Here is a 144,179-nt window from a genome sequence, read left to right as displayed (position 1 = left end):
TGGTTGCTTATGCACGCAACTTCCATGTTTTCTAAGAACTCTTCCACATTCTCATCACTTTTTCCATGAAACTCTGGATAAGGGAAAGCCATTGCTACCCAATAAAAAACCCTTTTGACACAGATGCAAAAACAAAACCCTCTACTAACTCAATTCTCAGAAAAAACTTCAAAACACTTCCGGTTTAGAAGAGGATGAACACATGCACATCAAACGAATTTGCATAGTTAATCATTGGAATTACCACAGGCAAAGGAGACTCCAATATTTCCCTCAGTCTTTCTGGCCCAAACATATATGCCATACGCTGTTGAAAGAAAATTTTTCTGTCCACATGAACATTTATCTGAATTCTTTGGGTAAAATGGAAAGGAGTAAATTGAGGTCTGTTGTGATTATCCATTGAGAGTGGCCATCCAACTCCCAAGAGGCACAACTGGCTAATTTCTCGATTCTACCAGAATTTTTAGGCAACACATCAACTGTGAAACGGCACCAATCCCAAGAATTTCAGCCTGTAAACCATATTTCAATTGGCTGTCAAACCAAGCTAATATAGCACAGATTTAGAAGGCATCTGTCACACAACTGTCCTGGCACAGCAGTCATTCACTGAGATTAATCACATGCACATGTTTTCAGTCTTGTAAACTGAAGGTTCTTGGAATGCTCCTCAGTGGGGGCACCAAAAACTGTGAAGGGAGACGGAGAGACACGGAACACCTCTATAGCAATGCCTTTCCACAGTTCGGATCTCACACCAACATCAAGAAAAAAGGGGCACCAGTCAACTAATCAGTAAGCTGACACAACATTTAACATCTCAAGCATGAAACTTTGTCTCTACCCTCATTCAATTTTCTAAGTAACTGGAGGGAGCCTACATACATTTGATCAAGACATGCAAGGGGAGATGGGCACATCAACATCTGCCACCCTTTACTCAATTGATACATATGCATATAGGGGTGCACCCTTATTATGAGATAGGCTCACAGCCATAAGCAAAATGATCACCACAGAGAAATGGTGAGAGAACCACTTGACATAAACAAGGTTACATTCCATCAAGTATGAGCTTTCTGCAAAACTTCAGTTTCCCAAGAAAAGACAACATCAGTAAGGAACTTCAATTCTCCCAACCTGGCAAGCAGTGTGTGACTAGGAGGCACAATCACTTTATGGTCTTCAGTCTGTCTGCTGAAGAAGCGTACCACCATACATACATATTCTCTCAAGTAAAACCAGAGGGCTGTCTTTCTCATACACATGAGCTTCCCACAAAATCAGAGAGCTGGTTATCATATACATGGGTTTTCCAAAGCCACAAATTGGTGATTCCTCATATATATATGAGTTATTTCACAAAAAAGAGAACAAAAAAACTGGCCAGCCGTCACTTACATTGCATGGGCTGTCATCATGACAGAGAGCCGCATTCTTTATGCGTGGCACCTTCTCTTCATTCATACAAGTGGCGTTGCAGCTTCTCCTCCCCTCCCAAACTGGAGTGCCGTGGGCTGTTCTGAGGGTACTTCTCTTCAAAGAAAACGAGCTTATCTCCTTTCTCTCTCAAACACAGAGAGCAGTTTCTTACACACAAGGAAAAAACACACGGCTCTCACACCTTGAAGACTGTGCCTTCTCACATAATGGCTGCGCTTCTCCCCTTCTCTTATACACACTAGCTACGCAGGCTCTCTGAGAGCACTAGAGCTGCGAGCTCTCCCTATCTCACAACCTGAAAACTACAGCTCCCCTCCTACACACCAATATAGAGAGTGCTGCGCAGCTCTCTGAGAGCATCAGAATGGCGAGATTTCCCACACACTCTGAAAACTACACAAGGCTACGATTTCTCCTCTCTACGTACATGGGCTGTGCACCTGTACTGCGCAGCTCTCTGAGAGCATTAGAGATGCAAGCTCTCCCTCTTACACACTGGCTACGCTAAGAGCATTAGAACACAAGCTCTCCCACACACTTTAATACACCTGGCTGCGCTTCTCTCTGAGAGCTACAGAACCACGCAGCTCTCCCTACTATCACATGGGCTACGCTAAGAGCATTAGAGCTGCGAGTTCTCTCTCACACACACAGGCTTCGCTCCCCTCCTCCTCTTATACTCATATGGCTGCGCTGCCCGTTCAACCCAAAAAAAACAAACATTATATTATTTATAATACTCCAAGGATGTCAGGTCGCCAGAGAGCTCACCCCCACCTCCACGCAGTGCTCCTTTGAAAATTGAGGCAAGTTGAAGAATCTTTTGAAGCAATCCAAGGCCACCTTCCATTTTTAGCAAGCCTTGTATTAAATCCCAAGGTGACTCTTTCATTCAAGGATGACTTTGCACCACACATACCTTTGTTTCCCATGAAATGCCAAGGACCGGTACTGTAGCTGACCTCCTCTAACGGGTCCCTGTCCAGCTTTTAAAAAAATAGTGCTTTGCATGCTCACATTATTTGTCAACAACCTTGTCCACATATGATAGTGCTAAAACCTGCCTTGTGAAACTGATTCTCATCTCACACCCCTTCCATTTCCCATTTATCAAGGTAAACCAATAACTAACTGTACACATTGCATATTTTTGTTAGATCCGTTCACATGTGGCCTTATACCCCCTTTAGCCCTTGGAGATGGACACCCTTTATTTGTAAATGCCATGCATGAGTGTGTACATATGCCAAGAAAATATTACCAAAAAATACCTAACATAGTTTGCCCATCCGACGCCTAAAGAGAATGTGGGGGAGAGGGAGAGCTTCAAACCCTAGAGCAAGCAAATACACACACACACACAAGAGAGAGCAAGACACCAGAGAGAGACGGATCGCTAAATTTTTTTCTTTCTTCTTCTTCTCTACTACTCAACCAACATAACATAAAGATAAGAGTACACACTATATGGGTTAGTACTCATCTACTCTATAACATACAAGGGTCAGTCCATAATGTGAACCTCGACTAAATGAGCTGGCGCTATAACTATGCCAGTCTCTAGTAATCCAAAATGGTTGTGACACACCCTGTCATCTCACTGGCCGTATAATACTCATAATCTCACCAACCATGCCAGTGGTATAGATGCGAAAGCTATCACCCATGCAGGTCATCAATGTCCACAGCACTAGTTGAGCTCGATATCTCAACACTCCCCCTTGAGCTCAACTGCACACACTGCACTCCAAGTAAGCTCCTAAACCTGTGGAGTTCTATGTGCCCAATGCCTTTGTAAAGATATCAGCTACCTGATCCTCTGTGCTAACATATTCTAGATCTACATCTCCTGCTTAGAACCTTCTCCCTCACAAAGTGATAATACACCTCAATGTTCTTTGTTTTAGCATGATATATTGGGTTACTGGCCAACTGTATATTGTTCATGTTGTCACAATATATGACAACTGCCCTATCCACGGGCTCTCCCATGTCACCAAGTAGCTTCTTAAACCAAGCTACCTCACAAGCTGCCATAGCAGCATCCCTGTGCTCTGCCTTTGTACTCGATAAGGCAACTGTTAGCTGCTTCTTATACTGCTCCAACTCATAACAGCACTCCCAAATGAGAACATAAAACCACTAGTAGATCTTCTGTCTGCAATATTATGAGCCCAATCAGCATATGTGTACCCATGCAACTGTATCTCTGTAGTACCAGCTTCATAAAAAAGTCCATAATCAAATATGGACTTTATGTACCTGAGGATCCTTCTAGCCGTATCTAAGTGTGGCTTCCTAGGGGCCTGCATAAACTGACTCACAAGTCCAACAGCATAGCTCAAGTCTGGCCTCGTAATAGTCATGTAGATCAAACTACCCACTATGTGCCTGTATGTAGTGGGATCCTCGAAAAGCTCACCTGTACCTATGAAAAGCTTTGTGTTTTGCTCCAATGGCACTGAAATAGGCTTACAGCCTGTCATACCATACTTTGACAACATGTCCAAGCTATACTGCCTCTGCAATAGCAAAATGCCATGAGGTGATCTCACCACCTCTATGCCCAAGAAATACTGCAGCTACTCACCCAAATCCTTCATCTCAAACTTCTACTTCAAAAGTATCCTGACATCATGTATGTCTCTCAACCTCCTGTATTACTTTTACCATGTAAGCATAATGATGGTCTGTATATCCATCATATCTCAACCTGTCAACAAGGTATCTAACCCTCGTAGACCTGCGTATACCTGGATCACTGCTATGTGTCCTCAAAATAGCCCTAGTTCTCCTTACACCAGGAATAACCACAGACGGAATGTCAAGCTCCTCATCAAGGCTCTACTCAGAGCCACTAGAGTCAACATCCACATATGAGTGACCTGCTGACAGATCAGGTACAAAAGGTTGATCTACCTTTTCCTTTCCTTTCCGTGATACATGTGTACCTATATGATTTCTCAAGCTGCATGACCATGGGCTAACATTGGATCCACTGCTCGAGGACTCCCCAAGTCCACTCAACACCACCTGTGATTGCTACTCTGCATGGTGCAACATCAGCACTTCTTATATCTACATCTTCTCTTGCCTTCACTACTGGTGCATACTCGCATCTCACGAGAGGTAGGGTTATAGCATCTATAACCTTTTTGCTCCATAGCATAACCAATGAAGATGCATTTCTTTGTCTTTGGATCCAACTTTGCTTTCACCTCATTCAGGAACATGTACATATGCAATACACCCAAACACTTTCAAGTGAGACACATCCAGTCTTATGCCTGTAAACTTCTGTTCAGGAGTCATACCATGAATAACTGTAGTGGGTGTCCTGTACACAACAGTTGCTATACTGCTTCTGCCCAAAAGTAATGTGGCATATTTTTTTAATCCCATCAATGTGCTTATTTTTCCTTTCTGCAACACCATTCTATTGTGGAGTGTACCTACACGTAAATTGCCTCTTGATTCCCTACTTTCTCAGGAAATCGCTGAAGTCATTGGAAGAAATATTCTCCCCCACCATCTGATCTTAGGCATTTTATTTGCATGCCTTTTTCCTTCTCAACCAAGGCTTTGAATCTCTGAAAGTGAGCAAACAACTCACTTTTCTCCTTCATAAAATAAACCCACACTTTCCTAGTATGGTCATCAATGAATGTAACGTAGTACTTGCAACCTGCAATTGTTGCAGTCTTAGTCAGTCCCCATACATCTGAATGTATGATATCCAATGGCCTTGCACTGACATGCTTTTCATGTGAAAAAGCATGTTTGGCCTGCTTACCAAGTTGGCATGCTTCACATACTTTATGCATACCATCAACCTTAAACTTTGGCAAACCTGCAACAATATTTGGGCTTGCATAAACTTTAGTCGTTGTACATTCACATGACCAATACGCTTGTGCCATATGTCAATATCTGCAATGACACCTATTCTATACGCAAACATGGCTACTTTTATCTCAGGTATATTCATATCCAAAGTAAACATCCTGCCATTTCTGTTACCCTTTACAACCAAGCGACACTTATTTTTGAAGTCTTCCACAAAACATCCTTGAGGATTAAACCTCACTTGCAAACCCTGCTCAACCGTCTCTCTAACAGAAACCAGGTTCTTTGTAAAATTTGAAACATGAAGTACATCAGCCAAGAACTTCATGTTATCATCCTCCTACATAGACAATGGCACTTTACCAACATGTGCAATGGGATGTGCTGTATCATCACTTGTTTTTACATAACCTAGTTTTTCCATTTTCTGCATATCTCTAAACCACTCAGCATGACTAGTCATGTAGTTAGAGATGCCAAAATCCACATACCATATATCTTGAGATTCTAACACATCCCCTATTATGGAACTAAGCATGTGTTGCATCATCACACAAACAGCTGCTCACTTTTGTTATCACCTCCATGTTTGCTAGATGATGCATAGTTGCCTTGCTACAACTTTCCACTTTTAATGTCATTTTGCTTTTTGTCAATCTTTTGCCATGTGTCCTGGTTTGCCATAGTAATAGCACTCTATGCTATTTGCATTTTTATTTCTTTGCCAACCACCTCGGTCTCTTTGGCTCCCTTGCCTCTAGACTGGCCTCTTCCACCTGTGTATGATTGCTATTGTGAATCATTGGATTGTTGTTGTCTAGAATTCTGATTTCTTTGTCGGCCACCACCTTGGCCTCGACCATGGCCTGTATCTCTATCTCTACCTGCATTAGAGTAGAAGGCATGTTTCGATGTGTTCTTGCTTTGTGAAGAAGAATCCTCACCTAAAGCCTTTTCTTCTATGATCATCATAGATATCAAGTCCTGAAAGTTGGGAATATTCTCCCTAACTGCAATGGAGATCTTGAATGGCTTGTACTCTTTGCCAAGCCCATTCAGACAGACACTCACCATTCATCATCCTCCACACTGATACATTGATAGACCCAAGGGATTCAACAATGCCCTTGATGAAATCGGCCTCTGATAAAAACCAGAGTGCGGTAGACTAGCAGTCACCCGTCCACTTGTAGTCTAGATGAGAAAACAAAACAGATTGGAGCTAGAGTGCCCAAATCTGAAAACAAGGCGACACCTGTTGGCCCCAAAGCTTGGCGCCCCTTGCGGTATTTCTTTATTCAATTAAAATAATATGAATGGCTGAGTACAACACAAAAATCAGCCAAGAGTTTACACCTGTATATCCAATCTGACGGCCCACAAATCCTTCTTAGCACAGAGGATCTATGCACACAGATCTGTGTCTCCAAATAACACACTGTGCCCCCCTCTGATCAGCCAAGATCACTAAGCAGGCCAGCCATGGGCATACATCTGGCATAACTCAAGTGCTTGATACATCATCTCAGCTCAAACATACATGCGCTGTCCAAACTCTGTCTCAACCCTTGTCAATCTGCCATACCCCTCCTCTCACAAGGCGCCAGATAACTCATATCTGCAACAGACATCAAGCAGTAGAAAGAGAGATAGATGAACAGAAATGGAGCTTACCAAATTCAGCTTGTGAAACAGCACTGGAGGAAGCAACAGCACCAATCTGTACTTGCAGGCACTTGTATCCATAACCCTGCTTCACACATGTGCTTGTACTTGCCTGTACCCTCCTCCTGATGTTCACTCTTATGCTGTCCTTGAAAATACAAATCTGAAAAACAGCACTGTACCCGTCTGTACCACCTCGAGATACGTGCCAGGAGTTGTACTTGCACAAGTAGCCTGCTGTCCTGATTCTGGTCGCCTGAATCTGTGTAACCAGGCCTGTCCAGCACCTGTCTACACCGCCTGCAGCAACTGTACTTGCTGTACCTGGCTGTCCGTACACTGTACGGCAGTCGTACAGTATGGTACTGGCTGTGTACTTGCTGGTACAGCCTGTACAGGGCCTGTGCGCAGAGAATCCAGTAGAGAAAACAGCGCTTGCAGCAGTTTACAACAGCAATACAGTACTTGCACTGTACGGACTGCACACGTGGGAAGTACAGCTGATTATGCAGAAGAAAACAGCAGCAACACACAGAAAACAGCAGCCGCCTCCTTCCTCTGTTTTTCCACGCATGAATACTCTCACTTTTGCTCCACGACTCCCAAAAGGGAAGAGAGAGAGAGAGAGAGAGAAGAGAGAGAAACACTCCAAAAGTGGCCCTCTTCCCCAAAATAATCCCTAGGGCCCCAAACTTTAATAAGTCCCTAGGGCCACTAGGGCCTAGGGGCAAACTTTAATAAACATTAAAGTTTAATGTTTCTAGTTTCCCCCTTCACACCTAGGGATGTCCACACATCTTAAACTCTGTCCGGGCACCCCCCCATGTGAATCATAAAATATTCTGACTCTGCAACCACCATGCCCACACTTGTGCTGTTCCATTTTCACAGGGCCATGACATACCCCCCTCTTGAAAAATGGCAAGCGTCCTCGATTGCATTCTGGTGATGCATCAAAATATCCAAAGTGAAATATACAATATGGCAAGATCAGCGTCCCAATCTCTCTAAGCCATACACATGTATCAACATTCACTGCAAACCAAAGGCATAGTAATAGTCCAAGTTGTATACCACTGTGAACCATACATATCCACAACAATCTCATGTGACTAGTACACATATATCATAGAAGTCCTATAAACAGATGTACTGTTAGCCTCAGTACCTTCGGGTGAGATAAAATCTGCACCAAGCGACCTCTAGATGTCATCTGAGCCTGTCTGTATCAAGGGAGTGGAGGTGCTACCCCCTTCTTGAGCATCAGGTAATGCTCCAGACCCATGCTCTGCTGAACCTGAATGAGCCATAATAAGAGTCGGCTCTAACTCAAAGGCATCGAGATAAAGCTGCAAAACCTGAGGTGAATCTGTTAAGTCACCTTCCTCCATCCACTTCGCATCCATCGGTGAATAGTTCTTGAACTTCACAAGATAGCGACGGGAAACTTTACCTCGTACCTTCCTTTCTTTATGTGCCAGTATCTGCTCTGAAATCAGAACCTCATCAAGTTCCTCAACTTCCGGCTGAGCCTCATCTGATACATCCTCAGGCACATCCCCACGGAAAGGTCTAAGAAGACTCACGTGAAAAGCATTGTGAATCTTCCAGTGATCTGGTAACTTCAATCGATAGGTTACCTCACCAATCTTTTCCAAAACCTGAAAAGGCCCATAATATCGCATGCTCAACTTAGGGAATAAGCGCTCTTTACCCTTCATCTTCTTGAGTCTAGCCTTTTCAAAGTGCAAAAGAACCCAATCACCCAATGCAAACTGTAAATCACGTCTGTGATGGTCTCCGGCTTTCTTTTGCTTCTGCTGAGTTTTCTGGAGGGCCAACTTAACTCTCCGGTAAGCTTCATCCAAGCTTTCCACATACTGATTTGTTGGTATTAGGAGTGAATTAACAAAACTAAGGAGGATCAAACATGGTTATAGTCATGGTTAGGTCATGATTATAACCATGATTAAGAGTGAATTAAGAAACACTAATGAGACATAGCTTGGGCATTATAATGGAAATACACGAGTTGAATCTTCATTAGCAAAGGCCTCTTATATAGGCAAGTAGTACATGACCACATGACATCACCTATGATGTCTTACAACCATAAGAGGCCATCTCCCCCATGTGGGTATGCCATCTCCCCCATGTGGGTATGCCTTAAATGAGAAATATTCCCTCTAGGCTATATTTGATGTAGGCACCCTTTTGAGGAGGTGTCTTGAGTGAAGTAATCAAGATTACATAGCCCCTTTCAACCTTTGAATGGATTTGGATGATATATCCAACAAACCCTCCTTCAACCAAATCCATGACAATGCTACCTTTATGATGGCAATTCTAGGTTCTAGTTACAACATACAAGAACTAGTTATGATGACCATGCTGGTGCCCGTAGGTCTTATTCCAGTTAGGTTTACAATGCTAGCAATGATGGATGATGCTAGAATACCATAGTAAAGCTTACAATGAGATAGTTATGTTTAGGATGGAGAGGTTTTAAAACATGGTTTGGGCTATCCCTTGATTTTACTCAAAAGGCCCAATCTTCTTCGATAAAATTGGCCTCTTCGGAGGCCTCTTCTTGCAGCTCTTCTTTGTCTTGACTTGCGAGAAATGCCTTTTGTGCCTTTTGTTTGAAGAAACAATTTTCTTCAATATGATTGTCCTTGCCGCAGAATCCACAAGTCTTCTTCTTTCCTTTTGTGTCGATGAAGTTCTTCTTCTTGAAGTGTGACTTGTTGTTGGAGAAGTATGCCCCTTCCATTATCCCTATATTCTCTTGCTTCTTCTTGTACTCCTCAAGGAGTGCAGCTTCAATGGCCTCTAAAGTAGGATCCGGAAGATTCATAAGAGTTGACACTAAGTGCCCATATTCATCATAAGGCATGCTTTTCAATAAAACTGCAATGGCATCTTCCTCATCTATTGGTGCTCCTATTGTTGCAAGTTGTGACATTAGGCTTTTCATATAATTAAGATGAGTAGGTAAAGACTCAGAAGCTTTCTTTTCAAGTTTAAAGAATTGGATTTTCAGCCCTATCTTGGAATGCTTCCCTTTTGCCCCAAATAATTTCTCTAAGATTTCCCATGCTTCAGCTGAGTTGTTAGAGATATGATGTATGTAGTTGTCACTTAGACCTAATGCAATTATGGCAAAAGCTTTCTCATCCCTAGGTAACCATCCTTGTTCACCATCTCTAGTGGTAGGTTTTTTCTCCTTTCCACTAGCAACTCCCCACAGGCCTTTCTTCATGAGAATAAATCTTACTCTAACTTGCCAGGTATGAAAGCCTATCCCATTAAACTTATCAACATGAAATGAGGATGTAGACATGATGATAAAGCAAGGTCTTACCACTTGAGTATCCCTCAAGGGCAGTGTCTAATGCTTTTACAAGATTAGATACCTTCACCAAATAGATGGAGGTTATTTATGAAAAATTCAGACCAATCATGCCCTCCTAAAACATTGTTTGCTCTTGAGTTGTAGACATTGTTTCTTACCCGTCTCCTCGGCTTTCTGCTTTTCTTCTTAGGCCTCAAATGTTGAATATTTGATGATTCAGCATCAGATGGTTCAGTCATTGTGATTCAAAAAATGATGTAAACAATATCATCATCACAATATAGTAATATCATCAAGTATATGGTGACCAATGTGATAATGCTTTCAAAACAACTTCCAAAAAATGGGTCACTTGGAGTACTTGAATGAGATAGAAGCCTAAGTCTGAATACAAAATGCCTTTAGCACCTTCAATAGCAATGACTTGAGGCCAGATTAAGCACTAATTACTAGTGATTAAGTGAGTTAATCATCCATGCTTTAACTGTTACCAAATGAACTTTCTGAGATTATGTCAGACCTGAAGCCACCAAACCACAAATCCATTCAAGAAACTGACTGCACAGGCGTGTTTGCAGCTATTGAAAACCCCCAAAGCCAAGGCGAATTAGAGAATCTTCTACTGGTTCAATCGGTGGATTGATTTCCCCCAAAAAAAACTGGCGCCGGTTTCGCCTGCAATGCTGGCGTCTCTGCGCAAAATCCGCCTGATTCCTCCGAGCTGCAGCTTCTTTATGATGTTGAGAATACACGGTTTGAATCCCGTACGATTTCGTGGAGGCGACTGTGAGCTGTGGATGCTCCAAGGCAGCCCTATATTTCAGGCTATGAAATAGGAAGAGATAAGTTTATGATTAAGCTAATTAATCACTAATGATGAGGCAAATGAGAGGGATTAGGTTGTATTAATGTGGCTCTGATACCAAATGTTGGTATTAGGAGTGAATTAACAAAACTAAGGAGGATCAAACATGGTTATAGTCATGGTTAGGTCATGATTATAACCATGATTAAGAGTGAATTAAGAAACACTAATGAGACATAGCTTGGGCATTATAATGGAAATACACGAGTTGAATCTTCATTAGCAAAGGCCTCTTATATAGGCAAGTAGTACATGACCACATGACATCACCTATGATGTCTTACAACCATAAGAGGCCATCTCCCCCATGTGGGTATGCCATCTCCCCCATGTGGGTATGCCTTAAATGAGAAATATTCCCTCTAGGCTATATTTGATGTAGGCGCCCTTTTGAGGAGGTGTCTTGAGTGAAGTAATCAAGATTACATAGCCCCTTTCAACCTTTGAATGGATTTGGATGATATATCCAACATGATTAGCCTCAAAGATCTTATCCTTTGTATGCAAAATGGGTGGAACCTTCTTCCCTCCTTCTACAATCTCAAAAGGTGCCTTGCCTGTCGAGCTATGTACAGTGTTGTTATATGCAAACTCCACCAAAGGAAGATATTTTTCCCATTGTTGCTTGTGCTCTGACACATAACACTTGAGAAGATCCAACACTGTAGAGTTAGCCTCTTCTGACTGACCATCTGTCTGTGGATGAAATGACGATGAAAACTTGAGAGTTGTACCCATGATGTCAAACAACCCTCTTCAAAACAAACTCGTCATCCGTGGATCACGATCACTAATGTTAGACGTAGGCAAGCCATGATACTTGAAGATGTTCGCTATGAACAACTTCACCATATGATCCACTTTAATTGTCTTCCGCACGGGAATGAAATGAGCCTGCTTACTGAACCTGCATATGATAGTCCAGATGCCATCATTTCCCGTTTGTGTCCGTGGAAGATCAAATACAAAATCCATGGCAATGCTCTCCCAAGGTCTATCCGGAATAGGTAAAGGCTATAATAACCCTGGTGTCTTCTGACAGTCAAACTTTACCTTCTGACATACGATGCATTGCCTCACAAAGGCATCAACATCTCTTCTCAAGGTTGGCCAATAAAAGAAAGTCTCCACTGCTTTGACCGTGGCGTCAATACCTCTATGACCTGCATACGGTGGAGCATGACTTTCAATCATAACCTTGAGTCGCAATGGCCTGGTAACACACAGTCTGCCATGCATCAATAAAAACCCATCTCCGAGAGCGTAATGCTCATGCTGCTGACCCTCAGACATCTGATCATACAACCTTTCAAAGTCCTCATCATGGGCATACTACTCTTTCATTTCATCAAGCTCATGATGATAAGCAAGTGAAACTGCAGAGACCTGTGGCTTGCGTGACAAAGCATCTGCCACTACATTCTTTTTGCCTTCCACATGCACAATCTGGAAGTGAAACATTGACAAAAAGTTTGCCCAACGCATATGCTTCTCTGAAAGCTTAGTCTGCGTGAGGAAATATCGCAAGGTCTGATGATCTATCTGCACAGTGAAATCAGCCCCAAGCAAATAGTGTTTCCATGTAGAAAGAGCGTGAATTACAGCCAACATCTCTTTCTCATACACCTGTAAATGCTTCTCAGCATCTTGCAAAACTCTACTCTCATAGGCTATCACATGTCCCTCTTGCATGAGAACTGCACCAATGCTGCTTCCACATGCATCACACTGGACAATAAAAGCCTTTCAGAGGTCCGGTAACACCAATACAGGGTCCGAAGTAAGCTTTTCTTTGAGCTTTTTGAATGCTGTAATTTCCCGATCAGCCCATCGAAACGGAGTTGCTTTCTTCGTCAAAGCATGAAGAGGCAAACCAATTTCAGCAAAGTGCCGTATGTATTGCTTGTAATAGGAACACAATCCTAGAAAACTTTGTACATCATGCACGGTCCTCAAAGCTGGCCAATTAAGTATTGCTTCCACCTTTGCTGGATCCATACGGACTCCATGCGCAGACACAATATGCCCCAAGAAATGTATCTCCTGCAAAAAGAACTCACTCTTCTTGCCATTAACCACCAACCTATGGTTTCTGAGTTCTGCAAACACAATGGCCAAATGCCTTCTATGCTCTTCCTCAGTTTGTGAATGCACAATCATATCATCAAAGAATGTGCCCACAAACTCTCTATGAGGCCTGAAAATCCTGTCCATCATTCTGTTAAATGTGGCAGGCGCATTTGTCAAACCAAAGAGCATAACCAAGAACTCATACAACCCAAACGTGGTTCGGAATGTTATGCACATCCTCGAGGGTCTAGATGATACCCACTTTTCAAGTCAATACGACTAAAAATTGTGGAGCCCTGTAAGCGGTCCAAGATGTCATCGATCCTCGGTATGGGGAATCGATTCTTGATGGTATTCTTGTTCAGCGCCCTGTAATCAATACACATGCACCAAGAACCATCCTTCTTCTACACTAAGAGCACAGGTGAGCAAAAGGGTGATGAGCTAGGCTGTATCAACCCTTTATTTAGAAGCTCCTGCACCTGACTCATAATCTCTTCCTGTTGGGCTGCACTAACACGGTACAGCGGTCTATTCAGTGGAGTACTACCAGGAATCAAATCTATGGCATGATCTTCTGGCCTCTCAAGAGGTAATTCTCCTGGCAATGACTCGGAAAAACAGTCTTGAAACCCACTTAAGAAATCAGTCCTGTCCTTATCTAACATTGACAAATTAGACTTAGACTCATCATCCTGTGCATCCTTTACATAAATCAAGTACGCGAAAAGATGCTTTTTCATTACTGATGAAATCGCCGAAGCGGATACAATAGGAACAGACTCCCCTTTGAGTTTTACATCCAATACATGCTCTTTCCCTCTATGAGTCAGAGTGATTGTCCTATTGTAAGTATCCACCACCGCATGTACCCTGTGGCACCATGGCATCCCCAACAAAACATCACAGCCATCCAAAGGCATGATGAAGAACTCCTCGCTGTCCACATAACCTTGCAAATGAAGCCGAAGCTTCCCAATAATAGGAGTAATGGGTTCTGCATACCCTGGACAAGCCATATTTGCCTCATGTAATGGCCCCATCTCCTCTGCGCGAATCCCCAATCGGCCAGCCAAATCTGGTGAAATGAAGGTTGCTCTAGCACCTGTGTCAAAGAAGATCAAAGCATTCTGATCTCTCACTTTGCCCCATGCTCTGCACAACTCTGTAGCTTCACCACCTAGCTGCTTCCCCACAAGATCAGGAACTAAGCCTGCAGAAGGCTTTGGTTTCTTTGGCTTGGGCTCTCCTTTATTGTCAGGATCCTTTTGGGACTTTCTTTTGGGACAATTGAATGACATATGCCCCTCTTCAGTACTGTAAAAACACTTTTGAGCATCTCTCAAAGCCTGTCTTTCCTCAGAAGTCCTCTTGGGCATTGGCAACTTCTTATACTTTGTCTCTGAAGACCCTTTAGTATCACGAGAAGCATGCCCAAATTTTTCAGCTTTCTTGCTCAATTTCTTACTGCCTTTAAATCCAGATGAACCACCTGTGAGTAATGCATTAGCTGTCATAGCATTTTCAATCATCTGTGACATGTTCGTTACTCTTGTCTTTATACAATAATCTCGTACCTCTTTGGGCAGCCCACAACAATATTTCTCAACCTGCTCAGATAATGCACGGCACGATAAGAAGTCACTGGGAGTAGAGCTTCCCAAAACTTCTTGTTATAATCCTCCAAACTATCACACTTTAAAGCATCCAGCTTGTGCCATGCGGTCATAACATCCACCTCAAATGTAGATGTGAGCCATACGGAAGAGAAAACCTGTTTAAATTGGACCCATGTGGTGGGTGCTATGCCCTGCAAAAGAAGAGTGGACCACCACTACAAAGCATTGCCCTTGAGAAAAGTGGCAGCTTTCCTCACCTTAGAGGACTCTGTATAATTCCCACCAGAAAAAGCAGCATCAAACTGCTGTAAAAAGGTAAGTGCTTTAAGTTTATCCTTGGCCCCACTGAATGTGTCAAACTTCACTGCTGCAGCTCCCCCTTCCTTGTAATCCTTCGCCTTTCCCATAGGCGTTAGATTATCATATGGAAGTGGTTTCGCAAGATTGTTGCCCCCAACATTCATACCCATCATTGGGTCAACATTTCCCATTCCCACACCAGGCATACCATACATTCCAGCCATGTTTTCATACATTCCATTATGCATACCTGGCTGCATACCACCAAACATATTGCCTTGCATCCCAAGTTGCATGCCTCCAAACATATTTCCAGCCATACCGGACTACATACCACCATACATATTCCCTTGCATGCCAGGCTGAAAATTGGCTCCAAAAGGCCCATACATACCCATGCCTCCCTGAGGATAACCCCCAGTCATGGATTGGAACACCGAGCCACCACCAAAATAACCTGGATGCATATTCTGTTGAGAAATAGGTGGTTGTCCATAGAAGGAACTCTGAGAGTTTGCACCATAAGCATGCTGCATATTCGAAAACTGGCCAAAAGATGGTTCCTGTGGGATGGCACCACTATGACCCTGAGGAAGATTCATTAAACGAACCTTCTTCTTCTTTTTCTCGGGCTCTGTGCGGGGCTCTATGCGAGATCTCATAAATTCAGCAAATCTCTCACTCTGTGTGAGCTGCATAAAAGTATCCATAACACTAGCCAAGCGATCTTTGAACCGAGCATCATCATCCTCTTCACCATGCACATCTTCTGGCTGTGTTACATCCTCATAAGGCTCAACATCTGCAGCCTGTTCTCCTGCAAAAATATCCTCAGATACATCTCTTTCAGGAGAAGTCTCTTGTTGTTCTTCTTCATGATAGAAGTATTCATACTCTGTATCAGACATGTTTGCTGAATTTTCAGCGATGGCTTTCTTCAAAGCAACCACGAGCTCACCCCCTTCAGAAAGTTGTTGATTGGTCCCGGGGACGGAACCTTGAAACCGGCCTCTGATAAAAACCAGAGTGCGGTAGACTAGCAGTCACCCGTCCACTTGTAGTCTAGATGAGAAAACAAAACAAATTGGAGCTAGAGTGCCCAAATCTGAAAACAAGGCGACACCTGTTGGCCCCAAAGCTTGGCGCCCCTTGCGGTATTTCTTTATTCAATTAAAATAATATGAATGGCTGAGTATAACACAAAAATCAGCCAAGAGTTTACACCTGTATATCCAATCTGACGGCCCACAAATCCTTCTTAGCACAGAGGATCTATGCACACAGATCTGTGTCTCCAAATAACACACTGTGCCTCCCTCTGATCAGCCAAGATCACTAAGCAGGCCAGCCATGGGCATACATCTGGCATAACTCAAGTGCTTGATACATCATCTCAGCTCAAACATACATGCGCTGTCCAAACTCTGTCTCAACCCTTGTCAATCTGCCATACCCCTCCTCTCACAAGGGGCTAGATAACTCATATCTGCAAACAGACATCAAGCAGTAGAAAGAGAGATAGATGAACAGAAACGGAGCTTACCAAATTCAGCTTGTGAAACAGCACTGGAGGAAGCAACAGCACCAATCTGTACTTGCAGGCACTTGTATCCACAACCCTGCTTCACACATGTGCTTGTACTTGCCTGTACCCTCCTCCTGATGTTCACTCTTATGCTGTCCTTGAAAATACAGATCTGAAAAATAGCACTGTACCCGTCTGTACCACCTCGGGATACGTGCCAGGAGTTGTACTTGCACAAGCAGCTGCTGTCCTGATTCTGGTCGCCTGAATCTGTGTAACCAGGCCTGTCTAGTACCTGTCTACACCGCCTGTAGCAACTGTACTTGCTGTACCTGGCTGTTCGTACACTGTACGGCAGTCGTACAGTATGGTACTGGCTGTGTACTTGCTGGTACAGCCTGTACAGGGCCTGTGCGCAGAGAATCTAGCAGAGAAAATAGCGCTTGCAGCAGTTTACAGCAGCAATACAGTACTTGCACTGTACAGACTGCACACGTGGGAAGTACAGCTGATTATGCAGAAGAAAATAGTAGCAACACACAGAAAACAGCAGCCGCCTCCTTCCTCTGTTTTTCCACGCATGAATACTCTCACTTTTGCTCCACGACTCCCAAAAGGGAAGAGAGAGAGAGAGAGAAGAGAGAGAAACACTCCAAAAGTGGCCCTCTTCCCCAAAATAATCCCTAGGGCCCCAAACTTTAATAAGTCCCTAGGGCCACTAGGGCCTAGGGGCAAACTTTAATAAGCATTAAAGTTTAATGTTTCTAGTTCCCCCCTTCACACCTAGGGATGTCCACACATCTTAAACTCTGTCCGAGCACCCCCCCATGTGAATCATAAAATATTCTGACTCTGCAACCACCATGCCCACACTTGTGCTGTTCCATTTTCACATGGCCATGACACTTGATCTTTAAGGCATATTCATTGATAGACATGTTTTTCTTTTCCACATTATGCAACTCTTGCTTTAACTGCAACTTCCTTACCTTTTTGTTATAGTCTGGAACATCTGAACCAAATTCTGTCATGCAACTACTGGAGTGTTTGCATCCTGTATGTGTCCTATCATAGTGTCTATGACACTAATTGAAAGCTAGTACATGACTTTTCTTACACCCTGATTCCAATCCTTGAATGCCTTTATATCTGCGCAGCAGTGGCATTCTCCTCAGATAACTCTGGAGCCTCCTCATTATCTCCTTCTACATAATCCCAAAATCCTTTATCCATTAGGAAATTGGTCATTCTGAACTTTTAGGCATGGAATTTATTCTTATCTAGCTTTTCACTAAAAATCTGATTAATTCTGTCAAACATGTTTTCCTACAGCAATCAAATAACCTGCAAACAGACAACTTCTGTATGCAACTTGTAATACAGCAATATCTCCTGCTCTGCAGCACTGGTACTTCAGCACAGCTTGTGTGTCACCAAATGTGACTAGAGTACATGTACATACACCCAGTTAACAACAATACATGTGCAAACCCTATTTGCACTTCCAAAATGCACTGCTACACTATAATAACCAGATTTCGAGCAGAAATAGTTCTCTATCAGAACTTCCAAAAAATTACCAAAAATACCCTGCAGTGACGAAACGGGACCCGTAACGTACCTAAGATGCGAATCTGGCCAAAAAAAACTCTATCCAATAAGATTGTCCAATATGTAAGATTTCTCCTTCCAGCTTTTGAGATGTAAAGGTGTAAGAATCCTCCCTTCTGTTCTTGTAATCATTCCCCTCTCTGAAATAGAATAAAGATCTTATTTTACCCTGTTTTGGCCTAGAGAGACAGAGAGAGAGAGAGAGAGAGAGAGAGAGAGAGAGAGAGAGAAAAAATATCTAGAGAGAGATAATTCAAAATTGAGATATCTTTGGATACAAAAATTCTCCTAGTGTCTAAAATGGATTCCCCGAAATAGAAGTTCAAAATGAACTTTCCAATGTGCATAAGAAATTAATTGAAAATGTGTTTAAGAGACCTTAGCCTAAGGGTCTACATTTTTCAGAAATTTTTGGATTATGGTCCAATTAAGGTTCCAATGGGCCAATTGGATTAATCCAAGTGTTGGGATGAGATAAATCCAAAGAATAAAAGAAAATACCCAAAAATGAGTAAATGCTCACATAAGATGAAGAGTTGACTGAGTACAATTAGTTAAAAATTAAGAGATATTAGTATTAAAAAAATGAGATATTTTAGAGAAATGATGCATTTTTTACACCTTGGGGTAAGGAGAGGGAGACCTTTGAGGTAGGCACCTTTTTCACATGTGTGGTTGGGTTTTTTAATTCAAAAAGTATGATATTTTTATCTCTCCTCTCTCCTGGAACAAACTAGATCAAAAAGGGAGCCAAACTGCTCCAAATCTTGTCCTCCAAATCTTGTCCAAATTGAGTCAAACTGAAGCTCGAAAATTCTAGAACCCAATTGGACTTTGTTAGTGGCCTCTCTCACCTATAAATAGACCCTCATTCCTTTGTATTTTCATATTGGAGCTATACCATGCCAGCATTATCTTAAAATAATCATATTTCTATTATCCCTTAAATTTTCCCCTCTCTTGGGAGCTTGGAGCTTCTCTCTCTCTTCAACAACTCTTGGAGTTTGCTCTTCTCCTCTTGGTGACCAATTGATTGGTTAGGGGCTTCATTGCTAATTACGAATCAAGCTAAACTTGAAGGTAAGATTAATTTTTATGGTTTTTTCAATTATCTCAATGACTTTCTTCTTCTCAACCCCTCTCAAGCTTGAGAAGCTTTCAAAATGATGGTTTTTATTCAAATTAAGCTTTCCTAAAGATTCTTAATGTCTAATTAAAATTAAGTTAATCTTTATGCTTATTTATAATGCTTTCTTTAAGTAAATCTCTCTTAAAAAGAGTAGTCATCTTTATGGCTAAATCTTTTGGAAAAGGATGCTTCCCAATAATAGTATTTTGTTTTAAATCTAATCTCTAAGCTTGATGAGCTAGAGGATGGGAATTAATATTTTCATGATTTTGAGTTAGTAAAAATATGATCAATCCTTTTTAGATTGTTTATGAGTAGAAAAGAATTACTTAACTCATTCTAAATGAGAAAAGGACTATCCTAACAAACTGAGAAAAGAGGAATGTATAATTTAGCTTAATCAAGGAGAATAATCATAATTATATTTATAATTATGGTTAAAATTATGATATGTATACATAGTTTGATTTTAAGCTTAAAAGAAGAGCTTCCATCATATTTTCATTACAAGCTTTTATTCTTTTAGAAAAATTAAAAATTATCAGTAATAGCAGAGCGAAGCTATGGTAAATTTTTTAGAAAAAAATACATATCTTAGTTTTATGCATAAGGCTAAAAGAGGAATTCCTACCATATTCTAGGATTAGATATCCTATGCAAAAAAATGATTTTTATCATATTCATGAAAGAATACTTTTTGTATTTATGCATAAATATTTAATTAAGAGACAAGAGTAATTTTTTATAAATTTATTTTTATTCAAAAAGAGGAATTCCCATGATATTCGAGCTCCAAACAAGTAAATGGTAAAAGAGGAATTTTTGGCATAATTCAAAATATGAGAATTTATCAAAAGAGGAATTCTGAGTATTATCAATTTTATTGAGAAATATGGGTAGAATTGATTTTTGTAAATCCCATGAATCTTCTATTCAAACAAAAAATTATTGAATAAATCTTATTTGAGAAATTTTTGGCATAATTCAAAATATGAGAATTTATCAAAAGAGGAATTCTGAGTATTATTATTTTTATTGAGAAATATGGGTAGAATTGATTTTTGTAAATCCCATGAATCTTCTATTCAAACAGAAAATTATTGAATAAATCTTATTTGAGAAATTTGAGAAAGAATGTCAAAATATCCATCAAGAAAACTTGGATAATTCTTAATTCAGAAAAAGAAAATCTAGAATCTTGGGAGGATCAAGGATCCAATGAGTAAATAGAAGTTTAAAATTACTCTTCATTAATGAAGCTTAAGGAATGAAAACACAATATGTAAATGCCCTTCCTGAGTTTTTACTATAAAATTCTGATAAGGTTTATTTTTCCTTTTTAAACCTTCAACAACACTCAGATACTTAGATTTGATGAGATCAAGAAAAAGTTGCCTTTAACTAAGCCAAGCAATTGGCAAAAACTTAGAAAAGTCCTATCAGCACCGAAAGTAGAGAAACCGTACTAAAAGTGGATGTGAATGGATGTGATGATATGTGAATGGATGTGAAAGATGTGAATGTGATGTGATGTAAATGGATGTGAATGGATGTGATGTGATATAAATGGATGAGACTGAGATGTGATGTGATGTAAATGGAAGTGAATGTGATGTGATGATATGTGAATGGATGTGATGAATGTGAATGTGAAGTGATATAAATGGATGTGAATGGATGTTATGTAATGTAAATAGATGAGAATGAGATGTGATGAGATGTGAATGTGAATGTGATGTAAATAGATGTAAATGTGATGTAAATGGATGTGATGAATGTGAATGTGAGGTGATGTAAATGGATGTGAATGGATGTTATGTAATGTAAATAGATGAGAATGAGATGTGATGAGATGTGAATGTGATGTAATGTAAATGGATGTAAATGTAATGTGATGAGATTTGAATGTGATGTGATGTAAATGGATGTGAATGGATGTAATGTGATGTAAATGGATGAGAATGAGATGTGATGAGATGTGAATGTGATGTGATATAAATAGATGTGAATGGATGCGATGTGATATAAATGGATGATAATGAGATGTGATAAGATGTGAATGTGATGTGGTGTAAATGGATGTGAATGTGATGTGATGATATGTGAATAGATGTGATGAGATATGAATGTGATGTGGTGTAAATGGATGTGAATGTGATGTGATGATATGTGAATAGATGTAATGAGATATGAATGAATGTGATTTGATGTGGTGTGGACCTGGATAGATATGAATGGATGAGATGTGATGTGGATGGATGTGATGTGATGTGATGTGGATCTGAATGAATGTAGATAGATGTGATATGATACGAATGAATGAGATGTGATGTGGATGGATGTGATGAGATGTGATGTGGGTCTGAATAGATGTAAATGAATGTGATGTGATGTGGATCTAAATGGATGTAAATGGATCTAAAGTGATGTGATGTGGATCTGAATGGATGTAAATGAATCTGATATGATGTGGATGGATGTGATGAGATGTGATGTGGATCTGAATGGATGTAAATGGATGTGATGTGATGTGAAGTAGATGGATCTGAATAGATGTGATGTGATTAAATGGATGAGAATTGATGTGAATAGATATGAATGGATGTGAATGGATGAAGGACGATGGGAATAGATATGAATGGATGTGGAATAAAGCGATGTGAGTTAATGTAGAAGAATGTGGAATAATGAGAAATGCTATGGAACGATGTGGAAAGATGGGAGTTTGTTGGAAACTGTAATTGTATATAAAACCTGTTTTCAAAGACTATTTTATGTCAAGAATCTTGGGGAAGCATTTTGACTATGTTATTGATTAAGGTCATAAGGACCTAAGTGAAACGGTTGCACAACTGATGGAGAGACAATGAAGGACGTCTCGCGTGGCAAGTTCGGCCGAGTTCTTGACCAGCCTCGGTTCGATTAAAATGGTGAGCTTCCGCCGGTACGATGGATGAGGGACAAAGAAAGCGGCCTATGAGTGAAGTGCTAGGTCACCTAGCAAAGGAACCTAGAGAGTGCTGACCATACGGTGCTCACCCAGAAGATACCCACGCGTGCATTGAGGAAGAAAATGAAACAAGGAGTTGGAGTTGTTTTCTAAACACGGGCATGGATCTGGTTGATTGGCCTTGCTGGTCTTCAAAATAGATGAGTCCATGCTTCTTTTATATGAATCTTGTTGGTTGATCTTGTTAATCTTTAACAGAGAGTCCATCTGTAACTTTTTTACTTGATTATATTTCCAGGTACTATGAGTTAGGAACTACCAAAAAGACCCCTGATGAGGGAGCAGGTGGTGAGCGTTCTGGTTACCAATGAAGCCATAGGTACACCGATGAAGGGATGATTGGAAATTAGAACTCAAGCTAGATATTTTGGAGGATTATGATCAATGATACTATGGTTTCAGATTGTTTTAAAGATAGCTGAATCTGTGAAAAAGGTAATTTCATATTGGGTGTGTAAGTGGTGTGACTATCTTGAATTTTGCTTGAAGCACCGGCTAGGGGGCTTGGAAACTCGTTTCCCTAGTACCCAAGGCAAAACATAACCAATTTCTAAATGGATTCTATCAATACAGTGGTTGGGCGGTTGGCTAACCTATAGGATTGGGGCTAGATGGATCCTTAAAATAAGACTCAATTCTGTTATGTTACGATAGTTGAAGTAAAATCACGGATAATCCTTGTTCTATAGAAAAGAATCAACGGCTGTGCCTCTTAGTGGGGAAAAAAGCATTGGTCTCGATGATCCAAGTGTAAGTTCCTCCCTTGACTCGGCCATGTGACCTGCGGGTTCGGTCGTAATGTCAATGGTTAAATTAAGGCTCTTGACTACGTTAGAATAAATTTTCCTGGAGGAATCGCCCGTGATTTTTGGGCGAGGGAAGTTTTTTCCGAGTTTGGTTTTAGAAGAACCGAGGGATTAGTTTCTTGTCCGAATATCTGTGGGGTGAGGCCTCGAGTGAGAGACTCTGTCCTACGCAAGAAGTGCTATTTTCGCTGCTAGCACCCCAGAATTTGTTGCGTGGAGGGGGCAAGGATCATTCAGCTTCTGGTATTAGAGAGTGAATTAGCTAAAATTAATCAACCAAGAATCAAGAAATGTCAAAACTTTATGAAGTACCAGTAAGAGATTGTAATTGTGTGATAAAATTCATACAAATTGATATCCACAATGAAGATTCATAAATTGGGAATTAAATCTTCATATGGAAGTACCACAATTGTGTGGAATCCTTGACTTGCTTGAGGCCTAGATATGATGGTATTTACCTTATAGTTCCAAGGACCGTGATTACCCGTATATACCGTGGGTATAAGTGTAACTCTTTGCGTGCAATATATCAAGTAAATCTAAGACCTTAAAGTTATAAGCAAAAGCGCTATCCAAATGATGAATTCGAATGCTGGTTAATATGATTTTAGAATTCTGGTTGAAAATTGATGAATTGATTTGGATTCTGATTGAAAGATGATGATTTCTAAATTCTGGTTGAAAGAAGATAAGTTGAATAAAGCCACAATGAGGATGAATGGGGAGAATCCTAGTGATGATGTTAGTAATTGGAAGATGATTATAACTTTCAACAGATCACTACTATGAGATTAGTGGATTGTGCTAACAGATTGTTTGACCTTTGACCCAGTGGATCTAATTAAGGAATGACAAATTGAGAACCTGCATAACTGAAATTCCCGGTGGGGAATGTTCAGATGGAATGTCTGGTGGACCATTATTGTGTTAAGAAAGTGAACGAATTATTCTCTGATAATGAGTTCTGTATGTTCTACTTGTAGAAGGGATCTTTATCCTAGGATTCTGTGAGGGTTGACCGGACTATAAGGAACCCAGAATCTTAAGTTGACAGAGATTATACTCCAACTACGAGATGAGGACATCTCACGTTTTTTAAGTGAGGTAGGATGTAAGATTCCTCCCTCCACCTTTTGAGATGTAAAGGTGTAAGAATCTCCCCTTATGTTCTTGTAATCATCCCCCTCTCTGAAATAGAAGAAAGATCTTGTTTTACCCTGTTTTGGACTAGAGAGAAAATTTCTAGAGAGAGGTAATTCAAAATTAAGATATCTTTGGATACAGAAATTCTTCTAGTGTCTAAAATGGATTCCCCTGAAATAGAAGTTCAAAATGAACTTTCTAATGTGCATTAGAAATTAATTAAAAATGTGTATAAGAGACCTTAGCCTAAGGGTCTACATTTTCAAAAAAAATTGGATTATGGTCCAATTAAGGCTCCAATGGGCCAATTGGATTAATCCAAGTGTTGGGATGAGATAAATCCAAAGAATAAAAGAAAATACCCAAAAATGAGTAAATTCTCACATAAGATGAAGAGTTGACTGAGTACAAGGTTTTTTAGTTAAAAATTAAGAGATATTAGTTAAAAAAGTGAGATATTTTGGAGAAATGGTGCATTTTTGACACCTTGGTAAGCAGAGGGAGACCTTTGAGGTAGGCACCTTTTTCACATGTGTAATTGGGGTTTTTAATTCAAAAAAAGGGATATTTTTCTCTCCTCTCTCCTGGAATAAACTAGATCAAAAAGGGAGCCAAACTTATCCAAATCTTGTCCAAATTGAGTCAAATTGAAGCTCGAAAATTCTAGAACCCAGTTGGCCTTGGTTAGTGGCCTCCCTCGCCTACTATAAATAGACCCTCATTCCTTTGTATTTTCATATTAGAGCTATACCATGCCAGTATTATCTTAAAATAATCATATTTCTATTATCCCTTAAATTTTCCTCTCTCTTGGGAGCTTGGAGCTTCTCTCTCTCTTCAACAACTCTTGGAGTTTGCTCTTCTCCTCTTAGTGACCAATTGATTGGTTGGGGGCTTCACTGCTGCTAATTAAGAATCAAGCCAAACTTGAAGGTAAGATTAATTTTTATGGTTTTTTTAATTATCTCAATGACTTTCTTCTTCTCAACCTCTCAAGCTTGAGAAGCTTTCAAAATGATGGTTTTTATTCAAATTAAGCTTTTTCTAAAGATTCTTAATGTCTAATTAGAATTAAGTTAATCTTTATGCTTATTTATAATGCTTTCCTTAAGTAAATCTCTCTTAAAAAAGAGTAGTCATCTTTATGGCTAAATCTATTGAAAAAGGATGCTTCCCAATGATAGTCTTTTGTTTTAAATCTAATCTCTAAGCTTGATGAGCTCGAGGATGAAAATTAATATTTTCATGATTTTAAGTTAGTAAAAATATGGTCAATCCTTTTTAGATTATTTATGAGTAGAAAAGAATTACTTAACTCATTCTAAATGAGAAAAGGATTATCCTAACAAATTGGGAAAAGAGGAATGTTTAATTTAGCTTAATCAAGGAGAATAATCATAATTATATTTATAATTATGATTAAAATTATTATATGTATTCATAGTTTGATTTTAAGCTTAAAAGAAGAGCTTCCATCATATTTTCATTACAAGCTTTTATTCTTTTAGAAAAAATAAAAATTATCAGTAATAATAGCAACAGCGAAGCTATGGTAAATTTTTATTTAAAAAAATACATATCTTAGTTTTATGCATAATGCTAAAAGAGGAATTCCTACCATATTCTAGGATTAGATATCCTATGCAAGAAAATGATTTTTATCATATTCATGAAAGAATACTTTTTGTATTTATGCATAAATATTTAATTATAAATTTATTTTTATGCAAAAAGAGGAATTCTCATGATATTTAAGATCCAAACAAGTAAATGGTAAAAGAGGAATTTTTGGCATAATTCAAAATATGAGAATTTATCAAAAGAGGAATTCTGAGTATTATCATTTTTATTGAGAAATATGGGCAGAATTGATTTTTGTAAATCCCATGAATCTTCTTTTCAAACAGAAAATTATTGAATAAATCTTATTTGAGAAATTTGAGAAAGAATGTGAAAAAATCCATCAAGAAAACTTGGATAATTCTTAATTCAGAAAAAGAAAATCTAGAATCCTGGGAGGATCAAGGATCCAATGAGTAAACGGAAGTTTAGAATTAGTCTTCATTAATAAAGCTTAAGAAATGAAAACACAATACGTAAATGCCCTTTCAAGGTTTTTATTATAAAATTCTGATAAGGTTCATTTTTCCTTTTTAAACCTTCAACAACACTCTGATACTTAGATTTAATGGGATCAAGAAAAAGTTACCTTTAACTAAGCCAAGCAATTAGCAGAAACTTAGAAAAGTCCTATCAATATCGAAAGTAGAGAAACCGTACTAAAAGTGGATGTGAATGGATGTGATGATATGTGAATGGATGTGAATGGATGTAATGATATGTGAATGGATGTGATGAGATGTGAATGTGATGTGATGTAAATGGATGTGAATGGATGTGAATGTGATGTGATGTAAATGGATGTGAATGGATGTGATGTGATGTTAATGGATGAGAATGAGATGTGAATGTGATGTGATGTAAATGGATGTGAATGTGATGTGATGATATGTGAATGCATGTGATGAATGTGAATGTGAGGTGATGTGAATGGATGTGAATGGATGTTATGTAATGTAAATAGATGAGAATGAGATGTGATGAAATGTGAATGTGATAAGATGTAAATGGATATGAATGTGATGTGATGAGATTTGAATGTGATGTAATGTAAATAGATGTGAATGAATGTGATGTGATATAAATGGATGAGAATGAGATGTGATGAGATGTGAATGTGATGTGATGTAAATGGATGTGAATGGATGCGATGTGATGTAAATGGATGAGAATGAGATGTGATGAGATGTGAATGTGATGTGGTGTAAATGGATGTGAATGTGATGTGATGATATGTGAATGGATGTGATGAGATGTGAATGGATGTGATATGATATGATGTGGACCTGGATAGATATAAATGGATGAGATGTGATGTGGATGGATATGATGAGATGTGATATGGATCTGAATGAATGTAGATGGATGTGATGTGATATAAATGGATGAGATATGATGTAGATAGATGTGATGAGATGTGATGTGGATCTGAATAGATATAAATGAATGTGATGTGTGATGTGGATGGATGTGATGAGATGTGATGTGGATAGATGTGATGAGATGTGATGTGGATCTGAATGGATGTAAATGGATGTGACGTGATGTAGATGGATGTGAATAGATGTGAATGGATGTGAATAGATGTGATGTGATGTGAATGGATGAGAATTTATGTGAATAGATGTGAATGTGATGTGAATGGACAATGGGAATAGATATGAATGGATGTGAAATAAAGCGATGTGAGTTAATGTAAAAGAATGTGGAATAATGAGAAATGATGTGGAACGATGTGGAAAGATGGGAGTTTGTTGGAAACTGTAATTGTATACAAAATCTATTTTTAAAGACTATTTTATGTCAAGAATGTTGGGGAAGCATTTTGACTATGTCATCGATTAAGGTCATGAGAGGACCTAATGTTGAAATATATAAGTGAATAGGGTGTGTGCGGGAACAAGACCTTGGCTAGAGGCTATAAAAGAGAATCTGTAAATGTAAGAGAACCTGTGAAAAGGTGAGAAGAATCTACTAGGAGAGAATAAAGGGTAGAATGAGGAGATTTAGGAGGTGTGGAGATATTCTGGGAGAGGTGGACAGAATCAAGCAAAAGAGGTGGAGTGAATCAAGGAGAAATCAGTGGGATTGGATGCTTGGATGTAAACTCTATAGATTGAGGCATTGGCCTAATGAGAATTTGCTAGCTTTGATTATCCATGCCTACATTAAGCTATCAATTAATTGCTTACTAATCACATCTTAATTATCTTCTAATCTCTTTGTTAATGATGTTATTCTAGCATTTGATCTACCATAGCTCATCACATTATTGTAATTTTCACATGGTATAAGAGCCTAGCCTAGAATCTATCAAGTTTATGAGCTTATTATCTAACTAATTAGGATTACTAGATGATTAAAAAATAATCACTTTTTTAGTTATTTTCAAGTAGCCCACTGTATCCCTAGCCAGTGGAGGGGCTTGATCTCCCTCCAGGGGCAACATTAGCTTAGGCCCTTATAGCCATACATAGCTATCTCACCTGCGCTCCAGCCAAGCGAATCAGTGCAGCAAATCGCCTACGAAATCTCACGATTTTTGCTAATTTGTAGGCACCATTTTTTCTAAGGAAAAATGATATCTCTTCTTCTCTAGTTGCAATGGGTCTAATTCCTCTTGGCCCTAGGGGTTTTCAAGGGTGCTCTACAAGCTAGTGAAGTTAGAATTTGATTTAATCAAGTCTACAGTGAGATCCAAGCTCTTCATCAAATCTGTAGGTGACTTTGGTAAAACAGAGATTAAGCATTCAATGTTTGGTCAAATCTTGTGTTTCTGGCTTAATCCTCTACTAGACTAATTGCTATTGATGGCCTTGAAAGGATTTGAGCTCATTTGAACTCTAAGGTCTCCGATCTGGGCTCCCTGCATACTCTGTTTTTTGCACACAAAACAAAAGATTAATTTACTAATCAATGATTAATCAGTGCTAATCACTATTTTTTGGTGCAATTGAGGGTTCAAATTAACCATTAGGTATCTGATACGGATCCCTATAACTTTATATTGCAATTCAGAGATGGTTTAATACTCCAACCATTCCGTACAAGTTGGTTACCCTTGATTTAATGTAATTTCTGGTGATTTTATGCTGATAAATCTGTAATCATCTCCTAAACACCAGATTGAGTTGTAAAAGGGTAGACACTGCCCTTGAATCTTGAAATTGGATCAAGAGGTGAAACGAGACCCTTTAATTTTCTTGAAGAGAATAATCAAAAACTCATAAATTATATCAAATATCAAAACAACTACTTGAATTAAATTGAAAATTAAAGCACATAACAAAACATAAGGCAAGAGAAAGAAAAACATCACCATCAACACAAGGCAACACAAGACTGGGTGCAATCTTCCCCCCCCCCCCCCAACGTGAGTGGCTTCTTCTCGCATGGGTATTTGTGATATATTCCAAAAGTAAGCTTTCAGCCAAAAATAAAGTATACATCCATATTTGGACTTTGCCATTTAATTAGCCTTTGTCCTCAATTAACCTTTGTCCTCAAACCTTCTAAGGTTTGCACAATTTTTCTAATACAATAATCTAACTTGTGCACATATGCACATTACAAAATAAATCAACTAGTGCTCGTACGCACACTGTACAATAAATTGACGCGTGCACACACACACACACATCACACTGATGTCAAAATAATATCAAACGCCATAATACAGCCACAAAATATTGTGAATATAATAATGAGATCTGTCCACACGCCACGACTCAGTCCACCATCCGTGCGACACCTAAATCGGTACCCTCGCACTGTGCAACACCTAAATTGGTACCCTTGCACACCTCATCACCTAAACTCATAAACATAAACCACGTCAGTAGTAACAATCAATTGACATCGCATCAATCAATCCTAACGTGTTCATGAGAAATAGGCATCATAAAATATATATATATAAATTAAATATTAAATGACTATGACTATCATTCGTCAAATAACATGGATCATAACAAGAGGTAAGACCCCCTTCACATTATCATGAGTACGGCACAAGAAATAGCCAAATTTAATGGGGAGCAGTTTTACACATGGTAGACAAAAACCATGTATCTGCTCATGAGGAAAAATCTGTGGGGGCTAGTTGAGGGAAGAGATGAATGCCCAGAGGTGAGAGGGAAAAATGAGTGGAAGATCAGGAATGAAAAAGCATTCGGACTTACCGCCCTCAGTTTAAATGATGAAATCATTCATCACATTATAGGGATACAATGGGCAAAAGATGCATGGGATGAACTCAATAAATTATTTGGCACACAAGCTAAAAATTCAAAGATAAATTTGTTAATGAAATCCTACAAATTGGATATGAAGGAAAGTGAACCTTTAATCACACACTTGAACAGATATAAAAGAATTAAGCAACAACTGGCAGTTATTGGCAAAAAGGTAGAAAATGATGAGGCACTAGCAGTGCTTTTGAAGAGTGTGGACAAAGGTGAATATGAAAACATTGTAGCAACACTAAAGAATGTACCTGAATTGAAGCTGCATGAGATAGAAGGAGCTCTACTAGAGCAAGAGACCAAAGGCAAAGAGAAGAAATGGCTCGACTCAACAGCAGAGGAGAAGAAAAAGCATTCTTCACCTGAGGAGGATTCTCTCGAGGACGAGGACCAGGAAGAGGCAGAGTAGGAGGAAGGACCTTCACTTGCCACAACTGTGGAAAGCCAGGACACATGGCAAGAGACTGCTACAGCAAACCCAGTGGAGAAGGAACGACATCGGCAAACTTCATGGAGGCTCCTAAGGTGGAGTCAGATCATCTTTTCTGAGAGAGAGAGAGAGAGAAACCCCACAACCTAATGTAACTTGCCCCCCAACAGAGTAAAACCACCTCTGAGCCAACCGCCGATGATGTAGGCCATGTGGTAGATGTATGTATGAGCACTTTAGTCAAGGTCATAGGCACTTGTAGTAGCCTTGGACACATAGAGAGATAGAGTGTTTAGAACTATGAGTTTAGGGACTTGAGGCACTGGTCGCGGACTATCAAGTAAGAGGGAAACTTGGTATAGGGTCCAGGTGTGCTAGGAGTATTCACTTGAGGGGAGGTGTTGAAATATACAAGTGAATAGGGTGTGTACGAGAGCAAGCCCTTGACTAGAGGCTGTAAAAGAGAATTTGTAAATGTGAGAGAACCTGTGAAAAGGTGAGAAGAATCTACTGGGAGAGAATAAAGGGTAGCATGAGGAGATTTAGAAGGTGTGGAGATATTCTGGGAGAGGTGGAGAGAATCAAGCAAAAGAGGTGGAGTGAATCAAGGAGAAATCAGTGGGATTGGATGCTTGGATGTAAACTCTATAAATTGAGGCATTGGCATAATAAGAATTTGTTGGCTTATGATTATACATACCTACATTAAGCTATTAATTAATTACTCGTGTCTTAATTATCATCTAATCTCTTTGTTAATGATGTTGATTCTTGAAAAGATGCAGGAGGGAAGAGAGCTTGAGCTCTTGCAAGCACGCACACACTCACATAACCCTAATAGAGAACACACAAGGTGAGAGGCTGAAAATCTTCTTCTTCTCTACTCAACACTCAACACACCATATATAAGAATAAGAGTACACACAATATGAAAGGTACTCAACCAAATACATACACGGGTTCTCTATAGTGTGAACCCAACTAAATGAGCTGGCGCTATAACTATGCCAGTCTCTTATCCCCCAGGCGGGTCATCAGTGGGCCACCGCCTCACTAGACGAGCTCGATATCTCAACACTCCCCCTCGAGCTCAACTCCATCTCATGTACACCAAGCGAAGCCCTGAATCTGCGGAGCTTCTCTGTACCCAATGCTTTGGTGAAGATGTCAGCTACCTGATCCTCTGTGCTGACATAAACAAGGTCAAGGTCTCCTGCCAAGACCTTCTCTCTGATGAAGTGGTAGTGGACCTCTATGTGCTTCGTACGAGCATGAAAGACTGGGTTCCTGGCCAACTGTATGCTGCTAATGTTGTCACAGAAAATGACAACTTGTCTATCCACTGATAGACCCAAATCTGCAAGTAGCTTTCTCAACCAAGCTACCTCACATGCTGCCATAGCAGCTCCTCTGTACTCGGCCTCTGTACTCGATAGAGCAACCGTAGGCTGTTTCTTGCTGCTCCAAGTCACAGCAGCACTCCCCAAAGAAAACATGAATCCACTAGTAGATCTTCTATCTGAGATACTACCAGCCCAATCAGCATCTGTGTACCCATGTACACATATCTATGTCCCAGTCTCATAGAATAGTCCATAATGCAAAGTAGACTTCACATACCTCAGTATGCGTCTCACTGCATCCAAATGCGATTTCCGTGGAACCTGCATAAACTGACTCACCAACCCAACAGCATAGCTCAAATCTGGTCTGGTGATCATCATGTAGATCAAACTTCCTACTATGCACCTATACATAGTAGGATCCTCCAAGATCTCTCCTGAATCTGCACTCAACTTGCCATTCTGATCCAATGGCACAAAAATAGGCTTACAGCCTGTCATACCATACTTGGACAACATGTCCAAGCCATACTGTCTCTGTAGTAATCCAATACCATATGGTGACCTAATCACCTCAATGCCCAAGAAATATCTGAGCTCCCCCAGATCCTTCATTTCGAACTTCTGTCTAAGCAAGATCTTTACATCAAAGATCTCTGCATCATGGTCCCCCGTAATGATCAAGTCATCTACATAAATGACAACAAGCACAACTCCTCTATCACCATGTCTCACATACAATGAGAAATCTGCATTGGCTACATGAAAGCCAATAGTGACAAGATATTCAAAAATCTTGTCAGACCATGCTCTTGGTGCTTGCTTTAAGCCATACAAGGCTTTCTTCAACCTGCAAACATGCTCGGGGTGACCCACATCCTCATAACCAGGTGGCTACAACATATACACCTCTTCTTGCAAATCCCCATGCAAGAATGCATTCTTTACATCCATCTGATGTAAAGACCATTGCTTTGACGCAGCCACTGCTATCACAACTCTCACCGTTGCCATCTTGGCAACTGGGCTGAAAGTTTCCTCATAATCAATGCCATATGTCTGCGCATATCCTTTGGCTACCAATCTAGCCTTGTACCTGTTTATGCTTCCATCACTGTTATGTTTAACTTTGTACACCCACTTGCATCCAATGGCTTTCTTGCCTTCAGGCAATTGCACTAAATCCCAAGTCTCATTTCCATATAGTGCATCCATCTCCTCGTCCATAGCTTTCTCCCAACACACATTTCCAACAGCCTCATCAATGCATGTGGGCTCTACAACCTGCACAACCTTTGCCATATATGCATAGTGATGTGCCACATAACCATCATATGTAAATCTCTGCACAGGGTTCTTCACTCTCCCTGATCTTCATAGCTTTTCATTCATGGCTTCCATAGCCTTCTTTACACCAGGTGTTCTCATAGCTGGAATCCCAAGCTCCTCATCAAGGCTCATGTCTGAGCCACTAGACTCTCCATCAACATGAGAATGCCCTGCAGAAATGTCAGGCATACCAAGGGGCTCAACCACTTTCTCTTTTCCTTTACGTGATGTACTAATCACATTTGCAGGACTGGTATTATGACGCAGCCTGCCACTCCATGGTCTATCAACAGACCCACTAGATGAGGACTCTCCTGGTCCACTCAAAGACTGTGATTGCTGACCTGCATTCTGTGCAACCACACTTCCACTCACATCAGCCCCAACAGCTTCTTTTTCAGCAGCATACCAGCTGCTCATCTCATCAAAGACAACATCCCTGCTTACCCTCAACTCACGTGTAGCAGGGTTATAACACCTGTATCCCTTTTGCTCAAGGGAGTATCCAATAAACACACATTTTTCAGCTTTTGGATCCAGCTTAGTTCTCAGCTCATCTGGCACATGCACATATGCAATGCATCCAAAGACTTTCAGATGAGACAAATCTGGTTTTCTGCCAGTAAACCTCTCCTCTGGAGTTACATCATGTATGGCTGCAGTTGGAGTCCTGTTCAAAGACTTTCAGATGAGACAAATCTGGTTTTCTGCCAGTAAACCTCTCCTCTGGAGTTACATCATGTATGGCTGCAGTTGGAGTCCTGTTCATGATGTATACTGCTGTAGAAACAGCCTCAGCCCAATAGCAATGCGGCATATTCTTCTCTTCCATCAATGCTCGCGCAATCTCATCAATGTGCCTGTTTTTCCGCTCAGCAACTCCATTTTGCTGCGGAGTGTATCTGCATGTATACTGTCTCCGAATACCATTCTTCTTCAAATATTCAGAGAACTCATTGGAGAAGTACTCTCCCCTCCATCTGACCTTAGGCACTTTACATATTTCCCTGTTTGCTTTTCAACCAAAACTCTGAAATTCTGAAAGTGAGTGAACACCTCACTCTTCTCCTTCATGAAATATACCCACACTTTCCTTGTGTGGTCATCAATGAAGGTCACATAATACCTGCAGCCTCCCATAGATATGGTCTTCGTAGGACCCCATACATCTGAATGCACAACATCTAGTGCATTTCTGCTCACATATCTGTTACGTGGAAACACATGCTTTGTTTGCTTCCCAAATTGGCATGCTTCACAGATTTTATGCATACCTTCCACTTTAAATTTTGGCAGCCCTGTCACAATTCCTTTTGTCTGCATAGACTTCAATCTCTGCACATTCACATGTCCAATTCTTTTATGCCATATGTCTGTGTCTACAACAATTCCTGAACCATTTGCAAAACATCGCAGCACTCATCTCAGGCATGTCTACATCCAACGTAAACATTCTGCCCACTCTGTTGCCTTTTGCAACCAACCTGCACTTGTCTTTAAAATCTTCAACATAACATCCATCAGGGTTAAACCGAACCTGTAAACCCTGCTCAATCATCTGGCCAACTGAAACCAGATTCTTTGTTATGTTCGGTACATGAAGTACATCTGCAAGGTACTTCACTTTGCCATCCTGCATAGACAATGGCACATCTCCAATGTGGGCAATTGGATGAGCAGTGTCATCCCCTGTTTCCACAAAACCTGGTCTTTTCGGGTTTTTCATCTCCTTGAACCACTCCCCATGACTCGTCATGTGGTTCGAAGCGCCTGAATCCACATACCATACATTATCTTTTTGTGCTGCATCAACATTTTCAGACATGGCATTCACAACATGCTGCATAACAAACAACCTTTCATTATCCTCATTATTTCTGCTTGAGGATGCATAGTTGTTTTGCTGCACTTTCCCATTTTGCATGTCAGCCTGCTTCTTATAACATTCTGACTGCACATGTCCAGGCTTACCACAATAATAGCATTCACGTGTATCATTATATTGCCTTTGCCAATTTCCACGGCCTCTTTGACTCCCCCTGCCTCTGAATTTTCCTCTTCCACCTGCGTGTTGTTGTTGTTGTTGATTCTGGGACTGTTGTTGTTGCTGCTGCTGCTGGCCATAATTCTGATTACCTGTTCGGCCACCTCCTTAACCGCGTCCACGGCCTCCTCTACCTCGTCCTCTTCCTGAACTCGTGTAGAAGGCCTGTTGCTCTGAACTGTTTTTGCTTTGTGAAGACTGTTGGTCTTCACCCAAGTTCTTCTCTTCGATAATCAGCATAGACACCAAATCTGTAAAGTTGGGAATGTTTTCCCGAGTCTGAATAGACGTCTTAAACGCCTTGTATTGTGGCCCGAGACCACGTAGACAGACCTCCACCTTATCATCATCATCTACTGACACACCAATAGATGCAAGGGATTCCACAATATCCTTTATCTTCAGTGCATAGTCATTCACAGACATGCTCTTTTTCTCCACAGTATGAAGTTCATTCTTCAACTGTATCTTACGTGCCTTGGTGTTTGTTTCTTAAAGCTTTACCAAGGTGTCCCATGCCTCCTTGGGGGACTTGGCATCCTGAATGTTCCCAATCATGGTGTCCTGTATACTAATGGAAAGCCAATACATAACCTTCCTGGCTCCTTGGTTCCAGTCTTTAAACTCTTTCACATCTGCAGCAGTCGGATTTATATCCGGTATCTCCGGTGCCTCTTCATGCTCACCTTCTATGTAGTCCCAATAGCCTTTTCCCATCAGGAAATTTGTCAACCTGAACCTCCAAGCATGGAAGTTATTCTTATCCAGCTTCTCAGCCACAATCTGTGTTATGCCATCATTAGACATCTTGCCAAACACACAATTTTACCAGAAACTGCATTCTGGTTTTTCCTGCACAAACTGTATTTTCTGCACAGCGGTACTGTTATACTCTCAAATGTTACAACCAGTGACTTCAATGTGCATACATACACCCAATGGCAACTGTAGACCTCTTTGCAGCACCCACAGTGTCTGCACAGCCAATCTGTCTTCCTGCAGTTCTTAAAACAGAGTTCTGCAGAGAATCGATGACTTATCCGCAGTGCTCGAAATCGCCTGCTTTCTGAAAAACGGAGGTCCAGACGCGCCTGAAACGCGTTTTCGGCTCGAAAATTTTAGTCCAAAGGACTGTATAGTTACCCTATAGCTTTACTCCCGCGAAGAAAGCTCCTCAATCAGAGACTGTTTGCCGGTGCCTCCCGTAGAGCTCCCGAGAAGGGTGTAGTCACCAACACAATAGGGAAGAGTAGTTGAAGCTCTTACCCTCGTACCGCTTCCTGTGGTTCTCTTGCTTGCAGCTCAGCCCTTAGCACGAACCAGGCTCTGATACCATGAAAAGATGCAGGGGGGAAGAGAGCTTGAGCTCTTGCAAGCACACACACACAGTCACATAACCCTAATAGAGAACACACAAGGTGAGAGGCTGAAAATCTTCTTCTTCTCTACTCAACACTCAACACACCATATATAAGAATAAGAGTACACACAATATGAAAGGTACTCAACCAAATACATACACGGGTTCTCTATAGTGTGAACCCGACTAAATGAGCTGGCGCTATAACTATGCCAGTCTCTAGAATGGCTGTCACACAGCCTGTCATCCCACTGGCCGCATATCACCCAAGATCTCACCAACCATGCCAGTGGTGTAAGTGTGGGGCCTATCCCCCAGGCGGGTCATCAGTGGCCACCGCCTCACTAGACGAGCTCGATATCTCAACAATTCTAGCATTTGATCCACCATATCTCATCACATTACTGTAATTTTAACAAGTGAAATGGTTGCACAGCTGATGGAGAGTCAATGAAGGACGTCTCGCGTGGCAAGGTCGGTTCGATTAAAATGGTGAGCTTCTGGTACAGTGGATGAGGAACAAAGGAAGCGGCCTATGAGTGAAGCACGAGGTCACCTAGTGAAGGAACCTAGAGGGTGCTCACCATACGGTGCTCAGGCTCTAGGTCACCCCGAAGATACCCACACGTACATTGAGGAAGAAAATGAAACAAGGAGTTGGAATTGTTTTCTAAACACGGGCATGGATCTGGTTGATTGGCCTTGCTGGTCTTCAAAACAGATGAGTTCATGGCTCTTTTATATGGATCTTGTTGGTTGATCTTGCTGATCTTTAACAGAGGGTCCATCTCGAACTTTTTTACTTGATTATATTTCTAGGTACTATGAGTTAGGAACTATCAAAAAGGCCCCTAAGTGAGCAGGTGGTGAGCATTCTGGTTGCCAATGAAGCCATAGGTACACCGATGAAGGGATGATTGGAAATTGGAACTCAAGCTAGATATTTTGGAGGCAATTTTGTTCTTTTAAAACATTGTTTCTTCACTTGAAAATCTTGTATAATTTCAATGAAATAATACAGTTTTTCCCATTTACTTGTCGGAGTTGTTTTGGTCTTCTGACGTTTTGTTAGCTGTGTATAATTATGTATTTTAATTTAGGCAAAACACACACACCTGACACAGTTTTACAGTACCTTCGGGTATTGGAGAGAGACCTACAGCCCGAGATTTCATCTATAATGATATATGGACTCACTATCATTATGCCTTGGCCGATAGTCTTTAAGTAGTACCCATATATCATTGTAGATAGAGCATTTGTCCACGATAGTTATGCCCTTATGGGACAAACGTTCTAAAAAAACTATTAACACTTCTCTTCTTTTGATTTTTTAGATTCTACCCTTTCTTGGAGGCAAGCCGGTTCCTCCAAGCCATATTCCATCTAATGCCTGTCAGCATGTCATCTCCTACATTAGAGATGACGAATTACAAGATGCCATTATCTCTTCTATCAGCCAAGAGCCTCATGTTATTTCTCTCTTGCAAATCCTATCCTTTAATGATTGGATTAAGGTCTTAGCTTCCATAGATAAGGATAAGGGTGAAGGTCTTAACTATATTAGAGATCTTAATGCTCAAATACCTGTCATAACCAAAAATCTTCAGACTGAGCTTACTAAGTTTGCTGCTAAGGGTTCTCTTCTCTCAAATCATCTCAGGAAACTCTGTAGATTAGAACCCATGTTTGTTACTACTCCTGTTACTCCGGTTATACCAACTGGGGGTAATATTTTTAATAGGGATCCGGGCGGTGGACGCAATCAGGAGCTTTCAAAACGACATGTGTTCTATGACAAATTCAAAGTTGCTAGATTTGGTACTAAGGTGTCAAGGGTTTATCCTTTTTTACCTACCAGGCAAATTGAGGTAGAGGCCACTGACGTTGCTCATAGACTTTGGGCCCTCCCAAATAAAGGTTTTCTTTCTCCTATTCAGGCTGAAACTTGGATTTTCTTGGCTAAATTACCTATCTCCACTTTGGATGAATGCAAGAGCCATGCCATCAAAGGTCTTCAATATCTTGATAAGGGTGAACTTCTCAAATCACCTTTCTCCATGAATTTCTTGGATCCTTCCAAATGCCCTTCACCAGTTGTGGGAGGACTAAAGGTACTATGTTATTTCAGAAAGCTGGTGCAGAGTATTATTCAGAATCTATTTGGAATATCTACAGGCCATACCTGAAATGTGCTTGTAAATTTCTTGACCCTAAGGCGTCTTGTGAATCTAGCATTATCTGGTTCGACCATGCTATTTGGTTTGTCCTCAATCACCTTGAGGACCTTTTTCCAGGCAAGGATGTGGCATTTCACCTCTCTCTTTTATGTTCTCAATCACCTTGAGGACCTTTTTCCAGGCAAGGATGTGGCATTTCACCTCTCTCTTTTATGTTCTTGGCTTGGTGGGCAAGCAAAGAATTTAGTGTTGGCACAGATCTCTTTTATTTATTTTCGTAGTTATATGTTGGATTCTCTTGCTGAGATGCAAAGTGGGGAACCAGGTACTATTTTAGCCACTTATGGACATTACAAGGGTATTAAGCTGATTAACTCTTTGCTAAATCCGGTTTCTCATAATGAATCGGAGGGTAGTATAGAAACCCCTTCTAAATTGGCACGCATAGCGGATAGTACTCCAAGTGCTTTTACCTCTTTTCTTTCTCCTGCTACTAGTCAGAATGCTTCTGTAAGTCATAATGCTTCATATGGGAGAACTAAATCCTTTACTAACCGTGGTAGGGGTAGAAACCTTCCTGTACGTAACTTATTGGATATGTAATGTTTTCAGGTTACTAAAGGTCCTACTGGGAGAATTTGCATTTCTAATACAAAGGAGGATGACCTTTCTGGTGCAATTTATGTACATTGTCTTTTTGCGAACAAAATTTTGGATTTTGTGACTCCATCACAGGTATTTTTTAAAGTTTTTGATGATGTTTTTGGAGATCATAGTATACTTGACAATGTTAGATTTGGATGGAGATATACATCTAATCTGAAGAAATTATTCTCTAGAACCAATTTCTTACGATTAGATAGTATACCTATATGTCTATGTGATAAATATAGAGAATTTACAAGTGACTTTGGTGCTTTGGGTGTGCATGTTTGCACTAGTAATATTAATTTTGTGCAAGACAAAGAAGTTAAGAAATTACTTAGTTGTAACTTGAATCATATCCCTAATGAACCACTTAATCCACATTTAGCATATCCCTAATGAACCACTTGAATCATATCCCTAATGAACCACTTAATCCACATTTAGCACTTGGTGCTATTACTGATTGCTTGGCAGACATTGCCAAAGGTCTTCATCTGGAAGACACTGATGTAGTTGCTATTTCAAGAAAGCTTCCTCAGGTGTATAACCAACTTGTGTCTTTTCTTCCTAAGAAATGGTTTTCTACCGAAATATCCTAGGCTAGTCCTTCGCTTATGCTAAAATTTCATACACTAATGAATAGAGTTCTTATTATAGGGCTAGATAAGGCTCCTAATAATGCTTCATTCATTTGTAAAAATCTAGCCTATATGGCTGCCAGGAATAGACTTGAGAGCGCTGAATTTTATAAATGTTCACTTAAACCTTCGGAGTTTAGCGCTATAATTTTTGAAGAATTAAGTTATAGAAAGATTGTCCCTCGTAATAGAAACTTGCCTGTTTTGTTTCCTACTTTTAAGATTCATAAAAACAAATTCCGATGGATCTCAAATGCTTCAAATTGTGTATTTACTGAGGTTACTTCCATTATTACCTCAGTTTTAAACCTAGTTCTAAAAGGATTTCATGAGATATGTGCAAGGAAACAACATGATATTAAGAAAATTCTTAATTTAGACTGCAACCCTTTTTGGGTTGTTGAAAATGCCACAGAAGTCTATTTGAATTTGCCTGATAAGATTTTCTCAATATATACTGCAGATATTACACAATGCTATGAAAATATACCTCTACAAGGGGAATTTGGTCTTATGAATGTCCTTTTAAAGGTGTGCGATCTGGTATTTAAGTTTAAAAAAGAAAAAGGTTTTGAAAAAATCTCATTATATCGTCATCAGGGAAATTGGGTTGGGAAGTCAAAGTTGGGCTTCCCAAATAAGTGTAGATTCAATAGAAATATATGATTTGATAACATGGCTTTTAAATCACACTTTAATCCATTTAGGAAATCAAGTCTATTCACAACTTCAGGGTATCCCTATGGGATTCTCTTGCTCACCTGTCATGTGCAATATATATTTTGCCTATTTAGAGTACAGGTATATTTCTACTCTTGTAGAAAAGGGAGATGTCAGTACTTTGAAAGATTTGGGTTTGTGTTTTAGATATATGGATGATGTGCTTAATGTTAACTGTCTAGATTTTGATAATATTATTTCTAAAATTTATCCCACAGAGATTATTTCAATTGAACCAACTTTCAAAGAATTCTTGCTTGTAGGCAATCGCAAATTTGTAACAAAAACAGTTTATCTGAACATGGAAATTACTCTTGTTAGTCCATTTATTGGTGAGTACAGCATTGGTTATACTTGGAAAAGGGAATTACTACCCATTATCCCTTTTGAATTTGTTAAGAAAAAAAGTAACTGGCCATTTATACAGGCAAGAAATACGATTTTAAGCTCTTTTCATTTAATTCTGTATTCTTGTACTACTGCATGGCAAGCATTTGAAAACATTAGCAAACTGGTAAATAAGTTTTGTGCTAATGGATTTCACAAACCTGAGATTCTAAACCTTCTTATTGACAGATTAGTTGAATATGACTGGCCCGGATTCGTTTCCAGCCTTTTTGCATTAATTACCATTTTGAGGTTGTAGGCCCATACCTATGGGCCTACGGCCTCAAAATAGGTATGGTGCCTGGGAATGGGTGGGCACACACACACACACACACACACACACACACACACACACACACACGTTTCTCTTGCATTAGAACTATTTGGTTGCTAGGCTGGCACTCTTATTCTGTATTACAAGATTTCTTTGCTTCCTTAAAAAAAAAACGAGTTAATAACCTCATTCTAATTGTGGGGCATATGACTGGATCCTTAACTAATTTATCTTGCTCTACAAAGATCTTTTTAACTAATTTAGATTGGCACATGACTAGACCCTTGGTACTGCATCCTTGGTGTTTTTGGGCTGGATTTAGCCTTGGTGTATTGATAACCATTTAATAGGTTATGCTATATATGGTGGGCATTGGGTTTGGTAGCCGTCCGCCTCTTTACTTCCATGAATACTCAGATATTTGCCTGCAACGACTGGGGCCCTGGATCCTCTGTTGCGAATGACGGGAGCTCTACATAGATGGTGCATGGCTTCCTATATAACTCAAGGTGAGTGGTCTATCCACTCACTTAGTGCTTGTTACAGTAGATATGGCTTTGTCTCTGGCTACATCCGGGGGTGCGCCTCCTTCGGTTAATCAGGTGCATATTTTTAACAAATGCACTTGTTCAGTTTACGTCTGTTGCTGCTAACTGAATGGCCTTGAAGATTTTGCAATTTATTCTCCCTTTGATGGCTTCATACATGTTTGCTAGCTTATACAGGATGGCTGATGCCTTGATTCCATAGGGATAGATGTATAGGTGGAGTCTACCTTTCTGTGGAATAGTGGCATGAGTGCCATGCTATTTCCTCATTGTTTTTGGCAGATCTCATAGTGAGTTGTTTTGTTAGATGTTCAGGGATTGCCTGATGCTCTGTTTTGTCGTATTGCTGACATATTATAGTTGTCTAACCACATTGAGCAGTCCATATTAAATGGATTATTGCAGGAACTGGATGCATATAGGCTATTTATGGGAGGACTTATGGTATATAATCTGTAATGAATGTATCTGGTAGGTAAAAACTGGAACTGCAATTTTTCAGGGATCTGCACCAATCTTGTCTAAGTGCAAAACTAATTTTAGACTGCTTGTGGCCAAATTAAGGCTTTGGTTAATATTAAAATATTACAAATGTTAGAATATTCATGAATAACTGATGGGCTTACAAACTTTATAGAATATCTGACAATGATATTCTGGATAAATTTTATAATGATTCAAATGTTAACTTTAAAAAATCCTATTTGTTGGACATCTATAACACGTGGTTGGGCTTTACGACACCTATAATACGCACAGGGACTAACATTTCTGTTGTTGCTTGTGTATGGATGCAGGTAACAGAGCTCACCTTTTCAAATAGGATGTTTTTGGGTTGATGTTGCTGTTGGACAGTAAAGCCTATGGGCGATTTTGTTCTTTTGAAACATTGTTTCTTCACTTGAAAATCTTGTATAATTTCAATGAAATAATACAGTTTTTCCCATTTACTTGTCGGAGTTGTTTTGGTCTTCTGACGTTTTGTCAGCTGTGTATAATTATGTATTTTAATTTAGGCAAAACACACACACACACACACACACACACACACACACACACACACACATATATATATATAGAGAGAGAGAGAGAGAGAGAGAGAAAGAGAGAGAGAGAGAGAGAGAACCTGAGTCTCATCTGTGCCAAACAATTGGTCTTGCCAAAGGTTAATAGAACTTTTGCTATCTTCTCCTACTCTATTCACCCACTCCTTTGTGGAGTCATTCAACTTATCATAGCCATATTTGGCCTGAAGCTCCAAGAAGGTCCTATCGAAGCTCTCTTTTCTTTCTATCTTCTCTTTTCTCCTCTGATGAGAAGATGTATGATTGTATCGAATTACTTCATACCTTAATAAATCATTGAAATACTCATATGTGAGACCACGGGTCTTACATATGGGGGGGCAGATTAGACCCAATGCTTTTGTCTTGTGTTCATAAATATTTTTCCGTTTAATTCTTCTTCTAAGGTTGATGTATTAACTTGTAGTTATGTTGAATTTCTGTCCACCATCACACAATGTCAGCAGCTCACAACTACTAACACCGACAGCAATCATGAGTACTAACCCGTACTCAAGTCTAATTTTCTCTAAGCCATGGGCATCCCAATGACCCCCCCAAAGGGTGATCAAACACATCAGATCAGTGCCTCTTTCCCGAGGAAACAACTGTCATCCAGTGTGTGGCTGAGAAAACCCTTCTCGGTAATTACTCACACCATATTACCAACCATCATGTCCTAGCCATTCCAGCTTAGAAGCCCAACGCCCGTCAATCTCACCAACCTACACAAGGTTGTCCATTAAAACACATTCACATTAGCCACACATGCTAAAGTTACACGACAACACATAATCATTAAATCCAACACTTAGTTCCAGCCATCCCTAATTTCATATGTCCTACACATGGAATATTCAAAATCACCCAAGTGCCATGCTTCAAACATACGGGTAATTAGGCGTCCCTTTTTTTCCAAGTACAAGATTTCAATAAATTTTACAAATTACTTTAAATAAGTTAACTACAAGTTAATACATCAACCTTAGAAGAAGAATTAAACAGAAAAATATTTATGAACACAAGACAAAAGCATTGGGTCCAATCTGCCCCCCCATAAGTAAGACTCGCGGTCTCACATATGAGTATTTCAATGATTTATTAAGGTATGAAGTAATTTGATACAATCATACATCTTCTCATCAGAGGAGAAAAGACAAGATAGAAAGAAAAGAGAGCTTTATCCAAGGAAGAATTAAACAGAAAAATATTTATGAACACAAGACAAAAGCATTGGGTCCAATCTGCCCCCCCATAAGTAAGACCCGCGGTCTCACATATGAGTATTTCAATGATTTATTAAGGTATGAAGTAATTTGATACAATCATACATCTTCTCATCAGAGGAGAAAAGACAAGATAGAAAGAAAAGAGAGCTTTATTCAAGGAACCTGTAATTCTTACAAACCATGTTTAATCTCTCTCTCTCTCTCTCTCTCTCTCTCTCTCTCTCTCTCTCTCATGAACTAATCAAACCATATAAGGAAAACAATAAGAGAACTAATACTCCCTGTAGACGTTTGCCTGTCTCAGCCTTTCTTGGCTCCTTGTATACAAGTACAGGCTTGCAACTTGCAGCCACTGTATCTCTTTGGTTTTTTGTTAGAATATAGTCAAGTTGGTACTTAAAATAACGGAAATAGGCCTGGTCTACAACTTTGTGTGGGCCGTTTCACTAAATTCAACTGTATGCAAAATCGATCTACTTTTTGGGGATCTTTATCATAAATATGCTTTTTTATTTTCTCATATACTCTCATCTCTAACTATTATTTTTATTGAATAAATATAATTAAATTCTCAAGAAAGTACACTCACATAACAGTCCTCCCGGTTAAGAAAGTACACTCACATAACAGTCCTCCCGGTTAAGAAAGCAACTGTCCTCAGTTGCGTAGCTTGCAAAACCTGGTCTAGAAATTTGACAAAAGAAAAGTCCAACAAATCAACAGGGTTGTGCACATGGTACATTAGATCATACATTACCAATAAAGTGTGTTTGGCAAGTCCTACGAAAACCATCAACAGCCAAGTATGCATGTTGTTAAATATATTTGTTTTATTTTCAAAAAATAATAACAATTGATAAGAAGCATACCCGTCATACCAAAAGACCGATATTGTTGTTAAGATATCAACCATCTCGATCCATTGTCTTATATTGATGCCATATTCACCCTGGCTAATGAGCAACACATGCTCACACTCTCTCCAACTATACTAGTTGTCCACCATCACACAATGTTAACAGCTCACAACTACTAACACCGACAGCAATCATGAGTACTAACCTGTACTCAAGTCCAAATTTCTCTAAGCCATGGATATCCCCAATGACCCCAGATGGTGATCAAACACATCAGATCAGTGCCTCTTTCCTAAGAAAACATCTGTCTCATCGAGTATGTGGCTGAGAAAACCCTTCTCGGTAACTACTCACACCATATCACCACCATCACGTCTGAGCCATTCCGGCTTACGAGCACAAAGCCGGTCAATCTCACCAACCTACACAAGGTTGTCCATTCAAACACATTCACATTCACATTAGCAACACATGCTAAAGTTACACAACATCACATAAGCATTAAATCCAACATCACACAAGGTTGTCCATTCAAACACATTCACATTAGCAACACATGCTAAAGTTACACATCACATACGCATTAAATCCAACACTTAGTTCTAGCCATCCCTAATATCATATGTCCTACGCATGGAATATTCAGAATCACCCGAGTGCCATGCTTCAAACATAGTGGTAATTAGGCATCCCCAATTAACCATAGAAGGATGGATGGATAAACCGTGACATCCCTCCGGCCCGGATAGCAACTGTCTCAATTGCATCTTATGAACTTGCCCGTGTTTGAAAGTAAGATTGGGTGAGGTTGGGATAGGTGGGACAAAACCGTTCAAGTATCCATTTAAGAATTGACAAATAGAGTATAATTGTTCTGGAAGAGAATCCTTATTTTATTATAAAAATAAAAGAAAATTTAAATGATGTGAATGGTTGTAAATAAAAGTTAACACATACCTCCATTGTTGTGGTGTGATTAAAATTATTTATCAAAACAATTTAACACTCCAAGAGATGTGAATCGTTATGCTTTCTTTGGATAGGGAATATAAAGTTCTTAAAGATAATTTGTGAGAAACTTAACATCATAACAAGATAATGCATACTAACCTTGAGTGTTGAAAAGTTATTTGAGAGGATGTGAGATTATAAATAAACAATAGATAGAAATGACTTTTCAATACATTGAAAGTTTAAATACAAATATAAATATGAATGACTAGGAACAATTCTAGATAACAATCTTGATTAATAAAATGAAAACTTGAATTTAACTATTTAATAATAACTCACTCTTATGAATGAAAAATAACAAAGTTCAAGACATAAAAGAAAGATAGATCAAATTAAACCGAACTATGTGGTCATGGCTACACCCACATGAGAGAGGATTTACATATGCCTCTCAACAATATGTGGGTACAAGAGCTCTTTTGAACCGAATGTATATTTGCCAGCATGATTTGTTTCTACCAGAGATATTGTCCATGCAGGTGCAATATAATCATATTTTGTTAGATCATTTTCCTTTGGTATTGGAGATGCATAGCCATTCTGTGGATGATTATAGGCCATTATTGGGAAAGGCTCCTCTTAAGGTTAACTAGACTTTCTTAGAGCATACTGTTTTCCATCAGTTTATGTTGCAGGTGTTACAAAACTTTCAAGGCCATGTAATCTTTGTTGTTGTTACAGGTATATATTTTATCATATTTTTGATAAATTAATGATCTTACAAAAATACGTTTAATTTAATTTGTGCAGGATTCAATTTAATGGAATATGCAAATGGGCACAAGATTAATGTATAGGTGTAAATGTGCACAGTCATTTATGTAACAAGGCCCACTAGCAATTATACATTGGGCAAGGTTTATTTTTTATGAAATGCTTTAAAAGCATTAGACTAAGGTTCAATTTTATAAAAATCCCAATTTTGGAAAAGCTGTGCTATTTATGGCTCCAAGGGCTAAATTTATTAATATGATTTAAATACCACATGTGGGAGTGGAGCCACACACGTCGGGGGGGGGGGGAGATTGCACCCAATCTTGTGTTGATGAGCTTTGGTTGAATTTAATCTTCTTGAAGGTGGTCAAAAACTTGTGGACAAAGAGGTGAAAGAGACAAACACAGAGTTGCGTTGGGCGCCTTCTTTTTCTTCCAGCTAGCCACGATCTTTTTTCCTGCCCGTTGAGAGGCTTGATAATCCAAAGCTTATAAAAGCTTTGATAAGGCTTTACAAACTTAAAACTTAGATTATATATATATATATATGAAAGCCTTTTTCTTTCTTATATATATATTTATTAAATTTTATTTAAAAAAATTGGTGGCAGTCGACAGCAGCTAGCCATAAGAAAACTTTTTTTTAAAGCTTTAGATTAAAAAGCTAAAAAATTCAGCTTTGTAAAAAAGTTTTGATTAAAGCTTTCTTTTATTTTAAAAAAAAATTAAAAAATCAAATTCTAGTTAAACTTTAGTTTTCTAAAATCTCTATTATTTTCATAAAACTTTTTGTTTTCTTCTAAAAGGCCAAAGCTTATACTTTAAAGTTTAATCATTAAAGCTTTTATATATATATATATATATATATATATATATATATATATATATATAAAATCAATTAATTAATTAATTAATTAAAACTTTTAAAAGTGCTTATTTTGTTTTTAACAATCCCCATGAAGATTTTTTTAAAAGATGGCCAATTCTTTGGAGCAATGACAAGAAACGTTGCTTTGTCACCATCGAGACTCGGCTCCCACAAATCATGAGCTAAGTCTTTGTTATACGATTACTCTTTACCAGTTCTAAATTAATTAAATTATTGTATGCATATTTTGTGTTGTCCAATCAACTATTTTGCAGCCAATCGATATGATATCTAAGCTAAGTATTTACTTTACTCTCTCTATTTATATTTTTATTTCAAATATTTAAGCATTTTGAGAGTATACTGTTTACAATTAACCTTAATTTATTGTTCCTCGATCCTTTAAATTTGTTTAAAATGGTCAAAAAATATCCTTTTAAATCCAAATAAATTTCATAAGTCATTGTTGAGATTATCACATTTTTTTAAGGATGATTATTTCATTTGCATGTGTAAAATTAATTATTTCAACGTTTATTTCCTAGTTTTTAATTAAAAATTATTTAAAAAATATAGTTTGCATGCTAGAAAAATCCATAAAAAGGAAAAGAAAGCTTTGTTGTTGAAAACCTCAAAAAGTTTTAGCTTTTGGGAGTAAGACCTTATCTCAAGGCCTGGAAGAGACCCTAAATTCTTTGTTCCAGTCTAATTATCTTTGTGATACAGAGATTTTAATATTTTCAAGATAGCCACAATAATGTGCAAAAGTTCAAGGGTTTTCATATTGTTGTGATATTTGAACACCACTCTTATTGTTTTATTCTCAACTCATTATACCTTGACGTAAACTTTCTTATCCACCGTGAATATTAGTTGCATCAGACATATTAAATACACTTGTTTATCTAACACTTTACCATGTAGATGTGCTTCCCCAACATCATATGAGTACGTATTCAACCCACTCATTAATTGCATTATGTGTTTAAATTGATACTAATTAATTCAAGATATATGAATCCTAGAACTTCTTTTAAATTGTTTGGTACCATATAGCACGAGCAATAATATTTCTTTTTCAAGATGATTTCAACACTCCCAAGTAAGTCCCTCTATTTTCCATAGTTAAAACATATATATACTTGCAATATTTGTGACCTTTTAATGATGTATTTTGTAGCAAGGTTGTTCGACACTTGCAAACGGTGACTCGAACACCTTGCAAGACTCAATATGATTGATGAAGATGAAGAAGAAGAAGAATACCACGACGACTACTCAGACTCTTGAGGTAACATATTTATTGCATTTGATTATTTATTAAACACTTTTTTTGGTAAACTTAAGGAGAGTTTTTATGCATCAAAAGTAGACCTTCTTGAAGGAACTGGCCCTTCCATCTTGAATTATACTTTATGAAATTTTCACTATGTATTAATATTGTGGTATGGGACACAAGATTAATCATGTGTGAAGGATTTCAATGCATACTTATCTCTACATCTATGTGGGATAATTTCTGGTGGTATGGGACACTAGAATTTATTACACATACAAGTCCTTCATATAATATATTTTGTTAGGGAACATACTTGAATTTATATAGTATATGACAATTGATCTCCTTTACTCGCATAAGCAAACAAGCATTTGAGGTGAGTTGCTTATCCAAGCAAGAGGGATGTTATATAATGTCCATTCTTTAGTTGTACGGGGATGCCTGAACACTAGTGTGCCATGCTAGTGAATTGGTATTGTGGGTGACTCCACATACCTAGTGGTATTGGCATAGCTTGAGACCATGCTTAACGGGTGTATGTTGTTTAAGTGTAACAAGTAGTGCCATGCTTGACAATTGTATTGTGGTCAAGTGAAACAAGTGGACTATGCTTTACAACTGCACACGGTCGAAGTGAAACAAGTGGTTTATGCTACTGATGTGCCATGCTCATTGGAGTGTAACGAGTTGCAACTCACACCATGCTAGATGATGTGTACATAGCGATACTCTCATCATAGTGAAACAAGTGGTAAATATATGATGTGTTTGTGGGTGAAGAGCAATGTGTGTGTGTCACACATAAGGGATCTTGTCTATATCATATTATTTTTTAATTATTTGTGATTTGATGATGGTGCAAGCATCACCAATTTTGGTGTCGCACGAGATTTGTTTTTGTTGTTGTAGCATTTTCTTTACGCAATTAAGGACAATTGCTTCCTCAGACAGGAGGACTGTTACAGGTATATATTTTATCATATTTTTTATAAATTAATGATCTTACAAAAATATGTTTAATTTAATTTGTGAAGGATTCAGTTTAATGGAATATGCAAATAGGCACAAGATTAATGTATAGGTGTAAATGTGCACATGGTCATTTATGTACAAGGCCTACTAGCAATTATATATTGGGTAAGGTTTATTTTTTATGAAATGATTTAAAGGCCCACTAGCAATTATATATTGGGCCTTTATTTTTGATGAAATGCTTTAAAAGCATTGGACTAAGGTTCAATTTTGTAAAAAGCCCAATTTTGGAAAAGCTATGCTATTTATGGCTCCAAGGGCTAAATTTATTAATATGATTTAAATACCGTGTGTGGGAGTGGAGCCACACACGTCGCGGCAGGGGGGTGGGGGAGATTGCACCCAATCTTGTGTTGATAGTGATGTTATTCTTTCTCTTGCCTTATGTTATGCTATGTGATTTGATTTTTCAATTTAATTCAAAGTCTTTGTTTTAATTTTTGATATAATTTATGAGTTTTTAATTATTTATTCAAGAAGATTAAAGGATCCCGTGACAATTGGGGTGTCAGCTTGGGATTGTTGTATGTTCAATATTCAGTATGGGATTCATAATACATCATATTTTAGGGAGAAGTTGCGGAACCTAGAATCGTTTTGGTTGATTTGAACCATTAGGTTTAAGAGGACGATACTTGTCCTGACATTGAGATAGGTATTGTTTGGTTGTCCCATTAGGTTGCAGCATTGCACGAGAATCAATATGTAAGATATAGGCTTATGGCTTGAATGGATGCCCTAATGGATTCTAATTGTCAAACACATACGTGCTTTGCTCGTATGCAACAAAACCATGCATGTGAGTATTGTTAGAATGCAAGATAGGCAAGGAGAATTGATTACTGATTCTACTTGTGTTCTAGATGTATGTATGGACTTTTATCGCCATTTGTTGGGTCCGCAGAGCAACAAGTCATGTCTCCTAATGTCATTGCAGTCTTTGTTTCACTTGGTTTGTCACCAGGTATCAGATATTTCTGCAAATGAATTGTAAAGAGATATTTATGCGGAAGAGGTGGAAGATGTGTTGAAGCATTTGCCTAAAGGGAAAAGTCCAGGATGGGATGGGCTCCCCAATGAGCTTTTCATGAAGTATGTTGATGAGTTAAAGGTCCCTCTCGCTTCTATTTTTTAGTAGGTATTGCATACATATATCGTGCCTGGCGAGTTGGAAGGTTGGGTTTGTACGTTTATTGCCTAAAGTTCCATCACCAATTAATCTACGCCAATGGAGACCGATCACATTGACGGGGACTATGTATAAGATATTTGCAAAGGTCTTGGCCAATAGGTTGTAGAGCGATTTCTTCCTACTTTGACTCATCCAAGGCAATACAGATTTATTAAAGGTCGGAATATTTTGCATAGTATACTGAATGTACAAACTGGAATTGATTATGCAAGAGCTTCGAGGCAAGAGGTGGTTATGATTCAACTAGATATTGAAAAGGCTTATGATCACGTTAGTTGGTCTTTTCTTTCACAGCTTATGCTGGCTATGGGATTTGGCCCTCGCATGTCTTCTTTAATTTATACTATTAGCCAACATGCAGTGGCTAGGCTTATGATTAATGGTGGGGTGATTGAGCCGATTCATTTGATGAGATCGGTCAAATAGGGATGCCCACTTAGCCCTCTCTTGCAGTTGTTACACATCCAATCTTATCTTGACTAGATAAGCTAGTGTGGGGGACGGTGAAGTTGTCGGGCTTACTCTTCCTAGCGGAGAGCAGATGGTCAGATAGACATTGGCAGATGATTCTTTCATGTTCCTTAAGGCTCAAAGAGATAATGTTCAGAAGGCTTTGTCTGTTTGGGATACTTTTGGTCTTGCTTCAAGGTTATATATTAATATGTAGAAATTTGCTATGGTAAGCTGTACCGAGAGCGATTTGCTTGGTTGGGATGGAATGGACAGGTCATACAAAGGGGATGCATCACATGCCACTTGGGTTATCCAAGTGTAGTTGATGTTGATTCACAGGCTTTGTTGACATGGATTTCTGCAAGGATAAATGATAAGTTTGTGTATTGGAGATCTCGGGGTTGGCCTATGCATGTTCGGCTCAAAGTGGCACAATCCATTATGATTAGCATGATATCTTTTTTCTTGCCTTTATTGCCTTCACCTTCCCCGTAACTGTATATATCCATGTGGAACCCGAAAATATTGATGAATTTTCCGAAAAGACAATAAGCAGCCTCTATGTGGCAACAAAGCATCTATAATTCTCAATTGTCCCAATCGAGCCATTTTATTGAATTTTGGCCGCTCACTCCAGAAGTCATGAAGTAACCAACATCTCACCTGCCAAATAGAATTCAATTGCAACCCACTGATCTAAAGGCTTCCATTTAGTGTGTGCCAACACCTCCTTCCATGAGATCATCAAATGAGAAAGGAGAGGTGAAGCCACCACTCGAACCTATTGGGAACCATTCATTACATCCCACCATGTACCATCAATGCTGGTATTACCATGCACAAGTCCGACCTCCTCTATAAAGGCCTTAGCCATTACCACTCATGGCTCTTGAGATACACATATATCTTGCAATAAAGGCCATATGTAATCTGACATCTAATAGGGTTGCGCCTCCACTCCTTTTTGGAGTAGTAACATGTTCCCAAGAAATCCACATCTGCCATGGCTTATTTCTTGCTCTTTTCCATAGCATAAATCTAATGGCTATTGTATCTAATGCAAAGCTAACACTTACACTGTTTGGTGATATTCCCCAGTTGGAGGATCAGCAACCTTGGTTAGATTGGACATTTCGAAAGCCTCAGGACATTGTCTAGCGTACAACAAATCAAGTGTACTATATGATGGTGGAAGATAAGCGCTGTATCACTGAGAAGGCTAATAGGGTATGGAACATCAGGAAAAGTAGGGCCTGGTGGAAGGAAATAATCTTATAGGGCTGGTGGTCTAAGATTCCATATCAAGGGAAGGTGTTCCTATGGCGCATGCTAGTTGGAGGCTTACCATTGCTTCTGGTAATTATGTGTTTTGTACTACATGCTTGGAAACATGCTCGCATCTTTTTGTTTCATGTCTGGTGGCAAAGAAGGTGTGGGATTTCCTTTCTCGTGTATGGATTCCATTGACAGATAGGCCCGTAAAGGGTAAAGATTGAATTTTTGGCAAGATTTCGAATGGGCCGAATAACCCATACCATTCAGTTTTCTTTCATTTTTTCAGGTGAATAGGTTTGTGGCATATCTGGTTAACTCCTTCATATTTGATGCAAAAGTTGGTATTATAGCTCACATAGGTCGTATAAAAGGGGTACTATGCAAGTCTTTTCCTTGCGGTCAGCTCATTTCGTGGAGAATGACACGACTATATATTGGATGAGGGTACTCTGAGCTACACCTGTGGTTCGGAGTAATTAGTGAGGGAAAGCTAGTACATCACTTGTGGTTTGGAGTAATTAGGGAGGGAAAGCTAGTACGTCACCTGGCAGCCATGTGGCCATTTATAAAGTAATTTTTGGTAATATGTCTTCTATTACGAAGAGAGAGAGAGAGAGAGAGAGAGAGAGAGAGATTGCGAGAGAGAGAGAGAGAGTCGGTGAGTTGGAGACATAGAGAGAGGGAGAGAGAGTTGGCTAGTTCGAGAGGAGTAAGAGTGATTGCGAGAGAGAGAGAGAGAGGGGGGAGAGGTAGAGAGGAGAGTATTAGAGAGAGAGAGAGAAAAAGAGTTAGAGAGAGTTGGGGCCAATGAGAGAGAGAGAGAGAGAGAGAGAGAGAGTTTTAAAAAAAAGGTATTTTGTTTTGTTTTAAATGGAAAAAGGCAAAAATGTTTTTTGAAAGCGAGGAGAAGGAACAAAGAGAAAACAGAGCGGGAAGAGAGAGAACAGAATTAGTTTTTTTAAAAAATGTTTTTTGTTTTGTTTTAAAGGGAAAAAATAAAAGAGAGAGAAGGCGGCCGGGCCAAAAATGCGTTTTCATGTGCGATCAGCAGGGCGGCAAAAACCGCGGCCGGCAAAGCAGTGTCTCCGGGCGGAGATACCGGTATAGACACGCCGACGGCATGCACACACTGCAACCGTTTTGTTTTTAGCTTGTACACAAACGAGGTGTGCCGTCCCGCCATAGCCAATGTTTCATCGGTTCTTTCACTCTTGACGAGACTTTGGAGAAGGACGATCAACTCTGCAAAAAACGAACGATTCGCAGCACTCTCCGCTAGCGTCACCAGGTGAGCTTCACTGTGAAGCTTCTTCTGCAAGCCGCATAGCTTTCTTCCTTTGCTTCCCATCGCAGGATACAGTGAAAAGTGGTCACCAGAAAAAGTCTGGCTGGATTAGCTTCTTTCTGCACGAAACAGGTCGTCCAGAAGAGCTCGATAATGTCCTAATTAAGTAAATTTATTGTATTTGTAACTTTTTTTTTTCCAGCACAGATGGAGCAAACTGAGTTGGGATGAGGCGTAATTAGGATGGAGCTCACCTCAGTTCTGCACAGAAATATCTGCAAACACTCGAATGGGCATCAACAGAGCTTTACCCTGATCCAACCTGAAACCTTAACCTCCTCTCCCTCCATCACAGGTCCGTTTAAACATTTTCTTTCGTATCATCGTCGTACATTACTGCCATTTTTCGCATGATACTTCATTCTTTTGATTACTGAGTTGCCATTTATTTATTTATTTATGTCACTCTTTCTTTCGTTTCAGTGCAAATAAAAAAAGCACATCTTTCTGCTTGTACGTTTCTTTGCATTTTTGAATCCTAAGTTGCCATTTGTTTGCTTAATATTTGTCGTGTATAACTCTGAACTCTCCACATAAAAAAAAGAAGACAAGAAACGCAATATTCTCCTTGTACTTACTGTTGTAAAGCTCTCCGTGTTTTTAACATATTTGTTTGTAAATTTCTCCATTTGTTTTAATGGATGCTTAATGGGATCCCAAAGGAACATTTTGTAAGAAGTTAGGAACCTAAATGGGCTTTGTCAGCTCGACAAGCAAGCACTATGAAAAACTAGAATGTTCTCCGTAGTATGTACAGCCAAATTTGTCAAAACATCAGTCATTCCTTGAGAGGAGACCTGAAAAAACCTTTGCATTCCAGACATAGCTCCTGGAAAGCAAGACAAAAGTGTTAGAAGTCATCTCCTGTCCAGTTTTATACACCAGGGCCTTTGTTGTGGGTGTGCCCGCCCTTACGAGGTGTTTCATCATTTTTCCCCACTCTCCGCATTTTTCCCCTATTTTTTCCCATTTTTCTGTGGCTTGGGAGGCAGCCCATGTGCTGGCCGACTGCTGAACTGGTCCACGACTGCATCTGGGAGGTGGCCGACTGCTGTTGATCTGGCCGACTGGAGATATGTCTGGTCGTGGAGTTCTCAAGGCGAGTCGGCCTGCTGTAGGCAGCCGACTGCACATGTGGGGGCATATAAATAGGCCCCCAGCCCCCATACCACACTTGTATCATATTCGGGATCTTCTTGTGTATATCAGAGCAGAGTTACACGCCTACATCTCTCTCTCTCTTGCTGTTTTTCTACCTGCGTTTTTTGCTCTTGTGTTCCTAGATCTGGTCATCATCTCCGTTGCGTATTCTGACATGGTATCAGAGCCCTAGGCTCTAGATAGGTCTTGGGATTTGTGTGAGCAAGAGGGGGACTGTTTTGTGGCTGATTGGTGGACTTTTTTGGGCTGATCGGGAAGAGAAGGTGCAAGAGGAAGGCGGGCTGATTTGCTGGACAGCCACTTGCAGGTTTTAGTTCTTCTTTGTTCCCACCCACCCACCCTTTTTAGAGTACATCCCCGCTATGGCAGATCTGTTTGAGATGGCCGAGAGACATGTGAAGATCCCAACACTCCCCACGTTCCCGGTGGACGGTCAGTTGGACGGGAGCAACTACGGCATATGGAAGGTGATGATGGAATCCGTTTTGGAGTCTTACGACCTCGCCGATTTTGTCGTTGTTGGTGTTCCACGGCCGGAAGTAGAGGAAGGGGAGTTACCGTCGACCCGAAAGGACGGGGAGGCCCAGACACAGATGTGGGATCGTGTCAACGCCAGGGTCCGTTCGTTTATTTTCCTCAATTGCACACCGCAGGTAATCAAATGACGGTGGCCAGAGGTATATGGCAGCATTTGGCCTCACTTTACAACAGGGTATCGCCCATGAAGAGGATTTCCTTGGAAGTACAGATGCGGGTTATGAGCCCTGCAAAGTCGTCGACGATGCGGGAGCATATTGACAAGCTGCAGGCTCTTCAGCAGGAAGTTCTTCAGGTTGGGAAGGAGATATCGTCAGAGGACATGGCCATAACGTTGCTGTCACATTTGTCCTCTTCGTACTCAGCATTTTACTCGTCTTTGATTACCAGTGGCAGGCTCAGCACCATCACGTGGGAGGAGCTTGTGCCCATGGTCTTGGACCAGGAGGAACGATTCACGAACCCTCCTCAGGGTGGAGGTTCGGAGGCCTTAACTGGCCAACGGTCGAAAGGCCGTAACTCGGGCAAAGGGAAGGCTTCATCGGAGAAGTCTTCTGAGAAGAAGTCCGACGCTGACCGCGAGAAACTGAAGGCAGAGAGGACCTGTAATGATTGTGGCGAGAAAGGCCACCATTGGAGGCAGTGTCCCAAGCGGAAGACCGAGAAGGGTGAAGATTTATCAGTAGCAATCATGAAGACTCCGGCTTTTGTGCACCTGGAGGTGGTGGACACCGATGTTTCATTTTCTTCAGGCAGGGAGGAGATTGGAGGATTCTCCGCAACGGATACTCGGGAGTGGATTCTCGATGGTGGTGCTTCCAGGCACATGACTCCTTCCCGTTCCGGTTTACAGGATCTCTGTAGGCTTTCTGGTCATATTCTTACTGGGGATACGTCCACTATCCCAGTTCACAGTGAGGGCAGGATGGAGATAGTTCCCGATGGCAGAGGGGGGAAGCATTCCTCCCAGGTGTTGTATGTTCCGGCACTTGGTTTTCATCTGTCGTCAGTGCATCAGGTTTGCAAGACTGGCGTATGGGTGGAGTTTGATGAGCATTTTGTTGCTCTCCGGGACAAAGCAACAGGCCAAGTGGTTTGGGAAGGCGGAGTGGAGAATGGAGTTTACAGGCTTTCAGCACTCTCTCTCCCAGGTCCTCAGGATTGTGTTGAGTGGCAGTCTGGTAATGGCCACTTAAGTGTGGATACGCTGCATGTGCGAGCTTTCCGGGACCAGATGGTGGATAGCTTGCCAGTAGATGGCAGTAGTTGGCAGGAACTTTCCAGTACTGATGTTGGTAGTTCTTGTGTTCGTCAGTCAGAGGAAGCTGAACAGGTCACTTATGCTCTGATGTCTCGTAGTGTTCGGGACAAAGAACCTCCAGTAGTTGAGGATGTTCTTTCCACGGGGACCTTTCGGAAAGGCAGGCAGGTGGGAGGTGCTTACTTGCAGAAGGAGGTGGTTTCTCCAGGCTTAGTGGTTCCGGATTCAGAGGGGGTGGTTGATAGGCTTCATCAGGTTTCCAGGACTTGTTTGTGCACTGTAACAGGTGGTGATCCTTGTGAGCAGTGTGATGTCTCTTTAACTCAGAAGCTGTATGGTTCATGGATTTGGTTGATGGACACCAGATTGGACGGGAGCTTCTTGATGAGGCGGTTGAGCTCATGGTTGCAGATGAGTCTTTGGGAGGCAGGATTGCATTTCCTGTGGTTTCTGCGGCATGCAAAGGATCAGGGACTCTTGTACACAGGAGGGGGATTGTTGGATGGAGTCCGACTCCACGGTTGGAGTGACTCGGTTTGGGGAGGAGATCCGGACACGAGAAGATCTACTTCAGGCCCAGGAGCAGTATTACGGAGCAGTAGGAGACAGTCATCTTTTGCCTTGTCGAGAACAGAGGCAGAGTACCGGGCTGTTTGTGATGCTGTTTGTGAGGTGGTGAGGATGCAGAGGTTGCATAGTAGGTTTGGGCTTCCAGTGGAGGAACCCATGGTCATCCAAAGGCACTTTGTTCGTGAACAGATCGTTGCTGATGACATCTTGCTAGAGTTCTGTTCGACAGAGGACAGTATTGTGGACCTCTTCACGAAGTCGCTCTCTCAGGATTTGCTCAGGCGGCACCCCAGCTCCCAGTGGTTGGTTTCACAGCCAGGAGCTGAGAGGGGGTGTTAGAAGTCATCTCCTGCCCAGTTTTATACACCAGGGCCTTTGTTGTGGGTGTGCCCACCCTTATGAGGTGTTTCATCATTTTTCCCCACTCTCTGCATTTTCCCCCTATTTTTCCCCATTTTTTTGTGGCTTGGGAGGCAGCCCATGTGCTGGCCGACTGCTGAACTGGTCCACGACTGCATCTGGGAGGTGGCCGACTGCTGTTGATCTGGCCGACTGGAGATGTGTCTGGTCGTGGAGTTCTCAGGGCCAGTCGGCCTGCTGTAGGCAGCCGACTGCACATGTGGGGGCATATAAATAGGCCCCCAGCCCCCATACCACACTTGTATCATATTCGGGATCTTCTTGTGTATATCAGAGCAGAGTTACACGCCTACATCTCTCTCTCTCTTGTGCTGTTTTTCTGCTTGCGTTTTTTGCTCTTGTGTTCCCAGATCTGGTCATCATCTCCGCTGCGTATTCTGACAAAAAGAGCATTCTTTTTTATGTAGTAGCTTTTAAGACACATGCAGCTCTGAGTCTTTTGCGTGTATAATGGTTTACATTGTCACATAGAGATTATTATGCATTGTTTGGAAACTGCTGTGTAGTTATGCTCATGCTCATTTCTGAACTTATTGTAACATGTGGTTCCGGAGGCAAGTTTAAATGCATCACCTGCATTTAGTGTAAGATCCAACAGGCACAATGTCTCTCGATTTAAAAGGAGGTCCCCTTTGTACAGAAGCTTCTAAAAGCAGATAAAGAGGGAAGAAATTACCAGGAAGTGCAAGATGTTGTCCTTTGACAAAGTGGAAAAATTTGATGGTCAAGTTTTTGGACACCCTCTGCAGCTATCTAGTTCAAAGACAGTGCTGCCATGTTTATGCAATTTTCTCAAGCACAAGCTTGTTATGTCTGAATCACAAACAGCAGACTTTTTGCCAACATGTGTAGAGAGTATAAATCATATTGAGCGGGTGCATGCACCAAAAGGTGCTTCCGAAAGAAATAACTCTGTATCCAGTTTAGGACAGGGAAAACTCAGGTTTCAGGTATTCCCCAACTATTTTGGCGTGGCAGATGAAGCCTGTTTATGGACATCAAGACTCAAAATTGAAGATGTTCCATTGCCTGCAGAGGAAAGATGCCTGCATACAGTAGATTATGTGAAGGCTTTCAACACCAAAGACATTATCACCAGTGAGAATTTTGTTGCTCCAAATGCCACTTTTAAGGTTGGGGTGATGTCTTCACTTCTAGAATTGAATGCTTTTTTTTTTTCAGGAGAATAATTTCAATCACTCGACCTTATCTAATGTAAGAGGGTATTTAAGAGTTTATTTGAAGGATTACATCAACAGCAGTGTATAAACCAGAAAAATGAGTGGGCATGGGGAGCAACATCACCTGCTGAATGCAACATGTTTTTGTGATGGGTCTGGGTAGGAGGTAACAAACAGAAGTCTTGAAACTGGTCAATTGGAGAAATGTGGATATTTTCATATAAATGCTGGAGATTGTGAAAAGGTTTCTTGTATTCAGAGGCAGAATGAAGCTTCAGATGGTTCAAAAGAATGGTTACAAGAGTGTGATGACAGAATGAAGGTCAAACTTTTGAGTCATGGAAATAATGTAGCATTTCAACTATGATGCATGTTTTATTTGCTTGAAGAAGTAGAAATCTGGACATTTTTGCATTCAAATTCACCCAATAAACTTGTGGCACTTAAGCCAGCTGCCATAACTTAGCTGGTGGGGCTGTGGCTTCAGCTCATTGCCAGGTGAGGTATGGGGACTGGTTAGGTTTGTGTATTTGTGGTGTGTGGGCATTTCAATAAGAGAGTGCAGTATTTAAGTAGCTTTAAAATATTTTCTAATTGGGGGAAAATACTAATTGTAGGTCACAGAACAGATATCTCTTACTCTGCTTGAAGCCCAAGATTGTTCTTTGACCAGGAAAATCAAGAGTTCATCATCAACACAAACACAGGAGGTACAAGAGGAAGGAGGGGCTGTTTGTTTGAGAAGTCTTGGGAAGGTGGTTCTTGCAGCAGCAGGGAGCAACATGGTTGCATTAAATGATGGAATGAAGGTCCCCTTGTCTCAGAGACATGGATCCAGCAAATTTTCTTACGCTGGCAACTGGATCCAACAAGAATTGAAGGCCTCAATTAAGGTCAGATGCTAAGCTAGTTTTGGCTGTTTTGTTCCAGTGTAGAGTCTCTTGTTTGGAGGTTCTTGTTTGCACACTGAGTTTAAGATACGGTTGTCCCAGCTTATCAAGGAACACTATGTTCTATTTCTTAGTGGAGACTTTGGTTGCATCTTCCAGGTTGCAGAGAAAACACTCATTTGTTTACTGGAGGAGAGAGTAAATTTCCATGCAGCACTTCAAGAGGCACTTGGGCATGGCAATGTCGACACACTCAGATTGCAAGAGCTCCTGGACTTGGAGAAGTCAAGACATGACTTTTCCAAGAAGGACATTGAAAAAATCCAAAAGACCTTTGGGTTATTCTGGAATACAGGGTTAGAGGCAATTGCAGTGGAGATTGCAGAAGATAAATTGTGCCAGGAAGAGCTGGAGCTGATGAAGATGACAGGTACTTCTGTTGTGAACGACAATGGATCTTGTTTTGACTTCTCTCAGCTTACAGACAGTGTGAATATGGATGAGATGGACTTGATTGAGATGTTCTACTGTCAAGATAAAAATACCAAGAATCAAACAATAGGTGCCTTGGGTAGCAGTATGCCAGTGCAAACAAGAACAAGGGTGGAGTTTCTTCAACTTTTGGAAGCGCAAGAGTCCCATTTCAGAAATGCAAAGGATGCTGTTGAGAACCTTGAAAGGAAGCTGACCCTCATAGAACACGAGAAACTGAAGCTGGAAGAACTTGTGGAGAGGATCAGATCTGATGCAATTCTGAACATCAATGCAGAGGATGTTTTGAATAAGTTGGAGAGGACTTTGTCTGAGGAAGATCTTGCAAGACAATTCACTTGTATATATGTCTCACCTGTTTTTGAGGATAGGAAAGCATATCGGTCAAAGGCAGGTCATGATAAATCTGGACAACATAAAAAGCCCACTTCTGAGAACTTAGATCACCAGAAAGATTTGGAGATACAGGAACTAAGAGCAGAAATCCAGAACCTTCGAAATGAGGTTCGGATGAGAAGGAAGACAGGCATCCTCTTTGAGAAGGTACCAGTTGGTATTTTGCACATCAGATTTGGTCACATTAGAGTGAATATCTCTCTCGAATTATTTGCTTCTGATTAAATGTCTCTCATAAAGTTGAACGAACTATCTGATTTTTGGAAAATTGGTTACAGGAGATCTCAAGCAGGACACCAAAATCAAATCCTGGAGGACATGCTGAGGGGCATTTGGGGAACACACATAGAACACTTTCTTTAGGAACCACAGCGAATGAGGGGTTGAGTTTTGACCCTCATTTTCCTCAGCTCTCTATGAATGACTGTGCGCCCAATGGATTCATGAAAGTAATGAAGGAGAAACTCGCAGATGCAAAGAGAGAGAATCCCGGGCCTTTTTTTTTTGCTGCAGACCATTGTGAAAAGCTTATTGTGATGGAAAGGTTGGTTTTGTTTGCTCAACATGTCTATTGGTTTCGGCTAAAATAATATTGGCGGTAAAATATAGTGGCTTCCTCAAACACCTGCAATATTTTGCAAATTTTTACTCAATTGTTTTTGCAAGGTGGTTTTAGGTCTAAAATTGTCCAAGAAAGGTTAGAACAAAGAGATCCTGAAACCATTGTGGTGGCAAAAGCGCTAAAAGATGAAATGCAAAAAGCTAGAAGGATGGAAACGGGAAGAGAGCCACTTGAATGTAAGTCCTACTGCCATGATAGAAAACTCAATATTGTAGGCTGTTTGAAGGATGGAATGAATCAGACATTGATTAGCTTCTGTTTTATTGTGGATGTGTTTATATCGCTCCAGATAGGTTGCATTCACTAAAAGAGATGTTTCAAAAACTAGCAGTCATATGCAAGGAACACGAGGAAGAGTTTTTCAACAGTAGAAGACCAAAGAGTGGGGAAGACAATCCTAAGCTTCAAGCATTGGGACATGTATGCTTTGGGCTTTTGTCTGAAATGAAGATCTCACTTGAGGAACTCAATGAGGAGTTGCAAAAGCAAATCTCTATTGTAAGGATGTAATTCTTCATCTTTTTACATTCTCGGTTTTAAAACAAAGGTGCAAGGCACATTAGCTGACTCGTAACAGTAACTCGAGTATCCAAGTATCTTTTGGGAATCCTAGATCCTGATGCTTGCAAGTTGCTACTATATATATTTGTGTGTGTGAGTGAGAGAGAGAGAGAGAGAGAGAGAGAGAGAAAGAAAGAAAGATTTTATTAACGTCTTCCAAAAGACCGAACTCGGCCTATGAGACAAATCAGTGTACTTGTGTGGGGTATCCTCTGTCATCCCAACAAAATGAAAAAGTACTGAACTAAAAAGCTGAATTTGGGTGTGCAATAAGTACAATGAGTGGGGGCGGGGATGGAGCTCTACTACTAGGAGAATGCAAAGCTATATGCATGGAGTATACAATCATGATATGCAACCTAGCTAGCTCCATCCTGTACCATACTGTGAGAGAGAGAGAGAGAGAGAGAGAGAGAGAGCATATTAAATGTCTATGATAGACCAAACGGTCTATGAGATTAAGAATAAGTACATGTGATCCATGAACAACTGGATGTCAAAAACATGAGAAAGGAAACATCTACGGAAGAAAGATGGGCTTAGGCACTACATGGACCCGAGTGAAAGCTCATCAATGGTTCATCCTCATCCGGTGGAGCGCTCAGCTTTGGCCCATGATACTCTACAAGATTTCTTGAATGATACATTGGATGCATCCTCCAATGGCTCGGTAACTCCAGCTTGAAGACTACATCACTAAGCTTCTTGATAATCTTGAATGGGCCTTTCTTCTTCAGAGCTAGTTTGGAAGCAACTTCCTTGAACTGTTTGATCTGATCTTCAAATAAATCCAATCTCCTTCTTTGAAGGTACTATCCCATTGATGTTTGTCAGTCTCGTGGACTTGCTCTGTCTTCTGCATTTCTTTTGGAACTTGTCGCGACTCGCAATCGCTGGTCCAAATCCTAACCACCTGGTCTGTACCATAGTTCCGTGTAGACGTTTCGAGAGCTCGGGTCATCGGGTTAAGTGCGAAGCTCGTGGAAGTGGGTGTGGAAACACTCTCTCTAGGAATGCTAGGGATGTGTACCCTCTCGAAAGATGTGCGTGGGCCGTCAATCAGAATGATTGCGTACCACAACATCATCTCAGGAGAACTTGTGCTTCAATTATGCACTGATGTCACGCATCCAGAAGGACTCGGAACATACTCATATTGGGGAGACGCTTTCCAAACCGACTTGGAAGTAGACCATGGAGGCGGAGCTCGACTCTATCGAGCGGAATCAGACTTGGGAGTTGGTTCCTAGATCGGCAAAGTGGAAGGTGATTGGTGTCAAGTGGGTCTATAAGACCAAGTACAAATCAGATGGGACTTTGGATCATAGTTACTGGGGGATATTCCAAAATGTTCTGGAACGTTCCCCCACAAGGAACGGCTAGGGGGAAACGTTCCGGAATGTTCTGAAACTTTCCTCTGATAACAGGCCCAAAAACCCTTTAAAAAAGGCAAAATATTAAAAAAAGCAATTTTCTCTATTTTTACATAATTTTTCAACGTTTTAGCCTATCCTACTTAAAATTCATAATTTAAAATGACATTTTTAAGAATTCCAAGAGTTTCGTTGCTGACGTGGCATTCCCCTCGTTCCCGTTCTAGGGGCTCAAAACGTTCCCGTTCACAGGCTGGGATGGATTTTGATGATACGTTTGCACCGACTGCCCGGATGGCGACCATACGAACAATTCTTGCTCTTGCTGCACACTGTCATTGACCCATCTTTCAGATGGATGTCAAGTCTGCATTCCTCAACGGGGAGCTAAAGGAGGAAGCTTATGTGGAAGATCCCCCGGGATTTTATGTTCTTGGCTCCAAAGGTATGGTCTATAGGCTGAAAAAGGCCTTATATGGTTTGAAACAAGCCCCCAGGGCTTGGTATGAAAAGATTGATGCTTTCTTTCAATGGAAGGGTTTCAAGCGGTCGGCGGCTGATCCAAATCTCTACATTTATCATGAGAAAAGGTTGTATACTCTTATCATTCTCTATGTGGATGATTTGTTCATCATGGGTAGCCCTGCAACATAAATTGCTCAGTCAAAGGTTGCCCTCAGTAAGGAATTTGAGATGACAGATCTTGGGGTGCTTAACTTCTCTCTTGGATTGGAGAGTTTTCAGCGCTCAGATAGCATATTCATTTCTCGGGAGTGGTATGTTACAGAGCTGGTAGAGGCTTTCAGGCTGACAGATTGGAAGCCCATCACTTCCCCCATGGATCCCGGCATCAAACTCTCCTCTTTTGGATCCGATCCAGGAACAGATACACTTCTGTACATGAAACTTGTTGGTTCCTTGATTTGGTTGCTCAACATTGTGCATTTGTGGTGGGAACTCTCAGTGCTTTCATGCAAACACCTTTGGACACGTATTGCGGTACTTGAAAGGTACCAAGGATTTTGGCATTTTCTATGTAGAGGGGGCCACTTTACGTGGCTGGAGCGACTCCAATTGGGTTGGAGATGGAGATTCCCGACAATCTATTACAGGGTATTGCTTTACTCTTGTTGGATCTGGAGCCATTTCATGGATGAGTAAAAAGTAGCCTATGGTGGCACTTTCATCGACTACGCAGAGTATCGAGCGGCTTGTTCGGTTGCTTGTGAGGTGATTTGGTTACGAGAGCTACTTGAGGAGATTGGTTTTCGATCGCAGAAGCCTACCCTTATCTCATGCGACAACCAGAGTTGCTTGGCTATTGCTAAGAATCCGGTATTTCATGTGCGGACCAAGCATATAGAGATCCAATACCACTTTGTGCGGGAGCGGATCTTCGAGGGAGATATTATCCTTGAATATTGTCCTACCGAGGACAACACTGTAGACTTACTCACCAAAAGATTATCTAAGTCAGCTATCGGCGTTCATGGCAGCTCCTTGGGTCTTGGGCCACCCCTAGGACCTGAGAGGGGGTATGAGCATATATCATCACCTGTTGGTGGCTTTCTGGTGTCTACAGTGGCCATCTCTATGCTCTGGCATTTCCCATATTTTCCCCCTATTTTATGGGCCTTTGAGGTGGGTTGCCTACCCTTTTTTATAGTATTTTACCTATTTTCAGGTCATGTAGGAGCCTAGGAGGCAGTCGGCCAGCTCATATAGGAGTGTATATATATGCTGCCCTCTTCCGCACTTTTCATCATTCTTGATCACTTTGGTGAGCACCTTCAGCCCTTCACCTACGGAGTCCACTCCTCACCTATGGTTTGGTTGTATCCACTCTTTTCTTGAGGATTAGTGCATCAAGGTTTTGCTGTTTTCTCATCTCTCTTGGAGCTTCAGCGTTTCTGTCATTCGTCCACATCTTTCCACTGCTCTTTGACATGTGAGTGCTCTATGTAGGTGAGGCACATGCATGCCACACCTCCTAGGCCACGTACCCCCCTAGAGCTACAAGTGTGGCATGTAAAAGCAAACTCCGATACATATCCTGACACCCTAGGTAGCCCTCTCTTGGGGCTTTGGCGAGTCTCTATGTAATAGACAATGTCCCTGTGTAGGTCTCGGTGAAGCCACCTGGTTCGGGACCATAGGGTTCCATGTGGCCATTTGAAGCATGTCGATGGTCTCATAGACCCCGCCCGGTCATGCGGGGTATCTCTCTGTAACGATGACAGCAATCTGTGTGTACAGTCCATTTCCCAGCCTTCCTTGTTTCCATGAGAGAGAGAGAGAGAGAGAGAGAGAGAGAGAGAGAGAGAGAGAGCTACTTTGGCTGGGATGCTTATTTGGCTAGGAGGCTTTCTTATTAGTGTACAGGTTTGCATGGTCATGATCCTTTAGAGGATCTTTTGTGGGGGTTTTTTTGGGGCCATAGGTTCTGTGTGAGCCATGTGGCTGATGTACATTTTTACATATAATATAAAACACCATTTCATGAAAAAAAAAAGGAAAAAAAAGAGAGCTAATTTGATTGCTTTTTGTAGGAAAATGAAGAAACTGAAAGCACATGGAAGAAGCAAGAAGATGACACTGTTGCAGAATCTGAGAATCTGAAGATGTGTTTGGAATCGTTGAGAAAAGATCTTGAAGAAGAGGTAGAAAAGAATAAGCTGCTTTCAGAGAAGATTACAGGTCAAGAGAAGCATCTTGCTAGCATAATGGAGGAGCATCGGATTGAGCTTGAGAGGAAGGAGAGAACACTTTGTTTTGCACAACAACTTAACTCTCAGCTGACAAATGATATGTCGAAAACTGAAACAACATTAGCTGAATTGCGATCAAGCTATAAAGGTCTGGTGGCATCTTTGGAAACTCAACTGAATGATGCTAACAATGATGTAAGTTACTTATCATTTTCCAATATTTGGTGGATATTAAACTCTTCATCAATTTGCAAATTTTATTAATGCAGTATCACTCATATTTGTTTTTTGACTAGAAAAGTCTGTGTTTTGCTGGTGCACAAAGACGGAGGGATCAATGGCAGACCTAAGGTTTGACAGTGTTTGTAAGGGAGTTGCCAAGAATGATAGAAAGGGCACAGTGAAGAATCGAGTGCAAAATTCACCTGCTAATAATAGGAGCACGCAGCAATGAAAGCCCTTAAGCATTTTGCTCTGGCAAAAGAAGCAAGATGTGGAAACTGCTGGCTGCATGCTGAAGAAGAGCTGCAGCCTGCTACATGTGACACGGCAGATCTTGGTGGGTAGGGAGCCTCTTTTTTGTGAAGTCTGTGCTGGGTGTACCAGCCCAGCTGGTCATCCGAGCCAACCTCTGTTGTCTCGCTGATATGGTATCCAGTGCTGTTCTTGCTTGGCCCTTGTACTAGTGCCCTTTTGCTATGCCTGAGGCAGCCAGTGCACTGCCCGTATGAATGATGTGTGTGTGAATGTGTGCATGTGCATGTAAGCGTTTGTGTGAATATGTGTGTGTGTGTGTGTGTGTGTGTGAGAGAGAGAGAGAGAGAGAGAGAGAGAGAGAGAGAGATGGTGTGACACACCTCCATGTGTGGGACAATTAGGCAGCCTGCTTATGCATCGTGGGGCAACCCTGGACAGCCAAGGAAGGTCACCCAAGTTTGGACAGAGCGGTGGGCAGGCTGGACAGTTATTGACAGCCACGTGTGAAAAAAGGGCACTCAGTTGTGGGTCTCTGGAGCAGGCTGAAAGCATAAGAGGTGGCCGACTTGCACATAGGCAGCTATAAAAGGGTGGGTTCAGCCCTCCATTATTCATCATCATTTAGTTCTGCATCTTCTGCCAATCCAGGACACCCACTGAGGGCTTCAACAGAGCATTGGAGAAGTGGGGATCAGCCAGGAGAAGCTAGCGTTTTGCAATGGATCTGGGATCTTACAGAAAATGGGCTATCTTCTGGAATTTTGATCGCCTTTTGGTTGTCTTTTGTAGACAGACAATATTTTGTGTGTGGAGAGTACTGTTGTACCACATTTTCTTGTACATAAATATACAATAGTTTAGATAAGTTGTGTGTTGTGCATTTGTCTCTCTCTATTCTGCTGTTCTCTATTCTCTGTTATTCACTTGCACATTAGCAACAGATGGAGAGAACGATTTTATTTATGTCTACAAAAGACCCAAAGGGTCTAGAGACCAAAAGTGATCTGCGAGTAACTGTATGCAACGAAACATGAAAGGAAAAACTAGCTACCCATAAAACAAAAAACAGGATCCACATACTAGGTTAGTCCTCCATGTGCAATGGAATTGTGTGGTATCCTCATCAAGAGCCAAATAGGTGGCGTCAACCTCCCCTGGCAGGGCTGGTTTATAGTGCTGGAATATGTCCATGCTCTGGAGATGGTGAGAAGAGGGTCCAGATCTCAAGGCTTTGTGGTGCCTAGCTCTTTGAATAATCTCTCACTCTCTCTCTCTCTCTCTCTCTCTCTTTGGGATTGTTCTTGCTTGAGCTGCGGAGATATAGAGATAGCCTGCTTAGGGGCACAGAGAGCCAGACTCAGAGGCACATTACAGACTTCTTTAGTCCAGCCATCACTGCGCCAGATGGACGACAGCAGCAGCAGGACATGGATACCGCCCACACCAGTGGTACACTGATTGATCGTGCGATTGAGCTTGGGTGGTCCAGACGCCCACGACTACGGAGGACGGCATCCCAGCATAGACGGAGGTTGCAGCGACGGATTCAGATTATTCTTGCGAGACATGCGGGACACCCAGTCAGGGTGCTGACCTCAGAGGATATTGAGGAGATCCGCCAGCGTCCGATGCGGCACATATTATGAGATGGAGGCACCTCCATAGTGCACCCACATGATATTGTATCCCCTCACTGTACTCCACTCACCTCCATAGCGTACCCCCCTCTCACTATGTTCACACCCTATAAGGGTTTCTGTTTACCTTCCAGTTCCAGTTTCATTTTCTAGGTGCCAGTAGTATCATCTTTATTTTTCATTTTCTGGTTTTTTATCCAGACATTGTATCAGATCCACCATGATGTAACATTTGGTCTCATAGGTCATTATGGCCTTTTGAAGACGTTAATATAACATTTCATTTCATTTCTCTCTCTCTCTCTCTCTCTCTCTCTATGACGTGAGCACCTTGCGCCCCTACCCTCTATTCGCGTTGGGTCAATCTATCAATCTATCATTGAGCCATGCAATACTCTCTCTCTTGTAAGCCCAGCAGGGCGTGCAGTGACAAACTCAACCACGTGTCCAAGAGATAAAGATATAAAGAGGGGGGAGAGAGAAGGGAATAGGGATCTTGCACAATACACCACACTGAGCGGGGAACAGGCTTCGCCCCCTTTCAGGAATTTATTCAGGAACAATCCACGGGCACGCTGGCCAAGACAATACATTCAATGTATGACATGCGAGGGATTGATCATAGTAAAAAAACCTTAGGCTTAACTAAACTTCACTTAGAAACACTTAGGAGAAAGAGAATGGTTTCAATGCAAATGCAATGCAGCTATATTAAATGCGATGTTTATAATGAGAGCTATGTGCTTGTCCTGAATGAGTATCCTTCTCGGGAAGAGAGAGATGCTGAATGAAGATGATGACTGAATGTTTCTTCCTCCAATGTTGAGGTCCACCCTTGAGATGCTGGCTTTCCTCTATGTAGGAGGCAGGAGGATGGCTGAATGCTGACTGCTGTCTATGACTGAATGCTGCCTATGAATGATGCCCTTGCGCCTCAGGCGAGAAACGCTGAGAAGAAGAAGATGCTTGCATGAATGTTGCACTTTTGCTTTATATATGAGATGATGTTGCTAGTCGGCTAGAATACTACTGTTGGCCAGCTTGGCTGGGACCTCCATGACCAAAAGGTCTCTTTAAATGCTGTCAGCTGGTTCCATAGGTCCCGACCTGATGTGATAAATGCTTGGAATGTTTTACGACCTGTTGTAACAATTGGATTAATGCTTGAATGCCGTGCTTAATGCCAATAGTACTCAATGCTTATGAATGTCTAGAATGCCATGTCCCCTGTACACCAAACTGGGTGTGCACGTGACATTCCCCTCTGCTAAACTGTTGCTAGGTGGTACACCTGCAACCTTTTGACTTCTTTGCTGATCCTCCTCCACTGAAACCACTGCCCCACTTTGTCTTCTTTTGCCGGGACCGAGGTCGACTGTAGGAGTTGAATCCTTTGAGCCAAAGACTTCGCCACTGCGGGAACTGCATGGCAAATGTTGATAATTCTGCTTGGAAAAACCTGAATCACCACTGACATGTCTGTGGAATCCTTTCACACACCATCTCCGTCGTTCATGGAACTCTAAACCTCCCAAGGCGATGTTGGAGCCACTTCCATCTTCTTATGTGGAAGAGAACCGCGTGCTGATACCAGTTGAAGCCCAAAACTCCGTTTGCTCCTTTGATGATGGATGTCATTCTTCCCTAGAAAACTCGGGTAAATCATGTATGCCTTGCAGATGCAAGATGCTTAGACTGACGATCTTTACTGGATTGCTAGGATAACTACTATGCTGATGCAAGCCATGTGCTACCCTATATGCTATGCGAGAATGCAAATGGATGGGTTGCTGATGCATGCCTAAGGGGAAAACCCTAAGGATGGCCTGTAAGATCTTGAGGACTGGATTTAACTGAGCGAAAGCGATTAACATGTTGACTTATTGAATGACTTGTGGAATATGAACATGAACTAAGGTTGGTTACCTTGTAACGCACTGATACCACCGTGACATACGAGGGATTGATTGTAGGAAAACAACCTAGGCTTAACTAAACTTCACTTAGAAACACTTAAGAGAAAGAGAACGGTTCAATGCAAATGCAATGTAGCTATATCAAGTGCGGTGTTTACAATGAGATCTATGAATAGATCTATGCTTGTCCTAAATGAGTATCCTTCTCGGGAAGAGAGAGACGCTGAATGAAGATGACGACTGAATGTTCCTTTCTCCAATGCTGAGGTCCACCCTTGAGATGCTGGCTTTCCTCTATGTAGGAGGCAAGAGGATGGCTGAATGCTGACTGCTGTCTATGACTAAATGCTGCCTATGAATGATGCCCTTGCTCCTCAGGCCAGAAACGTTGAGAAGAAGAAGATGCCTGAATGAATGATGCACTTTTGCTTTATATGTGAGATGATGCTGCTAGTCGGCCAGAATACTATTGTCAGCCAGCTTGTCTGGGACCTCCACGACCTCCACAGTCAAGACTCCATGGTTGGAGTGACTCAGATTGGGGAGGATATCCAGACATGAGGAGATTTACATCAGGCTATGGTTTTACCCTCGGCTCAAGAGCTGTTTCATGGAGCAACAAGAGGCAACTAACTATTGCCTTGTCGTCTATAGAGACAGAGTACCGAGCTGCTTGTGGTGCTGCTTGCGAGGTGGTGCGATTGCAGAGGTTACTTGGCGAGATTGGGTTTCCACAGGAGGAGCCCACCGTCATCCAGAGTCACTTTGTTCATGAGAAGATTTTTGCTGATGACGTCTTGCTAGAGTTTTGTTCGACGGAGGACAATGTGGCTGACCTCTTCACGAAGTTTCTACTTTAGGCTATGCTCCGGCAGCACTCCAACTCACTGGGGTTGGTTCCACATCTAGGAGTGAGAGGGGGTGTTAGCAGTCATCTCGTGTCTGTACCATAGTTCTCATAGAGGGTCTTTGTTGTGGGTGTGCCCGCCTGTACCTTTTCTCATTTTTCCCCATCTCCCCGTATTTTCCCTATTTTACTGGTCGTGGTGGGGCTGTTAGTTTTGGCCGCCTGGATGTGTCTTGGCCGACTTGGTATGCTGGCTGACTGGAGGACTTTTCCTAGTCGGGAATCCTGGTTTGCTGTTGGCTGGTTTATAGCTGGCTGGCCAGCATAGGCCTGTGGTATAAATACCACCCCTGCCCCCACTCCATTGAGGTATTGGGTATTGTACTGGATCTTGTATATAGAGCAGAGTTCATGCGGCTTCTCTCTCTCTCTTTCTCTCTCTCTTCTGCGTTTGCTCTTCTTTACACAGTCCTGTGTTTTCAGGCTGGTGGTTATCATGCGTTTGCTCATCTTCATCGTGGTGTCTTGCTAAGTACTTCTGACGGTGGCAACTGGCAGCTTAAGTGGCACAGCCAGATAGAGGGGGGGTATTACCTGTAGCAATCAGGTGGCATCAGTACGGATAGGTGTGCCTTGGTAATGATGATGAAGATAATGTTCTTCTCATACTTCACGAATTTGTTTCTTCCATGATCTTGATAATGATGAAGACAATGACCTTCGAACTCCTTCAATGGTCTTGCTCCTCCCCCTAAAAGAGAGGTTCATACTTCTTTTATACTTGAGGGAAGCCCTGCTTTTTGCAAAAAGCTAGCAAGGCTTTTGCTTTTCTTTTCCTTGCTTTTCCCTTTTAGCTTTTGAAAATAAGTTATTACTTTTGTCAAAGTTCTTTAACTTTACTTTTCTAACTTCAGGGCCTTGCTTTTTGGCCCTTTAGCAACTTTCTGGAAAAGTTGCTTTTAGCTTTTTGGTCCAGCTTAGTCTCCTCTTTCAATGGTGCCCTTGGCTCGTAGTCAACCTAGTTTGACTTTTTGCTTTTTCTTGCTTTTTGACCAAGACTGGTGCTTTTTCTTAATCAAACCTTATGGACCCTATCCCCATATCTTCTTCCACTTGTCAGGTGTCCATGCACGTGTTCCATCATGTGGAAAAGAGGTAGGAGGGCCAATAGTTACACTCTACGGTTCAAATTCTGTTTCTTTCTCTCTCTCTCTCTCTCTCTCACACACACACACACACACACACACACACACTTTTTTTGTGGAATCATAAGTATATTAGATTTACAAGATGACTATCCAAAGTAGATAGTCTCAAAGTACATCAACTGAAGATGTCAATATAAGACAAATATACATCATGATCTATTTGGTCAACCTGCATGCAATCGAAGAAAGATTGATGCAGGGAGTACCGAAAGAAAGAAAAAGCAGAAAAAGCCGCATCACCGAAAACTCCATGGTTGCGAACTTTCCATAGTGTCCATAAAGCCCAGTAGCGCACCCATGAGAAGAAAAGAGTGAATTCTGGTCTGGGCAAATGAAGACCAAATAGCCAGAAAAACTTTCCAAATTTCATATTTGGAAATCTAGCCCGCAGAAGCTATATGATAGGAAGAAAAAACTGACGAGAAGAAGGACAGTTCCAGAAAATATGAATGACTGTCTCCCTGGAAGCAGAGCATCTATGGCAAGTGGATGAGGATATATGTCTGTGTGCCAGAAACCGTCCTGAGGGAATAACAGCCAAAAGAACGCGCCACAAAAAAAGCTGTTGTCGAAGAGGAAGCTTCGAATGCCAAAGAGATCGCAATCGTCTTTTCCACCACAAAGACGACCGATGCATATGCTAGAAGAGATTTGCCCGTTCAGAAACCCAAGGCAATGGCAACAAATGTTTATACAGACCAGCAACTGTAATATCAGATAGCCTCAAGGGATGGCATGAAGAATCAAAAGAGGAGATAGTCCAATCCCACACACACACACACACACACACACACACACACACACACACACTGCAAAGAGGCTTGAAGGAAACTCCGAGAACATCGCCCCTCCCGCACCTATCACCTGCTTGGACACATGGCACTCCTATGCACACTCCCTCTATCATATCCCCCATCAGCCTCCTCTTTCCTACCACCAGATCCCTGCCCCTCGACCTCCACCTTCTTCAAAAAGGGCACGGTCCTCAAGACCATCTGTAGACTACGTAATGAGTGGGCCCAGGATCATGAGGGACTCATTGCCGAGTACATCTCACGTGCTAATGATACCCTCGTGCCAAGAGGTACATTGTAGGAGATTTGCAGCACTATTGGGGTGAAACAAAGTTGCCCTCTTATCACCCACTCTTTTTGGCCTCTATATTGAGATCTCAAGCTTCATAGATTAGGTAACGTTGTCCCACACTAGCAGGGATATTGATCCCCCCAGTACTTTATGCAGATGACATTGTCCTCCTTTCAGATTTAGCGGAGGGGCTTCAGAGACATTTGGATGCCACACAGGATTTTTGCACTTGGTGGGACCGCACTGCCAACCTTGGTAAAACCAAGGTAATGGTCTTTAATTCGTGCCCCTTCACATCCAGATTGAGCTTCACATACAGAGAGGATCCTATGGAGATTGTCTCATCCTATGTCTACCTTGGTGTCACTTTCCGTGGCTCACACTACACCATGGTTCCCACAACACATGCCAGAGTAACACGGGGATATGCAGCCTTGAGCTTACTTCAGCAGCATCGCTTCCAAGCACATTTTCGGGAACCCAAGATGAAGGGTTGGCTTTTTGATACCCTCGTCACACCAGCCTTCATGTATGGAGCAGCCTTCTAGGGGCCAGATTTATCTGATGAGGATTGGGAGTGAGTTAAGAGGCCCTAGGTTATGTTGTTGTCTCGTATGTAGCTTTCATCCCAATTTCTGGTGTTTGACCGTAGAGCTTGAATTCTTGATTTTGAAACAAGTAAGGGTTGGCACAAGATTATCCACGCAGAGTTTGTTGCAGCCTCGATGGTAGTGGAGACAGCCACATACCTCTATCACATCAGTCACATCGATTGTAACATGCGGAAGCTTCGGGGGGGAATCGGTAACTTCAATGCTCAGAAATCAGCACACTTTTCGCGACGGAATTAACGCACAAAACTGAATGAAGATGTGCAGAAAATAGAGAGAGAGAGAGAGGGAGAGAGGACACAGTATTGGGTCCCGCATACACTCTGTAGGGCCCCCACCATGAATGGTGTATTTGCTTTATTAGAATGATGCAAATATGAAAAGAAAATACAGAAAACTTGATCTTTCTTGGCTGAGATAACTCTGCCCTTGACCTGCAGTCCTCCACCCCTTTGCGTTAGCAAATCCTTGGCTGTCCTGGTCCTTGGTTAGCCTTAGCTCTTGGTGAATTATGAGATAACACACTGATTTGTGGGCCTTGGTATTTATACTACCAAATAAAGGCAGTTGGCCAGCTTAAGTCTAGATGGCTGTCTCTAATTCTGACCACGACTGGAATAAACAGCAATTAATATCATTAAATGCTGCGCTCCTTTCCCTTGGCTGGCTGGGCATTCGGCGCATGGGCAAAAGAGGGCTGGGCACTGGCTCCTGCTGTATAGGAGGCTGGGCAGCCTGTATGGGCTGCCCTACAGTCCCCTAGGGCTGGATAACCAGTTGGTTACCTTTGCAAGAGCCCTGGGACTGTCCTAAAGCACTCCTATGGCCCTCCCATGGCTGGTGGGTACAGCCAGGGCCTTCCTGGCCCTCATGGGGTTGGTTTTACACTGTCCCCATGCCCACACAAGGACTTGGGGTAGCCCTATGGGCTGGCCCCTTTCCCATAAGCAAACCCTGGGGGCAACACAATGATCTGGCATCCAGTACCATTCCAGATACACAGAATCACCGACATCATTCCAGAGGGAGACTCACAGCGCGGACCGGCATTGTTTCATGTGTAGGACAATGCACACCTGACCTTGGACTCATGTGCAGGACAATGCACACTTGACCTCGGACTACTAGTACTGGGATGGATCCCTGGCTGACTCGTCCCGGAGTGGGCTCACATGGGACCAGTTTACCATCGCAGGTCTTGCACCTTCTGTACAAATATGTCTACGTGGCATCCAAGTGCGGGATGCACGTGACATCCCCTTCTGCTTAACTTGACGGAAGCTGCATAGCCTCCAAATAATCCATCACTAACGCCGGATAGTCCTCGAAAAACTCTTTGTCAAGCCATACTGCTTCGTTGGTCTTGAAACTTCGTGAGGAACTGTCTGTGTCTTCAGCCTGAGCCATGCTTGAAACGGTGCAGCAGGATCTGTTCTGGAACCATAACTTCTGCTTCATCAACAATATCTGGTTCCACCTCGTCTTTAACTTCTGAAAGGATCGGACCTGCATATGGCTTTAACCAATTGACGTGAAACACATTGTGCATAGTCTAACTCGGAGGTAGCTTTAACTGCATTGAAACCTCATTGATCTTTTTCTGGATGGGAAAAGGTCCGAAGCTCCTGAAAGACAACTTTGGGCATCGCTTGCCCACTTAAACCTTTCCTTCATAATCCGATAATAAACCCAATCCCCTTCCGAAAACTTCATATCCTTTCGGTCTTTATTGGCATGTGGAGTGTAGGCCTCTTGCGCTTTAGCCAACCTGTCTTTTATTGACTCTAAGATCTCCTAGTAAGACTTCGTCACTCTGTTCCCTTGAGGTACTGAAGACGTCTTTAACTTCTTGAAGGATCGGATCTGCATATGGCTTTAACCAATTGACGTGAAACACATTGTGCATAGTCCAACTCGGAGGTAGCTTTAATTGCATTGAAACCTCATTGATCTTTTTCTGGATGGGAAAAGGTCCGAAGCTCCTGAAAGGCAACTTTGGGCATCGCTTGCCCACCTGCTTCAACCTTTGCTTCATAATCTGAAGATAAGCCCAATCCTCTTCCGAAAACTTCATATCTCTTTGGTCTTTATTGGCATGTCGAGTGTAGGCCTCTTGCGCTTTAGCCAACCTGTCTTTTATTGACTCTAAAATCTCCTGGTAAGACTCCGTCACTCTGTTTGCTTCAGGTACTGAAGACGAAGTCCTGGTCAACAACGATTGGAAAGGTCTTCCAAACGCTGCCTCATATGGAGTCCTGCCAATAGTCGAAGAAAAAGAATCATTCAAAACAGCTTGAACTAAAGGTAAATAAGATTTCCACTTACCTTGCTGATCGTGGACATAACACTTCAGCACATTAAAGGCCAATTGGTTGTATATCTCTGTCTGGCCGTCCGTCTGTGGGTGGAATGCACTGGAAAAATTAAATTTAGTACCAAAGTTATCAAACAATGCCCTCCAAAAATGACTGGTAAACTTGGCATCTTGGTCTGACACTATGGTCCTAGGAATCCTGCCAATCGGGTACCAATGCCGAATGAACAATTGGGCAACATTCTCGGTGGTCACATTGGCCCTGCAAGGAATAAGCATAACAAATTTGCTAAATCTATCAACTATAGTTAAGCACTGCGTATTACGCTTACTCGGACTGGGAGGTAGATTCGTGACGAAGTTCATTGAAATATCTTGGAAAGGTCCCTCAAGAATTGGCAAGGGCTGTAATAACCCTATCTTCTTTCCACGAGGAGCTTTCACCTTTTGACAAATATCACAGCGTTGTACATATGTGAACACATCTCTTCTCATCTTTGGCCAATAATATTCCTGTTTCAATTTCTCCAGAGTCGAATTCATGTCCCTACGACCACCAGTAATGGCGTCATGGGCATCATGGAGAAGAGCTGCCCTGAACGACTTCATGACACACAGTCGACCTTTGTAGAAAAGCCAACCATCGCGTATCAGAAAGTGGCATGGTCCTGTGGCATCCAATGTTTGTTCCCACTGTGTACCGAATTTCTTGGAATCCGCGTACGTGTGCTTTATGTCATCTAGTCTTGTACCAACAAGGTCGAGTCTAGTGGTCTGAATCGAAGTCACTTGTCCGTTCTTGCTCAAAGCATCGGCCATTGGATTGGCCTTTCCTAGAAGGTACTCAATTATACCACCAAATTACTGGAATATCTGGCTCCAGTGGTGTTGTCGATCACTCCACTGTGCACTTGGCATTGTCTGAAGCCAACGTAATGCCTGATGGTCAGTGCGAACCTCAAAGTCACGGCCATAAAGAAATTGTTTCCAATGTTTCAAGGCGTGCATAACTGCTAGGAGTTCATGATCGTAGACTGAGTAATTTTTCTTCGTGGTGGGCAGTAACTTACGAGACATGTAAGCTACTGGATGACCATTCTATTGTAACACACCGCCAATTGCGATGTTACTCGTATCGGTGATCACTTGAAATGGCTCGTCCCACGAGGCAAGTGCTAAACAAGGCGCTTCTGACAAAGCCACCTTGAGGTTTTGGAATACCTCCAATGCTCGTGGAGTCATTCGGATCCGTTGCCTTGCGGTCTTCACCCCCTTTAGCAGATCGGCGGTAAGATCTGCCGAGCGGTCAGAAAACTTGTCTATGTGGGTCGAGTATGCCTAGCATATACCCACAAAGGATCCGATGTCATAGGCTGTCCGAGGTACTTTCCAATTGACAATCTCAGCGACTTTAGCTGGATCAAGTCGAATGCTTTCTGCACTAATTATGTATCCCAAGTAATGTACCTGGAACAAATAAAATTTCGACTTCTTTTCATTGACGTAGAGCTCGTTGCTTTCCAGCAAACTAAGGGCTTTCTCCACATCAATGTCATGCTGCTCAACCGTAGCTGAAAATACCAGTATGTCGTCTAGAAATATGAACACACTTTCCAATCAAATCCCGGAAAACACACATCATCATGCGGTTGAATGTAGGTGGGGCGTTCCTAAAGCCAAATGGCATGACCACACTTTCCAATACAATCCCGGAAAACACGCATCATCATGCGGTTGAATAGGTGGGGCGTTCGTAAAGCCAAATGGCATGACCACAAATTCATAGTGGCCCGTTCCGTACGGAAGGCTGTCTCGGGGATGTTCCCCTCTACAATCCTCACCTGGTGGTACCCACTCTTTAAATCACAGTGCTTGTCCGCGTTGTGAGTCTCCCTCTGGAATGATGCCAGTGATTCTTTGTATCTGGTATGGTACTGGATTCCAGATCATTGTGTAGACAAGTTAGGGTTTGCTTATGGGAAAGGGGCCAGCCCATAGGGCTACCCCAAGTCCTTGTGTGGGCATGGGGACAGTGTAAAACCACCCCCATGAGGGCCAAGATGGCTATGATCACTCTATCAGTATCTGTCTTTCTAGCTGTGGCAAAGTAAGCTTCAAAGTGATGCAACCATGAATAAGGAGTTGTGGGGTCGAGTTTACCTTTATACTTACTGAAGTTCATTTTCTCGGGAAAATGATTCGAGGGCGTCGTTGGTGTCAATCTGGTGTCCAAAGCTGCAAGGTAACGCGCGTGTTCCACGCGTCGCATGGCTTCGTCTTCACGTTGTTGGATCTCCAATGCACGCATTTGCAACTCAAGCAAAGAGCTCGGCTGCGGTCGTGACCTCGCGAGAGGGCCCCTGTGTTGAGGATCTGGAATCTGGGATACGGAAGGAGAGGGAGGAGGAGATGGAAAACGCGACGCTGGAGAACGAGTACGCTCTTCCAGAGCCAACATCTACACCTTGTGCTCTTCCAACTTGGTTGTCTGGTCTGCGATTGCTCCCATCATCTGCTGGAACATCTCTGTAACACTCAAGCCTGGTGCCCTAGCTGGGCTGCCCGGTGCACTGTGTGTGGGGGACGCCCGGAGGCTGAAAACCAACCGTCCTTGGAGGGACAGGAGTCACTCCGAAAGGGGTAGTCCACCGGCGTTTGAAAACCAACCACACCAGCGAGACAAAATTCTGGTTTCTTTGCTGAATCTTTGCACTTGAAGTAGGCTCTGATACCACCGTAACATGCGGAAGCTTCGGGGGGAGATCGGTAACTTCAATGCTCAGAAATGAGCACACTTTTCGCGACGGAATTAACACACAAAACTGAATGAAGATGTGCAGAAAATAGAGAGAGAGGGAGATAGGAGAGGACACTGTATTGGGTCCCGAATACCCTCTGTAGGGCCCCCACCACCAATGGTGTATTTGTTTTATTAGAATGATGCAAATCTGAAAAGAAAATACAAAAAACTTGACCTTTCTTGGTTGAGATAACTCTGCCCTTGACCTGCAATCCTTCACCCCTTTGGTTAGCAAATCCTTGGCTGTCCAAGCCCTTGATTAGCCTTAGCTCTTGGTGAATTATGAGATAACACACTGATTTGTGGGCCTTGGTATTTATACTACCAAATAACGGGAGTCGGCCACCAGCTTAAGTCCAGGCGGCTGTCTCTAATTCTGCCCACGACTGGAATAAACAGCAATTAATATCATTAAATGCTGCGCTTCTTTCCCTTGGCTGGCTGGGCATTAGGCGCATGGGCAAAAGAGGGCTGGGCACTGGCTCCTGCTGTATAGGAGGCTGGGCAGCCTGTATGGGCTGCCCCCATACTTGCCCTACAGTCCCCTAGGGCTGGATAACCAGTTGGTTACCCTTGCAAGAGCCCTGGGACTGTCCTAAAGCACTCCTATGGCCGTCCCATGGCTGGTGGGTATAGCCAGGGCCTTCTTGGCCCTCATGGGGGTGGTTTTACACTGTCCCCATGTCCACACAAGGACTTGGGGTAGCCCTATGGGCTGGCCCCTTTCCCATAAGCAAACCCTAACTTGTCTACACAATGATCCGGCATCCAGTACCATACCAGATACACAGAATCATCGACATCATTCCAGAGGGAGACTCATAGCGCGGACTGGCACTGTCTCATGTGCAGGACAATGCACACCTGACCTTGGACTCATGTGTAGGACAATGCACACCTGACCTCGGACTACTGGGATGGATCCTTGGCTGATTCCCGGACTTGGCTCACACGGGACCAGTTTACCATCCCAGGTCCTGCAGCTTCTGTACAAATATGTCTACGTGGTATCCATGTGCTGGATGCACGTGACATGGATCCCGCCAAGTACTTGAGGCTTTCTCTAGAGTCCTCGAGATAGCCAGCATTTAGTTACATGCAAGCTGTGGCTATAGGGAAGGACATGTGGTTTGGTACAGCCCTACTGCTTTTTGGAAAAGGGTTTGAGGGATCCATGGTAGAAATGGAGACGACCTTTGGAAAGCAGGGTGGTGTTGTACAGGTGTGGCTTCTCTATGGTATGCTGTGCTGTAATAACGAGAGTATTCTTTTGGAAACAGATTAGAGTCCTTGTGAGACAGGAGCACTAGAAGTATCGGGATGTGTGCTTCTCATAGCGTGAGAGACTATGGGTAGATGTGGCAGCCTTGATCAAAGGGGAAAGCTTCTGTATATGCAGGACTCATGTGAGAGAGTCTTTCGATGTGAACAGTGGCGGGACTTGTTTGTGGATGCCGAGTGGACAAGAAGCCATGATGCAGGGTCTTTGCAGGCTTCAAGGGTTCTACTTTGACGGCTGAGTTTCCAACCTTATTGTAATCAAAGCTCTCTTATAATCAAAAAAAGAAATACCGCAAGGGGCGCCACTGTGTTTTGGGGCCAATTGGTGTCCGTGTACTGTTAGCAGGAGCACTCTAGCTCCCCCTGTTTGTTTTTCTTTTCTAGGTCCTCAAAGGTGTTGAAGTGTTTTGTGTGCGAGTGTTTGTTTCACCGCCCGTCAAGTTTTTGAAGGCTGGTTTCATGGTTCCGTTGCCGGGACATCGTCGACTTTCTCAAGGAGGCGAGCCCGTGGTTATTTCATGAGAGTCACATCAAAAGGTTCTACATGTGGAAAGTGAAAAGGAAGTGGAGGAGACAGTGCAGGATCGTGTGTCTTTGCCTATATGAGGTGAAAAGCTGAAGATGAAGCTTAGGAGAAAAGGCACCAGGGACAAGAAGTAGTTGGCCAAGAACAAAAAGCAGTTTAAGTGTTATGGTGCAACAAGATGGGTTGAAGGCTATGGCTTTCGACACTTTGTCACCAGTGGTATCTTCACGGAGGCTTCATGGGTTTGGAAGGCAGCGTCTTTCTATGTTTAACAGTGGTGATCTACTATGTTTCATTGGGGACTTGTGCTTACCACTTGGGTGGAGTGCAAGCAGGTTTTGGGTGCCTGTGGATGTATGAGATAAGGCTCAGACGGAAGTGGAGGAACTTGATGAGGTTCTTATTCCCGAGCAGATATTGGCACATAAGGAAAGAAAGGTACGAGGTAAAGTTTCCCGTCGCTATCTTGTGAAGTCCAAGAACTATTCACCAATGGATGCGAAGTGGATGGAGGAGGGTAACTTAGCAGATTCACCTAAGGTATTACAGCTTTATCTTGATGCCTTTGAGTTGGAGCCGACTCTTGCTACGGCTCATTCAGGTTCAGCAGAGCATGGGTCTGGAGCATTGCCTGATGCTCAAGAGGGGGGTAGCACCTCCGCTCCCTTGTTATAGACAGGCTCAGTTGTCATCTAGGAGTCGCTTGGTGATATCTTTGTATTCACCCGAAGGTACTGAGGCTGATAGTACATCTGCTTATGGGACTCCTATGATATTGTGTACTAGTCACATGAAATGGTAAAGTTGGGTATGGTTCACAGTCGGCCGCACCTTGAACTATAACTGCAACTATGGAAAACTTTGTCTACACTTATGGATAACAGAGATGGTTTTTGCCTTTGGAACTAAGTATGACTGAGGAAGATTGGGACATTGATCTTTGTCATATGGTTCTGGCTGTTCTTGACTAGGGTGTTGGTCAATTGGATATTGAGATGATGCTCTTTGTGGAGTTGATCTCCTTTGGAATGGCATGGTTTGGTTGAGCTCAAAGTCTGCAACAACCTGAGCTAACACTTCGAGACTCTATGGAGGGCATAAGTCTTGCGAGCAGTCCTAGAGTTGGTTTGGTTCATGGATATATGGATCGAACTCTAAGTGTGTATGTATGCATACACTTTTTGAGGTATTATTGTATTCTGTTGCCATTGGATCTTGGTACCCTTGAGAATACATTGGGTAATACTTTGGATTGTGTCGTGTGATGCATGTATGTTGGTATGATACATCAAGTACTTTATTATGTTCATGGATGCACCAATGGGTGTGACTCCTGCAGGATGGCCATGAGACATATGTGGGAAGTACTTCGTGGATGTATAGTTTGGATGCATTGAGTGCCTTAATATGCTCATGTTTGTACCTCGAGTTGTTGGTCCTGTGGGATGTCCATGGGCGTAAGGTTTGCGAGTAGCCCTGAGACTGTTATTTTAGAGAAGGTAGAGCATCTTGAGGAGCATATTGTTTGTGAATGCATATGTGTCATGCATATGTTTGTCATATGTAGAATGATGCATGGTTTTGTTTTTGGCTAACACAGGTTACATGTTTCCACTTGGTTTTAGACTTTTGCTGCTTGTGCTGAAGGAACAAGCAAGAGTTGTTTGTCACTTTGACGTGATGGTGTGGCCATATTATCCAGGATGATTGTTTCATCACCCAGATGCACTTGGAGGGCCATTGCTTTTGTCATATGGGGAGTCTTTGCTCATAAGATGCCTTACTGTGCCATTGAATGCAATCGAGGATGCTTGCCATTTTTCAAGAGGGGCGTATGTTATGACCCTGTGTTTTTTCTTTGGACAATATGCAGGTGGGCACGGGGATAGAATGGACAGTGTGAATGGCATCAAGAAGGAAACCCATGTGTGGACGGCCCCAAGTGTGAAGGGGACAAAAGGATTTAAGTTTATAAGGTTTTATAACCTTTGATGATTTAAAATAATATTTTTGGGAGGATGCGTTTTTGCTATTAGTCTTTGTTTTTTGGAGAAAAGCGGGCTGAATCGCCTCCTTATCGTTAAAAAGGGGTGAGGTGGTGGAATCAACATGTGGTGTGTGTGGCGCTTCTCCTTGGCTGGCAGTCTGCCCTGCAGAATACACAGGCGAACAGGCGCAAAGTTGCGCAAGGGGAAAGATGGCTGGACTGCGTGGGTCTTTCTCTTTCTCTTGTGAAAAGCTACGCAGGTCTGCAGGACAGAAGGACAGCAAGCCGGCGGCTGTAGGACAGGAGACACACAGGGCTGAGGGTTTTTTTTCTCTCTCTCTCTCTCTCTCTCTCGTTCGGCGGGCTGTACCCACATGTTTGCTCTTTCTCTGGGCGACTAGCGGGCTGCAGGAAGTGCAGGTGGGACTGCCTCTCTCTCTCCCATACAAACAGTTGGGTCAGCACATGTGGGCGTTTTCCTTTCTGGCGACTGGGGGCTATGGGATACAGGTCTTTGGTTTCAGGTGGATACAAGTCTTTGGTTTCATATGGAAAACATGTTTTTAGATTCATGTGAACAGGTTGTAATTTTCTTGAAGTTACATGCAAGCTGTGGCTATAGGGAAGGACATGTAGTTTGGTACAGCCCTAGTGCCCTTTGGAAAAGGGTTTGAGGGATCCATGGTAGAAATGGAGACGACCTTTGGAAAGGAGGGTGGTGTTGTACAGGTGTGCCTTCTCTATGGTATGCTGTGCTGTAATAACGAGAGTATTCTTTTGGAAACAGATTAGAGTCCTTGCTGTGAGACAGGAGCACTGGAAGTATTGGGATGTGTGCTGCTCATAGGGTGAGAGACTATGGGTAGATGTGGCAGCCTTGATCAAAGGGAAAAGCTTCTATATGCAGGACTCATGTGAGAGAGTCTTTCGATGTGAACAATGGCGGGACTTGTTTGTGGATGCCGAGTGGACAAGAAGCCATGATGCAGGGTCTTTGCAGGCTTCAAGGGTTCTACTTTGACTGATGAGTTTCTAGCCTTATTGTAATCAAAGCTCTCTTATAATCAAAAAAAGAAATACCGCAAGGGGCGCCACTGCGTTTTGGGGCCAATTGGTGTCCGTGTAGTGTTTGCAGGAGCACTCTAGCTCCCCCTGTTTGTTTTCCTTTTCGAGGTCCTCAAAGGTGTTGAAGTGTTTTGTGTGCGAGTGTTTGTTTCACCGTCCGTCAAGTTTTTGAAGGCCGGTTTCAGCACTTGAGGACCACCTTGGAGTGTGGTTTGCCCGAGTTTCCACCTGGTTCTTAGGATATGGGCTCCGTATGGACCGGCCCCCCGCCCGTTCAGCACAGTTTGGATTCCCCTTTTCTCCAGCTCTCTCATGAGGACACCAATCGGGTTATCCGGTTAGATCTTCTCGTCTGCTACACCTACTGTACATGGATCACACCTTTGGAGCTCCCATCAAAGATATACTTCTACAAAGATCACTTCCTCACACACTGAGGATTGGTTCATCCAATAGCCGGGCTACCTGAGTGTTCACATGCCCCATGCCATGAGGATTGCGATTGGCCAGATACGGGTTTCATCCGACCGCCTTAGTGGAGAGAGGGAGAGTTGAGTGCGTCTTCATAGCTGGGGAGCTCATATAGAGACCCAAGGAGGAAAGGATTTACCGATTATGCCACACAGAGGTTGAGACAAAGGAGGATTACATAGGTCGCTGCCCAGTATACTATGAGATCTGTAGGAGGTTTCACTGTTTGCTCCATGAGGGATTTGGTCCTTTCTCTAGGATCATTGACTTCCCGGACTAGCGTTGCCTATGGCTCTTCCTACTCAAGCTCTGTAGACACAAGGACCCTTTCTTGAGAGAACTTCGGCCCCAACCACCTTCACTAGCCAGCCATCACCAACTTCTTTTGGACCGAGCCTCCTCAGTGGGGTCAACAGCTCGGGTGCGCCTCGTGCTCTCGCTGATGGTGGCAGTGCCAGTGGTCACAATGCCTTTGTCGCTGGTAGTGGGTGCTGGTTGGCTGCCACGGGGTGTCCTCCATAGCGTGGGTTGGGGGGGATCTCCAGGCGACTCACTGGAGTCCTTCTGGTGGAGACATGATCGGTCAGACCTGCTGCATGATGGCGGGGCAGCTGTCGCTGGCTCAATCAGGCGGGGCTCCCACACACCGGGGGCTGCAGCCATCTGCTGGTGAGGGGGATGCTTACACTAAGTTTATGTACATGTAATTCGCAGATATCGTGTGTAGCATGAGACATGCCTTGATCAGCTAATGATGATACCCATCTCAGCTAGAACTGACCTGATGGCGGAGGGAACATCAGGCCTCTGTGATGTGAGAATTGTCATATTGGAGGACAATCTGTCTGTTGGATGGAGGGTTGTGGTGCTTTGGATCGAGGGCGTCTGGCCTGCAGGGGGGAAGAGAGAGAGAGTTATATTAAACGTCTTCAAAAGACACAATGGGTCTATGAAACCAAAAGTGATACAATAGTGTTCATGTAATCTCATCATGTACAAAAGAAAACAAAGACGAGAGAGAGAGAGAGAGAGAGAGAGAGAGAGAGAGAGAGAGAGAGAGATATTTTGGATCTATTTGCGCTTGGGAGATCCATGAGCATGTGGGGTCTGCCCCTGAAGGATGAGAGGTACAAGATCCCATGCTGGAGTGAGATGTTTTGCACTGGCATAGAGGTCAAGCCTATTGAAATTTGAGATGGCGTAGATTGATTCCTTCAGAGGGATCAAATTTCATAAAGGGCATTTCAAAGTTGATCATGCTAGATGTGCCACTCAAACTGCCCATGTGAAGAGGTTGCTGTCTTCATCCCCCATTAAGTCTGGTGCATGGCCATTGGCCTGTGTATTTTTAAAGGTGAATGTACTGTCTGATGGGCTGCCTTGCCTATGAAGGCCACTCTTTTGAATCCAACATTGTGTGCTAGTTCTCAGGATCCAAGATTCTCAGCTTCATTTAAGCAGCTAGAGGAGGTTATGATTGAAGAGAGAAATAGCCAGTGAGACTTGCAAGAAGCAATTTATTGGCATCAAATTTTGTTGAATTGATTAACAAATCTTATATTAGCATAAATTTAGGTGACTTTCTAAATTAGTATTCACTTGTCCTTGTTTGTTTTAGCAGTTTGAGGGCCTCCAAGAGACAGCAGACCAACTAGCACAGCAGCTTGCAAATAGTGAAACGAGAATATTGGACCTAGAGCTTACACTCCAAGAGAAAGATAAACATATGGAGGAGTTGAGGCGAAGGATGCTTGCAATTCAAAATGAGACGGATGCAACTGTCATGGAGAAGTTTGAACTTGTCACTAAAACACAAGACATAAGAAAAGATTGCGATCAAACAAAAGTCAAACTCAAGGAGCTTGTTAGCATCAATGAGGAGCTTCTAAGGTTTGCTCAAGCAAAAGAAGAGCAGGTGAAAGAGTTGCTAGCTCACTGTTCAATTTCATTGAGTGGAGATTAGCTCACTAAAAACATAATGTTAATCTATTTGTTCCCATGTGAAACAGCTCGACTCTTTGAATCAGGAAGCAGTGTGCTTGCTACGAATAGTCAAAGTGACTACAGATGAGAACACTAAACTAAAGCAAAAATTGGAGGGCATACAAAAAGAGGTTAAGATCTTAAGAGAAGAAGATGAAGCCTTCAAACATCGATACAAGTTCATGAAGGCAAAATTGTATGAGACAGAGTATGAACTCACACAACGAGAGGAAGCTTTGGAAAGGCTTACACAACATCTAGCTGGGCTTATTGATGGAGACGATTGTGCTTCTGAAGGGGTGGAACAATTGAAGGCCTCACTTGTATACACGAATTTCAAGGAAGGAAAATTAGGTGAACAACTCAAACAGTCAAGGATCATTGTGGGGGAGCTTGAGGAAAAGATGGTCTGCATGGAAGCAGAGGTTTCCAAAGCCAGGAGAGAAATGGCAAGTATTAAGGAGGAAAACAGTACGGCAAAAAGGACAGATGAAGGGCAGCAAGAAGCAGATGAGCTGAGGCAACATCGGGAAGATGGGTTGCTGGAAAGAAGGATGTTAAAAGTCTCTTTTCCTATGGAGTTACAAACTACCTATTAGAGAAGTACATATTGCTAGGTTCTCTCTTTGTGGAGGTATATCCCACTTAGGGAAGTATGTACCATTAGTTTTTCCCTGTGGAGGGTTATAGCCCACCTGTAAGGGAAGTATATATTACGGGGATCCCTCTTCCTGAAGGTACAACCCACTCAATAGAAAAGTATATGTGACTGTTGGTAGCACTATGTTGGAACAGAGTAAACTTGGCAGATTCTTTACTTCACTTTCCTGTAGAAGACAACGTACAGAATTGAGCATGGCAGATCACTCAGAGAATTACGAAGGAAGTGTGGCAAAGCCTTGCATACATGGAAAGCATAAAGGCCCCCACAGATCTGTGTCATGACTCACCATGTTGCATTTGAGACTTCAAAAGATCTAGAAAGGTAAACAAATTCAAATGTTTTATTACTTGGGCATTTATAATCAACCATTAACAAGCCAGATCAATTATTACGTGCGTTTCATCATCTGTTAAAAGAAAACAGCACAACCAACGTCTATTTCTTGACATTCTAATTGCTTTAGTAAAGATGAGAAAATTCTACAGTCCATCTGTTCCACAGTATGGCATCCTTCAAGTCTTAACTGCCTCATATTTTTTTTGCAGATTCAAAGTGGCCTTGTCAGGGTTCATGTATACAACACTTTTTCACTCTTATAGTACCATAAAAAAACTCAACAGCAATCTATCTCTTCGCGTGTCATACAATAAGCTGTTCTGTTTCTTCTGGTGATTCTTACGTAGGATCATGTTTTGAGGGACTATGGAGGCCTTTGCATGAGAATTAGACATAGGAAACATAATCAAATGCTTCAAAAGCTAGGCCTTTTTTTATAAGCAGTGCCCCAACACAAGGAATGAGTCAGATTGAGAAGTACAACATTTCAGCAAAAAGTTACTTTTAGCGCACAAGCATGCCATTGTTTTCTTTAGATTAAAATCACAAAGAAGTGATTTGCAAGAAACATACATAATTTTACCATTTGGTTTGGATGGTTGGACAAAGCAATTCTGTTTAACACCCATCAAGATCCTTCCGAAGGGTCAAATGGATGCAGAAATCTGTGTGTATCTTGGGAAGTACCCTGCTACACATATTAATTACTACTTATTTAAGGTATCAGTTGGGATTCAACCTTATGAAGGTCAAAGAAACTTCTTTTACTTTATACCTCGACACGTATGTATTAAATGCTTTTTAGTATATAATGAGAGCGCATTTATCATCATCGAGATCTTGTTTTGATGGGGATCAAAATGCTAAGTAGAACTTTAATCTCATGTCAAGCAATAAGCCTCCAATATATCGTGTATATACTAAAATTGTAATTATTGGTTACACCAACTAGCATTAATATCGTGTACATACCAAAATTGTAATTATTGGTTACACCAACTAGCATTATAATGATGCCAATGTCGTCATCCGCTGTAAAAGAAAAAATCCCTACTTTGGTCACAACACTCCGACTATGGAACAAACGTTGTTGCATTGACCACAAAATACTCTTCATAATAGCGTTTGTAGACATGTAACGTGGCAAGGAATGCTAAGAGTAACGTTTACATTTGTCGTTTAGTTTCAATCAATTGTTTTTTACTAGTGTCATGACACATCTCCGATGGGCAAGAGTATTCTTGCATGCATAAAAATACAGTCTTGCTTGACACATCTCCGATGGGCAAGAGTATTCTTGCTTGCATAAAAATACAGTCTCGTCCTCATGGAAAGAGGAGAAAAAGACCTTATATTTGAAGCCCATTTTAGGCGTCATGGTTCTCAACTTGACAACCTATATATATATATATATATATTCCATACCCTTGTCTATACTATTGCAGTGATAGTGACTTCGGGTCAGCTGTTCCGCCAACTTTCGACGTAAAATACCGTTACTATATAGATGATTTTTTTTGCGATAAAGTTTTCGCTGGTTACTCTTTCTAAATGTATCAATATGGTCATTCTACGAATCTAAATTATTAAAAATGATATATGTTTCAGTTCCACCTGGAAGTATTTTAGACGATGGTAGGATGGGATTCAGACGACAACCCTGAAAGATGAGAATGCTTCGACATAATGGGGTAAAGAAATAATCATAATCACAATATTGGGTGGAGTGTACAACGGATTAGCAATCCGACGCGTTAGACCTCTCGGCCATCTCTCCAAGTAAAAGCTTCCTCTGTATCTCCTCGGAGTTGGTTGGAAACTTCTCATTTCGTTCTAGGATTCTTTTTCTTCGTGGACCACCTATGGCACGCGGGAAGGGCTCGTGCAGCTGCGGCCGGGTTTGAAAAAGGAATTGATCGTGATACCGAACCCGTTCTTTCTATGACACCCCTTAATTGAAAATTAAAACTTGGGGTATATATATATATATATATATATATATATATATATATATATATATATATATATATATATATATATATATAGGTTGTCAAGTTGAGAACCATGATGCTTCAAATGGGCTTCAAATATAAGGTCTTTTTCTCCTCTTTCCATGAGGACGAGTCTACATATATATAGGTTGTCAAGTTGAGAACCGTGATGCCCAAAATGGGCTTAAAATATAAGGTCTTTTTCTCCTCTTTGCATGAGGACGAGTGTGTTTTTATGCATGCAAGAATACTCTTGCCTCTCGGAGACGGGTCATGCTTGTCATATATATCAGAGTTTCTAAAGTACTTCCTAAAGAACACACATGCTTGCTATTTATATCATAGTTTCTAAAGCACTTACTTTTCTTTGAGTAAGTATTAGACTTGACATACATGTACATTAGCATTTCAACCCAATGTAGTGGTGATAATCTTAACACATGTGAGCAAACCATTAAAACAATCTTCGAGTGTTTGTATTATCTCTCCTTGGAAGTCTATACTCCTTGTCTTCATTTGTTCAAAATATATATATAAGATAATAACATTAAGTATTGCAAGATATATATCAAAAAAAGCTAAAAGATAAAATCTTACAAAACATATTTGATGAATCAATATTTGATATGAATGGCGTTTGAACAGGCTTGTAAACAACAAATTAAATTTTTTTGTAATGTTTAGTGTCTATGCACTGAAAATCTAACTTGTTAGACTTTTCATAGTTTACAAATATTAGATGTACATGAAGTTGATCCGCAATCTTTCGCAATCTTAGATTGTAAATTCTAAGGAGCCTAAAGCTCTCGTTGTAAGTGTCAGGATCATACAAACTTAGCAATAATTTAGATTCTAAAAAATAAAGATATTTCTTACTTCAAAAAAATGTATCAATAATAATTTTGTTTATAATTAAACATAAAAAGTAAGTATTTATATCGTAATACACTTGTGTACTCTAATAGTTCGTTCATTAGAGATATGGCTTGTTCTTTTCAAGACGAGGGGTCTACAATTGAGCTATAAAGATTAAATAGATTATGATAACAAAGATGATTATAATATAGCAAACGTCGAGACTAATACTTTCAATATCTTGTCTATCGTCATAAATAAATGAAAATGATCTCCTTGTTACATCCATCCTATGTATGCAATATTATCCATGATATCAAATATGATAGTACGGTTCACTAATCATTTACGTGAGATTTTGAGATCAATCTCTCTCTCTCTCTCTCTCTCTCTCTCTCTCTCTCTCTCTCTCTCTCTATGGACGTTAAGTATTTCGAACCGAGTAAAAAAAATCAATAATGCCACTGTAAATGAAAGTAAGTTGAAAGTAAAACATTCACTTATCCAAATGTTATAAAAACAAAGAAGAACTCACCGTGCCTCTACAACTATCTTAAGAATTTGAACCACCTCTTGAGCAATAGATGGGACACTCCATATTTGTGGATCTACATGGTGGCTTTACCTCAATATCAACCATTTATTCAACACAATGTAAGTATATTTATATATATCAATTCAATATTATCGACAATGGTAATGCCAATGTGGAAGATAAATTGAAGGAATTTTGCCATTCAACTTTTATTTAACTTCATTCTAAAAGAAACATCAATCAACTTGAAAGAATACACACTTACTGAAAGATAAAATAGATTGCACATGCCACATCTTCGAATATTCTCCTTCCCAAATGCTTGCTTAATTGATATACAGAGATATCTATGAATGTAGTCTCTAGCATTTGTAGACTCTTGTATCAATAGCTCGTTCTATACCTTCTGGGCATAGATTACATTTACATTCTTCTGGATGCCAATACTTCTTTGTAGACAAGATTAGCTGTATAAACTTTGTTTGTACCTTCATTGTTACTTTCATGGTCCACAATATCTTTTACACACACTTTCACGTCATCTAATGATCTAACACGTGAATAGCAATATACAATTGTCCATGTGTGGCGAAATAAACTCCCAAAAGCTAGCCTCATAGAAAATTGTCTCCTTAGGTAATTGAAGCATAGATGGTATGAATGTTATTCTGGGAATAAAGATCATGTCTCCAACGTTTGTATCTTTAATAATTTCTACTTCTGTCACCTTTGAGTGAAATTGCTTGCATATCAATCTAGTACCATTACAAAGTCCCTATCGAGGGTCCAAATTGCGGAGCAGCATGATAGGAGCATTCATCTTTAGAAGAAAGCGGTGATGAGGGTAACCACCTCCTAAGTTCAAACTATTCACTTCATATAATATTATGTCATTCTCAGAAGAAACAATCGAATCTGCATTGAGGTATTCTCTTTCAAGACCACGTAATGTAGTCAAGGCTAGTTCATTGATCTCATCCACCTCTTGATTTCATGGTGCAAGAATAGAGCGGTCTTTGAAGAAGCATGCACAATACTCCACTCTTTGAAGATCTTTGTACACCCATTCTAACAAATTCAAAAGGGAGTTCCCATGGATCAACATTCGTGGTGGAATTACAACTCTACCTTGATTGTTTGGATGGTCTATAGAGCTATCCCCATTTCGTAAAGTCCATTTGATAGATCTAGTTTTGTACAATCATAACCACTCTGAATGACCCACATGTTTTGAGTGAGCTTTAAAACATTCATATATCTCCAAATATATGATCGGCACAAGGTTGCATCAACAATATCCTCATGCGATCCCTTTGTCACAATAGGTAAGGTTTGCCTAAAGTCACCACCAAAGAGCATAATTTTTTCACCCAACACTACATCACTTTGCATGATGTCTTTGAATGTTTTGTCCAATGCTTCATATGCATACCTATGCATCATTGGAGCCTCACCCCAAATGATCAATCTTGCAAGCTTCAACATCTCGGTCGTCAATGGGCTTCAGAACCAATGGGATTTTGAAACGTGAGTATGCAGTGGCGTCCACTTGAAAGTAACATTGGAGCTATTTCAGAAGATGCACATGCCAAAGCAACTTGATTCTCTCCACGTAATCGCGATAGCAAGGCATTATAAAGATATGTTTTGCCTGATCCACCTAGCCCATCAAGGAATAAAACACCACCATTGTAAAAAGAAACGGCCTCAAGAATAGTATATCAAATGCTCTTGATTGACAATTAGTTAGACTGCTTTCCATGTAAACAACCAAGTCAGCATGTTGAACATAAATAGTATATCAAATGCTCTTGATTGACAATTAGTTAGACTGCTTTCCATGTAAACAACCAAGTCAGCATGTTGAACATAATCAAACATCATTTCTTCCATCAGCAAACCATTATTGATGACAATAGCAACACTTGATCTATCAAGAAGAGGTAGCCCTTTAAAATCATATAGCCGTTTTCCATATTGTTTTTGCAAGAGGTCTTGCATGTGTAATAGAGCTTGATTCTTAGCTATAGAATGACAAACACCAATGTCAGCACAACTTCTCTGCAAGCCATGAAAAAAATCATCCAAAAGTTTGGTAGAGAATTTGTTCCAAAGCTATCCAGGATAGCAAAGAGAGCTGAGAGACAGAGAGGTTATCAATTATTAGTATCATCATACATGAAAATTAGAGATGTAAATGGATTGTATTTGATGGACACACTTTTCTATATTATAAATATCTTTAATTATTACATCATGTTTGCTATTGTGCAGAGTCTATTCTTGAGATTGTGGTCACATGTGTGATATACGCGTCCAAGATCATACGTTAGGATAATGGCACTTGAAGTAGAATAAATGTAATAAGATAATATTTTGTTGTCTGTTTTGAAGTTAAGAATGTTTGTCAAAAACAAATTAGTATTTGCGTTTTTATTTTTCGAAGGAGGTTAAAGATGGTTAGGGACTGTACATACCTAAGTTTAAACCAAGTTTGTCGGCTTGGAAACATGAGTGTCTCGCCATAATTGTTCGTGAATAAGGGCTTGCATTTGAAAAAAACTAATGCCAATTTAATGGAGTACTTTAATGTAAATGAAATCAAAACGTTTGGAAGGGTTGAAGATGAGGAGGCGCATAGAAAATTATATGCTAGAATCAACTTAGATTCGGATAATAGAGCAACTCCTAGGAAGGGTTGAAGATGAGGAGGCGCATAGAGAATTATATGCTAGAATCAACTTAGATTCGGATAACATAGCAACTCCTATTGCTACGGTCCTCTAAGAACCTATCAAAATGAATAACACAAAGGCATTACGAGAGAGAGAGAGAGAGAGAGAGAGAGAGAGAGAGAGAGAGAGAGAGAGAGAGAGAGAGAGAGAGAGAGAGAGAGAGAGAGAGAGAGAGATGAAACATATTGAGAAATAGAAAAAGAAGAGCGAGAGAATAAAATAGAAAGAGAGATATAAAGACTTTGAGAAAATAGAGAAATCATAAATATCACGATGGAGAGCCAGGTGTGGAAAGTTGCAATACAAATTTTCCCTTGTACAAAAACATAAGTACTCTCACAAAATCTCTTGGCAACTACTCTAGTTTACAACATACGGCTCAGCTTTTTCATATTAGCATTGATTAGATTAATGGATATCTTTAGACTCAATATCTCTAAGCCTAATGTACGTACTTGCTCTTTTAGAGAATCGGCTTGTTCTTTGCATTCCCTGGTACATCCAACATGCAAATTTTCCATAAAGGAAATCATGTCTAGTTGGTTGGCCTCCATGAGACCACTACTATCAAGAACGCGATGAAGATGATTTGTCAACTCATCTCTTAGCATCTCTCTTCTTCGGGAGCCACTTCCACGGATATTATCCCAAAGGGCATTTAGGTACTCCTTGTTAACAACCTGATTTTTCTTGGTGCGCTTGCATATGTCCGTGATAGTTTGTAAACGTTTAGAACTTGGTTGTCTAGATGGAGACCTAGACTGAGTAAGGTGTTTCAGAACTCAAACATTCATAGGCGGGGTAGACAAAACTACTTCAGAATTGGAAGCTTCATACGCAGCCACTACCGCATTTGAGCCGTTGTTATCATTTTGCATCTCCATTTTGTTGAAATCCAAAATGAACAGCTTGAGGCTCTCCTAGCATCTCTTGATTTCTTAGTCAACATATAATATAACCCTAATAACCCAACTATATACCAACCCTATATACATGTAGATACCTCGTAGTTGCAAAGAAGAAATAATATGTAATCTTAGTGAGCCATATAATTGTCTCTCTAAAAGTTTGCAATTAAAAACCATAAAGAAAGTTCTTTACTTTTCAAGCACATTTCTTTGTTGTTTTAAGGCTTATATAGTCTTAGTAAAAGTACTGAAATAATTTAACGTATGTATATTCTCTTAGGCCCATATATTCTCTCTCTAGAACTCTCTCTACAATCAAAGGCAATGGTTTAATAAATGAAAAGTTTCTAGATAAGCTAGCCTTGCATATCAATATAATAAACATTCAATGAGACAGAAAGAGATATAGAAAGTATTTTAATGTGCAATCTCTTCTCTCTTCTCTCTCTCTCTCTCTCTCTCTCTCTCTCTCTTAGCTAACCAAACATATGAACATAAATAAATCTCTTTATCTATGCATCACATATTAACTCTGCAAACACACAAATAGATAGAGAGAGAAATGGCAACAATAAAAATAACCTTAAGTTGAAGAGAGAATGATATTAGAAACCACCGACAATGCTAGGTATTGACCTTGTGCCTTGCGTCTACACAATCACACATAGAAACCAAAATAACAAAAAAATTATGGACTCTCTCTTTCTTTATTTCTCTCTCTCACATTGTCCTAGCTACATTTCACACCAAACACACACAAAAGGCAAGAGTGAGTATTTGTGCGTTACGTGTGTGTGTGTGTGTGAGAGAGAGAGAGAGAGAGAGAGAGAGAGAGAGAGAGAGAGAGAGAGAGAGATCCATTAATAATCTCAAAGATTATTATTACATCATTATCTTTATCAATTTTCTTATCACAATGCACTTTAGTGTATCACTAAAAATGAAGCGCTTTTTCTCAGAGCTCCTACATCTGCTACCCCACAATAAAAAAGCCATCTAGTAATCCTAATGCCTCTTTGAATAAGAGGATCTTGGGATTGTCATTTAGCCTATAGGGGTCTATAACGCTATATAAATATATTGTGGATTAGCATCATGTCATCCATTAAATCCATGAGCTTCCTATTTTGGATTGGATGGGTATCCATGAGCTTCCTATTTTGGATTGGATGGGTATCCATGGTATCAAAAAATACCTAATTGGAGCATCTCCTAAAAAAAGAACGTACCTCAAAATTTATTATTTTTGTAGACCAAATTTCAAATGTCTACTGACATATCTTTGCATAAACATAAACAAACTTTATATTAAATAACAATCATGATCTTTTTTATACTGAGCGACAGAGAGAGAGTATAAGAAAAGGAGTGAGAGAGACAAAGACAATATATATAAAAAAACATTAAAATTACAAACTATTCAAATACTTAAAGAAACCTTATAGAACGTCACAAAAGAAAGATACACCCATATTTAATTTCTAATGAATTTATGCTTCGGAATACATTTTATAGCTTTATCAAATACATGTTGTACTTGATCTTTGTCACTAAAGAAATTATAGTCTATTTCATAAAAATCTATCAAGCCTAGATATTCTTTAATATACATAAGGGTTATATTTTCATCTACTTTTTCTAATTCTAAATGTATAATAATTTTATAAATATCATCCCATCTAGAAGCTTCAACCCACACTATTAAGAAAGCGATGCTCAAACTCTGTAGCCAAATTCACCCTTTCCTCAAATGAAAGAATGTTCCTCATGTGCTAAAAAAACTACAAGTCACCTCTTCCATCTATGTCAGTCATATTTACATACATAAATAGTAAGATGTTAACATAGGTAAGTAGATGTATGACATATATGTAGATGTGATATGTAAAAAAGCACATGTAATTACAAAAAAATATGTAAAAAAGAAATTTATATATTAAAAACATGTATATTTAAAAATTAAAGAACATGTACATAAAAAGCAATGTATATATCTAATAAGTGTGTGTCACATATATGTAACTTATCCTTGTGTAAATGCATATATAAGTTAGTAAAGAGTCTATATTTGCACATATATGTGTACAGGTACTCACATAGACTACCGATACATATGTAACATCTATCTATCAAATTAAGAAATAGAAGAAGTAGATATTTAAGAAATAGAGTCATGCCACAAATTGATATATGGTAATATTCTCTCCTTTTTTTTACAAATTAGCATGTGATTGTGTATGTGTATCCATGTGTGATCTATGTGATACATGTATATAGATGTGTGTGTGTGTGTGTGACCATATTCTGTCTTTGATAAATTCTTATATATATACTCCTTTCCATGCCAAAACTATTGCACGTACAAATGTAAAATATACATGCAATTCAAATCACAACACCACATAACCTTATAACACATGTCTATTCAAACTCTTGCAAATTTTCTCCACTCATTCAGAGAAAACAAATATGTAAACATTAATAGTAACTTCACTCAAAATATCAATCACCCTCCTTCTCTTAAATATGTTAGCATGTTGTTACTCATGGGCTGATAATATTAAGGAATAGAGTCATGCCACAAATTTCTATATGGTAACATTTTCTCCTTTTTTTACAAATTAGCATGTGATTGTCCATGTGCATCCATGTGTGATGTATCTGATATATGTATCTACATGTGTGTGTGTGTGGGTCACCATATTTCGCCTTTGATAGTTATTGCAAATACATGTGATTCAAAAACAACCCTACAAAACCTTATAACACATACTTTTGAAATACTCTTTTCACACTCTTACAAATTTTCTCCACACTCATTCAAAGAAAACAAATATCCAAACTTTAATAGTAACTTCATTCAAAGAATCAATCACCCTCCTTCTCTTAACATGTTAGCATGTTGCTACTCATGGCCTGATAATTAAGGAATAGAGTCATGCCACAAATTGCTATACAGTAAAATTTTCTCCTTTTTTTAAAAAACAAATTAGCATGTGATTGTCCATGTGCATCTATGTGTGATCTATGTGATACATGTATCTACATGTGTGTGTGTGTGTGTGTGTGTGTGTGAATCAGCATATTCCGCCTTTGATAATTATCACACATACAAAAGTAAAATATACATGCGATTCAAAACACAATCCCACATAACCTTATAACACATACTTTTAATATACTCTCTTCAAACTCTTCCAAAGTTGACTCGTCCACACAAATGTACGTAGCTCTATAGATATGGTAATGTATTTATGTATGCATGTAGGTAAGTACATGCATGTAAGTATATGTATATTCGTGTGTTCCTCTTCTATGTAGGTAAGTACATGCATGTAAGTATATGTATATTTGTGTGTTCCTCTTCTATGTATGTTCCTTTGAATTTCCATAATTCTTGTAGATAAGGGGATTGAAAATAGTCTCATCCCGATGGCTTAGTCTAAGACTTGCTCTCTATTTAAAAAACATTATACTATACAACTTTAATAATACGTATGAGTATGTATATATGTACATACATAAGTGGGTATATATGTTTGTACGTACATACATACACATATATATGCATGTGTGGTGTATGCATGCTACATTTTTGAATGTGTGTGTGTGTGTGTGTGTGTGTGCATGTGGGGTGTACATAAGTACATACACATGTATGTAACGTTTGTATTTTATATGTATGTATATACATACATAGGTAGGTGGGTATATACATACATAGGTAGGTAGGTGGGTATATACATACATAGGTAGGTGGGTATATATGTATGTACATACATACATACACATATATATGCATGTGGGGTGTATGCACCATAATTCTTGCGGATAATTAAGGAATAGAGTCATGCCCCAAATTGCTATACGGTAACATTTTCTCATTTTTCTACAAATTAGCATTTGATTGTCCATGTGCATCCATGTGTGATCTATGTGATACATGTCTCTGCATATGTGTGTGTGTGTGTGTGTGTGTGTGTGTGTGTGGGTCACCATATTCTACCTTTGATAGTTATTACACATACAAAAGTAAAATATACATGCAATTCAAAACACAACCCCACAGAACCTTATAACACATACTTTTAATATAATGTCTTGAAACTCTTCCAAAGCTGACTCGTCCTTACAAACGTATGTAGCTTTATAGATATGTTAATGTATTTATGTATGTATGTAGGTAAGTACATATAGGTAAGTATATATGTAGATTTGTGTGTTTCTCTTGTACGTATGTTCCTTTGAAATTCCATAATTCTTGCGGATAATGGGGGTGAAAATAGTCTCATCTTGATGGCTTAGTCTAAGACTTGCTCTCTATTTAAGAAACATTACACTATATAACTTTTATAACATGTATATGTATATATGTACATACATAGGTGGGTATATATGTATGTTCATATATACACAAACATATATATGCATGTGGGGTGTATGCATGCTACATTTTTGAATGTGTGTGTGTGTGTGTGTGAGTGTGTATGTAGGTATGCATGTGGGGTGTACATAAGTATGTACACACGTATGTAAAATTTATATTTTATATGTACTTATATACATACATACATAGGTGGGTATATATGTATGTACATACATAAATACACATATATATGCGTGTGGGGTGTATGCACCATAATTCTTGCAGATAATGGGGCTGGAAATGGTCTCATCTTGATGGCCTAGTCTAAGACTTGCTCTCTATTTAAAAAACATTTAACTATACAACTTTTATAATATGTATGAGTATGTATATATGTACATATGTAGGTGGGTATATATGTATGTACATATATATACACATATATATGCATGTGGGGTGTATACATGCATGCATGATTGAATATGTGTGTGTGTGTGTGTGTGTGTGTGAGTGTGTATGTATGTATGCATGTGGGGTGCACATAAGTACATAAACAATGTCATATTGGATCAATATTATGTGTTAGCAAGGTGTATTACTACAGATGTCTTAATTGAGTGCACAAACAATTGAAGGTTATATGAAAGCAATGTATATTTTATCAATTTGTAAGCTTTTGCCTAACCTATAGTAAGATTTATAACACACACATAGCAGTGAGCGCATTGCAAACTTTAAAAGGTGTATATACTATAGACATGTTAAAATCAATACGTTTAAATGGCAGTTCCATGTTCGCCTTCAACAATTTAGAAAACATCACATGTGAGGCTTCAAAAATGGGTTGTCCAAACTGGCCCATGGAGAAGAAGAGATGTCGACCAATTGGTCTTTTAGGTTTTCATTTTCCTTGAGCAAAGCTTGGTTGGCATCCTACAGCTTCTAGACCTCAACCAGCAGTTCTCCTCGTTCCCTGGGTGACAGCATATGTGTGTTTTCTATGACTATCTTCGCATCTGCTTTTACTTTTGAGAGCTCTGCTTGGAGCCTGGCAATTTCCTCCTTTGCTTCCTTCAACTCTAACTTCCATTGCAACCTTGTTTTGTGGGTTTGCTACACCCTTTCCGCCACTTGCTGATCTTCTCCTATTTTTATTTGTAGGGAAGCTTTGTAATTTTCCTAGTCTTCGGGCCCTTCTTTTCTGATCTGGTTCTCATTCTCCATACAATGTTGCATTTCTAGTTCCAGAGCATTCAGCTCATTGATGGTGTCCATTTCGAACTTTGTGCTTCTTTGAAGCTTTTGCTTGTACTCCTCTGCCTAGTCTTTTGCCTTGTCTCTTTCATGTAGTGCATCTCTTAATATGTATGCATATTCCTTGGTGGGTGTGGCCTCGTGCAACTACTGCTGTGCAATACTTTGTTCTTTTCAGTCAACTTCTTTGCTTCCTTTTACCAATGCTCTGCTTTCCAGGTAGTGGTTTTTAGTGCTTGCATCATACTTTGGTCTTCACATTCTGTTTGTTTTTCTTTTATGGAAGTGCTAGTCTTGGGAGACTCCTAGACCAGTGGTTGTTGCTGTTGGTGCTGTTGCTGTGGTTGGTATTGCTCCCCATCTCCATCATCATTGTTGTCCAAGTCATGGATGACCTGTTGGGGTTTGCAAGACATTTGCTCAGGGATTTCTACCAGAGCTTGCAACGCCTGATCCCATACTTTGCTGAGTCTGGCCTTTGCCATGTTAATTACCGCTGCTTTGGCATCTAACGAAAGGCATAGAAGTTCCTCATCTTCCTGGTTTTTCAGCGCTTGCGTTCTAGACTAGGCTACTGCCACCAAAGCTGTTGTTGTGCTGTTTAGAACTTCATCCTTTAAACCCTGGATTATGTTGGCCCGGACTTTTGCTGGCTTTCTTGCCTCTTTTAACTCTGCTCTTATAGCCTTTCTTTTTGTGCTTGGAGCATTTGCCTCTTACTAATGAGAGTTCTAATCTTTCCCTCACTTATCTCTTTTAACTTCATCCTTTAAACCCTGGATTATGTTGGCCCGGACTTTTGCTGGCTTTCTTGCCTCTTTTAACTCTGCTCTTATAGCCTTTCTTTTTGTGCTTGGAGCATTTGCCTCTTACTAATGAGAGTTCTAATCTTTCCCTCACTTATCTCTTTTTGGTTTACTAGGGACCTTTCAGCCATGGCCATCTTCTTCTGCATCTCCCCATTTTGTTGCACCATCGACTATGATTTGTACTCTAGCTCCTTGGTTTTGGCTGTGGCACTCATTATCATACCATACTATTTTTGATTTAGTGCACTCAACTGATTAATTGTACTCCGGGCCTTTGTTTCATACTCCTCTATTGAAGAGAGAGTGCGTGAGAGAATTGTCTGGGCCATAAACATTAGCCCTTTGTCCATGTGTAGCTGCTGGCAGGGAAGTTTCACCTCTTGGTTTTTGGGCAATTCATCCGTGTGACTTGGGCCTTCTTGTGCCTTTTGTGCCAGTGATGTTACCCAAGGTTGCAGTTCTGTTGGTATGATTAGCTCCGTTCTTGCAGGCATCTTCCCTTTTTGGGCCGTGTCTTCCCTGTTTTTCTACTCTTCCCCTTGTCTCCTCTTCTTCTCTTCTCCCTCCTTCCTTTTCTTTTCTTCTTCCTCCTTTTTCTTTTCCACTTCTTTAGATTTCTTCTTCCTTCCAATTTTTGAGCGGCTTCCTATTTTTTTTTCTTCCAATTCCCTTTTCCTTTCTTTCTACTGCCCTTTGTTTCTTGACCTCTTCTGGGTCGAGCAACATTTCTCGTCTACACTGTGCTTTCTCTTTTTGCTAGCTTTCTGGGTAATCTTTTGCTACTCCTCCTCATCATCCATGTCATCCTCAAATGAACTGAAGGTTAACGTCTCTTGTTCGACGGTCCATCGATCTTGCGACGCTTAGGCAATTGCCCTTAGCTGTCCATGTACCATAGTGGGCTATTTTTCCTTAGCCCAGGTGGCTGCTCTCTTGGCCAGATTCTCCTTATAAATTGCCACCCAATTTATCTTCTCTCCCGCTTCCACTACTTCGAGCAATCTATAATTTTTGTTAGACATGTCCTCTGGCTTCCCCATGAACATGATGTTTTATAAGAAGAAGATAAACTGTTCATGCCATGTTTCGTCTGCCCACATCTTTCACCTGGTGCATGGTACCTATTTTAGGGATCTCTTCATCCACCCTTGGCTTCAAGCTGGTGTCTAGAGCTCCATCCCTAGGCAATCCCAATGCATGAGGCATTGCGTTTTCTGAAATTTTCATCGGCTCCTTCCCCTCCACATGCATAGTGTTGGTGGTTTCTAAAAATTGATTAAACAAATTTTCTCCATCTTCTGGGTCTTATAGCTCCTCCCAACAATGACCGTCTCGAGAAGTTTTTCAAATTTGTGTTAATCCCATTTTGGATTAACAACCATGATCCTCAATTGAGGACATTAATAAGTGTCATGAAACGGCACTATAAAAGTTATACATTATGAGATATTGGCCACCCAAGGCCTCGTACGTAAGTTTTGGGCACCCAATGTGAATAAGGGCCAATTGCATATAAGGCATTTTCTCATAATGAAGAGACACAATCCCCTTTGTGCTATTGAGAGTTGTCCCTTTGTGTCTTGAGAGAGATTGAAGGAGTGAGAGAATTCTAGCATTGTACCTCTTTTATGCTTGTATGATTCATGCTTGTGTGAGAGAGTGAGAGAGAGAGAGAGAGAGTGATTGCCCTATATGCAAGGGTGTGAGCGACTCCGTGTGGTGACAGTGTGGAGGGTGGAGCTTGGAGTTTGGAGCTTAACGAGCAAGCTTGGAGGCCTCAAGGGACTCAAGATCAAAGCATTGGTAAGTACCCTACGATAGTTGTGATCTGTTACTCACCCATTAGGTGACTGTGTAGAGTTCCCTCTTGGATGTGTGGTAGCCGACAACATTTTTGGCACCGCGCTGGCTGGGGGAAATACCTTTGTTTCTTTCAACTTCTTGGAGTTTCATCTCCCATTGCATAGGATTCATTATTGCCCTTGCATTCTGGTAGTGCATTGTTTGGAAAATGAATGGATAAGATGTGTGTGTGGTAGAAAAAAATTTGAGAGAAACTAGTTGTGATGCTGTGTGTGTTTGTAGTGGAGTGGTTCTAAGGTAAGGCTTCACTGTTTGTTCTTGTTAATTTTTATATTTACATCATTAAAACCACCAGCGTGAATGAGTAGGTTGGTGTGTTGTTTTCTTTCTGTTTCAAAAAATTCATAAAAATCAAAAACATAAGGAGCCATTGACTGTGCCAAGAACTTGCATTTTGTTCCTTAGGAGTGGCACAGTCGATTTGCTATCAATTGGATAAGTATTATGCACCCAAAGTCACCAAATTCGACGAGGGAAGTTTCACATGAAAGTGCTGAAAAGTTGTTCACGCCGTGAACCATTTCCAGCAGTTTCACACCGTGAATCGCTCACAAAATCAGTGCCGTAATGCCAAAAATCATGGGATTGCCTTTTCAAAAATAGAAAACCTTATCGTGACACCTCTGACACCTTGCAATCTGCTAAAATTTTTGAGCACGTGAAAGTTCAGGAAGGTGTTCATGACGTGAAACAATTTGAAGCTATTCACGGTGTGAAACCCTTACTGTTTCATGATGTGAAACATTTTTTGCTGATTCACGGGTAGGCCAAAACCAATGATTGGATAGACCAAGGCCACAAGGGTCGGTTAAGGAAGGCGTCTTATACCAAAAAGAGGGAATCTAACCTGAAGGGTAAATTTTTTTCTTGTGCACATGAAAGTGCAAGATAATGTTCATGACGTGAACCATTTCTTGCAGTTTCATGACGTGAACCACTCTCTGCAGTTTCACGGCATCTGAAACAGAGCAATAGATTCAAAAGCAAAATCAAATTGGGTTGATATACAGCTTATCAAATCGTACATACATGCACTTAAGATCCAGAAAACTCATCGGAGACGATCTTACGCCCGATGATATTTTGCATCGAATCACCCAGGGTCTTCTTACCAAAGAAGTGTGGGATCAGGATGTTCCGCAAGCACACACCTAAGTGTTTTAAGAAACCTGACCACCGTTGAAACTAGGAGTGAAGAGTCCATGGAAGAAGGGCTAAGATACGCTAGGTTTGGGGAAGAGGAGAACCAGGTCCAATGGTATCATCGATATCGTGCCCGAGGATTTTTTGGTCTCCAAAGCAGCCATGAGGAAGAAGCATAATCTGTGGGCATGTGTCCGTCAACTAGCACTGGTGGACTCGGTCCACGACAAGAAGTGCCATTCCAACCGTCGAATTCTAGGCTGTCGACTAGCTACTGGCACCCCTCGAATAAGACGAGACATGGAAAGTGCGACTAGGACAAGTCAAATATTCTTCCCCACCACCGAGGAAGTAGAGTTAGACCTCAAACGGAGTGAGATGGAATGATAACTATGAGAATTGAGCTTAAGGAAACAAGAGCTCGTCGACACTTGTAGGACGAGAGCTGAGAAGAAGAAAATAGGAAGTTTTAACCCACTCCAGTCAAGAGGGAAGGAACCAGAAATAGTTATGGTAGAAGTGAGGGAGAAATGCCAAACTTGGAACCCATAAATGAGGAATCCAAGATGGAGGAAGGGTTTATGACCATAGAAGAAGAGAGTAACCTAGCTAGCAGGGTAGTAGGTGAAGTAGAGGACCGACTCTACACCAAAAAGGATATTGAGCAGATGATCAAAATTCCACAAGACATGGAACTCCTGATTCTGCAAAGACGTACAAAGGCGACGAATAGGGAATCATTCCAAGATACTGCGAGACGACCGAGAAGAGTCAATATAGGTAGGGGACGTGGCCTAGGAAAGGGGGGGAGCAATTCCCCAAGTGCTTAGGATAGATCCAATCATGGACCTTAATGTAGCCACAAGGGTGGACGTACTGAATATGGCGGCAGAGATGGGACGGGGGATGGTCAGAGAACTAGGTACTACTCTAGAATCTCAACCTTCCCAGATGAAATTCTCTATAGTGTGAACCCGACTAAAAAATGAGCTGGCGCTATAACTATGCCAGTCTCTAGAATGGCTGTCACACAGCCTGTCATCCCACTGGCCGCATATCACCCAAGATCTCACCAACCATGCCAGTGGTGTAAGTGCGGGGCCTATCCCCCAGGCGGGTCATCAGTGTCCACCGCCTCACTAGAGCTCGATATCTCAACACTCCCCCTCGAGCTCAACTCCATCTCATGTACACCAAGCGAAGCCCTGAATCTGCGGAGCTTCTCTGTACCCAATGCTTTGGTGAAGATGTCAGCTACCTGATCCTCTGTGCTGACATAAACAAGGTCAAGGTCTCCTGCCAAGACCTTCTCTCTGACGAAGTGGTAGTGGACCTCTATGTGCTTCGTACGAGCATGAAAGACTGGGTTCCTGGCCAACTGTATACTGCTAATGTTGTCACAGAAAATGACAACTTGTCTATCCACTGATAGACCCAAATCTGCAAGTAGCTTTCTCAACCAAGCTACCTCACATACTGCCATAGCAGCTCCTCTGTACTCGGCCTCTGTACTCGATAGAGCAACCGTAGGCTGCTTCTTGCTGCTCCAAGTCACAGCAGCACTCCCCAAAGAAAACATGAATCCACTGGTAGATCTTCTATCTGAGATACTACCAGCCCAATCAGCATCTGTGTACCCATGTACACATATCTCTGTCCCAGTATCATAGAATAGTCCACAATGTAAAGTAGACTTCACATACCTCAGTATGCGTCTGACAGCATCCAAATGCGGTTTCCGTGGAACCTGCATAAACTGACTCACCAACCCAACAGCATAGCTCAAATCTGGTCTGGTGATCGTCATATAGATCAAACTTCCTACTATGCTCCTGTACATAGTAGGATCCTCCAAGATCTCTCCTGAATCTGCAGTCAACTTGCCATTCTGATCCAATGGCACAGAAATAGGCTTACAGCTTGTCATACCATACTTGGACAACATGTCCAAGCCATACTGTCGCTGCAGTAATCCAATACCATGTGGTGACCTAATCACCTCAATGCCCAAGAAATATCTGAGCTCCCCCAGATCCTTCATCTCAAACTTCTGTCTAAGCAAGATCTTTACATCAAAGATCTCTGCATCATGGTCCCCCGTAATGATCAAGTCATCTACATAGATGACAACAAGCACAACCCCTCTATCACCATGTCTCACGTACAATGAGAAATCTGCATTGGCTACATGAAAGCCAATAGTGACAAGATATTCAGAAATCTTGTCAGACCATGCTCTTGGTGCTTGCTTTAAGCCATACAAGGCTTTCTTCAACCTGCAAACATGCTCGGGGTGACCCACATCCTCATAACCAGGTGGCTGCAACATATACACCTCTTCTTGCAAATCCCCATGCAAGAATGCATTCTTTACATCCATCTGATGTAAAGACCATTGCTTTGACGCAGCCACTGCTATCACAACTCTCACCGTTGCCATCTTGGCAACTGGGCTGAAAGTTTCCTCATAATCAATCCCATATGTCTGCGCATATCCTTTGGCTACCAATCTAGCCTTGTACCTGTTTATGCTTCCATCACTGTTATGTTTAACTTTGTACACCCACTTGCATCCAATGGCTTTCTTGCCTTCAGGCAATTGCACTAAATCCCAAGTTTCATTTCCATATAGTGCATCCATCTCCTCATCCATAGCTTTCTCCCAATACACATTTCCAACAGCCTCATCAATGCATGTTGGCTCAACAACCTGCACAACTTTTGCCATATATGCATAATGATGTGCCACATAACCATCATATGTAAATCTCTGCACAGGGTTCTTCACTCTCCCTGATCTTCGCAGCTTCTCATTCATGGCTTCCATAGCCTTCTTTACACCAGGTGTTCTCATAGCTGGGATCCCAAGCTCCTCATCAAGACTCATATCTGAGCCACTAGACTCTCCATCAACATGAGAATGCCCTGCAGAAATGTCAGGCATACCAAGGGGCTCAACCACTTTCTCTTTTCCTTTACATGATGTACTAATCACATTTGCAGGGCTGGTATTATGACGCAGCCTGCCACTCCATGGTCTATCAATAGACCCACTAGATGAGGACTCTCCTGGTCCACTCAAAGACTGTGATTGCTGACCTGCATTCTGTGCAACCACACTTCCACTCACATCAGCCCCAATAGCTTCTTTTTCAGCAGCATACCAACTGCTCATCTCATCAAAGACAACATCCCTGCTTACCCTCAACTCACGTGTAGTAGGGTTATAACACCTGTATCCCTTTTGCTCAAGGGAATATCCAATAAACACACATTTTTCAGCTTTCGGATCCAGCTTAGTTCTCAGCTCATCTGGCACATGCACATATGCAATGCATCCAAAAACTTTCAGATGAGACAAATCTGGTTTTCTGCCAGTAAACTTCTCCTCTGGAGTTACATCATGTATGGCTGCAGTTGGAGTCCTGTTCATGATGTATACTGCTGTAGAAACAGCCTCAGCCCAATAGCAATGCGGCATATTCTTCTCTTCCATCAATGCTCGCGCAATCTCAGCAATGTGCCTGTTTTTCCGCTCAGCAACTCCATTTTGCTGCGGAGTATATCTGCATGTGAACTGTCTCCGAATACCATTCTTCTTCAAAAATTCAGAGAACTCATTGGAGAAGTATTCTCCCCCTCCATCTGACCTTAGGCACTTGACATATTTTCCTGTTTGCTTTTCAACCAAAACTCTGAAATTCTGAAAGTGAGTGAAAACCTCACTCTTCTCCTTCATGAAATATACCCACACTTTCCTTGTGTGGTCATCAATGAAAGTGACATAGTACCTGCAGCCTCCCATAGACACGGTCTTCGTAGGACCCCATACATCTGAATGCACAACATCTAGTGCATTTCTGCTCACATATCTGTTACGTGGAAACACATGCTTTGTTTGCTTCCCAAATTGGCATGCTTCACATATTTTCTGCATACCTTCCACTTTAAATTTTGGCAGCCCTGTCACAATTCCTTTTGTCTGCATAGACTTCAATCTCTGCACATTTACATGTCCAATTCTTTTATGCCATATGTCTGTGTCTGCAACAACTCCTGAACCATTTGCAAACATCGCAGCACTCATTTCAGGCATGTCTACATCCAACGTAAACATTCTGCCCACTCTGTTGCCTTTTGCAACCAACCTGCACTTGTCTTTGAAATCTTCAACATAACACCCATCAGGGTTAAACCGAACCTGCAAACCCTGCTCAATCATCTGGCCAACTGAAACCAGATTCTTTATTATGTTCGGTACATGAAGTACATCTACAAGGTACTTCACTTTGCCATCCTGCATAGATAATGGCACATCTCCAACGTGGGCAATTGGATGAGCAGTGTCATCCCCTGTTTCCACAAAACCTGGTCTTTCCGGGTTCTTCATCTCCTTGAACCACTCCCCATGACTCGTCATGTGGTTCGAAGCGCCTGAGTCCACATACCATACATTATCTTTTTGTGCTGCATCAACATTTTCAGACATGGCATTTACAACATGCTGCATAACAAACAACCTTTCATTGTCCTCATTATTTCTGCTTGAGGATGCATAGTTGTTTTGCTGCACTTTCCCATTTTGCATGTCAGCCTGCTTCTTATAACATTCTGACTGCACATGTCCTGGCTTACCACAATAGTAGCATTCACGTGCATCATTATATTGCCTTTGCCAATTTCCACGGCCTCTTTGACTCCCCCTGCCTCTGAATCTGCCTCTTCCACCTGCGTGTTGTTGTTGTTGTTGATTCTGGGACTGTTGTTGTTGTTGCTGCTGCTGGCCATAATTCTGATTACCTGTTCGGCCACCTCCTTGACCGCGTCCACGGCCTCCTCTACCTCGTCCTCTTCCTGAACTCGTGTAGAAAGCCTGTTGCTCTGAACTGTTTTTGCTTTGTGAAGACTGTTGGTCTTCACCCAAGTTCTTCTCTTCGATAATCAGCATAGACACCAAATCTGTAAAGTTGGGAATGTTTTCCCGAGTCTGAATAGACGTCTTAAACGCCTTGTATTGTGGCCCGAGACCACGTAGACAGACTTCCACCTTGTCATCATCATCTACTGACACACCAATAGATGCAAGGGATTCCACAATACCCTTTATCTTCAGCGCATAGTCATTCACAGACATGCTCTTTTTCTCCACAGTATGAAGTTCATTCTTCAACTGTATCTTACGTGCCTTGGTGTTTGTTTCATAAAGCTTTACCAAGGTGTCCCACGCCTCCTTGGGGGACTTGGCATCCTGAATGTGCCCAATCATGGTGTCCTGTATACTAATGGATAGCCAATACATAACCTTCCTGGCTCCTTGGTTCCAGTCTTTAAACTCTTTCACATCTGCAGCAGTCGGATTTATATCCGGTATCTCCGGTGCCTCTTCATGCTCACCTTCTATGTAGTCCCAATAACCTTTTCCCATCAGGAAATTTGTCAACCTGAACCTCCAAGCATGGAAGTTATTCTTATCCAGCTTCTCAGCCACAATCTGTGTTATGCCATCATTAGACATCTTGCCAAACACACAATTTTACCAGAACCTGCACTCTGGTTTTTTTCTGCACAAATGCTGTATTTTCTGCACAGCGGTACTGCAGTACTCTCAAATGTCACAACCAGTGACTTCAATGCACATACATACACCCAATGGCAACTGTAGACCTCTTTGCAGCACCCACAGTGTCTGCACAGTCAATCTGTCTTCCTGCAGTTCTTAAAACAGAGTTCTGCAGAGAATCGATGACTTACCCGCAGTGCTCGAAATCGCCTGCTTTCTGAAAAACGGAGGTCCAGGCGCGCCCGAAACGCGTTTTCATCCCAAAATTATAGTCCGAAGGACTGTATAGTTGCCCTATAGCTTCACTCCCGCGAAGAAAGCTCCTCAATCGGAGATCGTTTGCCGGTGCCTCCCGTAGAGCTCCCGACAAGGGTGTAGTCACCAACACAATAGGGAAGAGTAGTTGAAGCTCTTACCCTTGTACCGCTTCCTGTGGTTCTCTTGCTTGCAGCTCAGCCCTTAGCACGAACCAGGCTCTGATACCATGAAAAGATGCAAGGGGGAAGAGAGCTTGAGCTCTTGCAAGCACACACACACACTCACAAAACCCTAATAGAGAACACACAAGGTGAGAGGCTGAAAATCTTCTTCTTCTCTACTCAACACTCAACACACCATATGCAAGATAAGAGTACACACAATATGAAAGGTACTCAACCAATACATACACGGGTTCTCTATAGTGTGAACCCGACTAAAAAATGAGCTGGCGCTATAACTATGCCAGTCTCTAGAATGGCTGTCACACAGCCTGTCATCCCACTGGCCGCATATCACCCAAGATCTCACCAACCATGCCAGTGGTGTAAGTGCGGGGCCTATCCCCCAGGCGGGTCATCAGTGTCCACCGCCTCACTAGAGCTCGATATCTCAACAGAAATCACATATCATTTCAAAACTTGTCCAAAAGTTGTTTGGGAATGGGGATCCTATCCAACATGTAGAGATTTTTGAATCCACATGTGAAACCTGGAGGCCGGTTAGTGATGTGACATGGGAATGGGGATCCTATCCAACATGTAGAGATTTTTGAATCCACATGTGAAACCTGGAGGCCGGTTAGTGATGTGACAATGATACATGCCTTCTCACTGACCTTGGAGGGAAAAGCTCATCAGTGGTTCTGAACTCTTAAGCCTGAGGATAAGGTTAACTTCACAAGGCTAAAGAATGTCTTTGTGCCTAGTTTTTCCCGTAGTGGTGACAGGTGGAGCCTTGTGGCACAATTACATAATATTAAACAAAAGGAAGAAGAGTCGATGTGAGACTATGTTTCTCATCTGAAGCACTTAAACTCGAGGTGCAAGCTTCGAAGGTTAACTAATGATCAGTTGTTGCCTTGTTTCCGGAGGGGGGTTAGAGACCATAAAATGCATGATTACCTGGTATTAGCCTGACTTGCTACTCTTGATGTACGCTACAAATTGGCAATCGAATATAAAGACAATATGTTAGAATTGCCACAACTAGAAGATGTTAAAACATCTTTAGTAACTATGACTTCGCATGTCTTGAGCCACCAAGAAACCCAAAGCAAGCAAGTCGGAAACATGACGGTGGATGAGCTCAGTAATGCCATACTAGAAAAATTGAAAGTCAAGGAGGGATGAGAAACATCTGGGCATGGGCATAATCACCTGGTGCTCTGTGTGCAGATTAAATCACACCACCACCGAGTGTCCACAGTTAAGAGCAAGGCCATTACTCTATTGTGCTCACTGTGTAAAATTAGGAAATCATGACACTTCAATGTGTAGATATCCAAGGTTTCAAAATGTTACACACAGCTACCAACACTTAGAGCCCCATTGGCTTTACCGGCGTCACCTGCACACAGATCACTGCTACTGTGGGACAACCCTTACCTAGGGGGATGTTCCGGGTGCCAGACGCTTCACCTTTGCCACCAGCAGTTCTACCGCCACAACCACCACATACTAAGATCAATCAAGTGTTGATTGAAGAGCCGTCACAGAGAAGATGTTGATATGGTGCATGGGAAATAGAACTTAGCGGAGAGTATTACGACGATACGACTGAGGTTACGTCGGAATACTACGTCCTACAGAATATCACGCCAGTACTTGTGTTTCAAACCATGGTACAATGGAAGGCCAAGACATGAACTCGAATTTGAGAAGGGGACCGCTACAATGCTTCGGCTAACGGAGGGCCACATCGAGTAGCTGATTGCCCAAACAAGAATATGAGTCATACACATCAACCACAACAAGTGGCGGTTTTGCCCAATGACATGCCAGTGCTCACTTGTACTAAATGTGGAATTGATCATTTGATCAAAGATTGTCCATACCGAGCAAGTAGCCCTACTTCTACTACCAATCAAACCACTATCCGGACCATTAGTGTACAACTTGGGAAGATCACACCGCTCAATGTCCTGACAAGAGCTCAAGCTTAACTAGAAGACAAGGGAAGAAATCGAGCAGATGCCACTATTCCTAGAACTGGCCAAAGGAGAAGAGTTAAAAAAGTAGGTAAGGGTGAGACACGAGTCACAATCCAAGACGGATCCAAAGAAGATACAATTGATACCGGATCCTGCCAATCGAAGGATGAAGGGGGTCAAGAGATCAATCATAGAGGATCAGAATAAGGGAAGCAACCAACGACTCCTAAGGGGGTCGGTGAATATCCCAATGCCAATGAAGAAATAAGAAAGCTTGAAGATGCCAAGGCCTTAGTCGAAGAATACCAACGACTTCATGATGCCAAGCTAAGGGCCAATAGGGTAAGGAATACAGTTTACCCACAAAACGAGCCAAACCGGGATAGGGTATTGGACGTGCCAACCCCAATTCTAAAGGAACTGAAGAGGAGTCCCAAGCAGATACAATGTTTAGAATGTTTGAAGAAAATGGGTTAGGGAAGTCCAGCCATTCCTTCCCTGTGGTAGAATACAAGACACCTACATGGAAAGAGCCCTCTGTCTCTAAAGAACCTAGAGATATAGGGAGTCTCGTGGCTGTGCTATCCACACCTATCCAAATGCCATTGGGAAAATTGTTACGCAATTCACCAACCCTATGGACAAACATAAAGAAATGGATAGAGGGCGGTCTAAGGCCAGCCGATACACTATAGATGAGACTCTGCCACCCCTGGCGGCGGCAGAAAGAACCTTGAAGCATACAAGGGAAACCCGAGTCGTTAAGATACCAGTTAACCAACTGGGACGCTACTATAAAAGCGATGACAGGAATGCTACCATTATGATTCACCATAATGGGTACTAGGCATTGGCTATCGTGGATGGTGGGGTGGGGGTTAGCATCATTATTAAACGTTGTTGGGAAAACTGGGGAAAACTTGATCTAAAAAGAGCAGATTTAATTGTTATAATGGCCGATGGAACATCTTCAAGACCCATTGGGCTCTTGGAGAATGTTAAATTAAGACTTTTTACGTTTCGCTATCATCATACATTTGTGGTCATGGACTTCCTGCGCCAACCTGATACATATGACATAATATTGGGGAGACCCTTCATGAGGGAATCCAAATTGGTGCATGATTGGGCCTTGGATCACGTGTACGTACGTAGGGATTCGCAAATCTTGAAGATTGATTTGAGAACATGGAAGACACACCCCATGGAAGGATAGTTGTTTGGTAACGATTCAGTCACAAAACGGAACAAACCACGTCCATATAGATATGCCAACCTGCAGAGGGGGAATCCAAGGATGAAGAGGAAATGAAAATGTATGCTTTAATACCTCCTCCGGACTTCAGTGAAAACTGGATGCATGTGTTGGCTACCATTGATGTAATAAAGCCCAGAGGAATCTAGTATTTGGAATCTGGAACCGTCCCTATGACCTCTATCTGCATGGTTAATTGGCAGACCATGGATGAGGAATCAGGAGGGGAAACATCAAGTACAGAAGGTACTATGGCATAAAGCCATACCAATGCTCAACGCCTTAGACAATGGCAGAGAAACAGAAATGATATATAGCCCGACAAAATTCCCTATTATGAAAAAGACCCACGGATGCCCAGTGGTGGCTGAGATACCTTGAGGCTACTAAGGTACACGATGAATTCTCAAAGGATTGGGGTGAGGAGTTGAGTAAGATATCATTGGAGGGGGGAGGCATAAAGAGAAAGTCGTCCTTCAAGAGCCAGACACACCCAAGCTTACAAAAGCAGGATGCTGAGAACGCAATAAAGCCCTAGCAGAGGCAGAACGTGAGGCAAAAAAGATCATGGCTAAAGCCAAAAGTGATAATGAGGACAAGCCAGACTTGCTTTCTGTACCCGACCATTGCAAGAACTACATTGTTGTTGTGACGAACGGAGGGTGGTGGTCCGACTGACATCTACTAGGGTGAAAGGGGATGGGCTATCTGCATCATATGATGGCTCGACAGAAATCAAGGAGGTGGATATTGCAGGACCGATGGAAGAAGCTTGACCCATATACATTGCTAAAGATTTGACTTTGGTTGTTGAAGAGGAAGAGCTCATTGCTCTCCTTAAGGAATTTAAAGATTGTTTTGCCTGGAATTACAAGGAGATGAAGGGGGTACCGCTTGAGGTGGTACAACATACGATTCCAATCATGGAAGGTTCGAGACCAACCAGGCAGAAACCATACTAGATGAATCCTAAGTATGCGACAATTGTAAAGGAGGAACTTGATAAGCTTATTGTTGCTGCAGATTCCATCTATGAAATCTAACATACGGATTGGTTGTTACAAATTATGATAGTCCCTAAAAAGAATGGAAAACTTAGGGTATGTGTTGATCTTAAAAAGGTTAATGCAGCCACTAAGAAAGACCATTACCCATTACCTTATACAGAACACGTTTTGGAAAGAGTGGCTGCTGGGAGAGAAGCATATAGCTTCTTGGATGGTTTCTCTGGCTACAATCAGGTGTCCATAGGAGCAAAGGATCAACACAAGACAACTTTCAACACAATGTGGGGGACATATGCATACAAGGTTATGCCGTTCGGCCTCACAAACACCCGAGCAACCTTTCAACGGTTGATGTGCATAGCCTTTAAGGACTACTTTACAAAAGTGGTTGGAAGTATTCATTGACGATCTATGTGCACACTCTCGATGGGTAGACCATCTGACTTGCTTAAGGAAAGTGTTCGAGAGCGATGTCGATTATATCGTATATCACTGAACCCCTTGAAGTGTCAGTTTTGGGTCAAGCATGGTGTGATATTGGGACACATTGTCTCAAAGAATGGTATATCCACTGACGATAGTAAGGTCAAACTAATATTGGAGCTGCCACCACCTACCAATTACAAAGGAGTTCAAAGGTTTATGGGTCATGTTGGATATTATCGACGCTTTATAATTTTTTATGCTGAGATAGTTAGACCTTTATACAAGCTTCTCATTGTCTTTGAGTGGACTGAGGAGTGTTAGGATGCATATAATCGTCTAAAGCAAGCATTGGCAAGCATGCCAATTCTACGACCCCCTAATTGGGATCTCATATTTCACGTGCACATTGATGCATCCGATTTTGCTATTGGTTGCATGCTGGCCCAGCCTGGTGAGTTCAAATTGGACTATCCAGTTTGCTTTGCTAGTCGTCAGTTGAACGATGCAGAGGTGAATTACACCACCATAGAGAGAGAAGGATTGGCCATGGTTTACGTCGTCAAGAAATATCTACATTACCTCTTGGGGCCAACAAATTTATATTTTTCGTGGACCATCAAGCCTTACTATACTTGGTAAATAAACCTTGCACCACGGGGGGAGAATCACGTGATGGTTACTATTGTTGTTGGAATTCAACTTTACAGTCACGCGGTGAGGAAAGGAATGCAACATGTGTTGGCCAACCACTTGTCTAGAATTCCAAATGGGAAACCAACAATTGGCGTTGATGATGACCTTCTTGATGCTTGTTTATTTAAGTTGGACATGGTACCTGAATGGAGCGAAGAAATCTCAGAGTATCTAGCCTATGGATTCTCGTAAGAAATACCTTTGAACAAGGATAAAATGCGGCGGCTTATTAAGCTAGCTGCACCTTATCAATTGATTGGGGGAGAATTATATAAACTAGGAAAAGATAATGTGCTCAGACGGTGCATTAGAGAGGATGAGTTCATCACCATATTGGAAGAGGCTCATTCAAGGATGGCGGGCGGGCATTTGGCTGGAGAAATCATAGCTCAAAAAGTGCTTCAAGCACAGGACTATGATGGCCCACGTTCTTCGGGGATGCCATAGAATTTGTCAAAAGATGCGAAGAATGCTTGTCCTTTTGCTATCCCACAGCAAAAGGACAAGATGCCGATCACCCCTATTATTGTAAGACAACCATTTGAGAAATGGGGGATAGATTTTGTAGGACCGATTAGTCCAGAGGCACATCCATCCCAAGCTCGATACATAATTGTGGCCGACTATTTCACAAAGTGGGCAGAAGCCAGAGCCTGAATGGTCGCCATAGGTCCACATTAGGACCCGCTAGTTATATCTGTCCACTTGTCAAAATTTCTAAGATGGGCTCAGACCATTTAGGAGCTGTCTCTACAAGGAAAAGTGTTGAATCTAACATATCATCATCCACACCCACAGGAGCTTCTCCAGAGGTGATTCGAGACAAATGATCTTCCCTTAGATGAGTTGTTCCTTTTCGGACTGCCACTTCAAAATCAAACTCAAGAAGGATGACAAACCACCTCACAATCCTTCCAGTTGCACAAGGCTTATTCACCAAATATAGCAGTGCTTGATGATCCACAAAAAATATAAATTTGTTTGCCAAAAGGTAATGGCGAAACTTTTTCACAGCATATATCATGGACAAACCTTCTCTTTCTGTTGTGGTATAATTCATCTCAGCATTGTTCAACTGTCGACTAGCATATGAGATTGGGAAATCCTTATTATGTTCTCTCGATTAAGCCAAAATACATCCAATTGCAAAGTTTAAAGCATCAATATGGACATGAAAGATTTGGTTCCAATCTGGTGCCCGTAAGATGGGTGCAGACACTAATGCTTGCTTCAACTTTTCAAAGGATTCCTCACACTCGTCAGTCCAATTAAACTTTACAAATAGAGCATATAATGGTCTGGCTACTAGGATAGCGTACATGTAGATGAATCGACGATAATAGCCACAATGTCCCATAAATATTTGTACCCCTTTAGGGTTGATAGACCGAGGTAATGAGACAATGACATCAATTTTATCCATATCAGTTGAAATCCCATTGCAAGAAACAATATGGCCCAAAATTTTTCCTTGTCTTACCATGAATTTGCACTTGTCAGGATTCAAGCATATACGATAAACTTGACACTTTTGAAACACAAGTCTGAGGTGTTCTATATGATCATCACGCTCTTGTGAGTGAACACATAAATCATCCATGAAGATCTCAAGAAATAGCCTAAGGTACTCCTTGAATACATGACTCATTAACTGCTGAAAGGTTGCAAGTGCATTTGTTAGACCAAATGGCATAACACGATAGGCAAAGATGCCATCTTTAGTAGCAAAGGCCGTCTTGTGTTGATCCTTTGGATCAATTGACACTTGATTGTAACCGAAGAATCCATCCAAGAAACTATATGCCTTTTTCCCTGCAACTCGTTCCAAAACATGATCCATGATTGGAAGTGGGTAATGATCACGTACAGTAGCTGCATTTACCTTCTTGAGGTTTACACATACTCGAAGTTTTCCATTTTTCTTGGGCACCACTACAATAGGGGAGACCCATTCACTGTGTTTAATCTCATAGATAAATTTTACCTCTAAGAGCTTGTCTATTTCTTCTTTTATCTTTCGTGCAAAATTCTCATTGTAAGTATAAGGGCGTTGCTTGGAAGGCTTTGCATCCTCTCGCAATGGAATTGTATGCTGACATATGCTTGGATCAACTCCTTTGAGGTCTTTATAACTCCAAGCAAAAACATCGCGATACTCCTTTATTGTTTGAATTAATAACGTCTCCTTATCTAAGGACAAGTCTGTGGCAATCCCCACACATAGCGAGCCTCTTTTCCTGGCTCAGTGATATCAATTTTTTTCGCATCTTCTTGACCATCATATGAAACCCCTGGCATGCTTGGCTTTTGTCGCATGGGGTGTTGAAGAACAATCTTTCGATCTTGAAGAGTGTACTGTGTGAAGTTGGGGGGAACATTGAGACCTTGTTCTTGTCCACTTGAGTCATCACTAATTGAAGACCATGCGGTTTTGAGCTCTCTTTTGCAATCTTGCATCAGAGTTTCTTGTTCAACCCGTTATCTTTGCACTTCCGACACTCTCTTTTGAATCGGTTTGAGACTTGAGTTTTTGTTTTGGTTTCTTCGTTTTTTTGTAATTTTTGCTAACAATTTTTAGCTTTTCTCCTGGTTGGAATCCATCTGATCGTTTTACTTGGTCTTTGATGCTATCTTGTGCTTAGACATAGTATAGATATCCATTCTTTCCTGAGAAGTGAGGTGGTGGTCGAGAGTGTTCATTCTTAAACTCGTCTTCTTTTTGTATTCTCTCACATCGTTCCCTCTCATCTTGTTTACGGATTCTCTTATGGCTCTTACAGCATTTATGTTTAGGTCAGCTTCGAGGGATCTCTACTTGAACCTCCCTTCCTCTCAAGAGTAGGTGTGCCTTTCCTAACTCTTCCTCGGGGATTATTACATCATCATCAAAATCAGAGTCCCATCCATCTTCCTTATCAGCATCATTAGCAGATTTGAGTGTTAAATCCTCCACTGAGACTTTCTCTACATGCAGTGCTGTTGTGGATGCATCCCCATAGTACAAATCATCTAGAAGGTCAAGTGGTTGTACCATTCGTATAGGAATAATGTCATATCCAATCTGAGTCACAAAATTGAATTGGCTTAGGTACAGCACATGTCGATAATGTTGCAAGGACATGATTCCATTCTAGGGGATCAATTAAGTGCTCAAGGAAGGGTTGTGGAATGTATGCCTCATCTGATACACTTCGATTACCCTTAAGTCTCTCAGTGTTGAAATCCTTACATGAGGCTCCACACATCCACAAATCTTCTCGCCCATCTGACAATGTAACTCTTGAGCCCTCAGATGAAGCAGAATCAAACTCATCTATTGGAGACCTTGTTACATCACGATATGAGTGATTCTTTAGGTTGACCCTTGTGATGACAGAATCATGTCGGAGGGACAAATAATTGTATTCCCAATCTTGAATCATTTGAAATTGTCGCATGAATGGTCTACCCAATATCACTTCATAGTTTGGATGCTTTCCAAAATCCACTACTGCAAATGTGTGCTCATATTCAATCCCACATGTGGTGACCAATATGTTCTCTAGCAGCCCAATGGGATGTTCTAAGCTTCCATCTGCTAGCTACAAGCGCATCCTGGTACTCCTAATAGCTAGTTTGCCCCACTTTTTCCAAATGGACCTTGTCACAATGCCCACTCCTGCACCACTATCAAGTATTGCAGTTGAAGCTACTTTTCGCACTTCTAATGGGAGGGTAGCATTTCCTTGATCGTCCTCACAAAATTTTCCTACTTTGTTGATAGGAACTAGCATAACATGCTTTGTCTCAGGGTGTATAGTACAATGATGGTGACCCTTTTGTAGCAATACTTGCTCTGACAAACATGTGGCAATATCATTCCACAACTCAGGTCGAAGCTTTATCAAATTAAGCAAAGGTAAGGTACAAGCCATTGGTGCTGACAAAATAGCTTGCACGATACCCATATCCATCTCCTTTGTCAACCTTCTATGCATGGAGGGTATCCTCACGGTTTGAGAACAGTTCTCATATTCTCCCAAATAAGATGGTAAGGTTTTCATTGTATGCTTACTTATAGGAGAAATAATTGTTTGAACTTCCTCCTGGGTGCTTGGGCGTCTAAAGTTGTTTTCTGTGCCGCTGGTAAAATCCACCTCAGAGAATGGAGGTGAAATAATAGAGGACATATTCTCATTAACTTTCTCATGAACTGCTGCCCACATCTCATTTGCCATGTCCTCGTTAGCATCAATAACTTCATCATTGCATGGGAAGGCAAGACAAGGTGGTGGCAGAATGCCTTCTTTCAATGGGGTGTCAATTGGTGTAGACTTCTCACTATGAGCTTGTGAGATCAGCTCACTTTTCATTTCCCAACTTGATGACACTTCTGGTATGGTTTCTAATGTTGGCTTAAGAGAGGTTAGGTGGGCCCTCAAGTATTGATTGAGCTTCCCGAATGAGTTGTTGATATACAGCTAGATTGATCTTCTCCTCACGAGGGTTTGGGTATTCTTGAAGCTTCTTGGGTAGCTCAGATAAAGCTGCAATGCGACTTCTATGAGCATCAATGATGGCATCTAGAGTCTCGTTCACCTTATCCACAAAAACAGAACCCCCATAACTATCCTCGGTTGTACTAGCCTCATCTTGTTTAGCACTAGGCCCAGGTTGATGTTGATGCTCCTCATGCACTTCTTGGGATGTAAAAGCTTGATCCTTCATGTTTTGTTTAGAGACTTCTTGAGAACTAGTGGATGCACTCTTAGTTTGCTTTTTGCGGTTCTTTTTCCTCCTAGTGGTCCTTTTTCTATTGGAATGTAGGGTCTTGTCCACTAGATTTGCCTTTGCATCCCTAGTTCGAGGTGTCTCATCAGTCTGCATTTCGGCATTTCGTGTCTGTGATCTAGTCATGACTCTAAGTGGCACGACATCCTCATTCTCTGATGAAGGTGGCGATGGAACTACCTCTACAAAGTTGAGTGTACTCATGTGGTTTCAGCAAACAATCCTTTGGAAAGTGTTCTACACAACACCCTAGACAATATCTTTCAATTGGTGGAAACTTGGTACTATTGTATTGGATCGAGCTACTTGCCTTGGGCGATGTGGACAATCACGAGCCCAATGGGGTTCTCTGTACTCATAATAGTAGTTTGGCTTCTACTTTCCTTTGCTGCCATTGACCTGAGGGGCCTGGAGTCCTAGGTTGGTAGCCGCTTAGCAACATCAAAGGATTTTGTTCCCCCGGAGGCTCCAGTGCTTGGCTTGGATATGCAGGACTTTCAAAGAGATTTTCCTTGGATGAATATGATGCATATTCCTCCTCCACATAGCTTGGGTTTACCAAGTCTCTACACATATTTGAATTATCGTAGCCAACAAACCTCACAGGAGCAGTCCCAGGAGAAGGAGGTTGAGCTCCAAGTATAGGTCGTTGATGGCACGGAAGCAGTAAAGCTGTCTACGCCCTTATAGGATGCCACACTTCCACACACGCATATAAACACACCAGAAAACCAGACCAAAAAGCATGAACAAGACTTATATTTTAGATCTGGCTGTCACAACTTGTACCCAAACAAACTAAGAAATAAAAAGAACTCTCTGGCATCACCAAACACCAGCCACAGCTAATCAAGAGAATTTACAACTTTGGCCTGAGTCTCCAGAAGAGGTAGAAATCCACAAGAAAAAAACCACACACACACACTCTCTCTCTGGCTCTCTGTGCCTGCAGACCACCAGCCCGTGTACCTTCGCTGCTATCACCAGGGCGCTTCACTCGTCCACCTTCACTTCACTGCAGACATGGCCTACACCAGCCCAAGCTTTTCCTCTGTAGCTAACACCTTCAGCCCCTTCCTTTGGTTACCAGCTGTCATCAGCTTTACAGCAACAAACCCAACTCTCTCTCCTTCTCTCGTCAGTGGCTGCACCAACATAAAAAAAAACAAAACTCCCACCTATCACCTGCACCAGTCGCCACCCCTCCCTCTCCTTATTTTCGTTGACGCCCTCTGTTGCTGATGTATCCAGCCACTGTCGACCATGCAGTAAACACCTCCTAACATGTCCAGTTTCTCTGCTTCAAAAAAATGAGCCAAGGTCGCCTTCCATAGCCAGCAGCCTTCTCACCTATCATCGCTTTCTTGTCTCGTCCATCGCCACCACCACAGCTGTCCATGGGCGACCAAACTACTCACCGGCTCTGCAGCTCTTCAGAAAAAATTCTGTCTTCAGGTGACAGCTCACCTTTCCTCGCTCTGCAGCTCTACCAAATCATCCTTTAAAGCCTCGTAGCACAAGGCAGAAATATTCAACGGGCAGCATCACCAGGGCGCTTCAGCTAGCGCACCAGCCCACACAACTCACTGCTGTCAGTTTTAAGGGCGGCATTTTTCCCTGCAGGCGGTCCACAATTGCTCGCCCAGGTTCTACTCAGCTGCTCCAGCCAACCCCAGTTCTTCTCTGCGTCTCTGTCTGCTTCACCACAAAAAACTCAAGCCCCCCTCTCACAACACGGCCGCCCCACCTCTTGTCTCCAGCTGCGCCCACGTCCACAATTCTCGCCAGCTTCTGGATGGTATGTGCTGGCAGCCACTCACGCCTTTACGTGGTCTTCAATATTGCAAGCCACGTTGACATTATATTTTATTATTTCTTATAAGACCTACAAGATGGTCACCATATGCTTTTACACCTATGCTAATTGCCACCTTGGCCCCTTTATCATCGATTATCCCCCATGCTTTCCACACACCTTTTTCAAATGCAACTTTCCAATGCCACTTTAATTTTGGACGCATACACACTTCAAGACAACTGAGCAGCTGATATCATCTCCAGTGGACCTCTCACCGGACAGGCCTGTACATGCTCACATCAATACCATCTACTCTGTACACCTGGTAACGCTCTCAAAAGCAAAACCTTCACACACGCCATGCACATGTATGTACACATTTCCAACCCCTATTTTGTCCACACATATTTAGCAACCCCCTACTTTTGCTGAGACATTCATGTCCAGCAGCTGTACAAACAGGGATGAAATATTCAGATCTTCCTCTGCACTCTCCACATCCTCCTGACATGCATCACAAGCTTCCTGATCTTCTTCTTTCAAGGCTAACATCAATCGAGCAAAATATTTCTTCAGTCTTAAACCATTCACTCTCCTTTTATGCTTTTTTTCATTCAAGTCAGCAAGCTGATAACTCCCATTATCAAATTTTCTCTCAACTTTATACGGACCTTCCCACTTTGTCTGGAATGCAGTATGAAAAGTACTATCCAGCTTGCTATTATACCTGAGAACCAGATCACCCTCTTCAATTTCTTTCTGCTCCACCTTCTCATTCTCCCTCTGTTGTCTTTTCAATTGCATAGCTGCATAATGATCAAATGCTAGCTCTCTGTCCAACTGGACTATTTGCAAGGCCAGTAATCTTTCTTTGTAACAATTAATAGGCTCATGTCCTTCTTCAATCAAAAACTTCAAAGCTGGAATTTCCACATCAATAGGCATGAGTGCTTCTTTTCCATAAACTAAATGAAAGGGTGAGAATTGTGTACTAGATTTTACTGCAACCCTGTATGCCCATAATACACGATTCATCTCTATATCCCAATTCTTGATATGGCCTTCTGCCATTTTGGTTATCATCAGCTTAAATTCACCATTGAATCTTTCATTCAAGCCATTGCATTGAGGGTGATAAGGAGTGGAATACTTGTGGTTGATATTTAATCTTCTGCATAAATGGTCAACTACCTCTCCTCGAAATTCAGGACCATTATCTGATAATATCTCCAGAGGAATACCACATCTACAGCATATATGTTCATACACAAAATTAGCCACCTCTTTACTATCCACTCTCTTCACTGCCTTCACTTCTGCCCATTTTGATAGGTAATCCACTGCAGTAAGCACATAACACTTTCCTCTGGCTGTCCTAGGAAGTGGTCCAACTGCATCCACTCCCCATCTTTCAAAAATGTCATATACCAGCATGATATTTCTCGGCTCCATTTTCAAGATTCTCTTCCCCATTCTCTGGCACTCATGGCAAGACCTGCACCAGTGCTGAATATCTTTCTGGATGGAAGGCCATACATAACCCTCCACCCAGTAATATCTTCTGCAATGTGATCTTAAATGCATAATGACCCCCACATGCTCCCTCATGATTTGAAGATAGAATATAATAAATTTCTTTCCTCCGGGAATTCTCCTCAATACCTGATCAGCTCCTTGCATGGATAATTCATCTCCAATCATGACATAATGCTTACTTTTCCTGATAAAATGATACTTTTGGCCTTTTTTGAGCTCTTCAGGCAAGCAACCTGAGAGTAAGTAATCCACTAGTCTGGACAGGTATTCCCTTCCTCTGTATAATGGCTCTTCAATTTTTGCAATCACTGGATCCTAATTAATTGCCTCCTGAGCCAACTCATGTGCCATATGATTTTCCTCCTGCCGCACATGTTGAATACTCCATGCTGTAAATTGATGTAGCAGCCTTCTAACATCAGCCAGACATTCTTTTAATCTCGGATTCTTTGCTCGCCAGCTACCCAAGACCTGCTTTACTACTAATAGAGAATCTCCCTTTATGATTAGCTTTTGAATTTTCTGTTTTAAAGCAGCCTGCAACCCTTGAAACAATGCTGTGTATTCAGCCTCATTGTTACTTTCAGCTTCCAGAAGTATCCCATCCTTTAGAATTAGCCTACCTTCTGAATCTTGGATTATATACCCCCCGGTGGCCTGATGTATACTCCTCTTATATGAACCATCAAAGAATAAAACATGAGCTCCGGGAATGATAATTTGTTTCTCTTTTTCTATCTTTGAATCCACTTCCTTTACCAGTATCGGACCATCCTTGTATGTTAGAAGATCTGCCAGAGTTGCCTTGCAAGTATCTTCAATAAAAAATGAGAAGACATATTCTTGAAGCTCCACTAACCATCGCATCATACCTTTTGAGAGTGAAGTACCATTCACCAGCTGAGGGAGTAGAGTATAATTTGTCAGCACCACAAATGGTCTCATCAGGAGATATGACCTGAATTTCCCGCAAGCATACACCAGACTTGACAAAACCAATTCAGCCTCAGTATATTTCCTCTCTGCATCTGTCTTCACTCTACTTGCATAATACACAGGCTTCATATATCTGGATTCATCTCCTCTCTGCATTAAGATTGCTCCAACTACATCCGGACCAAAAGATGGATTCACATAAAAGACCTGAGAGAAATCCGGAGCTTTTACACTGGAAATACCTCCCAATACCTCTTTCACTTTTTCAAACACTTCCTCGCATTCTTCATTCCATTGCAATGGTTCTTTCTTCATAGCCTGCTGAAGAGGGTAAAGCAATTGAGACATCAAAGGAACAAATCTTGCCATATATTTTACCTTCTGGACAAAAGTCTGCATAGTTGCCTGGATGTTGATGGTGCAGATAATAAGACAAGAGCTTTTATCTTCTCTGGATCAGGTTCAATTCCATTCTGAGATATCATATACCCCAACAGCTTCACCTTTGAATATCCTAAAGGACACTTCTTTGGATTCAGCTGTCCACCTGCATCATCCATTTTAGAAAATACTTGCTCCAATTTATTACCATGCTCCTTTTGAGAACTATATACACATATATCATCCAAAAAAGCTCTCACAAAATGATCTATAAGAGGTGCAAGTACTCTATCAGTGTTCCTCTGGTACCACGAGGGTGCATTTTTCAAACCAAATGGTACTACTCGGTAACAGAAGCAACCCCACGGTGTAATGATAGTGGTTTTAGCCTGGTCTTCCTCAGCAATTGAGATCTGAAAATACCCAAAGAAGCCATCGCATACACTATACCTCTCATATCCAGCTACCCTGTCCAAAATATCATCAATGAATGGCAAGGGATAGTGATTGCTTTTTGTTGCACCATTCAGAGGCTTGTAATCAATACAGACTCTCCACCCACCTGTATGCTTTGGAGTAAAGACCACTGGATTTGCCCAATCTGAGTGATTTACTGGATAAATCAACCCTGCTTTTAATAACTTACTCAGCTCCTCTCTTAATACAGGCAATAGCTCTCTATTTATCCTCCTTAGTTTCTGAAATACTGACCTCACACCCTCTTTCAATACTATAGGCATTGGTTCACATTTGAATCCTCGGATCTCTTCATATGAAGTAATAAACAAATGAGGGAATTTATGTATTACCTTCATATACTCTTCTTTCTCCACCACTGACTGCAATTTAGGATTCAGCATGCCCTGTAACAGCTTCTCTTTCTCTGCACTAGGTGATGGAGGCTGCATCAGACTGTCCATATCTTCAAGTCTGCTCTCTTCTTCCTTCTTTATCTCCTCTTCAGCTTGCATCACATGCTCATTCTCTTCCTTCATTATAAATGATACCTGGCTCTCATCATCAGAAGTAGAACTCTCTTCTTCAGTTTCACTATCTGTATACTCATCAACACTTGTTTCTTCAGGCTCACTCTTCATTTCCTGCTTACTACTCATATTAAACTTCCTGGCTCTTCCTCTCCTATTATGTACTGTTATAGTCCCTCTTCTCCAATTTTGGATGGCACCCACCTGTCTGAGCCAAGGTCTGCCCAAAATCAGTGGATAAGCTCCCAAACCAGCCGACATAATATGGCAATTTATGTTGCAAACCACACCAAAAGTAGTCACTGGCACTTCTGTACATATACCCAGACACTTCACTTTTGCATGATTTGCCAAACGGAGTCTAAAATCTGAACTAGCATTCAGCTTTAACCCCAATCTCTCCATGTAGGACTGAGTCATTACACTGATTTGTGCACCGCCATCAACATATGCTTCTCCAACACTCACACTTCCACACCAAGCAGCAACTGATGGACAAATATCAGGAAGGTCTTCCACAGACATCAGCTCCATTTCGCCTTGTGTGGGCTCCTGCTCATTTACTTTCCTTGGATTTGCCAACTTCTTCCACTCTCTCTTAAGCTTCGGACACAATCCAAGCAATTGGGCAAAAGTTATATTGGCTACCCTTCCCTTTAAATCTCCCATCAATGTATACTCCTCCTGACCTTGACCAATATGCAAATCTGAAGTTTTATAATGTCTTCTTGGCTTCCTCTTCTTCTTCTCTGGTTGAGGGCTTATATCAAATTGGACATGTTTACCTTTCTTAGAAGATGGTTCAGGTTCTGCCATTGTACTCCTCGTCCTCTTTGCCATAGGCATAATCTCTGGAATGGTCTCCACTCCTATCAAGCTAAGAGCTGGTCCCTTTCCTTTATCCTCCCATTTAACTCCACTGGTAGAGGGTTGATTTGGATCTTTTACTTCAACACTATAATCCCCCGATCTATCATTAGTCCTCTGCATCACAGGATACATTCCACCACCTGCTCTGGGTGGTTTGTCACATTGAGGGCTGATATGTCCCCACTCCCCACAGTTCCAGCATTGGACATTGCTTAAATAGTAGCCCCGTCCTCTCCCTGTTCCTCCCATATTCCCTTCACCTGTTGACATATTGTCTCTTCTATTATTTGGTGCACCTCGGCTCCTTCCCTTTCCACCTGCTTCCATCCAATGACTTCATGAGCTCCACTGCATCATGTATGTCCCTCTTCAAAGTGTCCTCCTGTTCAGGAACAATAGCAGCTTCCCTTTCAGGATGTATACTCTCAATCTCTGGCATCTTCATAAACTTCTTCGGCTCTTCCTGTATTCCCATCTGCCTCAGACGCTTCACCTTCCACTCCTTCTCTCGAGCTACTCTGATAGCCTCCTCAAAGCTATCCAGGTTCTTCAGCTCCACCTTCAGACGGACGGTTGGCTCCAGACCAGCCACAAACCGGTCTCTCTTTATCATCTGTGGCGGGGGTTCTTCAGGAATCAGAGCCTCACACCATAGACTCCACAGTCTACCAAACTCTATGAGATACTGATCCACATCCTGACCGTCCTTCTGCTGAATGTTACACAATTCCTTCCACACTTCATTCGGACTCCTCACAACACGGGCAAACTGTGCCAAAAATGCAGCTCTGACTACACGGTACTCAGGATCCCGTTGATGAATGTTCCTGTGTGTAGTCACAAACATCTGTAGCCATGTTTTTGCATCACCTTGCAAGCAATAAGTCAAAATCTGAGAAAGGATCTCCGGGGTTGCCCTGTCCTTCATCAAGGCTGTAAATTCCATCTTCTCTAGAAACCTGACTGCACTCTCCTGTGGCAATCCCCAATACTCCAGAAAATCCTGAGCCATCTTTCCAAATCTTGCTTCACACAGCCCCTGTCTTCTTTCACAAACCAGAGGAAATCTGCTCCTCTGTGGAGGCACCAAAAAGTGATGGCACGGAAGCGGTAAAGCTGTCTACGCCCTTATAGGATGCCACACTTCCACACACGCATATAAACACACCAGAAAACCAGACCAAAAAGCATGAACAAGACTTATATTTCAGATCTGGCTGTCACAACTTGTACCCAAACAAACTAAGAAACAAAAAGAACTCTCTGGCATCACCAAACACCAGCCACAGCTAATCAAGAGAATTTACAACTCTGGCCTGAGTCTCCAGAAGAGGTAGAAATCCACAAGAAAAAAACCACACACACACACACACTCTCTCTCTGGCTCTCTGTGCCTGCAGACCACCAGCCCGTGTACCTTCGCTGCTATCACCAGGGCGCTTCACTCGTCCACCTTCACTTCACTGTAGACATGGCCTACACCAGCCTAAGCTTTTCCTCTGTAGCTAACACCTTCAGCCCCTTCCTTTGGTTACCAGCTGTCACTCATCAGCTTTACAGCAACAAACCCAACTCTCTCTCCTTCTCTCGTCAATGGCTGCGCCAACATCAAAAAAAACAAAACTCCCACCTATCACCTGCACCAGTCGCCACCCCTCCCTCTCCTTATTTTCGTTGACGCCCTCTGTTTGCTGACGTATCCAGCCACCGTCGACCATGCAGCAAACACCTCCTAGCACGTCCAGTTTCTCTGCTTCAAAAAAATGAGCCAAGGTCGCCTTCCACAGCCGACAGCCTTCTCACCTATCATCGCTTTCTTGTCTCGTCCACATCGCCAGCACCACAGCTGTCATGGGCGACCAAACTACTCACCGGCTCTGCAGCTCTTCAGAAAAAATTCTATCTCCAGGTGACAGCTCACCTTTCCTCGCTGCAGCTCTGCCAAATCATCCTTTAAAGCCTCGTAGCACAAGGCAGAAATATTCAACGGGCAGCATCACCAGGGTGCTTCAGCTAGCGCACCAGCCCACACAACTCACTGTCAGTTTTAAGGGCGGCTTTTTTCCCTGCAGGCGGTCCACAATTGCTCGCCCAGGTTCTACTCAGCTCCAGCCAACCCCAGTTCTTCTCTGCGTCTCTGCCTGCTTCACCACAAAAAAACTCAAGCCCCCCTCTCACAACACGGCCGCCCCCACCTCTTGTCTCCAGCTGCGCCCACCTCCACAATTTGCCAGCTTCTGGATGGTATGCGCTGGCAGCCACTCACGCCTTTACGTGGTCTTCAATATTGCAAGCCACGTTGACATTATATTTTATTATTTCTTGTAAGACCTACAAGATGGTCACCATATGCTTTTATACCTATGCTAATTGCCACCTTGGCCCCTTTATCATCGATTATCCCCCATGCTTTCCACACACCTTTTTCAAATGCAACTTTCCAATGCCACTTTAATTTTGGACGCATACACACTTCAAGACAACCGAGCAGCTGATATCATCTCCAGTGGACCTCTCACCGGATAGGCCTGTACATGCTCACATCAATACCATCTACTCTGTACACCTGGTAACGCTCTCAAAAGCAAAACCTTCACACACGCCATGCACATGTATGTACACATTTCCAACTCCTATTTTGTCCACACATCGTGCTTGCTCTTGTGCCATCGGTGGCTTACGTTCAAAATTAGTATACTGTTGATGCATTTGTGGAGCCAATGCACCCCTTTGCTGCTCTCGCTCCTGTCTCATTCTTGCAATACGAGTACATTCCTATGTGGTGTGGGTATAATTCCAAGCACAGGCCTGGCACCACTTCTTTGTGGGTTGGTTTGTGACTAGAGGAGAAAAGGTATTACATTCTTCAGTTTTATGGTTACCGCCACATGCTCCACAAAGATGAGGACCTGTAGGTAGTACACTCCTCATTCGCTGCTGCTGTTGTTGTGGCTACATGGGTGGGCGATAGGTTTGTCCCAATCTCCTTAGTACTATGTTAGCTATGTGGTCTAGATTTACTAGTGCGCTAGACCCTGAACTTTGGTCATCACCCCACTGATCTCTAGGTTGCAACTCAGGGCCAGTACCATCTTGGAATTTGAAGCTATCTGTGAAATCCATAGCATCATGGCAACACTCATTGAAATTTGTATGCTTCCTTGCATAGAGATGTGTGTGCAGTGTTGAATTTTTAAGTCCTTTTAAGAAGAGAGAAATTAATCGACTCTGGGTGGACTTCTCATCTTCTGGGCAACAATTAATGTACTGCTTCATCCTATTTACACAATCTCTAACACTCTCAGTCTCGCCTTGCTTGAAAGAGTAGATGTTTGCTACTGTGTCATGCTGAATCCCCATCAAGGAAAAAGCAGCAATGAATCTCTCTTCCAAATTTCGTAAAGAAGATTTGTCTGAAGCCTCTAGTGCCCGAAACCAAGCAAGGGCCTTTCCCTCAAGAGTGAGCCCAAATCCTTCAATTTGCGTATGCTTGTCAGTCACTTGCTCAGCTCAAACTGCTTGCCTAAATGCTGCTACATGGTCATATGGATCTCCCGACCCTTCGTACTTCTTTACCAATTTCTGAAGAGTTGATGGCCTTACTCGTCTTGAATACTCATCATCGGGCCTAGGGCCTCTCACTCTCAGTGGGAACTGTTCCTCTCTTTGGTAAGATGGTCCACATGCATCCCAAATTGGTGTGGGTCCCCTATTACCTGCCTCACCAACCCCCTCCAAAGATCTTGATACCCGCATTTTAGGAGGTGCATTTATGGGAGGCCGAGTTGGCTCCCCTACCCTCCGATTGTCACAGTGAGAGAAACGTTGTTGTGGTGTGATCTATGGTCGCACTTTTGGTGTAGGATAATATCTTGGTGGTAGAGTTGGGCTACTTGCAGTGGTCCACTTTGATGTCGAGGGTCCCTCTCTAGTGAACTCTCGTAGGGGAGGAGCAACAGTTTCTCCAAGAAAGGCTGTCTCTCTTGGTTTAGCTGTATTTGTTGAGAACACTTCCATGAATAATGGTTGTCCTTTCCACATGAGCTCACGAATCTCCTTCCAATCTAAGGTTCAGTATTCATTGGCCCATTTATCAAAAACGATTCGGTTCTTGTATTCTGCAAGCTTCTTGACTACCACCACAAGTGCTAGAGGAAGATCTAGCTCTGGCAATCTAGTTGTGGCATAATATCCTTCTAAAGAGTCCTTATAGACCTCTTGAAGTGGGTCATCCTGAAAGACCTTTGTCACTGGAATTTGTCGTACAAACTCCCATTGGTTCTCAGCCCCCTGATCCATTTTGCTCTTGCCTTTCCTGTCCCTTTCCAAATTTAGATCTACAAAAAGTAAATTGTCTATGGATGGCTATAAGGACTGGGCATTGGATGGTCCAGGCATGTCCAGCTCAATGAGCCAATCATCTCTAGACTCCCTTGCTGGAAGGCTTTGATAAGTCTAAGAACTCACTTTTAGAGAGCTCCCCTAATTTGTCTACATTCTCTGGATGATACGTGACTTCGTAACGAACACCATCTCCACCCATGTACATGTTACCCTGGTCATTGACTAGAGGTGCTCTATCAAGCTCTGAGAAAAAGTCTGTGATCTTAAACGAGATACCGTTGTTGTGGATCCCTAAAGATCTCAGCTCCTTGAGCATTCGTGTAGACATATTGAAGTCTCACATTGAGTGGTAACCCCATGGTGTCGGCTTCAAATGGATTAAAAGATCTTGTGGGTGTCCTATTTGGGGCTAAGGGATGACTATTTGACGGCCCTAGATTGTCCATAGACATGGAAAGGGTATCAGATTGGGATTCGGAAAAGGTTTCAGCAATATCTGCCAGATTTCCTACCGATTGGGTCCCACTTTCCTGTGTAGGTACTCTAGAAGGTGCCCTAGGCCCTATGGCAGTGTCTATATGACGTCCCGACCGCAAGTGCATAAGGTCAAATTTTAAGGTTTTTTTTTAAATAAAAAAAATCCAAAAATTTTCAGGTTGGCTCAAACTTTGCCATAACCCATTTTGAACCCCCTCGAACACATTAGGCCAAAAAAATAGCATATTTTTCCGGATTGAAAATCGCCTAAAATTTACCAATTTTCCATACTGACTCACTATGGGAAAATGGTTCCGGGACCGAAATTTCGACGATGGGTGTTTTCTAACTTCTCTCGAAAAGTTAGATAACCTCCCAAATTTTTGCGGCAGAAAATGAAAAATTTTCCAGACTTTTTTTTTGGGTCACCCCCCTTATTCGGTGCGACGACGATCTTTATGGTGCGGTGCGCTGTTCACGCACAACCACCTTCTTTTATTATTATTATTTTTTTCTTTTTTGAAGTGCGTGTGCAGTGAACTCAATGCGTGTGCAGCTGTCAGATTTACGGCGAATTCAATACATGTGCAGGGAACTCAATGCATGTGCAGATCTGAGATTTGCAGCAAATTCGAAATGTTCAATCTTCATGTGTGTGTACAGATTTCAATTTCTCTACAGGTGCAGGCTTAACAGAGAACTAAAATGCACAAAATTAAAGATGCAGAAAACTAAACTAAGCTAAGAACAGAAAATAAAGCGAACATGCAGAAAATTGAAACTATAAAAATTAACCTCAGACAGCAAAGATTATCCTCAAACAGAATGACAGAAATGCAAAAATAGGCCTCTTTTTCGCACACAAATTGAAATTTGCAGGTTTAGCGCCTACCTCCAATCCTTCCTGTATGTTGAATCCTTGTCCTGACCTCAAGTGAGAAGCGTAGCTAGCCAATCGCACCCAAATTGCAAGACAAATAAAGAGAATTTAACAACAGATTAGTCTTAAATAAATACCAAAATTAGTCCCAAAGCCTGCTCTCCTATCCAACAGTTTTGCAACCGATTGGAGCTTAACAAGGAGTGGTAGTGTGTGTATGGTGCTCAACTAATGTAGGCACTCGCTCCCCGGCAGTGGCGCCATTGTAGAGCGGTTCTCTCTACCATGCAATATAGTGCTTATAGAGTACTACCGATCAACAAATGTGTTAAGAAACACAATGTCAATCCAAGGACTCGACCCGATTAGTGCCTGAAGGCTTATCCCATGAGGGAGAGCTCACATACACAAACCACCACTTGACGATTCAACCATTCAACACCTCAATCAATCTCTCAATCCCTTAAATCCACTACACTAATCAAGAGAACAAGCAATGCATGGCAATCTCTTAATCCCATTCAAACATTGATTAAATCTTAGCTTTCCCTAATGCCTGCAAACCCATAAGTGTGCATCTACTAACCCACAAGCTTAAGCAAGCATAGAATGTAACATTCACAAACCCACAAGCTCATAGAGAGAGTCTATCCATGAATAACTCATTGCCAATGAAGTGGGCAAGAGCTTGCATCGATGGAGACTACACACACACACACTACAAGCATGCAGCATACACAAGAGAAAGAAAGAAGCATGCACCTGTTGGCCCCTAACCCTCTTCGTGTTGTTGACTACATGGTTGTCCATGACATCATCAACTTCTTAGCCCCCTTCACCTTGGTCGTCCCCTTCCTTACAAACAGAGAAGGTACCCCTTCCCCTTTCCCCCCCCCCCCCTCTCTCTCTCTCTCTCTCTCTCTCTCTCTCTCTCACACACACACACACACACACACACACACATGTTGAGAAATGTGGTGCCAAAGAGCACAAGGAAAATATGGAGTGAGTGTGAGAAGCCACATCACCAAGAGAGAATCATCCCACATGCAAGAGAAAGGCCAAGTTGTACTCTCCTCATATAAAAGGAGGACATTTCAAGCATTGGAATACAAGCACAACATCTCATGTCTTTTAATGAGTACAAGTTTCCATCTTGTAACCTGACTGAACTTTTGTCTAAACCTTAATTTGCATACACTCATGATGAGTTTCTTTCATTTTTATCCACCTTAGTTTAGGATTGTGATTAGTGTAGGATTAGTTTATGATTAGGTAAATGTCTTGTTATTAGGATGTGTAGTTAGGAGAACCCAATCCATGATTCTCAACATGGTATCAGAGCTTAGGTTTAGCTCCTAGTTTAAGTTCAGCCCATTATCAAATGATAAAGTTTAGGAGGATTAACATTTCTCTCATTTTTTATACATCATCATCATGAAGAGATTAGGAGGTCATTAGGGGACTCCATGAAATATTAGGGTCTCACACATTAAGATTAGAGAGTTTCCTTTTTAAGTGCCTTCTATTTAGGATTATTTTTCCTAATATTTAGTAGAGCATTAGTGAGAGAGAATTGCAAGAAGACAACTAAATAGCATTGAAGCTTGCTAGCCAAAGCCACCATCAAGCACATCATAAGGCCCCCTACAAAGAACCCATTCACACACAACAATCATCATATAGCAAAGCATACTTAGTACCAAAGAAGCACTATCACGAGTCCCAACAGAAAGCGCAGAGTTGGATAGAGAGGCCACCGTTTTAGTGGTCATTGCAGTAAAGCAATTGCAAGGCAAGGGCCACTGTAATGCATTAGGAAAGCTGCAAACAACTACCAAACTCCGTCTTGGCTTGTTAAATACTCTTTTGTGTTGTTATTAGCATAATTTACCAACTCTTTTTTGTGTTCTATTGTGTGTTTTGGTGGTCTCCATCATCTATTCTACAACGATTACATTATCACAATGAAACATAGTGGAAAGGAAGATTTAAATGAAGATATCTTGTAAGATTGATTGGTCCAGAGTTTGGAAACATTGCACTGTGCTCAAATGCTTGAGTGTATCTCCACGTGCCCAGCACAGCAGCAGTTATTTATTATTGTCTTTTAAGAGACCATGACAATACTACAAGATGTATTATGAGGAGTATTGAACAAATTGATGAGCAGGTGTTGTCTCATGCTGTAATGAATCCTTTTACAATAACAAAACAATTGGAGACATTTGTGGCTCAAGATGTCATTTTAGACATGCTGATGGGGGATATGAAACCTCGTAGTTCGAGGGCAGTTTAGAGACTGGTGAGAAGATGAATTTGCAAAGCTACTTGAGTATGTCACTCCATTGTCAAATAAATTAAGAAGGATAAAAAATGTTTGGAGTATGCGAAAAGCATTATATCAAAGGGCCTTGAAGCAGTTCTAGATCTAAAAAATAGATGCAAATATCCATTTATCCATAGTGTGCTTTTCTCGGGGTAGTTGAGTGAGCAACATCAACCACATGTATTTAAAATGTCAACTAAAGGTCCTGGAAGTGGCATACAATGCAATGTGCCAGCATAATGTGCAATGTTTTTTATGTCGCTTTTTTGATTGCTTGTCAAACAATGGTCTTGTTTGTTATGAGGTGCACTTGATCACTGGAATATAGCATCTTTCAAGTTCCCTTGTTTCATTTGATGTTTTCTTGTTTAGCTGTGAGTGATGGGAGATGTCATTTGTTAGATAAAATCCTATAACTTTTAACTAGAATGCAATTTAGTGTTGGTGTATGCATGTTTGGAGAGTGTAGCTATTCTATTCTATCTGGAGGTTGTTTAGCGGGTTTTCCCTGTCTTTTCCCTTTGCTTGGAAAAACTCGCTCGGGAAATGCTTTTTCATGTAGTAAGGTTGGCGTTCCGAGAGAATGCCATGTGTCATAGGACATTAAGTTGTGGTTAGCACAAACCTATATCGACAAGTGCTAGTTTTTGTGGTTAGCACCCGCATCAACGAGTGCTAGTTAATTTCTTGAAATTTGTCGAAGTGGTTATTCCTAACCACAGGCATGCAGATTTCACTTCCCATTCCTCTTCCTCAAGTTCTACTACTTGGGCCTTGTTTACTAAGATTTGTTTGTCCCTAAGTTTTGCTTGCCGTTCCTTGGCTTCTTATTGTGCTGTTTTTTTCATTTCATCTTGTTTATGTTTTTCCTCTATTTTGAGGTGTATTCCTCATAGGGTGGTCTACGTTAGTGGGCCATAGTAGTAGGATTTAGTTTGCCACACCAATGAAATAACTAGCCATCTCGTCACCGTCAAGAGTTTCAATGTGCATTGCACCTTGTGGGGTTATTTCAGTCTCACTAGGAAAAAAGGTCCTAGCCCTCTGTATTTGAGTGACTTCTTGTGATTTTTAGTGCTGTAGAGGAGGACCATGTCTCCCTCATTCATCTCCTTGTCCTTGATCTGGTGATCAAACTATTGCTTGCACCTTAGTTTTTCAACCATCATTCCATACACTACACTTAGACGTGTTTCATCGAGCTTCTCAAGCTCCAAGAGCCGATCACTCAAGGACATTGCCAGTGAGTTTTTCCTGTACAACCACTCTTAAGCTTGGCACCAAGAATTCCTTAGACATGACCACTTTAATGCCATAGGTTAAACTGAAGGGTGTCGTGTTAATGGCCACTTTATATGTAGTGCGATAGGCCCTGAGTGTTGCCGATAACTTTTGTTCTCAGTCGTTTACAACTCACCTCTACGGTTTTGGTCTGGATAGCACATAGGGTCTTGTTTATGCTTTTGGCTTGGCCATTGGATTGGGGATAATAGGGTGAATATTTTCGGTGTGTGACCAAGAATTCTTGTAAACAAGAATCGTATTACTTCAATAATGAAGTGGGTGCCATTGTCACTCACAAGCGTAAGAGAGCACCAAAGCGAGTGATTATGCACTCATCACAAGCGTAAGAGAGCACCCAAAGCGAGTGATTATGCACTCATAAAGGAATTTTGTTGCGTACTCTGTGCATTGGCCTTTTTTGTAGCTCTATCTTTGACCCACTTTGTGCAATAGTCTGTGGCCATCATAATGTATCGGGTGTTGGGTAGTTGAACAAATGGGTCCCACAAAATTGATGCCCCATTTCTCAAACAATTGTAAGGGCATGATAGGTTTTAGGGGCATTCTTGCTCTATCTTTGACCCACTTTGTGTAATAGTCCGTGGCCATTATAATGTATCGGGTGTTGGGTAGTTGGACAAATGGGTCCCACAAAATCGATTCTCCATTTCTCAAACAATTGTAAGGTATGACAGGGTTTAGGGGCATTCTGTCCATTGTGTGGAACCGCTATACATTGGAACTCATCGTATCATTTGATATATTCAACGTCTCCAAACAAGGTTGGCCACCACCACAAGCCTGCTAGTAGGATTTTCCAAGCAGTGGTATGTGTTGCAAAGTTTCCTCCTACAATTCTAGAGTGGGATTGCTCCAAAATAGAGACATATTCATCTTCATCGGACACAATGTCACATGATTCTACCCTTTCCTTACTTATAGAGTTTCCCTGCAATCAACTGATAGGGGGGAGCTTTTTTGATGAGGTGTCTTGCCTAATCCTTGTTGTTTCGATGCATTGGCCATTAGCTAGGAAGTGTGCAACTTCCTCTCCCCACTCCAGAATCAAACATAGCTAGAACATTGGGGAATCTAACAAGTCATCACATTAATACCCACCGGTGGCTCTCCATTACGGATGCACGACATGTAGTCGGCCAATACATGTTGGGAGCCTTTATGTATTGTGACGATAAAGTCAAATTCTAGCAGAATTAGGAGCCATTGGGTGATTCTACCTGTGGTACAAGGTTTGTTTAACATATAAAGAAGACCTTGTTAGTGACAATGAAAATAAATTTGGTCGAAAAAAAGGTAATGGATGAAACTTTTTAACAGTATAGACCATGGCCGACACTTCTCTTTTTGTGGTGGTATAGTTTCATTCTGCTTTAATTGGCAACTAGTAAAGCTTACAATGAAATCCTTTTGTATTCTCCAGTTTGAGCTAGTACACAACCAATTGCGAAGGTAGAGGCATCTATGTGGACATGAAATACGATTTCCTGATTAGGGAATCTTAAAATGGGAGCACACAATGTTGAGCATGTTCAGGGCTGTGATATCCTGCCCTTCGACCATAGTGAATCTTGTACCAGTGTGTTTTGGAAGTATGTCCATGATGGAAGCAAGGATCTGCATTCAATTCTCAAATTCTTTTAGCCTGGGGAGAAGTGCAAATTCCACACTATCATGATTATCATCCAGTGTTTCATGGCATGTTTGGCACAAGTGGGCTACCGTGGATCTGGCTTTCATCTCACTGAATCTTTGCTAAGGGTCTCCCACTCATAGTATGGATCTTCCAAGTGCGTAGGTTGACTTTTAGCGTTTGGTATTTCTTTTAGATGTAAATATGATCCGTGTCCCAGTTTATGGATCATTTTTGTTTCTCTTGTGAAGGGACGTCCTAGGATGCAATCATAAGAAATTGGTTGCTAGCCAAAATTCATTACCATGGAGGTGTGTTAGAAATTGGTTTCAAGAATCTTAATCCTCAAATCCCACAGAAGACCTATGGGCTTTGTGATGGCTCCGTGAGCTAGTTTCACGATCAATGTGGTGTCATCCATAGGAGGTTTTCCCAATTTTTCCCAGCATTGTTTGGTAACAATGCTTACTCCTACCCTACCATATAGGATGGCGGTGACTTAAGGTCATCAAAAGTTAAGGGCAATGCTGCGTTGAGTTCCTCTCCTTCAAAATACTGGCCTAACTTGATTACTCGGACCATGGGAATGCTGGTAATTCCGTCTGGTTCTCTGAGTCCATCCTCATCAGTCACATCGTCAAAACTCCCTAGTTCTGCTTGTTCTTCCATTCTTGCTCCAAGCCGTCCCCCTCCATCCAAATATTTCAAATCCTTCCCTAGACTCAGGCTACCTTCTTGAAGTAAGGTGCCAATGGGAATTTGGACTTGTGACACCGACAGAAAAGAGAAAAGGCCTACAATGTCTCTAGGAATCAGTGTGGGTTCATGCATTGGGTTATCCCTATTCGTGCTTAGGCTTTTCAGGGTGTAGGGTATTGGGATATGAACTTCTGTGTGTCAGTTCATTGTTTATTGTTGCCTTTACAGAGCAGTATTCCTCCGACACCCCAGGCATCTCTTGCATATTTTCCAATCTGCTAAGGTAATTTGCTACTGCATGCTTGTTCCCTGGTGTATGCAACACCGTATAGTCAAATTCCTGAAGCAAAAGCATCCACCTTGCCAATCTGCCTTCCAGCTTTGGCTTCTTCACTAAGAAATTTAGCGCTTGGTGATCAACATGAAATATTAATTTGTTCCCAAGCAAGTAATGCCGAAATTTTTCCAATGCAAAAATCATTCCTAAAGCTTCCCGCTCAGTAACTATGTAATTCTTTTCAGCCGGTTTCAACATCCGAGACTGGCATAATACACTGGTCGAAACCACTTGCGGATCTTTTCCTGCATCAAAACAGCTCCGACCGCCATATCCGATGCATCCACAAACACATGAAATGGCAACTGCCAATTTGGTGGTTGAATGATAGGAGAAACAACAAGCATCTTCTTCATAACCTAAAATGCCTTCTCCTGAGTGTCTCCCCATACAAACTCAACATCCTTCTTTGTCAAATGAGTCAAAGGTGCACTGACATCTGCAAGATACCTTAAGTACCTATTGTGCCACTTTATCTGCCCCATAAATCTTGATACTGCCTTCAAATTATCAGGTGCTACTGCTTTTTGAATTGCACTAATTTTGTCAGAGTCAATTGACATACCTTCTTCCGAGATGATGTGACCTAACAGCTTTCCTCTTTGGACTGCAATTGCACATTTGTATGGATTTAGAGACATCCGAAACAGCCGACACCTTTCCAAACATTTCCTAAGATACTCCAAGTGTTTTGCCTTCTTGCCAAATACAGAAAAATCATCCATGAAAATCTGCATGAATTCCATCAAATATGGCTCAAAAGTTTTGAAAGGTGCTTTGGAAAATGATGGTGGCCCATTCTTCAATCCAAAACTCATGACGGTATATGCAAATGCACCCCATTCTGTGATGAATGCGATTTTAGCAACATCTTCCTCCGCCATCCGGATCTGGTTATATCCTGAAAAACCATCAAGAAAATTATACATCTCATGACCTGCGACATCATCCAAGATTGAATCCATAAACGAAAATGGAAATGGATCAGCAACAGTTGTTGCTGCATTCAATTTTTTGTAATCCACACACACCCTGATTTTTCCAGACTTCTTTGGTACGACAACTATTGGTGACAACCATTCTGCCTGATTTATTGGTATAATGAAACCTACTTGCAAAAGCTTATCCAACTCTTCCTTCACCTGCTTTGTATAATTTGGATTCATTCTATACCGTTGCTCTGAATCACTGCACCGCATCTTCCTTCAGATTGATCTGGTGTTTATACACCTCCGGATCCATGCCGGACAAATCCAAATAATCCTAGGCAAACACATCAATAAACTCCTGTAGCAACCTCTTAAGATCCTCCTTAAACCTCTCATCCAAATTTACACTGACTTTGACCACTTTTGGGTTAACTTCAGATCCCAAATTCAACTCCTGCAAATCATCTTCTTTCACTCTTGACACCTTTTCCATCAACTTATCATATAGAAACTCAACTCTGGTTATTGCCTCTTTGGGTGACACTTCATCATCATCAAAATACTCCAAATCCTCTTTCATCTTGGAGGTAGAGCTGACTCCTAATTTCGGAATTGATCCCTGACCTGTATCCACTTCATCGGACTTAACAGGTGACTCCCTGTCGGATTTTGCAGAATCCTCCTGAAAAACATACTTCTCCACAATCCGTTCCACATCAACGTCAAATACTGGAATGACAGTAGGATTTGCCTCCATAAAACATGCTTCTTCTTCATCAACCTCATCCGCCAAATTAATTGTCTGAGCCATCATTGGCTTTACTGACGTTGACAATTTCTTCATTGGAATCCTTACAGAATGTTTGCCTTTTTTCAAAACCACTTCATTTCTTTCCCAATCTTGTTTAAGCTTTGCGGTCTTAAACCATGGTCTCGTTAAGAGCATTGAATAAGCATTCCCTGCATCCTGCATCTTCAAAACAATAAAATTTGCTTCAAATGGCAATCCATGCACCTTGAGGATTTGACCTCGCAGCATCCCAATTGGATGTACTCTCCCCGTTGATCCGCCATCCCGCACTTGAAACGGTGCAGGCTCAAGCTTAACATCCGTCAAGCTTAACATCCGGCATCCTTGAAAATTCAGCTTTAGACAAAATATTCACACCAGATCCCCCATCTAACAGAACATCAGAAAACATACGACCATCAAATTCTAGCTTCACAGTTGGGATAGTAAAATCCACATCATTTGATAAGTCCCAACACTCTCCTTAAATGCACTTGGAATGTCAGGTATGGTTGACTTTCTTGTTACTGAATAAAGTTTGTCCCTGAAAATTGGAACCAATGAAAGCAACTGATCCAATGTAAACTGCATAGGAGTATTCAGTAATTCCTCAAACAATGCCTCTGATGCTAATTCTGAATTCCCCACTATCTTAAGTGGCTTTCGCTTCTGTCCAGATGTCATTTCTTCCTTTTCGGACTGCTCCACTTTTCATCTGCTACCTCATCTCGAACTTCCTTCTGTGCTTCCCAATCCAATGGTGGTTTAAGCCTTGCCTTTGAACGTGTAACTGCCATTGCCTCAAGCTCACTAGACTTGCATTACGAACAATCACACTCCGGAGAACACTCCGCTGTCACTTGATTTGTCTCCTGATCCTCCGAATCTGCAACATCAATAAAATTACTCTGAGGTGTTTTCTCTGCCTCCCCCTACTGTACAGGTGGTGCAGGTAACTGTGGTAACTGCGTATTTGGTGACTGCTGATCCCATGCCTGTGGATTCCAATTTGGCTGACTCTAATTCGGGGGTTGCTGCCATCCCTGCTGCTGCTGCTGCCAATTTCCTCCCTAAGGCCTGAAATTTGAATAACCGCCATATCGGGGTCAGTAACCTTGATTAAAATTTCCTCTGTATGACCTATTTTGATTAAAAGGTGGCTTCCACTGCTGTTGTTGTCCACGCCAACCCGAATTATTAAATGTCCTGTGCTGTCCTGCAGCATCCACTTGCATGTGGCGAATTTTGCTGAATCCTTTGCTGAATGTGCTCCGGAATTGGTCCCCTAAAATTAGGATTGTACCAACAATTAGTGGTTTTATGACCATCAATGTCACAGATATCACAATGAGGCTTCTTGCTACTTGATTCAGATTCTTGCTTAACCCCCATTTCTTTCAACTTTTTCTCCACCATCTTTTCAACCAAACTGCCTTTGGACTTGTCTTTATCCTTCTTCTTATGCTTCCATTGCTTATCTCCCTTGTCTAAACTCAAACCTGAATCTGAATCTGAATCTGAATCACGACTTGTCTCTGACTCTGACTCAGAGTCTGAATCTGTGTCTGAATCAGAATCAGAATCTGAATCACGACTTGTCTCTGACTCAGAGTCTGAATCTGTGTCTGAATCAGAATCATCATCACTTGTCTCTGACTGAGAGTCTGAATCTATGTCTGAATCAAAATCATCATCACTACTGTCATCTGAAGATCTCTTCTTCTTCCTTCCCTTCTTTTTCTTCTTAGATTCCCGAGAACCCCTCTTTTGAAGGACTCGGATTAATTACTCCAAAGTGCTTCTTTGCTCTTGTGGCAGTTTCGATCAAACCATCCAAACCTGCTCCGACATCCACACCTGCTACTGCATTCCGCAGTTCCTTCCTCAAGCCATTCATTAATATCCGACCAACATTTCATCTGTTGGGGCCTCTCCGCATTTGCATGCTAGATACTGATTAAGCTTCTGAGTGTAATCCTCCACAAACATTTTCCTATGCTTAATTGCTTTAATCTTTGCAAGAACATCATTTGGAGTTTTCTCCTTTATGAACCTGTTCAAAAATGCATTCTTCAATGATGCCAAATAATCTCCAAAATAACCTACATTGAAATTGCTCAACCACTGCATGGCTCTTCCCTCCAGTGTCGCTTGGAATTGCATCTTGGCTTGCGCGTCATACACTCCATCAAATCCTCTGGCCTGCCATCTTGTCTCAAATTGAGCTACATGGCAATCGTTGTCCTTTTTAGACTTCCCTGAAAAGGTCTTGAATTTGACGCGAAAATCAGCTCTAGCCGCTCTGCTGCCATATTTCTTAGCGCATTAGGGGTCAAATGCCCTGCAGAAGATGATGAGGACGACACTGGTGATGGAGGTGGTGCTGGTAAGCCCCCCCCAATCCGCAGTGGATCAAAATCCAATCGCCTCCTTACTAGAAACAAATGTTGTAACAAAACTCCTCCTATCACAACCGGATCCCATTGCCTTTCTTCTCCTGGCTCATTGAAAATGCCTCCATACTCCTCTATTTCTGCTAAATCCTTTGCACCAGGCTCTAACTCATACTCCGGATTATCACGTTGCATTCCACTATCTTCACCACCTTCATACCTTTCTGCATTCGGGTCATACTGCTGCAAACCTCGCCGCCTCGCTGCCCACCTAGTAAAATATGAATGAAGAAACTGCTGCGAATTCTCCAGCCCGAACTACCGCCTAGCACTTGACTTCCCAGAAAACATAACCACTTAAGCAACCATTACTTCTACTGCTGCTCTGCATCTGCTTGGCACCCGTCCTTCTAACAGAAGAAAGCGAACTCGACCATGAACACCCATCACAATCACCGTGATCGCCAATGTTTATTGTTGCCTTTAGAGAGCAGTATTCCTCCATTCTTTTAGGTTTGACACTTCACAGATGACACTCACTCTGATAAACCAAAAACATTTCATCTTACTCTTAACATTTACTACAATTCGACACACATGGTTTACACCACGCAACTGCACTTACACTACTCTCAAAAACACAGAATACAGAATGAACATGACTAGAATAAGTGAAGTACAAAAGCTGTCTACTATGCTGCCATTACAGGATCCGCCAGGATCCGCCATAACTACTCCCAAAATCCGCCAAGAACCCCATTTATGTATTACTAAACAAAACGGCTCCAGCTATGTAAACTTCCCATGACTCTTTGCCTTCCAAGATCCCAAAACTAACCGACTTCCTAAAATTCCAAAATTCATACATAAAGCTTGATAAATAATCTACCTAAGGTCTACCCCAAACATTCATCTTGGGTGTTTGTCCCTCAGATTTTTGAGATACACGACAACATGATCCACCTGATGTGAGATTGACGTGGCTTTCAGGTCTATCTTTCAAGGGAGACTCTCATGGAGTGCTTGGTTGTCAGCACCCTTGTGAAGCTCTTAGACTTCCTTGGTTGGTTGTGAGTTTGGCATAGAGGAACTTCCTCGCAGCATGTGCTTCTTGAGGT

General features: G+C 41.6%; 1 protein-coding gene across 9 annotated transcripts; it reads left to right on the top strand.

Annotated features, from left to right (window-relative positions):
* Positions 1-54,137: 54,137 nt before the first annotated feature.
* LOC147618796 (uncharacterized) lies at positions 54,138-88,693 on the top strand. Of its 9 annotated transcripts, none has more exons than XR_015261970.1 (11): positions 54,143-54,423; positions 54,623-54,775; positions 60,228-60,503; positions 60,660-61,535; positions 61,667-61,932; positions 62,065-62,186; positions 62,300-62,508; positions 66,494-66,847; positions 86,500-86,793; positions 86,888-87,846; positions 88,071-88,693. XR_015261970.1 is itself a non-coding variant. In XM_086773863.1 (10 exons), the coding sequence occupies exons 3-10, from the start codon at positions 60,393-60,395 to the stop codon at positions 87,458-87,460; spliced, it is 2,805 nt and encodes a 934-aa protein (XP_086629989.1). In that variant the 5' UTR covers positions 54,138-54,423; positions 54,628-54,775; positions 60,284-60,392; the 3' UTR covers positions 87,461-87,869. The 9 variants fall into 9 exon arrangements, 4 of the variants coding, with proteins under 4 accessions (XP_086629989.1, XP_086629990.1, XP_086629988.1 ...); XR_015261968.1 differs by having other exon boundaries at positions 54,149-54,423; positions 54,628-54,775; positions 60,284-60,503; positions 86,497-86,793; XR_015261969.1 differs by having other exon boundaries at positions 54,152-54,423; positions 54,628-54,775.
* The last annotated feature ends 55,486 nt before the right edge of the window (positions 88,694-144,179 follow it).

Source organism: Cibotium barometz, chromosome 34 (assembly GCF_041138505.1).
Source record: "Cibotium barometz isolate CiBa-2024 chromosome 34, ASM4113850v1, whole genome shotgun sequence".
NCBI classification, from domain to species: Eukaryota; Viridiplantae; Streptophyta; class Polypodiopsida; order Cyatheales; family Cibotiaceae; genus Cibotium; species Cibotium barometz.
The sequence above is the reverse complement of the archived record's forward strand: the minus strand, read 5'-3'. Positions and strand labels throughout refer to the sequence as shown.

Coding starts and splice junctions, on each gene's coding strand:
- LOC147618796 (XM_086773860.1), top strand. CDS start 60,393: ATGGTTGCATTAAATGATGGAATGAAGGTCCCCTTGTCTCAGAGACAT. Junction 60,504..60,659: donor AATTGAAGGCCTCAATTAAG/GTCAGATGCTAA, acceptor TGCATCTTCCAG/GTTGCAGAGAAAACACTCAT. Junction 86,794..86,887: donor CTCAAGCAAAAGAAGAGCAG/GTGAAAGAGTTG, acceptor CATGTGAAACAG/CTCGACTCTTTGAATCAGGA.